We start from the raw sequence: 120,832 nt of genomic DNA, 5'->3' as shown, positions 1-120,832 counted from the left end.
TATACTATCTTACTCTATTTTATTGTGCTCTGTGTGTAAATATTCTCTCTCTCTCTCTCTCTCTATCTTATTGTGATTACTCAAAATATATCAGGTTGAGCATGTTTGAACTTCGTACAGAATTGTTAAGATTGCATTTTTGCAATTTTCTAATAAATGTATGTAGAGATATTTGGATAGATTATCTGAATTTTTTAAAAAAAAGTCACATTTAATACCAAATAATCTGGTGACGTAGATCTATGAGATTCAGTTGTGATGCCGAGTAATGTTATTAACCACATACTTTTCACAAACTATCAGAATCTAACCTACTAATATTGTAAGATTTGTCAGTCTTTGTGTTTTTACAGTCCGTCTTCATTTTTAAATTCCCAATTTGTCTATTCAAAAACGTCATAACCTTTCATCAGAGCCGGTCAATGAAACTGAAAAGATAAAAATAAAAAGCGCCACATCAAACACTATAAGGCATCTATGTGACTAATTGCCATCGATTGATGTGCGCTTTAAATCAAGGACGCATGTGACGGTATCGATCCACTCCTCTCGCTAATCTGATCGCAGATCTCTACGCGTGGCGGATAAGTCGACCGCCCTCGCTACGGACGTGCCTTTGAGCACGCTTTGCTCAGCGGAGGTTTGGAACGCAGCCCCGGATCCGGGCACGAAGCAGCAGCCGAGCAGCCGAGCAGCCGAGCAGCTGTCATGTGAATCAGCTGGGCGAACAAGCAAAGGGATAAACAACAACACGAACCCGTTTTACTGCAGGAGAGGTAAACAAATACTGTTCACGTTCTTCAGATCGACCCGTGATCGACCCGGGATCGATCGGGGAGAACAGAATGGTTGTTTTATCACAAGGCGAGATATGCAATTCGTGACTTTTGTGCAGAATTAGCCATGCTATCCACAAGCTAGCATTTGCGGGTTGCCAAATAAGTTGGAACGCACTCTTGCTAGTCGGCAGCTTACGCCTTCTGCTTTGTCATTGTTCGTGTGTCTGAACCTGCGCGGTATCGATAGGTAATATATGTATTATACTCGTATTATATTTGTTAATTTATAGCACACGAAGTCGCAGCGTATGAGCTACGGGCCTATCTGCAGCCGCCTTGCGGGGGGGGGGGCATTTAAACCCCCGTTGAGTCGAGCATTGGGAAGTTAGCTAGTGTGCTCGTGGGATTAGCTTAATGGCTAGCTACGTACAAAGTGCATTCGAGGGCAGAACTCTTTAATACATTTCAAGCACAAGTGAACGAGTATCCAACCGATAATGTATCCAAAGCTAATGCTGGTTAGCCGAGCTCACGGGCTGCGCCAGTGTTCAGCCATTACTTTGCATCATAACAAAACGTAGGCTAGTTGGCTAGTTGGGTCGCTTCGACAAACAACAAAGATCTGCAAAAAGATGAAGGCGCTTCTGCTGTTATCAGCGAAACTACAGTTTAACCGAGCTCCATTAGTCCTCGGCGTTTATAGAGCCTGCGTGTAACCGGACAGGCCGAACGGATCCGGCGACGGAAATCCGCGTCTAGAAACGATTTTGTTTTTTTTTTGTTTCTGAACAATGAGTGAGGCTGAAATCACATTGTCCCCAAAAACACTGTTGTTGGTCTTTTTCCAATGTTTTCGTTTCGGCCTGCAATTAGCTGTTACGTAATCAGGGACGCAGGACATTATAATAACAGGAGCGGGTTGTGAGAATTTATATATATATAAAAAAAAACAAACAAACACGAGGCCTCTCTCCGGGCACCACGACGATCCTTTGTTTGGATACACAATAAGTCAGAGTCGGGTCGATGGGACAGAAATCTCAAGCGGCTTGTTGGCATCAGTCGGGATCAAAGGATCAAATCGACATTTCTTTTAATCTCTACTGCCATCTAGTGCTCAACATGTCTTCAAACACACACTGCGTTTATTTGTTATAGATGGCCACTGACTATTAAATGTGCAACGTTATAAGACAAACGCTATACAGAAAAAACAAATAGGAACTATTTTACACTAGTTTGAAATTCTAATCTTTAATTGTGTACAAAAGTGAAATGACTGTAATGAAAGATGAATCATAGTATGTTTTTGGAAGCTGAAATTATATTGATTGAGCGTGTAATTAACTTCAGTTTATGTTCTGCCACAAGTACATGCAAAGGGAAATACTTGGCACTAAATCAATCAATCACCATTAAGAGTATAAACTTAAGGAAGAATGACCTCTTAGATATGTTTCCACAGTAACTGGATGCATGTTTTTGTCTCCAGGTTAAATCTGGGGAGGCGGGGAGGATGGCAGGAGCAGAGGTTTTCACTCCTGCAAATCCCACCTGCAAGATTATGACCTTCAGGCCCACCATGGACGAGTTCAGCGACTTTAACCAGTACCTGGCTCATATGGAGTCTCGGGGCGCGCACCGTGCAGGCCTAGCTAAGGTAGATGTGATGGAGTAATAATAGTTTACGTTCTTATGGATGTACTGTTCAATTTTAAACGGCAGTACTTTTGTCCCTCAGGTGATCCCACCTAAGGGCTGGAAGCCCCGTCGTACTTATGACGACATCGACGACTTGATGATTGATGCTCCGATCCAGCAGATGGTTTACGGCCAATCGGGGCTCTTCACTCAGTATAACATCCAGAAGAAGCCTCTGACCGTGCAGGAGTTCAGGCGATTAGCAAACAGTGACATGTGAATATCATGGAATTGTTTCATAATTTATTTTTTCCAGCCCTTCATTTACACACTTACTGCAAAATGTATTGTCTTTATCCTCAACAGTTACTGTACACCTCGCTACCTGAATTATGAGGACCTTGAGAGGAAATATTGGAAGAACCTCACATTTGTCTCACCCATATATGGTGCTGATGTCAGTGGCAGCCTTTATGATGAGGTAAATTATTTTTGTATCCTCTTACTTAACTTTCTAGTGGTCCGTGTCCCCTTAATTCTGTTAATGTTTATTTTTGTATTTCTATTATTTCATTTTGATATGATCAGTCCTTTTGGTTTAGCTTTAATGTATCTAGTTTCTTTACATCTTGATTTCCTTGCTGATTCTGAAATTAGGAGATCTTCGCACAAAGTTGCCTGAATAACAACGTAAAATATGTTCAAAATAAGTTCAGAAAGTATTGAACGTGCACACTTTGCACAATTTAGGCCAACTTTATAATCTGAATTTTTAAAATGTAAACAATCTGATATGAAAATATAACCTCCACTGTAGCTTTTCTTTATGTGTGGTTTACAGTTGCTGTAAAGAGATGAGTGTCAGTGTGGCAGCCAGCTTGAACAACACTTTTTCATGCTCGCGTATCCCACACTTCAAATCCATGCAACAGTTCTCGACATCAACACTTCAGAGACATGGCACACTTGGCAACTGCCTCTGAAAATCAAAGCGATATTACAAAATCCGCTTCACAGTGAATGCTTCAACAATATCACAATGCTGAAAATAGTAATTGAGACGTCTTCTTTCCCCACGAGGCATATTTCACTCATGTCATGTACATGTGTCTTATTGGGTAGCGGTTAAATGCTGCTTTTCACAATCCGTTTACGTAGGCTGTTTCGATTGGAAGTAATGTTTTCAGGACTGGTGTTTGGAATCCCAGCCGATCCTGACAAACTGTGGTCTGATCTCCTAGGATGTGGAAGAGTGGAACATTGGCCATCTGAACTCAATCCTGGACGTTAGCGAGGAGGACTGTGGCGTATCCATCCAGGGTGTCAACACTCCGTATCTGTACTTTGGAATGTGGAAGACCACCTTCTCCTGGCACACTGAAGATATGGACCTGTACAGCATCAACTACCTCCACTTTGGCGAGCCCAAGTCTTGGTTAGTGTGGCTGAAGGCACCAACAATCAATGCAATCAAGATCAGTAGTATGATAAGTTGTCACGGTGATGGGGAAGCACTGGTTTTACTATTAATACCTCTTTTTTTTTATTACTTATGTTGAATACTTGTTTGTGAATAATATTACACTGAGTACATCTTCATAGTAAACATAATAGTCTTTATTGTTAAAACATTTAATGATGATTGAGTTTTATTTGTATTTTTCCGTCAAGTGGAATACCTACTCAAACTCATAACAGTGCTTTTTTCCCCCAAGTTCATTTTGATGGCGCTGGGACCCGAACCAGAATTCATATTTTTAAATGACGCAGCCGTTCTGTTGCGTACAGCCTTTGGGTCTTGTTTTATTGTTGCTTGTTTGCATGCTGAGGAGGGGATGGTGGTTTACTATCCCTGGGATGTTTCAAATAACACTGAGAAGAAAAGGTACAAAATCTGGAACAGTAGAGATCAGATGGCATGGGTAGGAGTATTTGTGTCTTCTCTGGAGGCTCAATCTTATGACTGATTTGGATGGTTTAATGTTAAGTGTAAACTGACTTTATATATATTGTACTAACTCGGTGTTGAGATATATTTAAAGGGAGATAACGTTGAAAATGAATTGCCTTGGCGGCAGATTTTCCAGAATTGCCAAACATTTAATACTTTCTTGAAGCTTCTTATACGAATTTCATCGTAAATTATGATTGGACCAAAGGCAAAGGTCCCATTAAAATCAAGTCATTATGCATTATGTCGCAGAGAATGAGCTGGTTTTTCCGGAGGTGAATAGTGCAGGTAGGTCAACATCGAGTTTTTATTTCTTTGTCAGCTCGGCTGGTTCCGTTCCTCTCTCCCTCCCACCCTGAAGGGAGTTAACGCTCATTAGAGCAGTGAGCCCTGCAACCCCACAGTGATCAGTGTCACCGCCAGATGGGGATGCACGCGCACTTACTTTCACAAAGAGCAGTGGGATGTGCACCCACACACATCCATACCCTTATCGTCTAACACACAAACATGCACACACACTCACACCCTTTCATCTCGCTGCTATTTTGACATCTCGTCCCTGAAGAGGAGCAGCTCAAAGACGCACCATTTTCTCCCCTCTTCTCAATCCCCTTCAACTCAGTGCGGCACCTCTACCTGAGTTTGCCTCTCTCGTTCTTACACCGCTCTGCTACGACAGTAGGAATGCCACTGACTTGGGGTGCATGGGGCGAGTCAAGTGGAATACCTACTCAAATCTTGAGGGACCTCCGTTCAAGGATTTAGCCAATAGTTTACAGTGAGATTGTATCAGTAATGTGGCACATGAAAATCCAGAAAACACACACAAAGTTTTACCGGCACTTTAAATAATAATTAGCGGTCAGGATTTTATTTCTGTCAGAGACGGAAGCAGTCTTCATATTTTGAAATGTGGTGTTTCAGAGAAAAAGGCAGATTACGTTTGGTATTTCCACAGAAAGTTTTTGCCAAGGAATCAGATTTTTGTGTGTTTTAATGGCTGTCATTAGTGCAGCACTGGGTAAAGTCAGCCTGCACAGTCACTCACGTATTCACCACTGGATGGCAGTCGAGAAACTGTAAAGGATCTTTGAAAAACAGTTTAGGCAGAGTGAGCAATACATGATACCTGTTTTTTTTCTGCTCCCTATCTGTCTGCTGTGTCTCAGGTACGCCATCCCTCCTGAACATGGGAAGAGACTGGAGCGTCTGGCTACCGGTAATATATTAATTCATATTGTCTTTGTGGTCTCCATGTAAATGTAGGTGGGAGTGGTGGGGAAAAAATAATAAGCTACTTACAGCGTGCGGAAAGAGTCCTTCTTGAACAATTGCACTCTGCAATGAGAGGGCACCAAAGGATAAAGACACAAACCTTCAATGAGTTCAGACAAACAAAGCAGAGATGTAGTCGGGACAAGAATATAATGATGACGGGATGGCAAAAGAAGTGTAGGAAAATCCATCCATCCTGCCATCTATTATCAGACTTAATAAAGCGTAATGCGTACAGTTATTAATACAACTAAGTAATTGTACAAGTGTTTCAAGAGAAGAAATTAAATTCATGCTTGTTAAGGAGATGTAAAATGAGATTGAACTTACAAAACTGATTATTACGCATGAGCGACTGAGCAAACCCGCGAGCAAAATTTAGCTTTGAGACGCGAGCATAAAGTTGAGATCCGAGCGACCTCCGGATGCTGCCGCTAAATGGCCGAGCGCTCCGTGCGCACTTCACTGTTTTAGATATGTACGTTCCTCAAACAGAAGGATGCTATCAAGAGCACGAAGCCTTCCAAAGGAACAACTATTAAGTCCAACTTTATGTAAGTGTACGTGTAAAGGTACAATTACAGCTTAAAATGTCTACGTACCGCCCCCCTCCCCCCCCAGACCGCTGTTAGCGCTATCGTCTGTCTGAAGGTAAAATTCATAATAAAACGAGTTGTTGGCGTTGATTAGAGTGATTTTAGACGGCCAGAACGGATTAAATTGTTTTCAGTTAAAAGTTAGGAGCTCGGTCCAGGAAGGAATTATACTCGTCTGTCAAGGTATTACTGTAGTTTCAGTTTTTCTTCTGTGCTTCTCTTTCTGTGTGTTAATGGTTTGTTTGTGTGTGTGTGTGTGTGCGTGTTGGCGTGCACGCACATATTTTTGTTGTTTTCAGGCTTCTTTCCAAACAGCTTCAAGGGGTGTGAGGCTTTCCTTCGTCACAAAATGACTCTGATCTCTCCTTCCATCCTAAAGAAGTATGGCATCCCGTTTGATAAGGTAGACATTTTTTTCCCAGGCTTCCTTTTCTTTGTCTTTTTTTTTTTTTTTTACTTTCTGTCCTGTTGCTTGTTTGAATTCATTTTGGTTCGACTTGATTTTTGAATGCCAAAGCTTCATAGTGTCTCATCCCTCATTTATTGGTGTGACATCCCTCCTGACCTTTCTGACCTTTATGGTCTAGATTACTCAGGAGGCCGGAGAGTTCATGGTGACGTTCCCGTATGGGTACCACGCTGGCTTCAACCATGGCTTTAACTGTGCGGAGTCCACCAACTTCGCTACATTGCGCTGGATAGACTACGGAAAAGTGGCCACACAGGTAAACGTTTCAATTTTCCTCAAACTGGCTGCACCTTTTACTTCAGAAAGGCTGACGGATTAAAATGAAATTGTAGCCACACGTTGACCGGATCAGATAATTGAGGGTGATGAGTTGACTTTGCCTGTAGCCTTTGTGTTTTCTAAAACGGAGTAATCGTTTGTCCTCCCCTTCCTTCTTCCAGTGCACATGCAGCAGAGACATGGTAAAGATATCCATGGAACCTTTTGTTAAACGATTTCAACCTGACCGATACACTAACTGGATGCTGGGTAAAGATTCTGCCCCGATTGACCACACACATGCGACTCCCAGCACGACACCAGAGCTTCAGAGCTGGTTGCAGAGGCGCCGTAAGACCAAACCCACCAATAAAGGGTACTGGGACAATATTGGTTCGGTTTTCTTTGCTATAACCGTTTCACAATCCATTTGCCCAATCCAATATTCTTGATTTGTTTATTGATCCTTTTTTTGCCTACGTCGAGCAGCAGCCACTCTCGTATGCGCTCCAAGCGCCTGAGAACCACAGAGGAGCCTGTTGGCCTTGATGACAGCAGCAAGAGGAAAGGCCTGGGGGGTCCACCTGGGTCCAAGGTGCGGCGGTCTGAGATGGGGACGACGTCCAGGGAAGATGAGAAGGAGAGTAAAAAGGAAGGCATTTCAAAGCACGCCCAGAATCAGAGCTCGGTTCAACTCTCCGGTAAGATTCTGGCTTCTATCACGTCTAGACTTGGAATATCATTTTGAACGGCAGAGTTCAAATTGATATCCGCTTGCCTATTTGCCTATCATTGCCTCATGATTTGGCAATCCTTGTTTACCATGTTGGATTGAGTAGTTTATGCATCCCATTATCCTCCACAGGTCCTTGCAGACAGATTTGTGTGGTGAAAGTAAATCGTGTTGAGAGCAATGCCTTGGGTCTCTCTGATAAGGAGCACTCTCACCACAGCCCCTTTCAGTCATCAGCTTCACGTGTGATGAATGACTTAAAGGTGGATGCACACACTCCTGTTGACCTTGAACCCCTCTCGGGGCCAGGGGACATGAACAGGACGACAGAAGGACTCTCTCAGCTGCCCGACGCCACTCTGATGCGGCCGGGAAACGATGAATCACGGCGTCGCGCTCCTGGAACATGTGACCTTTCAACGTCCCGGGACTGCCCTGTCGGGGTTCTTCCTCTGGAGGACAGCGGCCTCCATTTGTCTTCCCAAACAACAAGTGCTTTTGCCGAGACGGAGATGAACGTCTGTCCTCCTGATTCGAAAGCCCAGACATCCAGTTCCGCATGTGCAGAAGCCACTTTAAGCTCAACACCAAACACTGACAGCAACATGGACACAAGTGCTGGGAATTACAACATTACTAAAACGGACACAGTAGTTCATCCAAAACACATCGGGCTGCACCCCGCCGCAGACGCGCTTTGCGCTCTCAGAGCCGAGCCAGTAGAGGGCGATAGTTCTACATCCTGTTGCTCCTGCTCCCCTTCAGGACACAACTGCAGCAGCAATGAGGGGAATCCTTTACCTCCTCTGCTACAGAAGAATGCAGTGGACATGCCACATCTCACCCCCGAGCCAACTGCTAAGGTTGGAATCTGCCCGTTGCCACCCGTGCTGACCCAAGAGATGCCCTCCCTTACCCCGGCTCATGACGGGGCAACTGATGCCACAGGTCCTTCAATGTACAATCATCAGGTTGCACCTGTCCTTCAACGGGAAACGCCGACTGGCTCCCCGTCCTCTCAAGGATCCCAACAGGAAGATGAAGAACCTGAGTCAAAAGAACCTCCTCCTGTAGAACAAACCGCCGACGGGAATTTAGATCCTCCGTATAATCGTGAAAGGGCAGAAGTGTCTGGTTTAGAAGGAAACACGGCTCGTTTGACTGCCAATGGTCTGCACAAAATAACATCTGGCGGCGTCTGTGAAATGTCGCAAAGGCCAGAAATGGCTGCTGATATCGATCGCACAAAGCTGGACGACGTTGCTGGACAGAGTGAATCTGCCTCTCACCGGCAAGTTCAGATCGCTGCACGGCGAACAGAGCAGCAGCGCGACGTCACGGAGAAAGCAGGTCAAAGAGACCGTGTGTTGAACCTGAACCGTAGTGGGTCTGTGTTAATGGGTTCCTCCAGTTGGGCTCCGTTCGGCCCTAAAAGTGATGGTCATTCCGCATCACAGCGACACACTACTCGCCCCGCTTCACATTGTAGTGACCATAACCAATACACGGAGCCCAAACCATTTCCCGGTAGCATCTGGAGAAACTTTAATTTCCAGAGTCCAGCAGTACTGACCCAAAGTCTGAACCCCGATCTCCCAGCCGACTTCACCCAAGACTCTCTACCTTACACGATGTGGACTGAACCGCGCTTCAAAGAGGTCACTGACCTGGAGAGCCCAGACCTCCATGAGTCAGAGAACCAGGAAGAGGAAGGTGGGCCTTTAACTTGGGCCCAGCTCAAGCCCACCTCTATAGTCAAAGCTATGGAGCCGCTGGGCGCTGGTGGACATTATGAGGCCCATAGAGGGGAGCCGGACAGGACCGAAGCCCTGTCCTTATGCAGGGAGCTGGGAAGACCAGGGGAAACCGAGGACAACCTACACTCGGCCGGTATTGTTTCACCAGTGGTGCTGCGGGTAGAGCAGGGTGAAGTGTCTGATGTGGAAGAAGAGGGATCTGATGATGAAGAGGTGGAGAATCAAAGCGGAGCAAAGGGAGAGAGCAGTAGCGATTCATCGGATGACGAGGAAGTAAATCGTACCAATAAGTATGCGTGCTATGAATCAGTCCTGGAACCCGGGGAGGTGTGCGCTGTGAGTACCCCGTCGCACACAATCGTACATTTGTTAGTCTTTAATTCAAGTACAAATATAGATTATGAGCGCTCTTATGCTTTTGAATGATGTCTATCTCCACTGCAAAGTACCCCATGCTGTCGGTGAAGATAACTAAGAGCCGGCGTCACCCACTCAGGAAGCCTACTGCCAGGGCTGTGCCCACTGCAGTCAAACAACAGGCTGCCAGCGATGACGGTGCGTCCCACACACTCGTACGCGAAGTTCACACAGTTCACCGAAAGGTATCGCAAAGGATTAGCGTTTAAAAGGCTCATTCATTCTGATATATCCACAAACCGTAAGCCAAGATGCTCATTTCAATAAGAACCAAGGCGTTTGGGTTTCATTGGGCCGCAGTGGGCGGCGCCGGGTCAGAAGCCACCTGACCTGTGAGCCAGAAGAAAGTCGTTCTTTTTGTTGGTTTGTCAATCTAAAACACTCCGATTATTATTTCCTTTGTTAAATGTTAGCGTCTTTACAAAGTTGGTCCAGAATGAACACGATTGACTCGTGTTGTCTGAACCCTGCTAGCAACAAACATTTCCCTGTTAAATAATGTCAACATTGATGTTACTCCCACGGTGGAGCTTTTTATAACTATTGAATCATTCCGCTCTGCGGTCCCCCCCCACACGTCCCCCTCCTCTTCCTTTTAAAAGTTTTATGTCCCCCCAAATGATTCTGCTGACGTCAATGCAGACATAAACTAAACGGATTTCACTCTCAGGTTTACCGTGGTAAAATGGCTCGGTGATAGATCTTGCTTTTAAAAAAAAATAAGAATTGGTTTAAACGGTGAGAATGAGGCTTCTCAATTGACACTTACACGCGTTCACATTCACCATTGCCACGGATTAATAATTGAGAAGGCAATTTAGTTGTTTATTTCTGAGTAAGAAATGACCATGAATTGACTGGCTACGATAGATCTATTTGATGAGGACGAGAGCTCTTCATCAATTTGTGTAAATCCATGAACGGATAGGTTGCTGTTCATTGACAATGCTTCGGGAAATTAGCGCTTCTCAGGATGGATTGTGTCTGACTTGGCAGCAAGTTTATTTATAACCCTGAAAGTCAATCGTGTGAGTGTTGCATCCTGTGCTTTTGAAATTCAGGTCTCTCAATCATTTCAGATTCTAACCAGGCTTAATGAACAAACTACACAAGGAACGAGGGTTTGGACTCTGCTTTGTTTGAAGAGCCATTAGCTGAATAAGGCAATAAAGCTTTGTCGTTCTTCACTTAGAGCCCCCTGAAACAAGCCTGGCAGAGGAGGATGAGTCTGAAATGGAAGCGTGGGCGAAGCCCCTCATCAACCTGTGGCAGAATAGAAAGAGCTGCTTCACAGCAGAGAGGGAGTACAACGCACAGGCAGCCGCCACGCAGCCCTACTGCGCTGTGTGCACGCTCTTTATGCCCTACTATCAGGTAAGAGCAGTTAAATCTAGTACAGGGATACATGCTTCACATCTTTATGAGAAACATAATCATTCATTCATCTTCTTGAGGATGAGATGCTGCCCATTGTGTCACTGCGCTGCCCAAAAATCTATTAGACAGAGTATTCCAGACTTGGGCATAATCACATATAGAGGCATGATTGTATCTCCCGCGCGGTGACCTAAAGATGAGGAATCAATAGTAAAAAATTCGATACAATTGGACTCTTTGATTTGGCCCATTAAGCAGGGTCTGCAACCTTCTGTTCGGATTTCCATTCTGCCTGCAGCGACTGATCCCGTCTGGAGCAAGCTGTGTCTGCTGACTTCAATCAGCTCACCGCTAACCCAGTCACCACTTCAGATCACTCAGCCAACTCTTACTCTTATGGATACACTCTCAGTGATCACAGCGCATGCTGCCGTAGCATCGTTTTTGTTCCCTTCTTGCTCTGCCATAAACTGACACAACTCTGCTACTGGTTATTGCTAAAATCATAGCATTGCGTGAGTAATAAAATTATATCCGAGCAACGACAACAAAATCATTCTAATGTATGGGAAAAGGCTAACCCCGTCGATGGTGAGGTTCTCCTGCTTTTTCCCTCCTGTGGTTTTACTGTCTTGTTAAAGAGCCAGCCCCTTGAAATAATCTTTTTTTTTCTTTAGGTGGAAGACAAAGCAGACGACAACATATCTGATGTACCAAAGTACACCTGCAAATCTTCAACTCCAAAGGAGGGCTCTACTCTGACAAGGTCCAAACCCCTAGTTCCAGAGATCTGCTTTTCCTTCCGGGAGCAGAACTGCCCCCCGACGCCGACTAACCCTCTGCTGCAGGAAGATGGCACCTCCCCTCTCCTCTATTGCCAGGGCTGTTGCCTTCAAGTCCACGCAAGTATGTCTGCACAAGGCGTGTGTGTGTGTGTGGTGTGAGATAAATATCGTTCATAGCATCTACGTAGCATCTACGTAGCATCTATCTAGCACCTCCCCCCACCTCATCATTCGTTTTTCCGTGTTGTGGCGTTCTCTCAGAGGGGGTCAGTGGGTTTAAAAACTCGATGCTCCGCTCCGTTTCAATATTCCAACCCCCCCCCCCCCCCCCCTCTGCCCCTTTCCTTCCTGTGGTTTGCTCTATTTTATTTATTTCTATCGTTAACCAAAGAGTGAATCTTCTGTCTTCACCGCAAGTACTTCCTTTCCAAGAACCCCAAGCCAGTGCAACAAGTCCTCGCACACAACGGAGCCCCCCCCCCCCCCCCCCCGCGCGCATTTCTGTTCCACTCGACACACAGATGCGATAACACAGTCCCTCGCTTTAACAGCCCTGGGTCTATTTCCCAATGTGCACACATTCTGCCAGGATCTCGAGCTTCTAACCTTCCTGCAGGAAAAGACGCACTATTTCCAAAAGCAGTGCAGACGAAGCCACAGCTTTCAAAGCGACGCCGTTTCCCCGCGTCGGTTTCGATCGCTCATATTCTCCCGCCGCCGCCAGCGTTGACCCCACCTCAGTTGTCACTCTGGGCGGTCTAGGTGGTTTTCCTGTATAGTCTGTATGTGCTTAACTTCTAGATGCGATGTTTGTACCACTGCTTTCAGTGTGTGGAGGAAATGTGGGCGAAGAGGAGGAAGAATATTTGACACTGATGGGGGGGGGGGGGGGGGGGAAGTTTGGTTTTCAAGACTCGACAATAAGTACGAGTTGATACTTCGGTCCCTTTCTACTCTTATTTGAACTGGAGAAATGGAAAAGGAGGAGAGACTACCGTAGACTTTAGACTTTGTTTGGTTTGTTGATGGATAGTTGGGAAAAGCCAAAGAGACATGCTCACATATACAGACTTATATTTGCGAACTAACCCCCCGCCCCGCCGCCCACACACACACACACAGTTCATCCGTCTAAAATGTCTAGCACATTGATATTAAGCAGCTGTCGGCTTCAAGAAGAAATACATTTGTCTTACTTTTGAATTCAAAATATGTTTTTGCCATTTAGAGGCCTCCAGCATTTGTTTTTTTTGGAGACGCTTTGTGAAACCAAGGACACACACCAAAGCCTAAACAGCGCCATAGCAGTGGCTGTTGTTTTTCACTCAGCTCTGCTTTATGGTGTGTTTTCAGCCTTGACATCTGAGTTAAAAAGACCTTGCTACACAAATGACTGAAGAAAAAAGCCCCGAACAGCAACCTAGAATAACAAAGACGCATAAATAGAGCTCTTCCCTCTTATGTTGTCAGCTTCTCTTACTGAACCACAAGCATTCCCTTGCGCGTGCGCGTGCACACACACACACACACACGCAACAATAGCTTTCCATTTTTGTCTTGCTGTAACATTGTTCATTTCTGCTTCCAACAAAACCATCTTTGTGTTGAAAATATATAAAAACAGTTTTGAATGTGGCTTTTTATTCTTTGTAACTGCTTATATACTAAACCCCCCCAAGCCCTAAATCTAAATTCTGTGTTTAAAATGTGTTGTTTAATGTGAATGGAATATCGTCATGATGCCATCGGGATTAAATGAAGAATTTTAACTGCGTTCAATTTCGAGTGTATATCTGAACGTGTACAGAGTTGTGTCTTTGCCCCTAATCATTCCATTCCTTCTTTAGGTTGCTATGGTGTTGCTGCAAGTGACATTGGTGAACAGTGGTTGTGCGATCGTTGCACAGAAGGAAGCTTTACAGCCGTAAGAAGGTTTTTCTCCTTGTGTTATTGCAGCCATGCAATCATGTAGCTATAGTACTGTATAGCTGTAGCTATAAAAATTTAAAGTGACTCTAAACTAAACATTTGTGCAGGAAAACGGCCATTCCAGTTTCTAATCTGACAGGTTTTCAGAAGGCTTAAATACAATAAATCCGTGGTCTACTCCAGAAAGTAAAGCATGTGTTTGAGAGCTTTTTACAAGGCTGTTTTTACTATTCAAGTGATTTGGCGTGCGTTCCCTCTCAGGATGGACGGACATGCAACAAGAATGGCTCAAGAGAATAAAAAACATCATTACAAACAAATTAGATAGGCATGGATATATATTGGTAATTGTATTATTTCTAGGACGTGAACGTATGACTACACTTATATAGTGCCATTTTGTCATTTGCAACTTTTTGTTGCATACTCAGTTTTTGTTTCCATGGAAATGGGATTTTAAAAATGTAGATTAGTGGTCTGTATCGCGCACACACACTCGCAGGCAAAATGTAATTTTTTCACTTTACTAAAGTTTACATCTATTATAACCATGAATAGTAGTTTTATTATTTAAAATTTTCTGCAAATTATATTTTTGAGATTCCCGTAGAAAGATGATTCAAAGGTGATTCTGATTTTGCCTCATCTCCTTCAGAGCCTGCATTTAATATTAGGTTTTATACGACTCTTGTCTTTTTACTAAACATAAAAGAGCTATCCTATAGCCACACACAATGCAGGTTTTGTATTTCAGGTGTGAAGATATTGGTTGATGAACTAAAAAATATTTCTCTCTCCTTGTCTTTTGTCTTCTCAGGAGTGCTCTCTCTGTAACCTCCGAGGTGGAGCGCTGAAGAAAACCCAAAGTTACAAGTGAGATAATCTTTTGTTCTGTGATTATCTCTGAATACTCATTTCTGATCTAGAGCTCAGACAAATTAATTTTGTATTCTGTGTGTGTCTGTGATTGTCATAATACTCTTTGTGTGTGTGTGTGTGTGTGTGTGTGCGTATATAGATGGGCCCATGTGATGTGTGCAGTCGCACTGCCAGAAGTGAGATTTAGAAATGAAGCCAAGAGGAGTCCCATTGACACCAGTAAGATCCCCATACAGCGATATAAACTGGTGAGGAGATGCACACGCACGCACACACACACACACTCACACGCGCACGCAGATGCAGTGCTGAAATTCAATGTGTCCTTGAGGACTGGCTCAGTCTAATTAATAAAGTGTTCACAGTTCTAATTAACAATGTGAGACGAACATGCCCGCAATCAAAGCTAGATAATTAGCCACTGGTGGGTGGGAAAGGGGTTGGGGGTTTATGAGTGTGTGGATGTTTGTCTGTGTGTGTGTGTGTGTGTGTGTGTGTTTGCTTAATGAGAAAGCTGGAGTGTGTCTCAGCAGACCTGACATGCTGCCGCTATAGTTAGCTCTCTGCTGCAGGCACCATGATGGCTCAGCAGAAAACAAAGTGTTGGAGGACAGACAGCAGATGACAAACGGAGACAAGCTCCTGTCCATCTCCTGCTTCGGTGATCATTTCAGCAACATGTAGTTAAAGACGCAGCTATTTAAGATGCAAGAGTTAAAATTGAGATGTACATTAACAGCTTTGTCGGTTTCAAATTAATACTCTAAACCAAAAAGAGTTGGGAGATATAGCGGCAATTGATATTATTTTTACAATTCGGGATGATATTGAATGTTGACTTTCTGCTGCCAATTTTTCCAACACGCAGAGAAGTGTTTTTAGGATAGGCCCATTGTACAGCCGAGAACGAAAGTGATGGACCCTCCTTCTTGAATTATAAATTGAAGTAAAAATAGCATCGGATGCTTCATTAAATACTAAGCCCCTCACACATTGTGTGGACGCAAAGGATTGCGTTGTGATGACACAGATTTTAGCCTGATTGACATTTAACACGAAGCCCCTTTCCTGCACATCATCCTTTTTTTATGCTTTCTGCGACATGTTTTGAAGCTTGCATTGGACACGCCGCCCCTGCAGCAGCCCGGTGCATTCATAATTTACTGTGGGAATGTTCTTCATGCATGGCTCAACACAGGCGCCCAAATACACCCTGGAGAAGGCACAAATCTGGGGAAAAGTGGGTCAGGCGAGCGCGTAAAAGCTCACATACATTAAAGCGAAAAGCAAAAGAAAACCAACATTAATTGTAAAAGTGTTGCTAAAGACATACGTTATTGCTTTTATGCACCCAAACACACACGAGTTTCACCCGTCAGGCTTACCGTGCTTCATTGGGCGGACCAGATAGTCAGGAAGGTTCGTCAGCGCATTGCTTGTCCATAATTGAGCAAGTATGGGAAAAGTTCTTAGGAAATGTAGGTCAAGTTAGTCACCAAGAAAAAGTTCTTAATTCAGGAAACAGGACAAAAAGTGGAAGGAGGGCTCTCATCACCCATTTAAATGAAGATTTACATCTTCCAAAACACGATACCTGTTGATCCTCAACATATAGCTGCATTAAAAGCAAACAAGGTCTGTAGTGGCGGTGAAACTTAACGAATGTTGACTAGGTTAATACATTATCGTATCTTGTGTCTAATAGTATCATGTTATCACAAGCTGTGTGAACCCCAGGAATTAGATGAATGAATGAATGAATGTGACGTAAGAGAAAGGAGGTTTGGGCAAAGTGGAAATGAAGAGCATAGGTGGGTATTTTACTAAGAGGAGGAGATGGAGTGAGACGGGAGGCTTGTGAAAGAGGACTGGAGCGCCAGCGGGGTTATAAAGGGAGGATGTCGTCATTCTTTCCCTTTGGTGGAATAGCTGAGGATTTGTGCTGGAGGAGAAGGGAGATGCCACAGCAAGGGAAGTGGACTTGATTTGAAATCAGATTTAATAAGTCTTCATCTGATCAAACATGCTAAAACAATAATTATCCAAGTTTGACTTTCATCATGATGATATTAAAATATCCCCGTGCTTAGCAAAATGCAAAGGGATTTAGGAACTATCTGCCAAGTTAAATTGTTTTCCTACTGCAGATTCAAATGCTAATTCTACATGCTCAAGATTCAAGATTCAAGATACTTTATTGTCATTATGCGAGCATAATAAAATCGTGAGAAGGCCCTGCTAGCAGTTGTTGAAGGTTTTCACCGTTTTTGTGTTTGTAGAGATGCATCTATTGTCGTAAGCGCTGTGCAGGGAAGCGGCAGGCGGGCGCTTGTATCCAGTGCTCATGTGGCCGATGCCCCACCTCCTTTCATGTGACCTGCGCCCATGCTGCCGGTGTGATCATGGAGCCTGATGATTGGCCATATGTCGTGTCAATCACCTGCCACAGACACCAATCCCGCAGTCCGTCAGCTGTAAGTTAAAGGACACGAGTCTCCTAAAGTCGTCATGAATCGGGTTGCTCTCCTGTAGAATGGACACAGCATAGAGGAGAGTAGTGGTGATGCACTTTGAATTATAATATAACTACAGTAATACCTTGACATGCAAGTAGAATTCCTTCCTGGGCCGAGCTCGTAACTCATTAATACGTTTTTCCCCATATGAAATGACTGAAAACAATTTAATCCGTTCCGGCCGTCTAAAAACACTCAAATCAATGCTAAGAACAATGGAAAAAACAATTTTAATTGCCACACACACACACACCTAATAAAATATTGCTTTGCAGGCAGGCTCGTATCTCAGAACGCTCGTACGTCAAGGTATTACTGTACAAGTATTAGGTGAAATGCATTTATTGTCACACAGACGTGTAATCGCTGCTCTCTGTGCACACTAGAAGCAACGAGCGTGCCAAACGTCCATCGCACTGGGCCAAACGGTGATCTCCAAACACAAGAATCTGCGCTATTACAGCTCAAAGGTCACCCAGATCACCTCCCAGATGTTCTACGAGGTCATGTTCGATGATGGCTCCTTCTCCAACGACACCTACCCAGAGGATATTGTGGTGAGAATCTTTGATTACAGATATGCCAAAGCAATATCCGTTGGGTGAACCCCCCAGCTTGCTCCTTTTTAATGACCCCCCACACAAAAATACAAAAATACCTACCAGTTGTTATCTGCACCTTACTCAAGTGATTTAAATAAATCCATGTCAAAACCATTTTAAGTTCTAAGTAGAAGTATAAGTCATATTTGTTTGTTTTAGGACAGGACAATAATAAAATATAAAACTAAGACCATCAAATATTTAAATAGCATTTTGTGTTTTTAGAGCAGGGATTGTCTGGCTTTGGGTCCTCCGGAAGTTGGAGAAGCTGTTCAAGTTAAATGGCCTGATGGACTCTTCTATGGTGCCAAATACCTGGGCTCTAACATCTCATACATGTACCAGGTACACACGCACGCACACACACACTCTACGATACATACATAATCTTGACGAATGATAGACACGAGGGAGATATCTGGTCCAGTTTCACACGTCTAGTCATGTTCTTGAGATTGCTGATTCAACTCGGCAACTAGACAGCGCCAGGAAGCAAGAAACTTGAAATCCCCCAATCATCGTGAGGTCTCTGACATCGACTAGCTCCCCTACACGAGATGGGAAATGATGGGAGGATGAAAAGAGGGAAGATACATAGTGACCAGAGTGAAAGCCAGTGGACAGGGAAGTGAAATGCTAAATCGAGAGGAGCAAGATAACAGGGAGGCGACAATCTGCATTATTCAAACTTCCTGAAATATTCAGTAAGTTAGGAGTCCTGCAGTTTCCACTTAAAGTTTTATTTAGTAGAGCTGAGAATGTTAAGCATTAGTTATGCACAAATGCATCTGTGACTCACGCTCTGCCGAAGACGGGTCAGAGTTTAGGAGAGGACGAACAAAAGATTTCATTTGTGAGGGTATATTTTAATATTAAGTAATTTCAGGCTGTTTTACTTCAAGATCTACATAAAACGATAAAAAACAAGAATTCTTGAAAAGGAAACATTTTCACCGCTGAGGTAACATAAAAACTTTATTAGTCACTTAGCATAGTTGTTTCATTTTCAGAGCAGCGTTTCATATTTCTGAGAAAAACTTGATTGCACCCACACCAGAATGTTTGGAAATTATGCTAGTTCTCATAACTATGGACATTTTTAGCTCCTATTTCAGAGATTAGTACTCTTGCAGTGCAACAGTTACATAGTCTATTCTGATTTTGTTCAGATATCTGTGTGAAAAAAAGACTTGTGTGAAATTTTATATTTATAAAGAGCAGCTGTTAATGATTAAAAAAAAGAGGACATCCTAGCAGAGATCATTTCCTAACAATCCTAGTTAGTTGTTAGAGCAGAAGAAAATAGTTTGAGTTTGGTGCATAGATGCCAAACTCAATCTCTGCCCACAGATATCGTTAAAGATATTGGGGGTGATTAGAAACCCCCCCCCCCCAGTCCCCCCAAGTGTTGGCAGCACTCAGCAGCTTAAATAGACCACCAAATTCTGGAGAACGAGGCGTATCTTAATGCTAAGTGCTATTTTCCTGGAGTTTCAGGTGGAGTTTGAGGACGGGTCTCAGGTGCTGGCGAAAAGAGAAGATGTCTACACTTTAGACGAAGACCTGCCTAAAAAGGTGAAACGAAGACTTGTAAGTATTAGACTTACTGGCAAAACAACAAGCTTTATATTCTAACAGTGTAAAAGTCATAGATTCTCTGCGCTTCCAGAAGGATTTTTTCACTAATTGCTGTTCCTCATGTCTCGTTATCCTAGTCGACCGCCTCAAGCATGCGTTTCCAGGACGCCTTCTTCACCACACAGGGAGAGCGGAAAAGGCAGCGGACACCCAACTCGCGTTTCCAGAAAGACTATGTGGCCCTGCCAGGCCTCCGTACGACTGCCAAAAGCACATGGGAGCAGCACAGCCACGAAGGGAAATGAAGTCATGGGAGAGGGATGAATGAAAAATGAATGCACTGAATTGAACAGTTGATGAAGAGGAGAAAGGTGTTTGTGTGGGTGGGGGAGTATCTGTGAGTGAACTTGTGCGTGAGAAGGTTGGATCTACTTCCTCTTAGCCACTGTCCACTCACCCTCCATATGAATGGATCAGGAGGAAACGATCAAAGGGAACGCGTGTAGAAAAATGATCCGCTTGTGTATTATGGACATATGGTTGTTTTGACAGCCTGGAAAATAATTGACAGGCTGGAAAATAATTCTGATTTGACAGCTCAGCTCTATTATGGGTTAACTGAGGGTGCGGCGAGCCTCGAGTTTCTCATCTGTCAGGGAAAGTAAACGTGGCATTTGTCACGTCGCCGTTTTTGAAATGAACAACAAAAAATGTATTCTTTGTACATGTAAATGTTACAGGTGAGATTTTTCTAACTAGCTTGCCTCTGGTTCTTGTTCTTAGGGTACCTGTTTTTCCCAGGTTTGATTTTGAATATTTAGGCACATTTGCTTGTAATATTTTCATCATGTTTTTTTCTTGCATGTTAACATAGTTTTATGAAAGCTTCTGCTGGGCTGAATCTAAATACATTATAATGGCTTCCTCTGCATTTTAGTCCATTTTGAAAAAAATCTAAGAATTGTTTGAATTCTGCAATTAAAATTAGGATGTGATTTGAAAAAATCAAAACAAGAATAAATGGCCACATGTTAATCACTCCTTAAAGTTATCTGGACAGGAAGCCATTTCTTCCTGTGTTTGATTCTCTGTCCAATTAATGTGAAATGCTACTGGTCCACTGTCGAATGATGCTGTTGAAATTATTTAAAATTTGTATTTATTTTTGGCTTGCTATAGTTGAGCTATTGCTAATAAGAAAAACAATAAAACTGTGTTTTTTGTTAAATTGTGTGTCTGTTTTTTTTTGTCCGAGAATTGGTTGTGTGCAGGAATACATTTAATTTGGGAAATATAGCTTGTGCTAAACATTACAAGTAAATCAATAATTCAAATACATTTAAAACGAACACAGTGGCCATTTATTTCCTTGGGTCCTAACCAATACATTTGCCATGAGTGAAGTCACATGGAAGGTTGTCAAGCAACTTGAGAGAAAGGCATTCTTTGATTTGATAAAACACACTACTGTAATGATTGGATGTCATTTAGTGATTATTACCTCAGCTAAGCAGCTCACAAATCAAAGCTTGAAAAATAATCAACTGGATTTGCTTAAGGTTGATACTTCTTCAATTCTCCAACCTTAAACAAGTCCAGTTGATTCTTTTTTTTTTTTTGCTCTTCTTGATTTACGTCGACCTCATGACTGAGAACCTAGACAGGAAAATCACACACAGCTACATTCAAGCTTGCGGTGTCCAAAACAAAGTTTCAAAGGACACTGCATGTATTTCTTGACGATATGATATATTTAATGTTTAATAAAGAAGTGTCGACATACAAAAAGAGCAGCAGCAGCAGCAATTATTTCACTTGAGTTTATTCGTAACAAATAAAACTTGTGTCGACAGAGAACAAAAATCCATACGGACCTGTTTTTTCGGTTTTCACACGCTCCGAAAACCAATGTAGGAAAAAAAAAGCACTTATTGACCCGGAGCATAAAAAAAAAAGAAAAGAAAGAAACCAATAAGTTTACATTTACAGACCAATTGGAGGTAATGGATTCATGTAACACACCATATTCAATTTTATACAATTTATAAACTCCAGTTTTATCCATCTACATGATACATTGGGGGGTAAAATATAACACTTTTGTGAAACTTGTCTTATGTGGTACAACAAAGCCACAATGTGATGCACGTACTGCTGTGCCATAGACTGTGATTTTAGGTGCTTCTTTGTTATTATGCCACTCTGTATATCTGAATTATTTTTAATCATATATGCATTTCAATTACTCGCTTTGTTTTGTGTTATTTACATATACACATCCATGAGAGCATTACAGGGTCCATCCTTACTGCGTTCAAGTAAAACTCCTTTGGGGGGGGGGGGGGGGGGGCGGGCAGAAGTGGGGGCTCGTCAGAGATAATTGAATACTAGTAGTAGTAGTGCATAGTACAAAGAGAGAAAGTGCAAGTCTTCCCGTAACAGGTGTGACCAAAGGGCCATCTCAAAGGTGGTACCATGCATACAAAAACGACAACAGGGTTACTGTAAGATGGTGCCAGCGATTCTTTATATGGTCAAAGCGTTAATGGAAGTACAAAACAAAAAAACAAAAAAACAAAAAACACATACTGGAGTTTCTTTGTCACTGAAGATGTAGCACCTGAACGTCTCTCAGCCTTTGTTGCGAAAGGAAAATATATATATAAAAGATATATATAAACGGTAGACATAAAAAGGACAGATGACCAGTTTGACTGCTCTTAGGTGAAGGGCTTCAGGTGAGATGAGTGTATCCACGTAGTTTAGTTATTTATTATTTTCAGCTTCTAATAGGATTCTACATAATAATCAGGACCTGCCTTTAAGCCTGCCCAGTCTGCGGGCGAGCAGCGTCGGCGAAAGCCCACACACACACACACACACACACACACACACACACACACAAAGCTTGTGCAAGTGTCTCAGGACGTATGGAAACTGTCGACATACAAACATTATTCTGTCAGGCCGTCCTCATAATAAACTATTTCACATGTTTTGTCCGTAGTCGGGTCCTCGTGTCAGATTTTTCTTTTCCGAATAAAGGAGATATGATGATGATGTTGCTGGGTTGAAAAGTCACGACTGCAATCGCCCAAGCCTTACACCAGAGCCTTCCACACAAAGTTTCACAGCCCCGCCCCCCCAGAAAAAAAAAAAATCATGTATTTCATAAGGACATTGGGAACACACACAGACGAGCATACGGACGTAAAAGTACACACAAAAAAACTTTATCAAAATAGGCGTGTAATATAAGGCACTAGAAATCTAAACTCAATATACTTATAAGATACTGCTTTAAATATGAGATTCATCATTTGTTGGTTATGGATACAAACAGAGGGGTGACATCATCGACTGGAGTTATGATGCGAAAAGATGATACTTCCTAAAAAGGGCAATCTATGCGGTGGCGAGAACCTTCTCGAGTGTCTATGTCTGGAAAATGATGCACCGTCATCATAATGGCATAAATCTGCAGTTAGTGGCACAAAAAAAAAAAAAAAGATACATCTACTTATTGCACACTGAATCAGACAGAGAGGAAAGTCATGTGAGCATTCCAGTGAGAAAACCTTTCCTTCTCAGCCCCCCCCCCTCCATCCCACCTCATTTTCGACGTCCCCGACTTGGCTCCCTGCTTGACCCCTGGTTGTGAAGCTTATTTGGACACATAAATAGCTGTTTCTTTCGTGTTGCTCTCTGGGCCTACTCTACGATGTATTTAAAGTGGCTTTCTCTCAATCTGCCTACTGTCAGTGTGTCTGGCAGCGGCCGGAGGACACCGGACCTCCGTGGGTCCCCGGCAGTTCAGAGACGGCTGCCCTCTCTCACGCTGCAGGTCAGCAGAGACGCGGTTGAGAGCCCTATGTGCCTGTGAGCGTTTATGTGGGTACAGAATATGGAGAGTGACACTAAAGGGTGGCGTTCTTCAGAACTGTGAACACTTTTTCACATTAGATTTGATTGTACACTTCTTAAAACGTCTGTATAACCTTTTTCTTCAATAAATCGCTACAACCCATTGGATTATAAGACCCCCCCACAAAAATACAACTTTTCCTTTGTGTGGTCAGTGGGGATAAAAAGCATTAATCTGTAAAAAAAAAAAAAAAAAAAGAAAGAAAGAAAATGCGGCACAAGAAATACCAAGTTTAAAAAAACAAAAACGAGTCACATATATATATGTATATATATATATATTTTGCTAAAAAACTAAAGTAATGTTTGACTTTGCATTTTAAACCTTCACATTTCCCTTCTCTTATATTGTGAACCATAAGGTCTAACTGGTGGTTTTTATTACTGTACAGTAGAAATATCGTCTTTTCCATTTACAGGAAACAACAGCCTGTTTTTTTTTTTTTAACACAAAACCAAACTTCTTAATACGGTGTGCTCTGTGTTTTCAGTCTCCCGCTGGCAATTCTCTGGTGCTCGAAAGTTCCAGTTCTTTCAGCCAACGAGTCTTTCCCAAGATGGATTTGTAGACTCCTTCTAGACCGTCCTCAGGGTAGAAAAAAAAACCCTAAAACTGTTATGTGACAGTTCGATACCATAGCTTGGTCCTCTATTTAGGTTGGTGATGCTACACTGGTGGTGGACGAGGTGAGAGCTCCATACCCAAATGATGTAAAGTAATCTGGGTGCTCACAATAAGCACTGGAACAAAAGCAGTATTCTGATTGGAACAGTGGTTGAAGTTGCATCTTCAGACTGACCAATGGGTACGTCTGGGCTGAGGGTGGATGGAAGCACCCTTGTCAAGCAGGTTGTTATGGCTCAGTTAGAGGTGGGTTCCGGGGTTAGGCAAATAATCCCCTTTCACTCTGCGTGTGGCGGCAAAAAAAATCCTCACAGACACATCGCAAACCGGTGCATTGATTCAGGCGTGACCTAGGAAAAGTGCACGAGCTGGGAGGTGGCATGAGAGACGAGAGCGCCGCTGGGCTTATGTTGCATAGTGATCAAAACTTCCCAGGTACTCGAGACTGGCCCGGTAGCAGAACTGATACTGGTCCTGGATGGAGATAGAACCACATCAAGCCAGTGACAGAGACAAGGATGTTTAATCGGTGTGGGAAGAAGACAACATGACAAATGCAATGACAGCGACTGGAGCGCTCACCTCTGTCTGAACGGTGGCGGGTCTCTGAGTGCGCAGCATCTTGACAGTCTGGAAGATGTCCACCACTCCCTCATACCTCATCCTCTCCAGAACGATGCTGAGGGTGATGAACACGCCAGTCCGTCCCACTCCGGCACTGTTGGTGGCCAAATGCAATGATGAAATGAAATGTCAACCCCCCCCCCCCCCCCCCCCCGATACATAAAGCGATAACACAATGTACAAGATCATCCAGACAGCAAAAGGAACTACTTTAGTCATTAAATAAAGTAGTTTTTCAGGTAAAGAAAACCAGTTTTATCATTTCAGGCCGTGTAAAAGTTACTTTCTAAAATATGTAAAAATGAAAAAACAAAACAAAAAAACAAACCCTTACATGTTATTTAAATTCTCCTTAGCATATGGGAGATGTGTAGATACGTTTGTTTAAACAACTATAAAACTATTTTTGCATTATTCATCAAAGGCAGCAGGACAGACACACTTGTCCCCCGTCCCCGCAGAATAAACCTACTGCATAGTGTTACCGAGAAGACTGGATCTCACCTGCAGTGCACGGTAATTGGTCCATCCTGGCCAAACTGCTCTTTAGTTTTATGCACCTGGCCAATGAAATCGATGAATCCCTCCCCCGACTTTGGCACTCCTTGCTCGGGCCAATCAGTGAACTGGAACTGACGGACCGTCCGTGACTGGCCGTCCTGGATGAAAAGAATTGGCCTTTTCTTAATATCTTTGATAACTGAGATAATACAAATGGCACCCGCACGCATGCATTCTGAGGGCTCACCCTGGCATCCGTGACTTTAAACTCTCTGAGAATGTACTGGGGCATGTTGTACTCAGCCATGGGATCCACCACAAAGTACTGGTACCTGGCTGAACGCTCTGCGGGCCAGTATTGGTGACACTTCTCCTGCAGGATGACAGCACAGGGGCTTGTGTTTAGAGGGTGTTGCATCACGTCTGAGGGATTTGGCGTATTAGAAAGACAAATTTCAAGCAAGACGGTCGTGCTTTTGATTCCCAACATTCCCAAAATGGCCTTTCTGTGTAGAGTTCACCTGTTCTCTCTGTGTCTGTGTGGGTTTCCTACCGGGAAATCCAGTTTTGCCCCCCCCCCCCCCCACCATCAAAAAGCTTAGGTTAGGTTAGCGCCCATTGTGGCTGTGTGCACAAGTCAGGATTAAGCCTCCACTCTAACCATGTTATTTCATTGTACAATTGTTTCTTTGGACCAGATCTCATGCGTGTACTTTTATCCATACCCGCCCCATTTCTCTCATTTTGGTTAGCATGACTACTATGGTGGAGTTGTGCTCCCACAGCATCCTCCAGTAGTCCTCTGTGGTCTCCGCTAGTGGGCCTTGGGTTGCTATATAGGCCTTCTGCTGCCTGAAAACACAAATACATGAATCAATCGTAATTAGTTCTACTTCAAATTTCAAAATACTACTTCAAAATAGCATCCTCTATCAAGGTCTTTGAATCTACTCACAGGAAATGAATGCCAAACCAAATTGGGAACATGGAAAATTGATTATTTGAATAACTTTTTCCAGACCTGTATCCATCAATGAAGCTGGCGTTGATGTAGTCAGATCCCTCCACTCCTCTGATTGGCTGCAGACACACACGCGTGGTTTCGTAGGGCATGATGTTCACCAGCCGGTTCTTGAATTTGTTGCATGGCAGGTTGGCACTCACGAAACGCGACGTGTGCGCCTTCGCACTCGCCAGACGCTGGAACAGAAATGAAATCAATATTTTACAGATCATCAGATATAGGCCCAGGAAGGCATGCTGGCAAGAGTCGACAAAACACGAAGAAAACCGAGGGGAAGGAAGGAACAGTGGGAGTAATGAAAACAAGTTAGGACCGTTGGATGAAAGGAAGATCAGATAAATTCAAGATTCTCATTCAAATGTATTTATCATAAGCCTTTGTTTTTTTTTTTTTCCTGGCATGCCGGGCAACTGAAATCAGCTTGACTCGTCGGGCCTCACAATATTTAGTCAGACATCTTCAATTGAATAAACAACGGAGGGATGATGGTATAGGGGGATGAGGGCAGTGGTTTAGGAAAGGGAGAGGGAACATGAGATGAACAAGGGGAGGAGGAAAAAAGTCGAGAGTTGGGGGGCAGGAAACCACAAGGCCCCACACTGTCTCATTTCACATGTGAACCACAGACGATCCCAAACCAGTGAAGAAACATAAACCCTGGAACACACACGTTTATATGAATGCATGCAGGCAGGACGACACATTTTACACTTTCTCACGCACTTTCCCATTCAATGACAAGGCCTAAAACAAAAGACAGAACAACAGAGACTAGGCAGAGGGAGACCGCAGACTCAGGAAGGGGAAACGTTGAGGTCTCTTGAACTGAGCCTTGGTGGCTACCGGAGCGCTGTGGGAGAAACTGCAACGGCCTTACAGACAGACCAGGCTGGAAAATCCCCCATGCAGCACAAGTTCACCAGTTCATTTTGCTATTTTGAACCCAGTTTCCAGTGTCTAGCATAGTTATTCTTCATGTCATTTGAAATTGGCTTGGTACCGTCCAACTCTCTCACTCTCCCTCCTCGTTAGCGCTATCGTCTGTCTCGAAGTCGAAACTCATAATAAATTAACATTTTATATTACAGTAACAATGTATATCATTTATTATATCACTGTGTGTGTGTATTTATAGTATACATCACAAAAAGAACCTTCCCATTGTTATTAGTGGTGATTTGAGAGGCCGAAAAATGCATTTGACATACGAGCAATTTGAGTTACGAGGTATTCAAGGTATTTCTATAGTAGGTAGGGAAACCTCTGACCACTAGACTTCTGTGTATAGCAAATGGCAAAAGATAAATATAATTCTCCAGAGATGAACAAAGTGTCACATTATCATTATCAGCACCAGATTATAAATCAATATCATCCCCCACCTTGAACTCCAGCTCCATGCCCGTCACATTCTCTCCTGGTTCAATCTGGGTCAGCCTCTGGATGTAGGAGTACAAGTTCCTGGCGGGGACCTCAGTGTTCCCGCAGGTCACAGCCTCCAGAAGCGCGTCGTGAATGAAGATGTACTGGTCCTCCGTCTGGACCATGTAGTTTCTCTGGGAGCGCATCAGAGTGACGTGACCATAGATGTCGATGGCCTTCTCGTGCTTGATTCGCTCCACCATGGCGTCGATCACAATGAAGCAGCCGGTGCGACCCACTCCAGCACTGAGCCAGAGAAGAGAGAGGACAGAAAAGGGGAACAGCCTGTGATGGGATTTGAGGACGGAACTTGGGAAAATTCCCCAAGTATGTGCTTCCATATTCGCTTCCATATGGCAAAAGCTTTAACATACAATGTTGGAATCAACACGTATCCAGAAGAGGCCAGCCGGCAGCGATCTCTTTATATGGCTAAATGTGTGTGTGTGTGTGTCTGTGGGCACAATCGTATGCGTGTTGCTCAGGTGGAATGAGATTCAGTCCACCGACACAGAAGCTGCGTGACACGTTGAGGCACATTATGACGGAGTCTTGGCAGGATGATTACATTTGACTGATAATCCTGTTAGACACTCCGGCTGACTGCTACGGAAGATTAGGCAGCGCTCCTCTCCCGCCAGCCTTTTCACCCGGCCTTCCATCCTCATCTCCTCGCCTCTTTATCTTCTCTCTAAGTACCCTTCCAACATTCTCAAGCCAGCCCCACCACTTTCACATTGTGAATTTTTTTTTTTAAAGACTCAATTTTCCCCCTGCCGTTCCTTTTTCTTGAATTCATCATTTCTATTCAGCGTCCTGGATTTGACCTCGCCCTCTCTTTCAATCAGCATCTCGTCCTCTAACTCCTCGTCTCTTGCAAACCCTCCCTCTTAAATCGACCCTCAATCCCCTTCCTCTTTCTCTCCTACATTTATACCTCACTAATTCTTTCCCCTGAGAACTCCTGCTCTATTTTCCCTCGCTCCTTCACTCCCCGGTAAGAGCAACAAGCAGACTCATTCCGAGTCTGGCACTCGACACTCTGCCAAAACACTGTAATGACAAGTTTGCAGAATTTTCATCCAACCGTTGCATGAGCCTCCCGCTGCTCAGACAACAGCTCAGTTGAACATAAGTGTGTGAACGCAGATCTACCAGCTGCAATGGCAAACAGGGTCGCTAATGCTGCTGCCGTTAAACATTAGCGATGACGAAGGTTTGTTAAAGGAGGGATGCGGATCGCTGTGCAAGTGAGGATGCTTTGGAGCTTGCATAACGGAAGGTCAATCATGTTGGTCTTCTTCAGTGATCTTCGGCTGTAGTTCGGTACAGTGAATGATCAGAATAGAAACCACTGATTAAACACTGACAACAAAAACAGAAACACACCTGCAGTGGACAATAATGGGTCCCGCATCCGGTGGGTTGCACGCTTTGACCCTGCGTAGAAAAGCCAAGAACGGGGTGGGGTGCTCAGGCACGCCGTGGTCCGGCCAAGCCGTGAACTGGAAGTGTCGAACCTCACGCTTCTCATTGGAGCCGCTCTGAACGAGGGGGGGGGGGGGGGGGGCAAAGGCTGAATGTAGCAGGAATGCATGCGAGCGTAGAATAAATGCACTTCATTCATTTCATGAGGAGTTTGCATGTTCTACCCGTGCCTGCGTGGGTTCTCTCCAGCTTCTTCCCACCACGAAGAACATGCAACTTAGGTGAATAGCTAAATCATCCCTAGGCGTGTGTGTGTGTGTGTGTGAACGATCGACTGTCTCTGTCTGGCCCTGCGATGAACTGGTGGCTTGTCCAGGGTGTACTCTGACTGTCGCCTGTAGACTGCTGGGATAGACTCCCAGAACGAGTTATTTAATGACCTGTACATCTCTCATGAATGGAGAAAGTGACACAAACACACACACACACACACACAGCCCCATTACACTCTGCTGCTCACGCCATCTTACCTTGTAAAGAGCAAAGGTTCTGACAGAGTAGGTGGCCAGCTCCACTGTGTCCAGCAGAGTGACCTGGATGAGGCCGTAGGTCTCTGTGCCTCGTGTCGGCCAGTACTGATCACACTTTACCTACAAGCGAAGAGGGAAGATGCTCAAAGAGATCCATTGTATTGTGTGTGCATTCATTTTGCATGACCAAAGACAGAGAGAGAGAGAGAGAATATGCAGAGTTCAAGCTGTAACGTTTAGAGAAAAAAAAAAATGTGCGTCCGATTGTGTCAACTCAGCGTCTATAAAAGATTTCGTGTGTGTGTGTGGTTAAGAGAGAAAGAGAGAGGGAGAGTCCGGCCTTCATGATCATTCACTTCTATCAAACACTACCAAACTGTGTGGAATGAGATTACCACTGGCGGGCTCTTACGAAGGAAGGTCTGACTGATTCCTGAAGGCTAAAACGCACATATTTGATGTTGCTCTTTACGCAGCATTCCGACCAATCACTGACCACCGAAACGACCTCGATTTATGTAGAAGGCAGCCATATTTGTAGTTACTCAGCTCAGCCTGAAAGAAGATGGAGGAATATAATCCCAGAGGAAGAGGACGAGGGGAGGAGGGGCCTTGGCAGAATTGGGCCAAACCAAACTTCATGTGTTGATCCCTTCAGTCCTCCTCACATCAAAGACAGCAGGGAGCTCAGCTCAGCTCGCTCCGCATTCCACTGCTCCAGACTGAGGATTAGGAGTTTTGGCCCGGGACGCTCAGGCTGTAATGACAGTTTTTCCAACTGTTGTTTCCCTCCAGACCCCGGGACACTGTGGGGACAGGAATGGACGTCCACGTCTGGGAGCTGAGTGACGGCTTAGGTCCAAACAAGAGAGGAAGACTCTGCGATCGTCTGTGTTGAGAACGATGTAACGATGCATTGTTGAAAGGCTTTAAATGAGATTGAATATTTAAATCAAATTAAGGATTCAACAGCTGCTGAGTCCGCTTAGATGGCGGCGCTTGTTCACCAGGCAACAAGTGTCTTCCTCCTCTTAATGCCCTCATCCTCCGCTGAACAGCCGCTGCACCGGAGAGTTGACGCACAGGCGTGAGTGTGATCATGCAAACTGTCGAGAGGGGAATGTGCACTTTTAAATGCAGTGGCTCCATTAAAACCCATTTCAAACCAAGCTGGCTTTAATTGAATTATCATTCAACGGACTGACTATTAGAAAGCATACAGCAGAAAGCAAAAAAATAAAATAAAGGTGGCCACTGGAAAAGTGGGAAAAGACAGGTAAAGAGAAAAACAATGTGAGGTGAGATCACGGTTTTCAAAAGGTAATAGCATAGGAGAGAAAGAGAGGTCTTGCCTTCGAGAAGAAATAAGAGGGCATCTGGGGGTTAAACAGACACAACAGAGACAGTTGGAAAAAAGGTGAAAAGGAGTTTTCACACAAAGACACAGGTTAATTGGAAAAGAAGCACAATGGAGTTCTCCCTCGCCTCACTTCCTTTTCATGAACAGAATAATTTAACGTTATCATGATTCACACCTCAAAGCAATCTTTGTTTTAATTTATGAAACGTCGCCTTAAACAATCTCACCACAATTCATTTTTACTCACGTACATATTCTGTTAACAACAGAGAAGTGCCCTGAAGCTAAATGACTTTCCAATTCATTTATCCACCCCGGTTGAGCCGTGCCAATAATGTCCCCTTGGTCTTCCTCGCTGTACGACTCCATTCAATTTGACTGTTTCCTATTTTAATCCGATCACCTCCCATGCTGTCTCGCGTATCTACTTTAATCGCTCATGCTTTTTTTGTTTTGTTACGTGCGATGCGCCCTGGCTCTTTCTTTGCCGTTCTGCCACTGCCCTGCTGTATCCATCGGCGTTCCCTTCATCCAGTCCCAATAAAACCCGAGTCCCGGGCCTGAGCTGCTTCGTCTTGTGCCTCCCTCCGTACTCACCTCAAGTGTGTTTCATGTAACTTGATTGCAATTGATCACAGCAACTTAAAACCTTTCAAACAATCTCCCCCCCCTAATCTTGACCCAGACATGCACACGCTTCTCCACTTACCTCCCTGCTTGCTTTACAGTCTGCCCCAAACATGTTCAACCACTCAGTGCTATGCGTTGGTGATTTTTCCGGAGCCGGCAGCGAAACTTCCAAATGCACTTTACGCTACGTGAGACTCCTGTTCTTCTATGAGCTGCTGAGCGCCATTATATTTCCACAGAAATAGCAGAACGGCCTTGGCATACCAATGAGATGATGCAACGCGGCTTCACTCAGCAACGTGCTTTTTTCTATATATATATATAAACAGTGGCACAGACAAAGGAAATTACAGGACTTCAGAATAAATATCCATCTGGATAATTAAGAGTCTGCTCGTATTAGCAGCGCAATATAACATTACCAACAATAAATTCTGTAAAAGTACATTCTTATTATTTGGTATGAAAAATGGTATGAAAATGTTTATCCTACCTTTTTTTTTTTTTAACATTACATTCTCTTCTCTATGCAATGCTGTATACATTAGCCTACAATTCCATTATCTTATCTATCCATCTTGCGGCCTTCCGGACCAGATGATACTGTAAACCACTGATTTCCTCTGTGATGCTCTGAAAATCTTTTTTTAATACAGCATCACGATGTTGTAATATTCGCTGCTGCTCAGAGGAACCCATTCTGCTCCTTCTCTGCACGCCTGCCTCTACCTATTTTCCTCCTCCTCTTCCCCTCTGCTCCCGGACATCTACGCGATGCCGCTACAGCCCTTAGATACCCTGTCCTCGTGGGTCCATAATATTATTCCGTCTCCTTTCTCTTACCCGCGACTTCTCCTCCAGCTTTGTCATCATGATGATGTTGGCGGTGTGTTGCTCCCAGATCATCCGCCAGAACTCCCCAAAAGTCTCGGGGAGGGATCCCTGCGTGGCGACATACGCGTTCTGACGGCGGTAGCCATCCACGTAGTTCGCATTGATGTAGTCACTTCCTGGGACGCCTGCATGATCAAGGAGAAGGGGAAGTTAAGCAAGTCATTTAAAGTCTGCTGAAAGCGCGAAAGCAGCTTTATGTCCGGGTAATAAAGCGTGTGGATCATCTAAGGTCATGGCAGGGAGATTTATTATTGCCACAAAGCCAAGTGCCTTTTGGTGTTGGATAGTTCTGCCGTCTTGTTTTATAATACATGCTAAGATGATCAGGGTCTTAACTGGACGTACACTGGATGTGTCGCTTTGAATGGCAATATGTCTGCAGGGCTGTCTCTGTGTGAGACTCAGCTGACACTGCTTGTCCTGGAGGGGGATTGTCTGTACTTGAGTGCGCGTGTGTGTGTGTGTGTGTGTGTGTGTGATGTGAGCGACCGTCTGTGTGTGTTTGATTTAGGATCAGTCCAGCTCAACTGGGGCCTAATACTATAATCCCAAAAATCACTGAGTCATAGCCCATGCATGCACATGCACACATAGCAAAACACCAACGTGCACGCACGCACGCACACACACACACATATAGGCATGTCGATGCACATCAAGCTATGACCCGATTCTGATTAACGGGACACAAAACTCCTTACATTTACAGAGACAGAAGCGACTAGAACACCTGCAGGAAGAAACTCTTTGGGCTGATTTTTTACTTTTTTTATTTCGCCCTTGCAGCCTGTTTAATGAATGCAAGTCAGTCTCATAAAACCCCGGGCCGCCATCGCACACACACACACCCACACACACCACAGACACATTTAAATGACAGAAGAGTGCAGTTTGTTTATAGAGCGTCTTTTAAACGGGATAGGGACAGACGGTAAGAAGAGCGTCGAACATATGTTTATCATCAACCTCATTCTGTAAAAGGAAAGCTTGGCTAAACGCTTTGATTCGCTGCAAATTTATTACAAGGGACTACGGCATAAGTGCCGTGCAGATAAAGCACGCATAGACTTTAACTTTACGCACACTGGCTTGGCAGCGAGTGTGCGTCCATATGCACACGTGGAAGAAACTGGAGACACAAGTGCTTGTACATATTTTGGAGCATGTGCTTTAAATCTAAAGAAGACTATGTGCGTATACAAGTTCTTTTAACGTTTGGAAATACTCTCAAGCCCATGTATTTTCTGTCAAAAGAAAGATAGACAGTCAGGGCTTCAGGACAGGCGGGGGCGGAAGGCCTGCTAACACATGCTCTTCCCAGATAAGGCTCATCTGTTTGGGCTGGGCCTCCCACTGCCTCCGTCTACGCACACTGAAGCTGCCAGTTTCTGCGCCTCGGGTCTTTCCAGAGTTGAGGTGGGTGAGGACGCTTCAAAGTGTGTACACTGACAGCAGGACTGGGAAGAGATTGTATTTACTTATTCATGTTTAAACGGGGCACACGTAAAATCTCCATGAAGATTAAACTGGTCCAGTTTGGAGAGCGTGTCGTTTGTTGATAAGTCAGTTGGGAAGAAGACAAGGTTTGTTTGAATCTTGAAATGACCATTTTGATGCAGGCACAGCACTTTGTAAAGCTCATACTGTTGTTGCCTGAATATGGATGGCAATATAAAATATCCCTTGTAATGAATCCCCCCCATTCATTATGAATAGCAACTCTCTTTCACACACAAAGTCAAACACACTTATGACCTTAACACTTCTCTTTAAATTGAGGCCATCTTTATTGTCTAGTCCAAATCTTAACCTACCTAATCTGCATGTTCAAATTAATCTGACAAATTTAACCAAGCTTGAACCCTGAGATAAAGTCCTGAACCTCTTACCCTCGATGCTGGAGAGGATAACCCTGGAGTGATCGTAGGCAATGACATTGGCGTAACGGTTCTTTGGTTTATTGACCTCCAGGTTGGAGCTCTCCCAGGTGAACTGCTGACCGGGGTCGATGGACTTCAGGAGGTAAAAGAAAAAAAGACAATGAGCGTAAAATACTCATCGTGAAATCCCAGCCACAGAACAAGCCTAAATTCTAGTTGTAACCATGGAAATTGAAAAAACTAAAGCAAAACATGTTCGAACTAGCAACAGGATTCACGTCAGGACTTGTGTGTGGTGTGTGCAGGTTTTTTTCGTAAAAAAAATAAAATAAAGAAAAATACAGACCAGTATACGAGATTGGTTTGGAAAACAAAACCAACCACCAGTTTGAACGCTAAGTCCAATTTGAAACCATGGAAAAAGACATTATAAAAATAACACAATTCCCCAGATTGCAAAATTTACCACTACAGTCAGCTCACTTTCCAAAGACCCACATTTATTTTGATGTTTAGCCCATTTAAACACTGTCCGGCGTTGCCGCAAAAAGTCCACAAACTTAGAAACCATGTCCAGACTGAACATTAAAAAGATAATAAGGAACTTAGACGTGAAAGAATATTCCTGACCCAAATAAATGGAGAGAAAATTGACGAAAGCACAATAAATTCCCTTCGAGTAGAGATGATGTTAGTACTGGACCAACACGTCAAGCTCCTGGAGAGTAATTACGGTGCAACCGCTGGTGTGAGCTGGAAGACGCAGACATGAGGTCATAACGGCACTGTCAGCACAGAGCGATGAAGACGAGCGAGCCAGAGCAATTTAGCAATGCTGAATATTTTACAATAAATAATTACGGTTTGGTCTGAGGGAAAACTAGACAGGAGTGGTACTGGATGAGTGTGTGTGTGTGTGAGACTACTGAGACAGCCTAGCATCATGTGTGTCTGATTGTTAGACCACAATTATTTCTCTCTCTTGCCATCTTGCCGTCTCACTCCCCAAGTCCCTCCTCCGTCCGTTTCTCTGGTTCCCTTGCTCAGGGTTCAGTACCCAATAAAGTACACAGTCAGGCAGGGAGAATGTGAGGACCCACAGTGGTCTGACACACACACAGCTTCTTCGTCATTGTCTCCCCCCCCCCCCCATTATCCTTTATCTGGGCTCCCAACACGTTTAGCCGAAAACATCCTTGCTCTGCTTTTCGACTCTTTGCATAATGTGTCCTCGTCTTTCTCTGTTCCAGCCGATTGGTCTCTCTCTTGGGGTGTCCAATTAGAGCCTCTTGTCTCCTTCACCCAGAGGCAGACGGTCTAACTGGGTTTTTTTTTTCTCTTTTTTTTTTAAACAGGGTAAAGAAAACATTTTATGCTTTTAATAACTCCAAGTAGAGCTCATTTGCTATCCCAGATAAGCAGATGCCATTTTTGTTCCACATTAAATGTCCTACAAGTTGGAGGAAACTTAAGAAACAGCTTCTTTTTTTTTTGCACTGAATTCTTGATTCTTTTGTCTCTTGATGAGTCTGTCGATGCTGCCTCATTTCTATCTCTGTTTCATCCCCTTTCTCAACCAGAGCGTAAAAATGAGGCCTTGATGATAACCATCTGGCTGTGAGCAAAATCTCTTGGAGCCTGCAATTTCAATTTCCCCCGCCTCATATTTGTATAGATAACAACAAGACAGCGGAGTGATGAAAATGTGCTTTATCTTTGTTCTATGGAGACTAAAAATAGGGCTTGGCTGAAGGAGCGACGCGAGCCTCAGTCTGCAGCACTCCCCATTGAAATTGAAGCGGAGCAAAAGTGATGAGTCAACAGTGTGTGTGTGTGACTCCATCAAGACCCTGGTGAATTTTCCAAGTTGAAGACTTTTTTTTTTTTTTTCCCGGAGCAGATAATCAGCATTCTCACCTCGTACTCTTGAGAGAACTTGAGATTGTCATTTGCCTTGAGGCGCTCAATGTGATCTGCCAGCTCAGAGATGGAGACGGGCGGGTGACTTGCCATGCCTGCCGAGCACAGAAATGGAAAAAGATGTGATTTTATACATGCACTAATTTGGTAGCAGAGTACTTAGAAGGAGGTTTCTCAGAGGGGTTCTGTCCATAGTCAGTGGAGGAAACAAATGGAAGGGTTTTGGGTTTTTTTTTGGTTAAGTGACCATTTTTGAAATCCAGATAGACAGAAAGAAGAACAATGTGCGTGTTTGTGAAAGTTACTGAACCACGGTAACATGTCCTCAGTTATAAAAAGAAAATGACACAGGCAGTTACATGTTTTTTTTTTGGGGGGGGGGGGGTATTTTAAAAGAATATTCCAGAGGTATGTGGATGAATTGTTGTCAAGTCAAGCAGCTTCATCCTAGATGGGATGGAAGATTAGTTAGCGTGAAAATGGCTAAAGAAGAAGGAAAAAAGCGTGAAGACGTGTTAACAATGTCAGCAGGAAAAAGTTCTGTGGCAAACCAAGAAAACTAACTTGACAAACGTTGATAACCGCGGTACACTGATACACGGTAGGCTGGAAAGGGAAACAACACCACCATTATAAATACAGTTCATAGATGAGGTTTAAATTTGCAGGAAATGCACTCGCTGTTTGTGTAAAGGTGCGCAGGATTTACCTGGAGTCTGGAAGTTGATTCTGCGCAGCTCCACAGGATCAGTCGGGTGGTGGGATGACATAGCTTTGCTGCACGGGAAACTGCCCTTCCTTCCCTCAGCCTCAGCCCTTTTCCTGTATCAACATGTAATTATTACGTCACCTCACCTCACACTGAGGAACTGTACCATTTTTGCAAGAATAGCTCATTTAGTTTCATTAGTGTAATCTGCGTTGTGTCCTACTGTGCTGTACTGAGACAAATGCAGCCAAAGAAGGTCACACAGTCTGGAGAAGACGCAGAAAGTAATTTACTGCTATGAAGACTATAAATCTTCTGAATGGGAGAAACGTCCTGGCTTGTGTGACTAACTTGTTAATAGCTTGTCTATAATGCAGGTTATGGTAAATCACGATGAGCAAAAAAGAAGCGTCAACTGGACTTGTTTAAGTTAGATCGAAGTTTCTTCAGTTCTGAGAGACTGGTAGGGAGTTCAGATACATATACGTACTCCTGTTGGAGCAGAAAACAAAGAAACAAAGAAGGGACCGAAACCACCAAGGCAATAAGACTCCCCAGGACTCCCCAGAATGCTGATGATCCCCGGCAGTCATGAAACCTGACTAACAAATCGCCTGGACTCATTTGCATCCACTCTCCACCAGGCTCTCAGAACTCAGAACTACAATATTTGTTTTACTTGCTGCCAGAAGTGCCTGCATCAGTTTTATTTTTATTTTTATTACTTCTCCGTTCCAAATAATTAACATTACCTAAATCAAGGCTTTCAAAATTAAACGGTATGTCAACTCCAAAGTCAGAATTCCCTTTTCACATCTTCTAAATGTTATGTAAAATGACATCAGTGTGCATAAATGAATAGTTTAAAAGTTTTCTTCACATTTTCAACACCAATGCATCACTGATAAGTGCAATAATTTTTGTCTATCTAAAAAGGTAAAATGATTTTTTTTTTGTTATTTAGGATGAAATCACAAAGCCGGACAAACATACGGTGCAGCTGCCACTGTTCCTTATTTTCAATATTTATAATTTGATCGTACTCCTATATATCTTCATGCAATGCAGTAGATTAACATCACGTGTATGTTATTATTCAGTCATCAAAGAAACATGAAGTTAATCCTACTGGGATCTATTATCGAAAGCGCTCTTTGAAAAGGCCTTTCAAGGAAAATACACCTGTAGGACCGAACAAATGTTAATAGGTGTTTGTTTACCTGTCAGGTTTGCTGGATCCAAGCAGAGAGAGAGGAGCCGATAAAAGAACAGACAAAGATGAATAACATTAGCGTCCAATCAACAACCATGAGGGACTGAAGTAATACTGAACTCATCATTCTTCCCATCTCATTTAAACTGATCACTTTCTTAGCGTAGTTTTACATATGCTAAATGCTACCCAGCCATACACAAACATAATCAGCAAATATAAATTCAAATGACAAAACAGCTTCCTCATTTAAGACAACGATGCATACAATTTAGCTCCCACTAGCTGGCTACTATATAATAATATACTGGAACAGATGATTATCATGAATAATGCTAATGAGTGAATCTTTATTCTGCTGCCCCCCCCCCCCCCCAAATCTGGTATGTAGGTTTTCTTCATTGTATATCGTTTTGAACTGTATATAGAAGCGAGGAAAGAAACCCCACAATTACATGTCCATGAAGAGTCAGCAAAAGTCAGATGCGATTAGAATGCCAGATGCTGGGCCTGTACGGCCGATTAATTATGGAATCACATTACAAACCAACGGAACTGCAAGTGGGGTTTATTTTTAAAGCAAGGGGGGGGGGGGGGGGGGGGGGACAAGTATTCTAGAAGGGAATAAACGTTATTTATGACACATGAGAGAAAAGTCAAGTTTTTCCTAACTACTGTATTCATTCAAATACTTCCTGAAATCTGAATTGATACTAAATTAATAAATGGCAAATTTGAAACAGAAGTAAGCCAGTGACCATGAACAATAGGAGTCATTTTCATATTCACTCTTTCATGTATGGTTTGGGTCGCCAATATATATTTTCTGATACTGTAATAAGTGCAAGGTCTGGTATGAAAGTGTGTAGCTGTTTATGAGATCACTTTCATAATTTCTTCTCTATGACGCTGCTCTGTTAAATATGATGTATTTTTTTTGTCTCTTTGAGTTCCTTCCTCATTTTCTCATCAATCGATTCCTTTCTTAACTCTTACTACCCGAATCCTGCCTGTTGCCTGATACCTGACATCATCCAATGAAATAAGAGTTTAATTAGAGCTATACACCACTTCCTACATTAAAATGATGACTTTTGATTGGTTGATGACCACGCTTTGGATGACAGCTACATCAACATTCTCGTGGGATTCGCGGAGATCGGAAGCAATACCGATAATGGCAAATGACTTTTAATAATTATTACGGTTACGACTTTATCTGCACGCTTCTGATTTTTGATAGTTGCTACAACAGTCACACTGTCCTTACCTCTTGAAGAGGAGAATAGCGATGACGATGCAGACAATGAAGATGACAGCGAGCACCGGCCCCACCACCCACAAAAGACCCTCTTCCTCATCCACGATTGGCTGAGGATCCACATCCGATGAGACCATTGGATCAGAATAAGGGCTAGTGGCATACATAGTCTGAAAATGAAGATATATATATATTAAAAAAAATTATATATATTTTTTTTACATTTACTCAGATCATTGAGTTTTTTACTCACATTTTCAGAGAGGTCTAGCAGCGCCAGCACAAAGAAAACATACTCCTGTCCATTGTGCAGCGGACGGTTGCGGAAGTCACCATAGTTTTGCCCATCTCCAAGCGTGAACTCCAGGGGGAGGGTCTTGAAATGAGCGGTAACGTAGGCTCTGGGATCTGATTGGCCAGCCTGTCTGCGTATGCGGAGCGCCCGACTAACACTGGTCCTGTTGATCTCCTTCAGGAGCTGAAAGCAAAGAAAAAGCCTTTACTTTTCAACCCACAACAAAAATGCCACCAGTGAAGGAACAATACAGAAAAGGCTAAACCCAAATGTCTTTAATCATCAACTAAATTGTGACTGAAATGATCCTTTTGAGAGAATGGGCACCATAATAACAAAATTAAATCTCACATGCATGATGTGCTTTCAGAGCTGTTTTTAACGTATACAACAAATAAACAAAGTTCCTGACACAAAAACTTGGTCAACAATTTTCTGTAAATAATTTCCCAGAGGCAAATATCCCTGATGTCAGAGATTGCCCCCAGGGATAAAAGGTGTTATATTTAAGGATGATGGTTAAATGCTTCACCGTGTATGACTGTTCTGTTAGTGGGGAAACCCATAATCCATCTAATCATTTAATGATCTACATGGAATCACAATTATTTTACTAGTCTGTAAGGATTACATTGATTTGCAATCCTCTCAACATCAGTATTATATTGTGGTGGTTTATCAAGACCATAAATAAGCTGTTCATTATGCGACTCACCTCATCCAGGTTCATTTGGTCAGGCTCTTCCCACGGATTCAGGAACTTCCCTCCTCTTTGTTTCTTCAATGGGACCACCACCACATAGTAACCTCTGAAACGCAGCATGCAATGAAGAAACACAAGATGAACCAACAATTATTTCAATTGGGCATTTTAGCTCCTAAAGAAACAGCCGTGTTTAAGCCTAAACATGTAGCTTAGTTTAGCATATAGAGACAAAGTGGAAGAGGATGATGCTTGCAGGCAGAAAACCCGACTGTCTGTTGTTGAAGCCTCCATATCTCCAAGTGATTTAAAGTGACGCTGAACTTCTATCCGGATTGTTGGCAGAATGTGACAGAGGGTATTTTCTTAACGTCATACTTCTGCTTGTGTATTCATCTTCATGGGGTAATGCATCATTCCCATGGCGTGTAGAAGCAGCAGCTGCGACACCGCCGTCTGCTTGCTTATGTAAAAGATTTTAAATCTCTGAAGCCATGGAGAAAAGCAAACTAAGTAAGGGAATTTGTCAGATGCAGTCAGACGACAAGCAATGAAGGCACAGATGCATCAGGGGGTTCCTAATAAATGACTCATTGCAGTACTCCAAGCTCAGATTTAATACTCCATTATGGTACGTGATGTAGCAGAAACATTACATTATTTATGTCCAATATGAGACATTGATAATTTGTTATAGATTAAATAACAAGCACAACAAAAATGGAAAATGATCTGGCATCTTTCTTTTTTTTCTTTCTCTTTTGAAAGCAAAGATACACTGATCAATGTAAAAAAAATATATATACATTTTTAATATAGTGACTAATTTGTGCATTCAGTAAATTACAGTTTGAGCACCAATCTCTGACTAGAAGAACAAAATTACTCATGACTAAAGAGCAAACAAAAGAATAAGACAAACTCTGAAATGGTTCCAATGCGACAGGAACAAACATCAAACTGTCTCTGAGAAAAACGAAAGAAGCAATGGACTAAATCAGCGCGCGCTTCAATGCAGAATGACTGCGGCAACCTGGCAGCCAAACTCGTTCTGTTTACAGAAACAGATGCACACATACACACACACACACTTTCATTTAGCCTGTTGTGGGAGCACTCAGTCTTGTTTTGCTGCCAAGTCAAAATCCCTCCTGATATGCTAATAAATAAAAAACAGCCGTAGGAGGGAAGAGAAATTAGACGGAATTACACCGGTCTGCAGAACAATTAATTTGAAAACAGCCTAATTGGAGCAAATCTGCACAGGTTGCTAAAATAGTCCATTATTTCCACCAAATTTTTTTTTTTCCCCTTCTCTTTACCCCAATTATCACTACCTGACTTTGGCTGTGGTCTGCACAGTTGGCAGCTGCACGGTCACCATGCCGTCTGCGTTGGTCTTTCCTACCACTGTGGGTTTGGTTTTCAGGATGTCTGGGGCAGTGGTGGCAGTGACGCGGTGCTGCAGCCCCCCAGCGCTGTTGGCCCGGTTGGTGAGCAGAAATGAGTACTGGGTGTCTGGCTCCAAGCCCGTGATCAGCTTCTGAGTCTGCTTTCCATCCACTTCCACAGACTGGCTCTTTCCATACAAGATCTACACACAAGGAGGGTGTTTAGTTTGAGTTCTACATTATGAAGTGCAAACACAAGTTCTGAAGTAGAGCCTAAGGTCTTTTGTTGCCTCAACAAATAGAACCACCATCATATTGTACATTAGAAAGACAAACCAAAAATCTTTTTTTTGGTTATATTTGAATGCTAATTTAATCATGTTAACATGCTTGTTGTAGCAACAACAACAACATCAAGTAACAATTGCATATAACATAATACATCACATGAATTGAAAATCTGAAGCTTAATAGAAGTTGAACTCGAAATGTTTAATCAACTGTAACACCAAACAATGGATCAAATTAAAATACACTAACGGTGAATGGCTGGGCAGGGTTCTTGTCTCGAATTTCCCATGACAGCAGGACAGAGTTCTTCATGGCAGCCTTTACTCTGAAGTTGGTGGCAAAAACTAATGAGAAAAAAAAACACACACACACACACACAAAAACACAATAAAGGTGAATATAATACCAGTCTCATTTCATCTCTCCACTAAAGCAAAGGCCTTACCTGTGTGCCATTCTCTAAAACCAGAGTTAAGAGCGCTACCTGCTCTGTGCAACACAAAGTGAAGTGTGACCGGGCACTCGCCCCAAAACTCCTGAATCTTACCTTGTTTTGGGAAAGGGATGTTTAGGTCTAAGGCTACAGTGACAAGACAATGGAAAAGGACACTTAGGATGTTGTGACTAGATGTAATATCTGCGTGCGTGTGGTTTATCGTGCACATGTGTGTGTGTTGCATCCTGAGCAATGAAAGTGGCTCGTTAGGAAATGAGTGTGACCCCTTACCTTGGTCTCGTCGCTGAGTCCTAAACTGGACACTGGGGCTGTAAGGCCCAGGGCCGACAGCTGTGAATGCGCACAACCTGACATCATACACAGTATCAGCACTCAGACCCTCCAACAAAACCCCTGACCCTGGGGCAGCCACCGCCACTTCTGAGGCATTCCCACGACTGTTAATATCCTTGTACAGCATTGAGTACTTCACAATTTTCCCATTTTGCTCAATTAGCGGGACTGACTTCCACGCCAGTCGGAGGGAATGGGCAGAAGCCTCTTCTGCGATGACGTTCTCCGGGTATCCGCTCGGGACATCCTCTGGGGTTGTCACCTCTTTCACGGCTTCCTCGCCGTAGCCCATCTTGTTACGGGCAGATAGTCTGAACACATAGTTAGCTCCCTTGTGGATGTCCGGGGCATTGTAGCGGTTCTCCTTGGCTGGGAACTCCACCACAGTAAAAGGAAGCACATCGATGCGGCCGAAGGTGAGGCGGTACCCGAAGAGTGGAGTGGGAGGGGTGGGCGGTGGATACCACTGAAGCAGTGCGGTGCCTGAATCAGTGGCGCTCACCATCAGTTTGGGCTTCTCGGGCACTAAAGAGAAGGAAATAGTGAGAGCACGAGAGAAAGAAGGAAAGAATAATCAGAGGATCATTAGAAGCACATTATTTATTGCCGAAAGCAAAATCTGAAAACACGATTAACGATAAACCGAATTCTGGCTTCTTACTGGCGTGACAAAGTGCGGTCCAAAACTATTCAACGGGTCACCCCTTTAAAGTCTGCACCATGAAGTAATCGTCAGAACACTCAAATATTTGGAAAATAAGGTCTTAATGGAACCTTCAGAAAAATTTGTAAAAAACTAAAATCTAAAAACAAAAAAAACCCATACCGGTACATTTTTATACAAGTGCTCTAATTTATGTAACTTTTGCAAAATCCAGATTTTTTTCCGTGGAAAATTCAGACGCATGTGTCGGCTTGTATCTATCAGCTGAATCCTGAAAGGCCGTGTGTATCAAATATGATACGCTTGGGTTAATGGGTTAATTAAAGGGTTAATGGCCCCTAATGATCATTAGTGGCGCATTAGTCTCAAAGAGCATTAGCATGTAAGCTACGTGGTGTGTGTGTGTGTGCTTTCGTAGCACTACGTGTTTGTGTAAGAGTCCCACTTACATGGTAGAGCAGAACAGGCCGTAACAGGTTTGCTGCGAGCGCCATCACCCTTGGCAGTGTAAGCCCCCACGGACACAGAGTAAGGTGTATCTGCCCTCAGGTCTCCAATTACCAACTCCTGCAACATAAAGAAATTGCACTGTCAGCTGCAAAAGATAATCCTTTCATGTAGGACCTCAGGACAGTGAGCAGAACTTCAATACAATTGGAGTCAAACGGATCAAAACGCTTCAAAAAGCTACAAACCCCAGAGTTCTGGAGGTAAAATTCTGAACGTGTTGTCTCGCCAGTGTTCGAGCACAGTTCCAATAATATCATCGCTGTCGTATCAAACATTTTAACAGGACTCAAAACATACTGCAGTTCATTTGCCAAACAAATCTAATCTAAATTAGACAACGCATGCTTTAAAAAACAGCATCGGGCGGATGTTGAGGCGGTGGTGGGCTGAAGCTGCAGCAGAACCATGCATGTCTGCATGGAGTGGCATTGATAGGCAGAGGAAGAGCTGGGAAATTGTTGCACCTTGAATAACCTGCTAATTGGAGAGTGTGTTTAATGTAAGTGTGATACCATCAAATGAACTAGCATCGCGGGGCTCGCTCCATTTCATTTAGTTCTTAATTAGGAAACATTAAAACATCATTATCTGATTTTGGCAATATCAATAAATGGCAGAAATCATTTTATGCACTCCATTTGATTATTTTCCTTTATTTTATTAATTGTGAAGAATACAAAATTAAGAAGACAAAAGATCTTTCAGATTGAGAAGTATGACTCATCTACCCCCTTTTTTATTGTTATTATCAGGAGTGCACATAAAATGTTTGCTCTGGTTCATCATCATCATTATCATCTTCCCCTGAAGATATTGTCTGGCACTTTTACTGGTGTCATTTCTAGCCACTTCAATTTGAATGCCAGTTGAGAACCTCCATATCTTAACAGTCTCTTGCCTCCATGCAGACAATCCAATATTGCGAAACTCTGGTCACCATCATCTAATGCAAGTTTGCCCCGCTTTAAACTAGCTAGGGAAAGAGCACCTTAAATAACGTAGCTCCCCATCGTAAGACACAGAGACGAGATATACGAGTATGCAGAATCATCTCTTGTTCTTCTTGATGTCACGCATCATTTACCCCGTCTACTACTTACTCTATGAGCACGCCTGGTTACCACCATTAAATAATAGGATGAAGAAGGATTTACTCACATGTTCTATTGAGTCATCATACTCCTGAATGATGGACCAGTAGTTGGAGAAAAGGGGAAGAAAATACAAAATTCATCAGGATATCTTATAAATGATTTGATTTATTTACACGTTTATTTACATTATTTAGGGGTATTTTGTGTTTATTCAGGAGATGGAACCAATCAAATGGTTTTATGTTGATTCACACGAGCATTATTTACATACGAGCTGGGTTAAAGGGGCAAATTAAACTTGTAGAGGTATTACTGTATAAATAAAAATCTTCTAAATGAATGTATCTATAGCAATAGACAGTCACTCAGTCAAGTTCATTTCTACATAAGGCATGTCTTACCTTGGAGTCCTCTAGGAGGATGTCCTTGATGAAGGGCTGACCCTGAGGCTCTCCATAGTTCATCCTCACATAATGGACTTGGTAGCCGCGGATCTGACCGTGCTGCCACTCAGGTGCTGGCGCTCGCCATTTCACCCGAATGGCTGAGGCGTTCACAGTCTCCACCTCCACCCCTCGTGGAGGGCCACTCGGAACTAAAAATGGATTTTGGGATAGAGGTCAAGAGTCACAGATGGTGGGCATTTGAACTTCCCAAGAAAAGGCCTTCGCTTCAGTGAATTTCTTTTTTCTTTTATCAAAAAGGTATTGGATTTAGGGGTGGAAAAAAATACTCAAAATCTGAAAAATTGGGAAAATACAATCCTCTAAAAAGAAAAAAACCTGGTTTGATGTCTGGGAAAAGTCAAAAAAGTCAAAAATAAAAATGAGTGTGGACTGAGGAAAACATGGAGAAAAAGCAGTGGAGGATAAGAAGCAAATGTAGAGAAAGATAAGAATGGCAGATAGAAAACGGTTTGTTGCCCCGAGTAGATACACAGTGGCAGGCAGTCAAAGAGAAAATATTGTTATCAAGAAAAACCTCTTTCTTGCTGCCAAAGACACACTTTTTCCAAAAAAGAAAAATATGTCTCGGGAAAGGATGAAACCTCCAGCCACCTCTCGGTATCTGGAATGTGCATGAGCTGAACATTTTTTCGGATGGAGACGTGGGAAGTATTGGGTATAAAGCATGGATGTAAAAAATACTGTTTTAGTCGAGTCACAATAAATTATATTGGGGGAAATTAGCCTGAAGACATATAAAGTATTGCTCCTCAACTATAAAGGAGGAGTCAGATAGTTAAGAGATAAAAAAAGTTTGGAAAGGCCAAGGTACAGCTCGAGCCAAAATATTTGTTTTGGTATTGTTAGTAGAGAAGTAGGAAATCCCAAAAGACCCCCCCCCCCCCCCACACACACAAAAATAGGATATTCTAGAAGTGGAAAAAATGGTAAGGAGAGGATAAAATTGAAGGACAAAAGGGGGTCCAGGTGAGAGAGCGAGAGCGCGATGCAGGAGGAGCAGGTGGAGATTCCCAGATGTTGGAGGAGTTTGGCAGGTATGAAGGAATAAGGAGAGGCTTTAAAAACTGGAGGGTCGGACAGAGGAATATAAATGCAGCATCTCTGTAGAAGGCAGACAAAATGTCTTTAGCGCTGGGTGGAAGACATGTTAGTTTCTGGGTGCTTGGGCTTCATGGGTGCTAGTTAGTGAGGGAGCCATTGTTAGTGGGGTGGACCACCCTAAATCAGGCAAGGGCTTTATTTGGGAACGTACCATCTTCCTCCGTGCGAATAAGCAGCTGTAAACTTTCCGGTCCATCCCCCGCTTCTGTCAGCGCCCGTATCCTTATGCCATACTCAGTCCATTTCTCGAGGCTCTCCAGGAGGTATGGAGAACTTTCCAGAGGAATTCCATCAATCCTTTTAGTCATCTTGCTGCCGCCGGTAGTGGAGTATTGGATGGCGTATCCGGTAATGATGCCGTTCTGAAACTCCAGAGGAGGCGGAGCCCAACTTACCAGGATGCTGGTAGAACTGGGACTGGTGCATGTGATGTCCTGTGGAGGTGCTGAAGGAACTGATTGGCCAGTTTGTTTTTTTGTAGGAGGCACAGTAGGGGATGTTTGGAGAAGTGTTATTTGTATGTGTGTGCAAGTTGTCATCGGTGGGTGGAGAGGTGAGAAAATGAGGAATTGCCATGAAGGAGTGGGAATGAAATTGAGCAGATGAGAGACAGAGAACAAAAGACAAAGAAACATAAAATGAAAACAAAACTCCGGCGAACAGAAGTTCTTACGAAAAATGACTCATGAAAACAAGTGGAAGGACTTAAAAGAGATGCAACACAAAAAACACTGACTCCAGCGTCGGGACACAGACATACCTGCCCTTAACTTACTTGTTCTTTCAGCCGAGCCGAGACTCTGATCCAGGATGAGTTTGTCTCAATGCAAAAATCTCCTGTTTCTTACCTTGTCTGTACTGATTCTCTTACAGAACTCAGATGTAGAGCCAACAAATCAATTTACTTCACTATCGCTTATTTGACAAGTTGAGTAGTACTTCGGATATTTGTCGAAATATGCACAGTTTACGTATCATACATAAGTTATTTGTTGATACGTCAAATTTGAGCTCAGTCAGGATCTGGATTTGCGACGGCTCCTTTTTTTTGAAAATGCAAAACAAGTGCCAATTTTGAGATGGGGATGAGATAAAAGGCATGTCGTGTATTTGCTATTCCATTTTGTGTCAGCTCTCATTTTTGCATTGTCAAAATAGAAAGGTCTCTTGCACAGGTTCACAGACAACTTGAGTTTGTTGGTTCCACGTACGCGTTTGTGGCGTGTCAATGGACACCTCATTAGTATATGCGCCAATTCCATGCTTGCTCTTGGCAGCCAGTTGGAAGGTGTAGGATGAGAAAGGCTTCAGGTTCTTCAACAGGAAGGAGGAGGCGGCCTCAAAGCTCACTTTCTTCTGAACGGGCATAACGGCAGAGACAAAGAAAAGAAAATGCGTCATTAGATTCGAATATTGAGATCTTCTCGGTTGCCCAATCATCATCCATCCAATTATACTTCCCTCCTTTTGATTTATTGCTATCCATTCATAAAGTCATTAGTGGAGAAAAACAACCCTGTCAGCAGGAATCCCTAACCTCCTCCGTGTCATCGGCTCGTCTGTAGACCAGCTCATACCCCGTGATCTGGTTGTCGGGGCCACCTTGGGGTGGGGCCACCCAGGACAACAAGATGCTGGTCTCGGACTTGGCTTCACCCTTAAATTCTGAAGGCTGGGATGGAACTAAAATAGAAAAAAAACAAAAAACTGATTTAGCAAAGCCAAGCAAATATATTTTCCTTTTTAACAATTGTATCAGTTATTTTCTGTGGCGACTCCAACACACACACAAAACCAAACATCCCTCTTATGCCTCTGATTTCTTACCTCCAGTCTTGGCTATAATTTGTAGGTCCTGGGAAAGGGGTCCGTCTCCCACAGAGGTGAAGGCCAGGACTCTAATGTAATACGTCTTGTTAGGAATCAAACCCTGGATGGTGATGAAGTTGGCGCTGCGCACCATCTGCTTCTCCCACTTCATGACGCGAAGCACACAACGCGAGGCATTCGTTAATTAAATGCATGCAAACAGCTAAATGAGGCGACACCAAGCGCACAGAGACCCGCCGCACCTGGTTGACTGGCAGAACGCCGTCTGAAGTGTAGTAGACTCTGTAGCCCACCACCTGTCCGTTGGGCTCCTCCGGCTCATCCCAGTGAATGATCGCTGTTGTGGTGCTCAGCATACGGCCTCTGACCTGCACGATGAAAATGAGCACATTGCAGGGATTAAATAAAATGTTCGTGTCACACCAATCAGCTAATCCTAATGCATAGCAAGCAGACATTGCACAAAGAGGCATGAAAACCAATGTGGTTTTCATGCAATCAAATTTGATCTGTGAATTTCACATTTTGACTCAGAGTAACACCAGCCCGAAAAACAAAAAAAATGAAATTCTGCAAATGTTGCTTGGTCATCTCAAACCCAGACCTGCCGGGGAGGTGAGGAGGGGGCTTGCTCAGCTGTGCGGGCCTCCACCACCTCGCTGGAGGGGCCTTGTCCGATGGTGTTAACCGCTGCCACCCGGAAATCGTAGTGCGAGTACGGGCTAAGGCCGCCCACACTGTAGCGCGTTGTGGCGATGCCGTCAATCTCTTTGTAGGGGTCATCTGATCCTTTGGCACGGTGCTAGAGGGAAGAGAGGAAGCGTTTACTGATCTACACCTGACTGCACATCTGGAATATACACGCAAGATATGTCTTCAGTTATCGGATTTGATAACTAAAGCGTTTATCGCCCACCTGTATGACATAGTAAGACACAGGCTCAGGGTTTCCAGAATCCCAGGTGAGTGTGATGCTTGTTGCGGTTCTCTCTGTCACAACGGGGGTCCCAGGGGCCCTCGGCAAAGCTGAGAGAGAGACAGAAATCATCTGATCACTCAGAGAGAGGAAAAAAAATGGTCAAATTAAAGTGTCAGCAAGGGTAAAGCCAAACCGTCACCAACTCTCGCTCCTCACCAGTAAACGGCCTCGGACAGATGCTGGTCAGCTCACCTTTCACAATAATCTGGGCTACAGCCTCAATCACGCCAAGTGTTGACATGGCAACACATGTGTAATTGTTGGACTGGCGGACATCGGTCAGTTCCAAGACGTTGCGGCCGATGGGCATGTCGTCTTCGGGCGTCAGGTCTTCCGCTCCAAGCATCCACTTCACGTACGGCATAGGGGAGCCCACTGCCACGCAGGTGATGTTGATGTTGCCCCCTGGCATGATCTCGCTGTCAGCGGGGGGGATGGAGAAGCGAGGAGGGACACGGCGCACTGGACGCCGCAGCAATGAGAGCAGGAAAGCAGGAGTTGTTGCTCAGCAAAACGCAGGTAATCGCACGGAAGATTACTGCAATTCATGCAGTATACGAACTCTCCGATAAAGCTTTACGACATTTCAAACAAGACTACGAGCATTCGGACCGTCGTCTTCATCAGAATGTTTCACTCATTGGGGATTTTAGGTTGCGTTCCAGTAAATATTTCACAAACTAAATCACAACAGACAAAAAGCACTCACAGCAAACTCAAAAAAACACACTGGGGAAAAAAGGAGAACACAGAGTACAGTGCGTCCCCGAGGAGTGAAGCGCGCAGGCAGGTAGCAAGCGTCCTGCACCTCGCACCGACACGAATGGCAGCTTAATGGAGGAACATAAAATACTCTGGAGAGACTCACAAGAGCCACACGCAGACGTCACGGTACTAACCTTCTCGCAGCTCTGCAGAGGGAGGCGGGACAGTGCACGGCGGGAGGAGAAGGAGGACGGGGAGAGAAAAGAGAGGAAAGCGGAAAACACCAGAGAGAAGACAAGAGACACAGAGAGAGAGAGAGAGAAAACAAGTTAGACAAAGTGGCACGGCAGGGTTTGCAGCGGTCGGAGGGAAGAGAAGCGAAGGGAGAAGATGGAGGCCGTTCAGCAAGCGTGTTGAAAGCGTTCCTGAAAGCGCTCCTGCTTAAGGCTGCCTCCACGGGCCTCCTGTCAAACCCTCACTGAGCACCGCCGAAAGAATTTAGTGTCTCTGCAAGCCCTGTTAGATGCACATCACTGACTCGGCACGGCTCATCTGTGTTCCTCTAAATGTGAGCGTGAGCATATGTTGTTATATGTTTCACATGAGTATGTATGTATATATACACCGGTATATATATATATATATTAGGGGTGTAACGGTACACTGAAGTCATTTCGGTTTGGTTCGGTTTCTTGAGGTGTTCAGCTCGTTTAATTTTCGGGACAAAAAGGGCAACTTGAAATGCTTTTACTTAGAAAAAATGCAAACAATAAATCTTTTATAAATAAACAAAAGTGACCCATTTGGGTGATATTTCAAATAAATTAGATTGAGCTTGTAAAACTATCGTACTGTCACAATTTAAACAAGTTAAAACTGTAAACTTTGAATACTTAGCAGCAACAGCCTGAATATGACAAATGTAACTACTACTATTACTACTACTAACTATTCAAACTTAAAGTTTTTGGCTCGGAAGATGAACTTCTCCAATCTTCTGTATATATATATATATATATATATATATATACAGTATATATACACACACACATACTGGCAGATTGCTCTTTGTGAATGGTGTCTTAACTAATAATGATATCAATGTGAATCCAATTGCTAAAGGTTCGATTTTATGGTTAGGGAATCTAAAAAAATATAGATAAAATAAACGTAGGACAGTAATGTTTGAGGTCTGCTCTCTTCGAGTGCTTTTCTATTTAGTAGTTTGTATTCTGGGGGGGGCAGGCAACAGCACGGAAGGCCATGGGAATAAAAATGCCTCTACGATTGAAACATTCGGTGGGTATGGCGTGCAGATGTCCGTGTGCGTTCTGATGGAAGACAGAGCGCCTGAGGAGGCAGGATGCCTGTCAGATTTGTGGAGAAACACAAGTCTTAAACAGACAATGATTTGTGTTTTATTCTCTGAGGTCTAAAGGCTAAGAGGAGAGGTCAGAGAGATTAATAGCCTGAGTGAAACTCACAGCCCTGCCTCAACTCTCCTTCTCTAAACATCCGGTTTAGAAGAATTGGAACATGCGGCATTCCAAGCAGACGATCTGAAAAGCTTCCAAGTTCCAATATACTCATCTATCATCAATGCGAATCTTTAAATCTGCATCAGTTGATGCTCTGGTGCTCAGAGGACGGGCTTGTTTCTTATCCACCGTCTTACCTCTGACATAGAGGTTAGCTGGGGTGGAATAACGTGTCCCATCACTGTTGGTGGCGACACACTCATATTTCCCCTGGTCTGATTCCTCACTCATCTCTATCTGGAGGGCACCTAGATAGATGGAGGGATAGAGAGAGGGAAGTAGAGAACAGAATGGAGAGAAAGAGTCACACAGAAATACAGGGGGTGGGGGGGGGGTGGGGTAAGAGCAGTTAAAAGTGAAAACATCAGACAATTAGGAACAGTCTATAAATATACAGCAATACAGACAATATACAAATGGTAAGGACTGCATAAAGGAAAAATCGGAGGGCGCTCTTGCAAAAACGAGCTGAACAGGGGACGAAAAGGGACTTAAATCTACTGGGAGAAATTAGCCAGTTTCCACCACTGTCAACAGGAATCTGACAAAAACAAGAGTCAGCGTCCTGAGTCAGAAAAGGGAAGCAAACAAAACACCCCAAAAAATGGACTGATTTCTAAAACATAATGCAAGCAAGGCAGGAACGAATCAGACGAGCAATATGTGGAGAAAGCCTTCCACAAATACTGCTTTTTGAAAATTCTGAAAAATTAAGATGAAGTTATAACAGGAAGCAAATCATGGTTTAGTTTTCAAGGTTACAAAAGATAAAAGATATTTTCATGGAAATAAGGAATCCCCAAGTATTTCGGACCCACCGCTGGGATCAGGAGTGTGGTGGAATTCCAAAAACACACCCAACGAGGAGGTAAAAGACATCAGCAGACCTCCATCAAGGCTAACAGGTTTAAAAAAAAGGACGACATACGCAAAGCCTTGGAAAGGGACCGTTGCTTTTCTCGCTCCCTGAAAACAGAAAAACTGTCAAAAAAAAAGTCAACCACAGAGGTTCTTTAAAGATGGTGTGGCAACGCAAAAAAGCGCCCATAAAAACTTTATCAAAAAAGTGGTTGTTTGGGGCTTTTTATCAGAAATGAGGGCGAAAAGGGAAAGCGATGGTAAAAAACCATGAAGAAATGCGCATGTGTTTGTGAGAGGACACTCATGTTTGCAAGCACGTCTGAGTCTTTGCCATCTGGACTTTTCAGACTGAGCGACTAACAGCTGGAAGGGAAAATGGAAATTGGGGTATTTGATTGGGCAGATCTTGACACGGAAGAGGGGATAGGGCCAGACCAACCTTAGGTCAAGACAACCCCCCCGCCCCCAAGAATAAGAAATAAAAAGGCCAAGAACTGAAAAAAAATAAATAAAAAAAATCACAGAACGAAAAGGCAACCAAATAGGGGTAAAATTAATACCCCAAGTTTAGACAACAAAGAAATTGAGTAAACACATCATGCTTTAGACTGAAAACAAAGTAGATGGTGTTAAACGGATGGTCACAAAAGAGATCACAATATGGCGAGGAGGGAAGCTATGTGATTTTCTGTGTTTTAGAAATGACTGTTGAGGTTGAGATGGAAGGTAATGGAAAATGAAAGATGAGAAGAGGGGAGGTGATATGTTATGTTTGTTCAAGTCCAACCCCCTCCTCTTGCAGCTACAGTGAATCTGAAGCGACTGGGGTATTACCAGTATGGCAGAGTCCTGAGGCTTCTGGACTAAACCCATACCAAATAATCCACCCGGAATTATTTATTTTTTATTTTTTCCAGATCTGCAAGACAAGTAGGAACTGGAGGTTGAAAGGGAATCAGGCCACTGTGTCATGTTGGTCCTCCTGGCAGTCTTACCTCGTATGGGCGTGCCACCTGAGTGGGCAATGAATGCACGAGATTAGGGAGGGAGAAGAAGAAGAAAATGTTAGTACCACAAGAGGAGAAGAGGATAAGGGAGGAAGGGATTTGGGTGGGGTTGGGATTGGGAGGGGTAACTTGTATATGAGAAGAATCAAATTAGAGAGAAAAGTCTCAAACTATAGATCCTTATAGTGTGTGAGAGGCATAAAAGAAGACGACAGAATAAATAAAGACAGAATAAGCCTGAGAAGAGAACAACAGATAGAGTGATAGATTGTGACAAAGCTCTAAGGAGATGTGTTATTGATTGGACTTCATTGACTTGCAGCAGGGGTAGATGTGTCTGTAACAATGGGGGCAGTGTCTCCATTACTGCTCTCATCTACGCCTCTAAGTAGAAGAGTGGGTCTCTGAAGTACACTGAAGTCGGACTCGGCACTCGCCCACAATTTGGACGAAAACCATCAAAATCAGTTTGCGACAGAAAAAAACCTTCCACCTTCCGCAGGCCTACATTTATTCTAAATCTTCTAGATTACTGTGAAAACATAAACAAATGGGAATCCGGTGAAAATCCTGTAGGCTGCAACTGAGTCTGACGGCAGACGACCTAGAACGTCGCCGGTAAATGCCACGCTCAGAACTGAAGAGCAAACATGTGTCTGCAGATCCGATATAGAGTGGGTGCAGGGCAGGGGTCTCAACACAGCGAAATGTGCGCAGCCACAAGAAAAATGAAGAGGTACGAGATTGATCGAGAACCTTTTCTTCACGATTGAATTAATGACTGGGCTCAGAGAGACGGTAACAATGGCAGAAAGACACCTCTAAATATAGTACAGTCAACTCATCGACTTCCACCCAATAACCATCTTAGTTTTAATTTGTCTAAACTATTACTGATGTTTATATCTCTAGTGATCAGAAAACAGCCTAAGCAACGGAAACGTGACATTTATGACTGTGATCAGCTAAATGTATTGAAGTTTTTTTTTTTTCTAACCCTCTTGGTCTTTGTGGTGACGTAAAAAAAAATGTGCACGTCTGTTACAGACATGCTACTTTTAAGCAGCAGTCGCCAGGTTTAACGTTGCACACGCTTCCGTGCACAGACGATGCCTGGAAGTCTGAAACCCGGTCGCCATTGATCTCCTGACAGAGAGGCTCCACCAGAGGCCCATCTCACAGCCGTCTTGAACTGATGCCGTATTGAGCGGTGGCGCTATAGAGATTAGTGGAGAGAGTAAGTGGGTGAGTGCATGACAGAGTGAGTGGATGAGGGAGTCATTGAGTAAGTAAAGGAGTGGGGGAAAGTAAATAGGTGAGTGTCAGGAGAAAGGCATTGTAATTCTTTTGCTGTGGAAAGGCTGCAGGCGCACAGGTGGGGGGGGTGAATCCAGCTATCGCTATGGTGACAATGATGCATCTTTATGTGTGTATATATAAGCATGTCCACTTGTGTGTCCATACCCAGCGTGTATGCTATCTACGGTATGCATAGGTGCCTGTGATTTTCTGACGCATGTTGTACCACCTGCGCTTCGTATTATCTGCGACTGTTAGTAAAATGCATGCCAAGGCGGCGCAGCAGCAGCAGCAACAGGAGCAACAGTTCAACAAGTGTGTACAAAGGTGGACAGTGAGGGTGTGGACCTTGGAACAGAAACACTTACCAAAGGACTCTGTGGTTAAAAAGATACAAAGAGAAAAGAAACAGCACAGACATTACAATCGGACCATTGGCAACACAGAGGAGCTGACTTAGCAGAAACACCTTGAAAACGCACTGAAACTGGCTAGCGATCATCTTACAGACAATATTGTGCTTGATCTTTTTCACTTACAAGGAGCTGACATGCCAAATATTTCACATTTTTAATTTGTAACAACTTTTAAAATCATGTACTTATTTATTTTTTTGGAGGGGGGGGGGGGGAATAAATGTTAAAAATGGAGTCTGTGCAGGGAATTGAGCCAGACAGTTAAAAGCAACGGGGACAGAAGCAAGTGGGTTGTTATCCAAAGGGAAGCCAGTTGGGTGTTCAACTACAAGAAAGGAGTTTTGGGTCCAGAATTGGTCCCTAAAAGCAGGAGGGTGGGCGGAGGGAGGGGGCATTTGCGCTGATAAATTGAGATTTTACACACTACTGTGGCTACTGAAAAGCTGCCTGAGGTGGACTGAGTACCTTGGCTGGAAAAGAAATTCTGTTTTTATCAGTTGTCATTTGGTTTTTCTTAAATGAAATGGCTATAATGTCTCTGAGTCAATTTCACACTCTTTTATGACAGATTTTCAAGAAATAAGAAACAAAGAAAATGTTATTTAATTGTTTAGTCACAGCAGTGAGCCATATTTGAGAGGCCATTCCCTGAATACATGTCACCGTCACCTGGATTTGCCGTACCTCGCACACATAAACGTAGAATAGATAGGCCTAAAGGCAAGTACAAATATTTCAGAATGGTTTTAGGAAGTGACTTTTTTTGGGGGGGTGGTGGTGATTTGCACAGGAAGGCCTCAGAGAGTTTGGAGAAAAGCGTAGAAATTCAAATTTAAGGGATTAGAGAGTTTAGAAAAGTTTGCACACAACAGCTGAGAGGGGTCGAGGAGCAGCACAGCCAATAACCATGGCAGGAAGAGGGCAGAACAGCATATAAGAACATGGGGTAAGAGAAGGGTGGGGTTTGGGAGGATAAGAAGGAGCGCTCATTGAAGGAGGGAGAAACGCAAACTGGGCGGGAGAGAAACATTTGAGTGGGATAAAAGCTGGGATTGAGTGGAGGGACGGAAGCAGTGGCTACCTGAGCGGAGTTGCTTGATTCGGCCATTGTTATTGGACGTGTTGACTGGCAGGAAATCCTTGAACCAGGTGATTTCTGGGTCGGGGTTGCCACTGGCAGCACAGAGCATGGTAGCGGTCCGAGAGCGCTCCACCACTTTCAGCTGGGGACCCATGTCTATGGTGGGGAACCCCGGGGGGAGCTGGTCCTCTAGAAAGTTCAAAAACACAAATGAAACAGCGCACAGTTCATCGATATCGCTGATCACCCACAGCTGCCCTCTACTCACACCTGATATAGATATATTGATGGAGAAACAGATAAAATACTTACAAAGTATTAATATTAAAATAAATCATTTTTTATCAGCAAAAAAATAAATAAAAAAAACCTAAAAGGATTTCCTTTCTTTATCAATAACACGCACAACCTGCAAGTACTGTTTATCCATTCATTTGTAGTAACGTAGATGTCTTTGCAGCGCTAGTATGCCACTTTCAATACAATCAAATTCATAAAAAGTGAATGTGCTAGAATTAGCTGAAGATGAAATAGACTGTGCGGTTCTGTGGATCTGTGGCAGCGGAGCCCAGACCTGCTATCTGACACACACACACGGCCCCACTCTGCCTGTCAGAAGGGCGAGCACATAAAGCCTCATTCACTGCGACTTGCAACCTTTTAAGATGGCAAATAAAATGCGATTTCATGGGCATCTGAGGCAATGAAATCACATGCCGAGAGCTGCTGGGCTATACAGCGCAGGAATTCAAAGGCAGTGGGGCCTACCTTCGACTGACCTGAAGTGGGACATTTCAGAGAAACGTGGGGACAATACTTTGAGGATGTGGAGAATCAAAGTAATGAGATATCCAGTATTCACCCAAGGAATCAAACGTGCTCTGAGCAAATCAGTTTTTAAAACATTTCTTCCCAACTTCAAGGCTTGCATTTTGAAACCGTGAGGTGAAACGTCAGACTCATGAGTCATCCTTGATAAAGTGGATAAAGATAGACACCGTGGAAAATGACAGATGAGCAAGGTGTCCGCTCCTGCATGGGTTTGGGGTGTGTTCTATCGAGAAGACATCTGTTCTGGCTAATTTCTACTACAGAGAATCCGTATGATTTATCCTTCTTAACCACAGAGCCTCATTAATGGGAAATCCTAGTCCTGGACCTCACCTCAGGAGATGCTAAATCCGGCCCTGACATGGTGAAGCGTAACCGATGGGCCGTGAGACACTAGCTTGAGAGGGCGCGTGTGGCCTTTTAACAGCTCCTGTTTCAATCAATCACAACCCCCCCCCCCCCTCCGATAAATGGAAACATGGACATACTAAACCAACGGAACAAGATGAGACGGTGTTTGTGTGTGCAGACTTCTCTTCCGTGTGCCTGGGCGGTGAAAGAGGGCAAAAAAAAAGGGGTAGAAGGGTAGAATACACTAAAATCAAAATAGAGATAGACAAAGAAAGAGTGACAGTAAGGAAGCAGAGGGAAAGGTGTGGAGGGAGCAAGAGAAAAACAGACAGAAAGAGAACGAGAGGGCGCACAAGGGATCCATGCAGCATAATAACCACGATTCTCTCCGCTTTCATTATGCAAGTGCTAACTTCAAAGCCAGCCCCTTGTAGGCAGGAATAATGCATTCTATTTCATCTACTTCAGATGGGACACTACATCGCCGAACATCGAGGACACACCGAAGCGGGGCTGCGAGAACACACAAAACGTGGGCAAACAAGCAGGTAAGACCAAACCAGACGAAGCTGCACGCGCGGACGCCTTCTTGTGCTGACGGAAAAAAAACTCGAGCGTCGTTCAATCGAAGCTGAAAAAGTGGGAAGTGGTAAAAGTGAATGTGTTTGAGGTGCGATTGAATGCGCTGCCACACACATACACGCACACACACACACACACACACACGTGTTAACACATTCACATAAACCAGATCACCACCATCCATCATGGGGACAGGTGTAAGGAACAGCAAAGTGTATTTGGGACAAACCCTGCTGAACGGTTTAAAGGCCCCTGAGGTCATAGCAGATGCGTAACCCTACACGCCTCTGCTGACGGGGCCTTCCACACATCCCACTGTTCCATTTGAATGCTCCCACTTCAGCATTTCCACCGAGACATCCAGATGATTTAACAGCTCGTAGAATGAGCCCCCGGTCTCACAATCATGGGAACTGCTATGTGAAAGCTGTCCTCTTTATGTAAGGCCCAAAAAGAAATCCACACGGATCGCTGGCTGGGTTTGTCATCTGCAAGTCTGGATGACTGCAACCCAAGTCTGGCCTTGCAATCATGGGAACTGCAGCATGAGCCGGCTGCTGCATCAGGAGCCCAAGCGTAGCATCTGCAGCTTGCTTCTGTCATTCATGACTGACTCAGAGGAAGTGAACTATCAACAGATGCATTCAAATGGGCTGAATCCAGCGCTTTTATTTTCTCCACTCGGTTAAAAGAACGGACAAGCACACAACTTTTACCAAACCATGAATGATACAGTATCTGACTGCAAGCCCGAATCCACAAGCATGTAATTGCTCTCAAGTTCATTATTATTTCAGCTATTGCCAATCACAGTCTTTTACTAGAATCCGAGATTTCCATTAGCCTGGTTTTAATCCTCAGTAATTATTAAGATGACTGACCTTAACACAGAATCCCTCCTGTCATTCAGTCTGTCTGTCAATCAGTCAGTCAATGAAGCTGTGTCTTTACAGAGCCACAGGAGACATGAGTGGCATGACTGTGTGTGGGTGTGCGGTGTGCATGTGTGGAAGTCTGTGAGGGGCTATTAGCCGGTCCCGGGTGACCTGCCATTTGTCTAAAACTCCTCAGAGGAGTAGAGAGAGGTAATCGTTACATCACTGCTGAGTGAGCGCCTTAGATTGGGCCTACCTGGAGGTGTATGTGAATTTGCGTTTTGGCTATGTTGTCTGTAAAGCGAAAGATTAGATACAAGCAGATGGTAAAATCGTGGTCACGGCAAAATCCAAAATGGCATAACAAAAAGCACGTTCACATGTGCAGCTGAGCATTCCACAGAAAGAACACACGTGAGACCGGAAACATTCTGGATGGCGCAGGACCAGCGAAGGAGCTGCAATGAGCGGTGAATAATTTAGAGGTTGCTGTGGAGCGGGCCTAAGAGCTTATGGAGAGACAGAGAAGGAAAGACAGACAGATAGAAAGAGAGAGAGATAGAAAACGGAGAAAAGAATATAGACGGAGGCAGGCAGAAAGGGGCAAGAGCAAAAGAGGAAGAGTGAAGATATTAAGTTGAAGGGGCCAGAAGCAGCCAGAGACGATGGAAAGAGAAGAGAATAGAGATGGAGATCACTAGACTGTATTAACTCAGAGCGAGCGAGCGAGCAAAGATAGAACAATGCGCTACACATCCTTTCACCATGAGCTGATAGTGCAAATGTGATTATCCACACTTGAGCAGCTTCACTCTTGAGCTTCCGACCAGCGGTACATAATGTTCTCCTGATGGACTCCAGTATCACTGACTTTTCCGTCTGCATTAATGGACTCGTGCTGACGCCAAGAAAGACCATCAGGGAAGCCGGGTTTACGCCGGCAGATGTGCTGGATCTACACCTGAGGACTAATTCCTCAGATCATACGTCATAAATTGTTTCTAAGATAAAAAAAAAAGAAAAAAGAAAAAAAAAATGCTTTCTATGATGTGCGAAAGTGTATTTTAAATGGGATTTTACCGTGTTTAATTCTGGATATCCTGATCTGTAACGCTCTTTTCCGGACAGCTGGATGGAAAACGAGTTTGTGCGTCTTCATACTGACCTCGTAGCACACTTAGTCTGGTGGTGGCGGTGAGCTCTCCTGCAGCGTTGGAGGCGTAACATTCGTAAAGGGCCTCATCTCTGGGGGTCCTCAGTGGCTGGATCCTCAGGACCGAGCCGGACCCGTCGTCAAACTCAATCACCTACCGGAAAGAAAAGATGTTAAAATCGTGCAACTGTTAAATAAACACTATTATTTTTTGATGATGTGGTCATTTCTAACAGGTTGTCCTCCAGCCACTCTGGCCAAACTCTGTGATTTATGGATTTTGCTGGTGGACAGAAATCTTTACTGCGTCTCTAAAGCAACGGTTGTTTGGACCAGCCTGGGAGCACAGAAATGCTGGGTACGATTACACCAGTGTGCACAAGAGCTTTGTGGGTATTGGAGTGTTTTAGGCCTGGAGGAAGAAGTGCTGGTGTGGATCAACGGTGGGCTGGTGGGTAATGGACTCAAGGCTCAGCAGCTTCTATTCTAGGACGTCAGGAGACATTGACCATGTCAGCTAATGAGGGAAGAAGACAGAGACTGAGCGAGAGGCTGCGAGAGGGTGAGTCTCAAACGGCTTTTTAGTGGCTGGTGAGAGTTTCCTGAAAAGAAAAAAGCTGCGATTTTGGAGTATATTTTTAGATAATAAACACAACACATTAACATATATTGCTACACAGCTGTGGCGATTGGATTGTAAACCAAAATTGAAGGGATGCAAATTCCAAGACCATTTTCTGCATAATGTTATGCTCACTGTCGTGCAACTGCACTGATTTCCCTTTTTTTGGGGGGGGGGGTGCATGTGTTATTTTTAAATCCTCGCAGTGCACAGACAGCTGTTGTTGTTTTCATCAACACTGATTGCGCCCTAATGTTTTTCAGAGGAGAAAAAAATAACGTTTTTGAGTGCCTTTTTCTAGGTTTTAATTTACTGAGGAAAAGCAGAAGGCGAGCGCCTCGGGACCACGGGAGTATAGCGAGGTTTAATCCTCAGCCACAAGGCATAACTGGATCCAAAGTCTAGGAATATTCAATGCACATATTACAATCAATTGCAGATTGCACCAGACATGCAGTTCACTCTAACAATGGACTGAAATTAAATGGATAGAAGATTGCACATTTGAAATGCTCTCGCATACGTTTAATAAACTCTTCCAATATATCTTGATTTTTGAATTCTGTAAAAGAAAATCAAACTCAAAGAAGTCCCACAGCTACTCCTGAAAAAAGAGAAATATATGTGTATTAAAATATTTTAATTTAACCGCAAACAGGAGGACAGCAAAATTGAACGTAATCCTGGATCTTATTAAAGTTTAAATGCACTCTCAGCTCCAGGTGAGCCTGGCTCAACATCTCAGTCTAAGAGTGACAGAAATAAATCAAAGGTTGCAGCCTTCAGGAAACTAATAAGGAGAATCATATAAGAATTCCAAACACTGAGGCCCCCGGCAGCGTCTGACATGGGTTGGGTCTGACATATGAGTTGGACGGGGTATTCTTTTACACAGATGTATAACCTTTGAAGAAGAAGGTAAACTGGATTATTAGTTGACAAAATGGCTTTGCTAGTGGTAAATTGCATTTTTAGACCCGGGTGAAATGACATCAAATCAATATCATTAATATGCCTTAATTATTAATGAATTAATTTTTTTATTTTATGCTTTCTCTACAATGTCCACCCTAATGACGGGTAAAACTCATATACTCCTTTTTCCTCCATGGTCCGTCCCACCACCAAGACCCAAACCTCCAATTTCAGATTACAACTAAATGAATGTCTCATTGTAAGGCTGCATTTTATTTTACACACAGTCAGAGTTCGCGACCACATCAAATGCCTATGCATGTTATCTTGGCACCTGTTAATTGTTCACGACGGGACAGGGCGGGGACGAGACAAGATGAACAGCTCTATTTTTTTTTTTTACACCATTCACCATTGGAAAGTGATTGCACAGCAAGGTATGTGTGATCATGTGCATGGAGATCGCACCAATAAGTAATCTGTAAACTGTCACATCGGGTTAACACACATCTTAGTTACACACAGACTCCCAAAAGCACCGGAGGAATATCACAGAAAACCTCCCGCGTCTCAGTTGAGTCCATGTCAGCAGTGAAATCCGCAGCTTTGTAGCGGTGCTGAAGCTTCACAAGCGTTCATCCTATAGCGAACTGCAGATGCGTGGCCCGTGCATCAGCCCAGAATGTTGGAGGTGCTATCTTATGTAACATAACCAGGCTAAATGTGAAGCGTCAGAAGAAGAGGGACTGTGCAGATAAACACACTGTCGATTCCTTGTTAATGCCCAAGCCAGCCATGTCGCATTGCAATGCGCCTTCATTTTGAGGAATTCATTGGAGCGAAAGAATCTGAACATGCTGTAATATTTCTTAAAGGACAGATCATGAGTATATGCACTGTGGAACATAGCGCAAAGACATTAGTTTAGTTTTTTTTTGTCTATTTTACTGCCCAACCCTCGTGTAAACTGTATATACATTATATGAATAGAGACATTACTTCTAATTAAAATAAATCATAGTAATTATATATTTAAATGTCAACTTTCATTGCAATAAATAGAGAACCTGCGATACAGCTTCTTCACAGCTGGCACTCATTAAGGGAAAAGCACAGGTGTAAGTAATAACACTGATGGCTCTGTTGAATCCAGGAGTGAGTCATCAGCAACAATCAGGTTATGCTTCCTCTCGTGGAACCTTGGTTTAATAGCTTGCTGATTGGATTTCTGCCAAACTCCGATAAAGAACCCATTCTTTTTTTGTTTTTGTGCTTTTAAATACAGCTAAATGTGACTTTTTTTCCCCTTCTTTTTGGATGATTCTAAATTATGCAAAAAATAAAATAAAAAACAGAACCAATTTTCTCAAACATTTGTGGAGGGGTGAAACGGTTGTCACACAAGGTAAAGATACGGGCAGGATTGTAAACCCTTGATGCAATTCCAAGTATTAATGGCAATATGTTACATCTCTGATTGAAAGCAAATAATGAAAACATGAACAAAAACAGACGCAACATTCATCCTGATTTTGCAGAAACACAAACCGGGTCCGTGAAGCGCTGCTGTGGCTTTGGTGTGGGATGCTAACCCATCGCTATTTGAGGTTACAGCATCAGAAGTAGCATAAAAGAATACATGAGGTTACATTTAGCATCTCATCGCCGTACCTCAAACCTCTGGTTGCTGACTTTTTTGCCTTTCTTGTTCCAGACAATCTTGGGCTGTGGATCCCCCGTGGCCTGGCACACAAAGGAGGCCACTCCCCCCTGGACCCCTGTTTGGTCTTCTGGGGTTCGTGTAAATCTAGGGGGTGCTGTCAGGGAAGAGTTACATAAAGGCAAGAAGTTAAAAGGTTTGTATGCACAATTGTGCACGTCAACGAGTACAGGAACTGAAAAAAATACAAGATGAATAGTTATGTAATCCTTTCAATAATTAATGGGAACCTCGCGCAGCACCGTTACGACTAAACCAGGAGCATGAACACATTCACGGACATATTCTCTACACTATTAGTGCTTTTAATCTCAGTCACCTGATCACCAAATTCCCCTTTATATCCTGTAATCTGTCTCTCAAACACCTCTAGTGTCACCTCTGCTGTTGGGACATCCCACGTGTGTGTGTGTGTGCGTGCATGTGCGAGAGAGAGAGAGAGAGCGCGATTCAATTCTTGGAGCTCACATGCACTTGTATGTATCTTTCAGCATGTATCTTTACATGGGGGGGCAGCTTTGCGTTTGTGTGTGCTGCGTCTTTTTCGTGCGAGTGCTAATGCTCCACCATGTTTTCCCCTCCGTCCCCACCCCCCCCGTACCACCAGAGAAGCTTAACATTTTTGTGCCATAAAGGATTTATGAAGACTTACTCCTGACATGACCACTAAAGCTCCTCATTCTGAGGACAGCAACAATATCAGAACCACAGCCTCTGCTGGATTGTGACATCACAACATCAAAAAGATTCGGCACGTCAGTCACGGCATGTCACCGTCAGCTCGTCTAATGGCATTCCAGCAAAACCAGAAAATCCCTACTTAAGGGCTTACCGCCCGCCGCCCTGACAAAGGAAGAGAAATTGCATTTTGCTGTTTAAAAGGAGAGAGGGAGAAAAGAAAAGCTTTTCAGAAGAGAGAGAGAGTTCAAAGAGTGGAGAATGGTGAGCACAAGTGCGGGTGAGATGAAGGGAACAGCAAGAGAGAGACAGATGGAGAGCAGAACGGGCGAGGAAGAGGAGGCATGAACAACGGGAGTGAAGGGCGAGAAGAAGATGAGCACGGGAGGGAGAGGAAAGGAGAGCGAGAGAGAGACAGAGGGGAGCAGATAGCGGGAGTGAGAGAAGGAGCGAACAAGCCAGATGCACTGGCAAACGGGCCCCAAGCTGCCCAGTCACCTCTATACCTCACAGGCTCATGGCCAAATGGGCCTAAAGGACTGGGTAGAACGCAGTGTGTGTGTGTGTGTGTGTGTGATTAAATTACTGTAATGGGTGACTCATTGAATAAATTATAAATCTAATTTTTATATTACCAGAAACCTTTTTTGGGTGGCGGGGGGGGGGGGGGGGGGCACTATGGATTTAACAGAAGATCGAGTTGTGTGAAATGTTTGGACTAGAATCTTTGCCGCATTGTGAAATGTAAAATATTGCTTGCGTCATCCAAGACAGTTCGCTGCACACGCGTTCTGCATGTAAGCCACTCCACTGTACACGCGTGTGTGTGTGTGATGAGAGCGCGAGCAGATGCGCCCGTCAGAGAGAGGGAAAGAGCGAGTGGAAAAAGACCTGGAGACAAAGAACGAGGAGAGGGAAAATCGCTCCTTTAATCCTCTTGCTAATCTGTCCCTTGCAAAACAAATGAAAAGTGTAAAGCCAGCAGAGCCGGACTAAAGGCATGGAAGACCCTCCAACCGTTTGTGTTTTTTTTCAGCGTTGCCCCCCCGTCTTCATCGCCTGTTTAATTGTCTTATATTGGTCTCTTTCTCATATTTTGCGCCTTTACTTCACATCTGTTCTCCTTGCTTCCGCAGTCGTTCTATTCCCTGTTACTTTCTCTCTATCTCCTCCCTCCATCTCGGGGGTGTTACGTAAGTTTTGCTGTCACATCAACTGACTTAATGATGAGGGGGGGGGGAAGGGGGGTGCGCTACACTTCTCCCAACTCACTCTTCTTTCTTTCCTTTATCTGTCAGCTCTCGTCCTAATTCTCTTCACCCTCTTCTTTCTCTCGTCTCTTCCTTCTCCACCTCCTTGATTAGTCCTCAATCCTTTGCTCTCTATCAGTGTCCCAACTGTTCTTTCAGGCTCAAGAGGCACTTGAATAGTTTCGGGGAGGGAAGGTTTATAATTTCAATGGATTGCAATACATTTTAACTTCTGCCATCCTGAGTCAAAATGCAGGATCTGACATCGGGATCTGCCAGACTGAGAAAAAACACCTTCTTGTAGTTCCAAATATCATGACACTCGGAATGTGGAAGTACAGCAACAAACCTCCCAACAGTTTCAGGAGGACCTACAGAGTTTTGCAAAAATGGCAGGTCCTGCACTTTGCCTTTGTAAGGCAGACATGGTTCAGTGGAGGTACTCGGCCTGATGTTCGTGCCTGTCACCGGGCATTCTGTTACTGCCTTGCTCGATTCCCTCAGAATGACCCAAGATGGAAGTGAGGAGAAACCACTGAGCTGGTCGGTGAAGGAGAGAGATTTAATTGGAATTAGAGCACGGCAATTTGTCCCTTCTTCGTCTGAGTCTGAATTGGTGGAGGATGTGTCTGTGGATGGAGCGGGGGGGGGGACTTGCACGGTGGCCTACATGAAGGTCGCAATACAGTGGGATCTGAGCCACGCAGCAGAGGGCGGGGATTATAATGTCAGCTTCCTTCTCCGGACCAATTTCAAGTCATTGATGGAGGCTGTGATAAACTTTGATTTTAGGGTGAAAGAAGGGTGAGATTAAAACTAACAGAACAAAGACATTTGTAAGAAAAAGTGATGCAGCGTTCTTTGATTGATGTGCTAACAGGCCACCGTGAAAGGCTGATGGCAGCAGAGAGATAGGAAATGGGGCTGATGAAGAGGGCAGTAACAGATTCTAGAAGCAGATTAATCAGGGAATTTTTATCTGTGTTTAATTTTTTTTTTATCACATCACTAGGTTTTAAACAAAAAGCAGAAGCAAAAAAGTATCTCTTTCTCTCCATACATCTCCCACACGCATATAATGTTGTACTGCACATGTATATACTTACAGGGTAAGGTATGTACTGTGATGATTGGCTGTTAACCGCAGCCTATTATTGGGGAACAGTTGAATACATTATATTTATGACCCTTTATATTGGGAGGATAAACGAATTTCAAGCTCGTAAAATCATTTCCAAAAACAATTATGTTAAAATTCCCATGCTTAAAACACACACAAATGTAAATGGGTTTTTATTCTAGGAATCCTTATAAAGTAAAGGAAATACAAAAGCTTATTTTACGATGCAAATTAATGCACCATAGCTGCGTTATGCTCCACCCTCATCTTCGGTGCCCTCGATCACAAAAAAAATCATCAATAAACAACGGCGTCAGGGCATAAAGTGAACTGAGTCTGCATGATGCCACAGGTATGAAAGTTATAAAGTGGAAAAGACGAGCTCAAGAAACCTTAAATGTTCCTCGTCGCCTGCACATGTGGAATTGTGCATGACATTTGATCATTATATTATTATATGAATGCATAAGTTGCCAAATGTCTTGGCCTGTATTTCATATTTTCCTGTGTGTGTGTGTGTGTGTGTGTGTGTGTGTGTGTGTAAGCTCATGATGATATACTTAAGCATGTAATGAGTAATTCCCAATCTCTGCCAGGGAAAGAAAGCTCCAGCTGCGTGTTGTTCTGTATGCTAGTGAGCAGTAAGATGACGACTCCCCAAATGAGAACGGCAGGCTTGTTGAGAAATGAGTCCAATAATATGAGGGCCTGGGCCAAGGGTCATGATAGTCCGCCTGGAGAGTGGGCGGGAAGCCGGCCAGAACCATAACTTAAAACCAATTCACATCAAATTGACACATTAAGAGCAAATTATCAGCTGCTCGCTTTCATCCTGGAAATGAAATTAGATTGCTGGGGCCAATGAACACAGAGAGACAGCTATCAATTCTGCAACACGCATAAGCGCTAATTGGCAGGCATTTAGTAAATGGGCCATTTCAGCAAAGAAAATGTAATTACAGACAATTAAGCGCCTTAGCCTTTGGTAAAACTTCACATTACAAATCATGCCGTTCAAGCGTCCATCTATCTGAGCAGTGTCTCTCCCAAAGTATTCGACTGTTTATCTCTCTGCCGTTTATTGCATGACGTCTATCTGAAATCATCAAGCATTACTTTGACAATATCACGATGGATGAAAGGATAAATAACAGATGTAATCTGTGGATTGTATTTTTCCTTCTGCAATCTGCAGGTCATGTGTGTGTGTTTACTTGTATTTGTTGTTGTTCTTTTATATGTCTTTTTTTTTCTTACTCATGTTACAATTTGTCTCTCTTTTTTGGGCCGCAGTAACAAGTCAGTTTCCCCTGTGATGATTTGGAAAGTCGTATCATTCTATGCATCTCTCTACTGCTTTCATCAATGCATGTCCAATGTTAGAAATACAAGGGACGAATAATCAAAGAGTGTCTTTGATTATTCCCGCACCTGCTAAGCTAATGCAGATTCAGTTACTCACTGATGGGTGCACAGCACTGGTTGCTGCTAATAGCTGTGGACCAGCAAAACGCAGCACAAAGGGAAGCTCAATGCTTCAGCCTTTGCCTTATCATGGGCTTCCTTTCAGTAAATTAGATTGACTTTCAATGTATGGAAAAATAAGTACTTTGATTCTAGTAATTTCCAGGGCTGGATAAGTATAAAAAAGAAAAAAGAAAAGAAAAGAAAAGAAAAGAAAAACATTTGTATTTCTAGACTTTACTCCTTTTCAATTCATCATATAAAGCAGAGCATTTATCATGGTTAATGTTAGACCAAAATAGTTTAATGTCATAGCATGGAATATCATGTACTGTTACTTTAGTGTTTATTTGCACTCTGAGTCCAATGCTTCCCGTTTTACTGTGTTGTGCAATAACAATAAAACTAAAAATGTGATTTAAATTAAAAAATTCACCAACAAAGCAAATATGCTATGAAAGAAAGAAATTTTTTTTTTACTGAGGTGAGTAGATCCTGTGGATTTAATAAGATTATTAACAGTACAACAAAACTACGATGAAAATGTGATGCAACCCACTTCGATCACTTTTTTTTTTAAGATAATTGAGACTGGAGTTCATGGAAAGAGGTTGTCAAAAATTTACATTAGGTATTTTATTCTCAAGGTTAAGTTCCATATTCTGGATAAACTTGAGCTGACACCACATCGTTAATACAACACAAAATGTTATTTCAGGAAATAGACCATGAATTAATTTGATAACAGGTAACATTGATAAGCATTTTTGAACTCCAGAACATTTTCTCATTTCTTATTTTTCTCTCTCAATATCACTGCAGACATTTCTGCAGTGACACAGAGGATTTCTTTTCTCTCATTTTTAATAAACACACTGCTCTACCCTGTCCCAATGTCTTAAGGGTAAAGAAGAAACTGTTTAATAGTTTAACAGCAGAAATAACCACCTAAATTAATTATTTATTCAAAGTGAATATTCCCAATTCCTTAGGTGGAATCTACAGTAAAGCTGTGCACACGAAACAAAAACAAAATCTTTATATATTCAAGGTAATAATATTATATATTGATTCATTTAATCTTAGCAAAAAATACTAGTAGAAATTACATAAAAAAATTGTTTTTACACATTAGACAATAAGTATACAAACTGTTGTAAATCTTTGCTCAATTTCTGATTATAATTAATCCAGCTAACATTTGTTGACAGGTCACCCGCTTTCCCCATTTTCTTTCTTAATGCTAAAGTAAGCTAAGCAGCTGGTGACTGCATCTTTGTATGTAAAGTACAAGCTAGATGTACAGAGAGATGAGAATGGCATCAATTTGCACATCTAAATGACATCTCTGCATTGTGATTAAATAAGAATGACGTAATATTCCCGAAAAGATATCTAAAATAGTTTTATATGCTGACAAGTACAAAACGCTCACTGGATCTCTTCTTGTAATTTGATCACCAGTCTCAAAGTCGTCAGGATTGATCGCCAAATGCCTCCATCACAGTCTAAACTGCCAAGAGCAGGTGTTGACATTCTGCACTCTGGTTATGGGGAGTAATGTCACCTCAGATCTTGCCCTTTCTGTGGGACATCTGTGAGTCAGGCAATACCAATCAATCACTACAAAGGAACCGTGTGTCTAAGGAAATGACTGCTTGATTCTATTTCACACCATTAACCAATCCCAGGGCAGAAACCTTTAACCTTTGTGACCCTGCCTCTTCATCTCATACCAGTGAATCCCGGCGAAACATTGTCCATCGGCAGCAAGGAGCCATTGGGCTCTAGTCTCCAAATTAAACCGTCTACCTATATTTACACACACACAGTGGAAACCTTTAGCAGCAAACCTAATCTGCCTGAAGTCAAAACCTGAAATCCGAAGACGACGCCCTTTCCATTTGTGTAGCAATCAATGCTGCACATTTAAACTGCCTATAAATATTCAGCTACTACTCACATATACTTCGAGTTAAAACCTAATTAAAAGCTATCAGACCATTGATTTGACAAGAAAATCGAGCTTGCCGTGTGCTTTGAAAGAACACATTGCTCTTTGCAGTGACTTAGTCTGCTGAACTTTTAACCGGAGGGGAAAGCTGATTGAAATACTTGCAGGTAACCAAAGACGGCGGCTCCTCTCTAAACACTTGGTGTCCTGTGCCTCGCTTAAGCACTCCCAAAGTAAGCAAAAGTAGTGGTGCATTGTGGTAGACTGAGCCGACAGCACTTTCAGATTCCATGCAACCTCAAGGCCATGAGAGTGATGGCCACACGGTCAAATGTTGACAGATCAATCAGTCACCGTATGTCCCGCCTTTCCAGTGTTGAGCCAGGGCCTCCTATGTCATGTGAAAAAATGTTACATTTTCAGTATCTGAGAAAACTGTTTAAATTTATATTGATGGCCCTGTCTTTTTATATATTTAGTCTTGTGTGTGTGTGTGTGTGTGTGTGTGTGTGTGGGGGGGGGGGGGGGGGGGGGGTTACAACATTAGATGTGATGAAAACTGAAGTGAAACAATTTCAAGCCGTAGCTTGGATTGCAACTGTAAAGGAAGCAGTTTAGCCGCATTCTATATTTTATTTCAATGGGTATTTCTAGCATTATATTCCAAGCCACAAAGGAGAGGTAATGACAGCCTGTTGGTTTTTGGGACAAGCGTGGGTCAGCGAAGAAAACAACAAAAAAAAAACAACCCCGATGCTGCACTGCTTCCTGTCACTCTGCATAAAGAGGAGGGGATGCAGTTTCTCAATCTCGCTGTGTACATGAAGCCGTGGCCTAGTTTGCGACAGGATCAGGGAATTACTCTTAATCCACCAGATAGATGTCATATGCACGCTTGCACACACAAATACATTCGGTAAAAAAATTGATGGTGGAGAAAATATATTTTTTGGGGGGGGGGGGGGGCTCACACGTGGAGAGCTCAGCACAATGTTTGCACATATGCTGCAGTGTCATGTAAGGTTTCCAGCAATGAAAATGAGCTGCTGTTCCATCTGATCGCATCTTAATACCCTCAGTCCACTAGTGTGTGTGTGTCTAGCTGCAGCTTGAGTTGCAAGCATGTGTGTGTTCTTAGTCTTTCACAAGTTTGCCAAATAACAATGTCCCTCTCAAGACATGTCCTCCATTTCATGAGCCCTGTCTAGTCCATCCGTCGGTGAAGACAGGTTCCACTGAAGGAAATATTTCGGTGCGTCTCACATTGGAAAACAAGACGCAAGAGCACCGAAGACGCAGTGTCCCAGCAGCCGTTTTTTTGAATTCTCAACACTGAAATCTCTTAGCATCCACCGCTGATATTAAAACAGGCACTGTATGTCATACACGATGAACGATCAAAAGGAAAGAACAGCTCTTCCTCCCATCCCCCCCCATCAGCCTGTGTATGCGAGTCTTTGAATTAATCTGCCAGCGAATTAACCAGGAAAATGATTACAAAAGTTGTGATGTACAAATGTTAAAATGTTTATTGCATCTACCAACTGATTGTTAATTGTTGCTGTTGCATTTCATTAAGATGAACGATAAGATAACAAATTCAGTCATTACAGAAAAACTAACATTTGAGTTTTTATATTTTATTCAATCACTTCTTTCTGTTCAATCTAGTCTTGAAGCACTAGTGCAATTAATATAAACATGTGAAGTAGCCATACTACAAAGTAAAAGTGATATTTTTCAAAGTGATACATTTCTGTGTTGATAAATTAAATAAATTACATTACAGATGTAAGAATGCGAATGTACACAAAAGGGTACACGCTGTAAAAAAATCACACCAGCTATGATCAGGGATCTCACACACACACACACACACACACACACACACACACACACACACGCGCGCCCACATGGAATGGACACAATCATACAAGCAGTATGAATATTATCTGATTTGCCATATGTGGTCTCTCTCTGTCCATGCCAAGTAATACAGCAATGGACAAAAACAGCTGGCCTGATATCAAACCTGCTACACAACACACACACACACACACACACCGACACACGAGGGATGTGCTATCAGATCGTAAGAGAAAAATCAGGTCGTTCTAGTGTTTTGTGAATTTGTTTATGCATGCAGAAACAAAATGCATTCAAAGGATATGTGCCTGATTCATTATAAAACAGTTTCTCTTAATATGTCTCTGTTTCGGAATGTGAGGATATGCTGTATTAATATGACCTGAGCGTCAGAGTTACTTACAGTCGGCATCAGCGAGGAGCAGGAAGCTGAGGAGTAGTAGGCCCGGATTGGCAGAATGCATCATGGGATTTGTGAACACATGCATGCTATATCCAAAGTGAGCTCACTGCCTCACTGCGCAACAGGACGATAGAAACGAGCCCTTACAACCTGGTGAGAGAGACAGAAAATGCAGTCAGTGCTTTGTTTCAATGTGAAAACGTAAAGATTCCTATCAAAAATGGCGGTAAAACACACACACACACGCGCACACACAAAACCCCACACCAACAATCAAGCTTGAAGTGTGTGAGCTCCCTTTGGGCCATACACTCCGGTTACACAGCTGCCTTTCCTCTTCTCGCTTCATTAGGACCATCCAGTCGTTGCCCGGAGATATGCTTTGGTGCATGCGTGAGAAAGAACTCAAAGAGTTTCTAGCTAATTTTATAGCAATCATATAGGATTAAAAGATCAGATGAATTGTGAAGTTAGTTCTTTTTCTTTTTCTGCCATCTCCCATGCAAGTAAACCTTTTTCTTCAGCCTGTTATACGACCTACAAAGCATGCCTCACTTCAGTGACAGAATGTGTTCTAAAAAAAACACAAAAAAAAACAGTGTCATTTGAAATTGATGTAAAGGAATTAATACTTTTGAGATGATGGGGAGATCAAAATGGGAGGATAGTGACTCGTGTTATCTTTTCATATCAGCTCCATATCTCCGTCCTTTCATCCTTAGATAACTTAATTCCTTGGGCTCTTCTACTAGTCCTGTCCTCTTTTACTTCGGTAGATAACAGACATTTTTAGGATGCTAAAAATGTCTGGCCTTTGAAGTCCCCTTCCCTCCCTTTTTTCGCCCCATCATGCCTATAAATCGTTCTTCGGTATCCTTTTCCCCTCCTTTCCTTCATTCAGACTCTCTCCGTTCCTCTGTCTGTCCACCATCTTCAGCTACAGAAACTGACATTGTTCAGTGAGAGACACTTAAAGTGAGCAAAGGAGAGAGCGTTAATTTTCAGGTACAAAGTGTATTTTTAGGGGAATGAATGTGACCTGTTTGGATCGGCACTGCACGTGCATGCAGAGGGGGTGAGCGCTTGCATATCGATGCATCCGGGAAGGCATGCATGAAAATGTCCATGTATTTGGGTGCGCCTTTGTCAGTGCTTTTTCCTATGCCGTGCCTATGCGCATGAGTTTATGGACTTTCCGAAACAGGACATACTCATCATCAGCAGCGGCAGCAGCAATCTTAATCCCCTCCACTTCTGAACAAGCCGTCTGATTAAAAAATACGGGGGAGGGTTAGGAGGATGCTGCGACCCAGAGCTCTCAGCATCCTTGCAGTCAATGCAGCAAGCCGCTAAACCCGTACTGGATTTTCCACTGGGTTGGGTCTCAAACAATTGCTTTGGGATAACCTAGATCTCTCCCTGCACAAACTGCACTCAGCAGCACGGTACGAAGAAACACTCAGCAAGACCGCATGAAAAGGCAGCGTTCAGGTGTCGCGCATTTTGTGGCCTCAGCGGAGCGAATGACATCCAACGAGTCCGTCTTTGCTATCATTTTACAAAACAATACTAACACTGACACAAAGGCCCACATCATATACTGTACTTTTTACTGTGACAAAATACTTGTGCAATTTGAAATGCCAACTGGTGATACAGCATGTTCACGACAGAACAACCATGTGTATATTTGCCTAATTGCAACTTAACTCTAATGTAAAATGTGATTAGGCCTATTATGAATATTAATGGTTTATAATCAGTATATCAATTTGTGCTAATTTGGCCAAGCACGTGTGTGTTGTTGGGTGTGTGTGTGGCCTCTAATCACTTTGGCTGATTCAATGTCGCTGGAAAACCTTGCATAATTTAGCAGTTCGCTTCACAGCACGCTATATTAATTAAAGGGCTTAGATAAGACAGAGAGAAAGAGAGATGGGGAAAAGGTAATGAGCAGAGTGAAGGGAAGTAGAGCGATAAAATGAAACACAGTATGGAAAGAAGACAAAAGGGAGATAACCTGAGCCCCACACACACACACACACACACACACACACACACACGCGCCACGGTTTAATCTGGCCGGCTGTTGTTGCTTGTATTGCCAGAGGCATAACAGAGACCCTACCTTGGCGCCCAAGCTCCTGCCTCAGCCTCAACTCACAGCCATTCACTTATATTAGTCCCTCCCACTCAATTATACAGTATGCCGTCTGTCTGGCCGGTCCTGCAGTGATCAGTCAAGCTAATCTCTGGGATAAGTTCTGACAGAACAAAGACTGACTCGTTTGTTTGGTTTGTTTTTTCCTTTCATAAAACACAACAGAAGAATACATTGTCAAAGGGGCAGAAGACGAGGAGAACAAGGAGAATGCATGAATTGAAAGAAATGCAATGAAAATGTATTTTGTGAGAAGTAAACAGTACATACATTACAGGGATTTTGATGAACTGTTAATTGGGGCTGGGAAACAGTAAAACCGAAACAACATTAAAAAGAGGGAATGAATCCCGAAAATGGAAAGAAAAGAAAAGCTCAGAAAAGCATGGATGGCTGATGATAGAGAGAGGACTGTAGACTGCAAAGTGAAAGCATAGTACAGCTGGAAGAGAGACATTGAGACACTGACGACAAAAAAAAAAAAAAACAGATCCCAAAGCGAAGGCCTTAAGGCAAATTATGCGTCAGCGGAAAAAAAAAAACCCTCTACTGAATATCTTAATTTCATTTGATATTCCCAAATGTCAGCCACCAAATGTAATTATACACGCTAATTAAGTTACTACAATTACGTACTCTGTTCCATATTGAAAACGTGCCTAACAGACAAACAGAAATGTCACCGGACGGCATACAGACAGCTCATTTCAGTCCCGTTTTCTTTGACATGCTAAGTTCAGATGCGGTCATGACCATAAATAATATAGAATAATTTATGTATGATTATATTTTGCTTTGTGAAATGTTAAAGATATTAGCTGACGTGAAGCTGCACGGTGTAATGATGAATTACACCCCCCCCCCCTCCAGAGAGATCCAATGTAGGGCTGACAAACAGAACAGCAAAGAACAAGAAGCAGCTTTTGCAGGGATAGAGTGATAGAGTGGAGGAGTGCCGCCACATTGGGCCAAACTAAACAATTGTTCCTAACATGCGCGATTTTGATGCTGGGGAGGAAACCGGAGTGACCATGCCACCTGGAAGGTAATGACCTAAATTTGTCCATGACCTCGGCGGGAAACAGTTTTGCCATTTGAGAGTCATGTCTGCTCCTTGTAAAACATTTTGGGAGCCGGCACTGGCTCTGATGTTTCACAAACAAGACGAGCCTATACCTTAAATTCCCTCCCTGCCCCCCCATCCCGTGTCAAAATCAAGGTGCTTTTTTTTTTTTTTCCAAGTACACTTGCTTTGACTAACTGAGCTACCGTGTCAGTCAGAGAAGACCTTTCAAGTACGCAGCGCCTGCAGAAAGATTACCAGCAGTACACAAACACAATTTGCAATAAGATCCTGTAAAATAAGTCTCAAAACAACAAACAAAACATGAGCCGGAAATGGCTTGAGGGGATGGTTTGTTTGGTGCATATATGACAACTGAGCACGTGCTCACACACTCATGTTCCTACTGATTACCGGTGATTTGTCATCTCCTCCCAACGGTACAACTAAACAAACTCAAGCAGAAGCAATCCCTCAGCATGTTTTTTCAGAGAAACATTGATCTCTAAAGGCACAGCTCATCGCCATAGCGACTGCTGATATGACGCTGCGATTTTCTTTTCACTCACCCACTTCTGGCATTGGAGACAAACCACTGTATGGACCGTATTGTGGACAAAACGCACGGGACAGGAAGAATACACCAGGACACCTCCACTTTTCTTGCCACATGTGAATCAGGATCTGTGCTATGAAGAGGTCGACCGTTTACGTGCACTATCGTCCCTAGAGATTCAGATGCAACCCATTTTGCCTGGATTTATCGCTGAGGAGAATGAACGGCGTTCTCTGCATCAACGATGGCTTTATCCCCCCCCCCCCCGCCGGCTTTCACAGGATCTGTACAGCAGGGCGGCTGCGGCTCAGTGTGGGGATTGGTCATCTACTTATCAGATGGTCTGTGGTTCAATCCCCAGGCCTGCAGCCTCCATGTCCAGCTATCCTCGGCTGATCCACTGGTGTGTGAGTGATTGTGTGAAATAAGCAGGTGATGTATAGTCAGCACACACTCCTCCCAAAAGTAGCCGACATAATCCATCTAAAATAGGCAGCTACAAGCTTTTCTGAACTCCTCACAAGAAACAGAGTTCGTAGGTTCTGATCCAGACGAATGACCATATATCGTCATTTCCACTTTGAGATGGAGCCCCCGAAACTCTGAGGAGTCATTTTGAGTCAGGCTTCCATGACACTGAGAGAAACAACAAATCAATAAGACAAACTGAGGAAGGAAAGATGTGATTGATCGAGATGAAGCGGTGGGTTATCTGGCTGTGCTCAACTCACCACATTCTCACACACATTCTGTTTTCTGAACATTATGTCCTCGGATCGTTCCTTCTTCCCTCTCCCTTCATTTAACCCGTCCTTCAGACCAACTGTTTCTCTCACTCGCCTTTTTGTCTTCTTTTTCTCAACAGCTTATTTCTCTCACTCCATGCTTTACTTTCTCTAAAGCGCTAACAAACACGAGTTCTCCTTTGAACTTTCTTCCTCTTTGGCTGTGAGTCATTGTCCCACAATAGCCCCCCCCCCCCCCCCCGCCTCCAAAGTATGCACCACAATATCAATCAGATGTCCTATTTTGGGAGATGTTAACATTCCCTTGTATCTAAAATGGGATTTTCACATTTCTTTGCACTATAACCAAGGTCGAACCCTTTTAGAATGTGAGCCCAACTTTAATTTCCAGTGAGAACAAACGTTTTGAGTTTCACTTTTCACTGCAGGGATTACTCTTTACTTTCTCTCTGTTCAATTCCCTTGATACTTCACTAAGATATTTCAGTTGGTCCTCACAAAGAGAGGCCTTGTCCTCTCCTGCAGCTTCGTGCATGAAAGCAGCCTGATCCCATCACAAGAAATATGAACATTTACACTGTTTGAACAGTTTAGAATCATGACCTTGACAGTGGCTGCGTTTACATTTAAAGCCAGATCTGAAAAAAAAAAAAATACTTCATGTAAACACCCAATTCGGAATAGTCTGACACGTCCAAGCTCATTCCGATTGAGATTTTATTCCGATCGAGAGGTGTGATTTATGCCGATTGATACCGGTAATCTTATCAGCGTGCATAAAAACACTTATTCCGCAGCGAGCGAAAGACAAGACGGCTCAGTATCTGAGACAAACATGTTGCCGGAGATATTAAAGTAAAGTAGCAGCGCAAACGGGGAAAAATGGGCGAAATACCGCTGAGTAGAGTACATGAACACAGTTCATCCGATCATAATTTGAATCCGAATTTTGATCGTATTAAATAAATAAATACATTTTGTCCTTTCCGACTGAACACCTGGGCCTGTTCACTGACCCTATTCGCAGGCAGGATTTCGTCAGCATTCAGCAAGTAAGTGGTTCCACTTCTCCCATTCTGATGACAAACTGCCTCAGATAACTGAGCTGAAGTGAAGGCTGAAAACTATGCACTAAGCAGAGGGCTGAATGTGGCCAATCGAAGGGTTAAGCCATGTGTGACTAACTGGCCCACGCTGGGTCTCTATTGGACCATCTCTGGCTGCCATCCATGGTTTTGAGAGAGTGAGAGGGCGAGAGATGGGGGAGGCAGAGAGTAGTGCAGTGAAGTTGAGTGGATTAGCAGGGGGGGGGGGGTGACAACATGTAATTACCCATTTACCCAGCCTTTAGTGGAAACCTCATAGAAGGCTAATTGAGCAGTGCATTAGTGAGATGGTCGTAAAGATTGCACCAGGACTGCAGAGGGAGGAAGTGAGAGAAAGATGAGGGATGAGCAAGAGCAGAGGGACAAGGGGGCAGAGGCCGAAGGATGCAAGGAGAAAGAAGGGGCGAGAGGGAGAAAGAGAAGGTGAAGTAATGTGGCCCATTGTGTGCTGGCTTGACATTTAAGTAGCAGCGTAGCACCGCTGTAACATGAGCCCTGCAGCGATTACATGCCAATGAAAGGTAAATAAGCATCAACATTAGAATGTACTTGTGAGCATATTCCTGAGCTGAAGTGGTCCGATGATTGTTCAAGTCATTCGTCACTTTTGGCGTGTCGGTCCAGCAAAACTAACCTTTTTAGGTGTACTTTTTGGCATAAATATATTGTGATGGACAGGTGGCATTTTTTCTTCTTCTGATGAATCAATAATAATAATAATCTATAATCTATTACTGTCATTTCAAATTGTTAGGACTTTTCCCTCCTTTTCATGCCACACTACTGATATGTCGTGAGCATTGCAATGTTTTATGTCGTCCGAGTCGTCAGCTCATTTTATGCTTTGTATGTAAAATATTCATCTTCAAAGCCACCACAGCAATAAAAACATTCTTTTTATGAAATGCTATGAAAGAGAAACACTTTGGTTAAATGCCGGCACATAAAAACTCCACTAAATTAGCATATTTACTATTTCTGCTATCAATTCTGTGTGTCAAGTGCAAGTGTGTGCATGGCAGTGATGCGCTCGCAGCATACATGGGGGGGGGGGGTATAGTCCACCTTCAGTGCAGGGGAGAAAAGTGACACATCGGAGGCAGCCATCTCTGTAATGTGTTTTAGTCCATGGATGGATGGAGGGAAGAATAGATCTATGGATGGATGAGCCTGCAGTACGGTCATGGTCCGACTGCTGTGGCAGTATGACACGCTACACTTACCACTGTATGCTACTGGGGCTCAACACACATCAGGTGAAACACACACACACACACACACACACACGCTGTGGCTGGGTGACCTCTACAAGCAGGTGGGATGCAGCAGTAATAATTTACAGGCCTTAACCGACATCAACGTCAAATAGAAATCTGGATTTCCTTTCAGACCAGAAGTGGCTAACCCTTCCATAACCAGACCTTTAATAACACACTGGGCTCCAGCCACATCCCATCTCCTACGCACTCATTCTTAAACACTTTTTTTGAATTGTGCTGATTCTGCAGTATAGAACAGACTGCGTACAGCTCCTCGCTGTGTTAAATATGCATATAGCAGTTTGATGCATCAAACCAGAATGCATCCATTCAGAGAGAGAGGGGCGTTCAAAACCTCCATGGCAGAGCGAACCCCTTCTGGGATTTATTTCCGAGGCGAGGAGGCGTCACTTGAATCAAGCAGCAGGTCATGAACCCCGCATTATCATGCATTTGCTAAATTCCATAATGTACAAAAAGAGATGGCCTTCCTACTGTGAAAGGCAAAATACTTTTATGTTAACTGAGAATTTGAGTGGACTCATTCCAGACAAAGAAGAGCTCAGCGTGATTAAAAGAAGTACCACGTCCTTCACGCTTCTTTCAAGGCAAAGAACGGACAAATTAAACCAGAAACCTCAACAGCCCTTTTTCACCTGCTCACTGAGGAAGATGGAAAATCTCTTGATACCTGCAAACGTAAAAAAAAAAAAAAAAGAAAAACCCAGCTGGAACCCCATAGAAATACAGACTATATAAACTTCGACAGCAATTTCAATTTGAAATCAACTACAGCATGCAAAGACAACAACAACACCTAGAAGGTCAAAGGGGAGTCTGACTGACTCCAAAAATAAACGTCTCAATCAATCTTCTCCAATGCCATGTTACAACGGCTGAGAGAGAAGGATGGGGGTTACAAAACCTTTTCCCTCAGATTGATTTTGGCCGGCAGAAGCGTGGGAGTACACGAGACTGACTCAAAATAACATGCGTGGGAAATGCAAAAAACCAGAAGGCTAAACATGGACGTCTGTTGCTGTGCGTGGCAACACATGGTGGACTCCCTGCCAACTCGCCAAGGAACTGAAATGGCCAAGATTAGCAATGCGCTTGAAATATGACTTCGCACCTTCCTCTGATTTAATGAATGAATGAATTTGTGACCATTATTTTACGCATTTTGCTGCTGACGGCGTCTATACAGCGTGCTAGTTTCAAATGTTGCTCATTTTCTATGGATCTGAAGCTGCTTAGGTTAGAATGATGGAGGCTCCACCGCTATTGGGAAGAGAAGAGAGAGAAAAAACAGACAGAGAGGAAGAGAAGAACTCATCCCTCCAAGTTAAAAGAGAGGCAGGAGAGAGAGAGAGAGAGAGAGAGAGAGAGCAAAACCCACATCCCTTCTGGCTCAGTAATTAAGACTGGGGACAATAAATATGTAATGGAGCTTTTTCCACCAAGTGCGGCTGCCTCTCCTCCTTGGAGATGGGACCGCAGGGAGACAGGCCCAGGAAGAGCAACTAAGTACACTGACCATTAAAAATGGATGCAAGGAACGCCGGGCCTGTCCACCAACCGCCCAGAATGTTGTGATGGGAGTTGCCGTGGTTACAAGGCTCCCAAATGGTCCTTGGTTGTCAGGGTGAATCAAATCACACATCCGAGTGCTGGGACCGGTGCTACCTTCCACCCCTTCCTGAGTTTGCTGCTGCAGGGGGCACTGCAACCCAATGATGTCACTGAGAAAGGAAGTGTGGATCTGTAGTGTGTGTGTGTGTGTGTGTGTGGATGGAGCTGGGGGCAGGCAGAAGGAGAGGAGACTGTGGGACTGACAGGACTTCCCAAGAAGGCCCCAAAAATGTGCTCCATCTGTTGCTACTGATTCCAGCATTTTACGTAAGAGCAGGTGGTTCATTTGAGTCCCACGAGAAGCAGTATTATGGTGTGATGTTATTGCCATTGTAAATCTGCACAGAGATGCCAGAAGAGTAAATGTGCAAGAGAAAAAGTGATCTTTTTCAGAGCAGCAGCGTGAGAAGACGTACTCAGAGGCTTTGCAACAGGAAATTCTCTAATTTGCTTGCTGGCAGAAAGGTAGCGGAGAGGATTGATAGCGTAACACTGTCATATCCGTCCATTAGGCTGCTGCAGCCAGCAAGTGGTTAGCTTAGCGTCGCAGTAGGCCTGGAAATTGGGAGGAAAGCTTTCTCTGGCTCCGTGTGAAGGTTCAGCTCATCACGTTACATATTACATTACATATATATATATATATTATATTATATATATTTTTGCACTGTGCAGAGCCTGTTTAATTAATTGCACCGCAGTGTGTAATGACAATAAAGTGCTGTTCTATTCTATATCTCCTTTATTTTAGCCAATAAAAATCAAAGCCAATGTAAAAACACGCATGAAAGCAGCGATTTGTTCGAGTTGCCGTCGACTCCCTGACAACTTCCCTCGACTTTGACACATTCTGGGTTTTTTTCTTCCCCTTATTGCTGTGAAACATGTAGAATTCAGAGAGAAACTTGAGGTAACTTGAAGTTGTTCACTTTCCACCAAGATGAGCGAGAGTGATTTCAAACAAGCCAGAAAGACAGAAAAGTACACGCACGCTCTTCTCTCTGTGTGTGTGTGTGTGTGTGTGTGTGTAGTGGCTAGTGGCTACTGACAGAGCTTGACTAACAGATGAAGAGCCCATGGGCCATGGAGAGAATGCTGAGGAGAAGAGGATCCATCTCTCTCTCTCTCTCTCTCTCTCAGACATGTGCTACACTACACATGTCTACACTAACAGACAGATGGCCGTCCACCATGAGCCTAGGTTCTGTTCAAGGTTTCTGCCCGTTAAAGGGAAGTTTTTCCTTGCCTCCGTTGCTCTTGTGGGTCAAGTTGGGTTCTGTGTTTCCCTGCAGGTCTTTCCCTGCTAATCCTGTAAAGTGCCTTGAGATGACTTTATGTTGTGATCTGGCGCTATATAAATAAAACTGAATTGAATTGAATCCCCGTCGTGGTTGGTTGGTGACAGGATCTGCATTGATGCTCATCGACATGAGACAAAACACACAAGCTAGAGACAGACTGAGGCCGCTGTTTGGCGACGCGTGTCCTCGACGCTCTTAATAACGTCATGAATCATCACCCCCGTGCCATTTAAGGAGATTTAGGAGTCAGGGGTCAGAGAGAAAGCCTGTACCCTGAAAGAGACCAGCATTAAAACACCGCACTGCGATGTAAATACACTACTGTATAACTTGTCTCTGCAGAAGGTCAAAAAAAATTGCATGATCGCTTTTGACTGCGCGTGCTATGCATCATTTATGGAAATGATGATGAAGATGAAGCACTGAATCTGAGGGTATAATATGATACCCTTACCAACAGGAGCATTTTTTTTTTGATCAGGTCTATTTCAGGGTCAGATATGAGGTACGACTTCATAAGAGATGCTCTGATGTGTGTAGACATTCTAGAATACTGCAATCTGAGGCACGAGTACGCCGTTTAAGGGTTAAGGACATTTACAGTGAGATCCGTGTTGTATTTGACTGTAGTACCGTCATTTACAGGGCCAGGAACACACTGTAATCATTTTTGGGAACAGCAGAGCATTGCGGGAGGGTCAAAATATGAGGCATTTTTCCACAGGCCAAAGTCCACTGCTCTGAAAAATGACATGAAGTCACTCATGAATGAATAATTCTGCTAGGAAAGCGAGGAGGAGCGGTCATGAGTCTATATTTAGTTTAGTTTGATTTAGTTAGTTCTTGTTCTATTTCTATAAACATTTCCTGCATCCCTGTTCTGCTTCTCCTCCCTTCAGGCTGCTGGTTGTCCTCACCTGTGTCTCATTGACCGCTGCTTATTTGTCGCTGTTCTACTTCGTCGTACGTTTGTTTCTTTTGTCCTCTTGTGTTGTCGAGATGTCAGGACTTTGGCTTTGGTCTTCATTATCTTTGATAATCCCCCTTTGGATCTGTTGCACTGTGACAGTAACACAGTCGTTTCAGCTATACTGGAACTCTGCTTTTGGTGTCTGCTGTATGGACATTGTCCCTGTAATACTACATCGCTTTCATTTTTTTGCATTTGGGAACTTCATTCTTCATTCCTTTCTTCAAAAGACAAACTGTTCCAAGTATTTATTTAACATCGACGCATTTGTCCCTCTTCACACAGAGCCGCTCATCTCCTCTTCACATTTGAAGGATGAACAAGGCTCAAAAACAAAACAAAAGAAGAACGTAATGATCTAATCTGTTACTTCCTCAAAGTCTGATAATCAATAAATGTCAACGATGTCAATAAATCTGGACATGGAAAAGCAATCCATCACAGAGTAGTGGCAGGCTATGGCAGTGTGCTGATAGATGTGAGCCGTGGATGCAGAGGATGACAGACTTGTCCTTGTCGCACATGAAAAGGAGAGGGGAGAGAAGGATGATGGATGGGGGGGGGGGGGCTGGAGTGGGGAGGGGGGCATCAAAAAAAGGCTAAAAGGCGTAACGAACAGAGTACTTTGTCACACTTTGCCAATGTGGGATCAAGGGAGTAAACGGAGTGTGTGTATTCATGCAGCAGAAAGTGTGTGGAGGAGAGCCAGTGTGCGCTTACACACAATCAGTGTGTATGTGTTGTCACCCTGATTTTCCAAGAGGGAATACATATTGCTTCCAGGAAAACCACACAATGTACCGTGAGAGTGTGTGTGTGTGTGCATGAGCTCCCAGTCGCAGATATGTGATGTGGAATCCAAGGCGTTTGACCCCAGTCTCTGTGTGTGTGTGTGTGTGTGTGTGCGTGCGTGCGTGCATTATTTATAGTCCAATGCCAACTTTCCTTTGTTTGTTTTTTCAAAGCTTGTCTGAGGAATTGAAGAGTGGAAGAAAAAAAGGGAAGGAAAATGGAGACGAAATGACAACAAATATATGGATATTTCCAGAAGGTGGGTAAAAATAACTCATCCCATCATAAGCGTTACAGCTAATTGATCGCTCTGGACCTTCCTGGAATGTTCCCAAGAGGGGGGGGGGGGGGATGACTAAAACTGTTTGGGATATGCAGCTGCACTAGAGCAGGGTCTCACCAAACGAATTGTGCACACCAATTAATGCGCTTTACAGCCTCTTCTCATTTATATGTCCCTGGACATAGCTGGTGGGGCACCAGTGTGTGTCCTCAGAGACCCGCCGGGCCAAATCAATGGCAACCAGCAGCTTTCCAAAATGAGCGCCACCATTTCACTGTTTGCCACCCAGCAGGGCAGCGAAGCAGAGCGGAGCGACATGGCTAGACTGCTTACAACAAGCACAGCAGGAAGACTATCGCCGTGTTGCAGTGTGTGTGTGTGTGTGTGTGTGATTTCTGTATGCTTGCTCGTGTGTGATATGTCTACTTGTGTCTGAGAACTTGTCGGGGAGCTTGTGTGCGTTAGCAGAGACTGCGTTGGCCTGTGTGAGGAGAAGTCAATATAGAGATTCACCGTTTGTTGTCTTCCAATTCTCATTGAGATGATTGTTTTCAGTCATGTGGCCCAGTAGGCAGCATAACTTAAGACCCCCCCCCCCCCCCCGTTCCCTTATACTTGGAGACATATATCCGTCATAATGGCTCCTCTTCTCACACACACAAATGTGGCAGGCTGGTTTCTAATCGCTGAATCAGCATATCTGTGTCCAGAGCGTCGCACGTTGAAGCAAGAATTCTTGAATTCTAATACAGCAGCAAGTTCTTTTGTTTTGAAGGTGTGTGTTGATGGAGAAGAATGTATTTCATAACTTCATAAACCTTATTTAAAAATAAATCAATCTTGGAAGCACAGTTTCTTCGTTTTTCTTTTTTTTTTTTGCCTTATATGCTCTGGTTAGCTTGGATCTGTTTTTTAATAAAACTGGTTCAGAATTAGAATGAACAGATTACAAAGTGATTACACAGAAAAATACTCCCACTGTTGGACCTTTCTCTCTTCATTCCCTGGCGGGAAGCCTAAAAGGTGGCTCCACTGAAAAGCAGTCCAGAGCTTATCGACGTTCAAGCTGAGACAGAGGCAAAGCCCTGCTTGTAACTCAAGAAGACAACCTTGTTATTTTCAATAAAGCTATTACAGGCGGTTCGAATGAAAGGCACGATGGAAACCAGATGTTGGAGAGGTGTCTCTTTGCTTTGGTCTGGGAAGTTCAAGAGGATGCACGGGGAAAACGATGCCAATCTCTGCACCAGAAGACGTATTAAATGACAGGTCTAATTTAATATTGCAATATTCAGAGACCTGCTAAGGCACTTCCTGTGTCTAAAGGCCATCCAGGAATCGAGTTGTTGGCGAATGGCTGAGTAAGGGGTCTGGGATACTTTAGAGTTGAAAGGAAATGGTTTCACAGTGCATGCTTACAAGATGAAGGATGGGTTTTGTATAACTGGGGCAAGATTGTCTGTTTCTATGCTTTTAATCTAATAGCTTGGCATGTCTTAATTAGTGTTGCTGTTGTGTATTTTGTATTTACTGACTGTGACACAATATCATGTTGCAACCAAATCTCTCTACAACGGCGAACAAGGAGATTGATGCCGTCTTTGCATTAAAAGCTTCATTGTTGTTGTTTAAAAAAATTAAATAAAAATTTGCTCTCACCTGATTTATATTAACAGTTCAGTTCAAACCAAAATCAATGTACCATGAGGGAATGTATGCGACATTCTGCATGTGACCTGCTCATGAACAGTTGATGATCTGCACTGTTGTGCACTAAGCAGCACTAAGCCCACACATATACATCAGAAACCACGTGAATTCTGATCTGACCATTAACCACATATGAAAGTGACCTAAATCAGATCTTTGCATTCACACCGCACTGAACAAAATATTGCATTTTTGCAACAGATTTTGTCAAAAAATCTGAAACGAGTGACTTCATCTTGGTAATATGAATGCAGCCAAAGAAAGATAACATGTACCATGAAGCATTTCCATTAGAATCTTTGATTTGTAACTCAATCAATCTGCAATATGTAACTCAGAAGTGAGATGGAAGCAAAGACAAAGTAGGAAAAATATTTTAAAAATGTAGTGATTAATTAATTATCTGTAATTAATTCATCTCTTTTTTAATCTCACCAAAAAACTGCTGTATTTTCATTTAAATTCATTACATTAACCCCCCCTCACATACATTAAACTACAAATCGCCATGCCCATTCACATACACACAATAAAACATGAGATCATAGTCCAACACGTGAAATACGTTTAATCCAATACAGCAGGTCATTTCAGGTCAGGTTTTAACATTTGCGTCCGAGCCCATGGCGTCATGTCTTCTGAAGAGAGGCTAGCAATTTCAAATGTTTGGTCCTTGTAAAGAGATTCTTCATCATCGTGCACGTGCACCCACAGAACCATGTGCACTGGTGTGGTTACACAGACACATGCACATCTTCAAAGTGGCATCACTCGCATTGCAACCCTATACTCTCATCCTCATCCGGTTTTTGCACATGGAAGGGCAGTTATACGGTCAAGAGTAACAATAAAAATTGGGAAAACTGTATACACACATGCCCACACACACACACACACACACACGCAAACGTCACACATCATTTAATCCCAGGTGCCTTAGGGAGTTTAAGGGAAATGGGGAGGCAGAACATAATTCCTCAAGATGAACAACAAGAAATGGAATTTGTGTTGGACTCTCACCCCCCCAGAGAGAAGAGCAAGGAAAATGAAAAACAACAGGATGAAGGATAAATGGGGGGAGAAAATAAAAAGCTAGATGCTCTTATCCTAATTTAATAATAATAATTTAAAAAAGCAGAAAGACAGAAAGAAAGGACAAACAAAGTTACTGATGAGTCTAACGACAAACAGTGCGGGGTAATCATGGACAGTAAAATGAGGAGCTAAACTATAATAGAATTCATATGCAGCTGGAGATCAGTGGGAGACGTTTGAGGTCCCTGTGGCCACTTGGCCCTGTGGTCAGTGAACTCAGCGGTTGTGAGACTGAGCCAGGGACTAAATCCATGGCAAAGACAGCGGAGGTAAACACTCCCACAGAGAAACTGAGCAAACACCCTCCACTTCAACGATGGACTGGAAAAAATCCTCGCTTCAGCCCGAAGAATTAATCCCTGAAAACGGTTCATAAATGTCTGTTTTACCACTCCAGGAGTGACTGATAGAACACAATATTGATTCAGACTTGGCTGACAGGAAAGGCTTTTATATTTATTGTTCTTAACACCTGGAGCCATTAGCTCTTTCCAAGAGAAGAAGAAAAAAAAATAAAAGAAATCCCCTGGCCGGCATGCATATTTCTCAAGGACTAGAATTAGCATGAGCGGGAAATACAGCAGCTGCCACAGCTGTATGAAGAAATGTGTGAAAGCTAGACAACGTTCTGCCCATTGTGCTCCACTGTCAAGAACCAATAAACAAAATAAAAACAAACGGTTGGGATGATGGCCAATTCAAGCGGATAAAGAAACATGTTCTGTCGCTTGTCGTGAACGGAGCAAACACTGGCTGAAGGATTTATCTCCGAATCTGTGGGAAAATGAGCTCGAAACCACGACAACAGATTTCACAGACATCCACCGAGTTTTATGGCTGTGTCTTTAGGATGGTGATTAAAGGAGGGAGCAAGTTCAACCCAATGCAAACACAAAGCCGTCGCATCAAAGGGAAGGGCGGTAAAGATGAGAGCGGATGCAAGAGAGACAGGCCAGAGGCCAAACCCAGAAGAAAATAAAATGAATTAATTATAATAAATAAAATAAAAAACTTCACAAAATCGAGATGATAGAAAAGGGGAAAATGGCTATAGGGGGAATGGCTGCAGACAACCACAAATCCTCTGGCAGAGGGAGAAGTGATGTGGAAGTCCTGCAGCCGGGCTCGCTAAGCCCCTGCTGCAGATTAAACTGCATAGGAGTAAGGAGGGGTTGGGAGTCGAGCGGGGAGGAGAGGCAGATAGACGGAGAGAAAAAAGTGATAGAGGAGAAAGACACGCGGAGGGAAAATAAGTTTTTTTTTTTGCGGTCTGGCGCAAAGTTGCTATGTCAAACCATCCAGCTTGCCACAGGCACAGAAAAAGGGGGGGGGGGGGGGGGCAGAGTGTGGGTGAGAAAGAGACAGGACGAGAACAGCGAAGAGGAGGACAGGGACAGGCAGGGAGACGTGAAGAAAGGACAGCAAGTCGGAAGACGAGGGCAAAACCTTGAGTGTGTGGCTGTGGTAGGGTGTGTGTGTGTGTGTGTGTGTGTGCGTGTGAGTACAGTTTGGAAAAAAATGAAGATCGCTGCGGTCATTCCCAGGTCCTCCATCTGACCGGAACGTCGACGGACAAACGCCGCCATTGTTTCTCTTTCTCCATTTCTCTCACGGTCTGTCCTCTACTTCTATCAGTTCCTCGTTACTCCCATCACTCATTATGCCTCTTTTCTGAAATATCTAACACCCCCCACACACACACACACACACATCACACAGGGCAGACACCGCACATGTAATAAATATGGAAATCTGACGCCAGCGAGCCTCCGTGATGGAACGGGAAGCTGAGCTCTGCTAAAACTGTCTGTGAGCACAAAATGTTTGCTTGCTACATTCTGCGGCTGCAACACTTTGATAAACATAAAAAAAGAAAAGAAAGGAAACAACCAAGCAATTTTGTAATAAGAAAAGGAGAGTCAGCGAGGGCAAAACACAAAAACAAAAGATATGAGAGCTCTGGGAGGAGAGAAAAAGAGCACAAGCCTGGCTGAGTGGAGAACAGAGGAAGCCAGGAAGGTCTGAAGTTACATGTTTAATACCTCCACCGGTGGAGAGCTGCATGATTTGCCATTGATTACCTATTTACAGCCTGGCGAGTGTGAAGCTTTGAGATAAAAGGTATTGATAAATACATTCTCAATCGTATATGGTTGTAGCGATACAAATATTTCAATCCAAGGCCTTGTGGATGTTAACATCATGTCTTCCACTAAGCAGGTATGTTTTTTAACGCTGGTTTATTTGTCAACGCTACATAAACAAAGTCAGGAACGGATTTTTATTGAATTGTCAAATTCGAAGAAAACTGCCATTGGCGAAATGCTTTTATTGTGAAGGCGAAACTATTGCCAAATCATGGTGTGTTTTGCATTTCCCACCTTTCAGTATTGTAACATTGTAAACTCACCCAAAATTGTAGTATTATGGCAACGTTCATGAGCAGTAAACATGCACACACGGGGGGGGGACGTGGCCGCCAGTGTCCTGCTCAGTCGTTTGACGAGTTTCAGGACGTGAGACTGAGTTGAGCAGATGAAGGGCAGAGCTGGGATAGATTGGACGCCGTCTCCTCCGACTGCAAGTGAAATCAATAGCATCGCTATGCCTCCTCCACTGCCTGTCCACCTCCTCCCCTCCTCCTCCTCCTCCTCCTCTTAGCACAGGGCTGGGCAAACCTTTTGACTCGCGGGCCACAATGGGTTCTAAAATTTGACAGAGGAGCCGGGCCAGGAACGGATGGATGGAGTGTTTGCATGAACGAATATAAATGTAAAAGTCATTACATGAAAGGATTTAGCCTTTTACAGGTAGCATTACAGGGGAAAGGTAAAATTAATGCGGTTTAATTATGAGATTTTATTTAATGATACAATTTGGACAAGTTTGGCGGGCCGGATTAAAACGCCCAATGGGCCGTATATGGCCCTCGGGCCTTGGCTTGCCCATGACTGTCTTAGCACCACATCCCATCACTTGTGAAAGCAGCAGCGCAGCTGGATGCAGGCTAACAGGAGCTGAAGGCGGAGCCACCCACCTGTCTGCCCCGACTCTTGAGCGCCGGTTTTCACCATGTTGTTGGTTCAGAATTGCCTCTCCACATACACCCTTCCATTCCTGAGACGGGCAGCGGAGCGCCCCAAATTGCAAACTCGTGCAACGAAAGGAAAATGAAAATACGACCGTTTTCTCACTCATCAGCACAAAGAGGCCAGGCAAAAGGCAAAGTTCTGACTTACCGAAATACAAAAGAGATTTTGTTCTGTTTTCCTAAATTTGTTTTGTTGTGCTGCAGAAGAAGTTGACCCAAGCGGCGATCCAGCGCGGCCTGTGTCTTCCTGCTTTAGCTTACATTGGCACTGCTCCGTGGGAACCAAAGTCGCAGATCGCTATAATTACCAACCAGACTCTTGACCTTAGCATCAGCTCTCCTGACCTGACCCAACCCTACGAGGGACGACGCAGACGTTTGTAAGAAACCACGTTCTCTGTTTCTCGGGAACAGCTGCAGGGGCAAAAGCATGTACGTGTGCACGCAGCACACAAGCAGCTCGGGTGAAGCACTTGTTCATGTGACGACGACGCCTGCGTGACCTGAAAGCAGCAGGTCCTGCAGGCTTGTGATATGGCAAATGCATGAAGATACCCTTGATTCTTTGACCCTCTCTCCTCAGGCAGGAGGCTACGGTCCATCCGGACCAGAACCTCCCGCCACAAGAACAGCTTCTTTCCCTCAGCCGTAAGACTAATGAACACTTAATAATGGACTCCTGAATACAACTTGCACTGTTCCATTTGCACTGCGTGATTACGCTAGTTTACTGCTGCTAGTACACATCTGTGTATCCACTCCTGCTGCTGCTGATGTGTCCGTACTTGTATGGTTTTTGTATTTTGTATTTTGTCATTACTGTTAGATGTAGCACGACTTCACCGAGAAACATTCCTAGTCAGTGAACACTCACTGACAATAAACTACTTCTGATTCTGATTCTCTCTAGGATGCGAGTCTCGCTGTCACGTACTCTATACGTTAATCGCTGTAAATGTACTTGCATGATTGATTTGAAACTTGTAAGCCAGTTAAGTCTGTAATGCTTCCAGAGACAGCATTTGAGGAAGACTGCTGACTCCAGTCAAACTCTCTCTCTCTCACACACACACACACACACATATATATATTAGTACTTCTCAAAAGCCAAATTACAAGTTACATTAGGCCTCATATGAAAGAGGACCACAAAGGATGCTAAATTGCTTCAAACTCTGCTTCAATTAATTGAAAATACAAATGTATCTTCCCGATACTGTCTTTTTAAAAAAAAAAGGTTCAAAGGGATGTGCTATTTATCTGCTGGAGTGGAATCCACGTCAGCCATGCAATCCCCTGTGGCCGTTTGAAATCTGAAGTGTTCGTGCACTTTTGCATTAATTCATCAACTGATTGAACTGATTGAGTTCCCATTATGATGAAGCACTCATGCTGCTTTTTGTCAGCCCCTTGTCTGTCTGTCCTGTCAGGGCTTAGAAGCCGTCCACCAAGCATCAAGCAAGCTGGCACCAGATCCAGAGAAAGCCTATAATGGCTTTAAAGACCTCGTTTCAAGACAGTCATAGTCTCACAGCACAGAGACCGAAGGAGCAATGCAATAAACGGCAGCAATGAATGCCGCTGTGGCACCTCAGGACACAAACAGCAGCAACATCACTGTAGTCTGGCTCTCATTGCGTTGATAGGAAACAACATGAAAGCATTGATCAGGCTAAATGATCATCACCTCTGGCTGCCACAAACACAAACCCCCCAAATCCAGGGATCATAGCAGGAAATGTGATTTTCTACCGACGCTTACCCAAAGCCATCATCAGAAACGCGCACGCACGCACGCACGCACGCACTGATGTTGAGGAGGACAGATAAGGCTGGCATCGGCTGGCAGGTTTACGCGCTTGACGCACACACTTCACTCATTGTGCATGCATCGAAACGGGCATGAGCACCGACGCACGGGAAAGGCTGTTCTGAGCAGAAGTTTTACGCCGCGTCGGGCTCGTCTCGCAATAACACAGACACACGCGCACACACACACACAAATAGACAACACGCGCGCGCGCGCGCGCTCACCATATCAGCATCCAGCCCGGCGCCGTCGTTGGACAAAACCCGCAACAGCGTCTCAACAGAGTCGATCGCTGTCCTGTCGTCGTCTCGCCTGCGTAACATCCACCGTGGCTGCTGCCGCTCTGCGCGCACAGTCCAGCGCTGTCTCTGTCTCTGTCTCTCTCTCTCTCTCTCTGTCTCTCTCTCTGTCTGTCTCTCTGTCTCTCTCTCTCTCTCTCTCTCTCTCTCTGTGTGTCGCTCTCTCTCTCTTTTTTTAATCTTCCCTGTTATGAAGTTGGGATAGATCTGCGTTCGGTTCGTCATCCCTCCCCTCGCCCGGTACGAGAATGAGGATGGATCAATGAGGACCAAATATTACGCCATTTGGTCACAATAGTTCCAGCCAATTTGGATTTAACAAAAAATATAAAATCATCTGAAAAGCCAATGAACTGGAAATTCAGTTTTAATTGCTCAAATAATGTTTTGAATACAATTGAAGCCGTTATTGTGATCTAATGGTTAATGTTGTTGTTGTTGTTGAAACTCAATACCGCTGTTTAGATCAGGGGTGTCGAACCTGTGCCGTGGGGGCCCGAGTGCGCTGCAGGGTTTCCTTCCAGCCAGTCACTCAAGCAAGTGATTTTAATTATCAACACCTGCTTCCATTTGAGAGAAGGAACTCATTAGTGAGATCAGCTGCTGGAGAGATGGTTGGAAAGAAAACCTGGAGTGTCTCGGGCCCTCCATGGCACAGGTTCGACACCCCTGGGATCCTCCGACAGACAGAGAACGCTATCTGGGTGGATATTCAGTGTTTTAATAAAGGTGATCTTACCTCGAGCGAGAAGACGCTCTTTGACAGGATTTTGGTAATTGCCTGGACATTTCATCTTATTTAGGCCAAATTACAATCAATGGGAGCAAAGTGGCCAAGGGGCTAAATACATATTTAACTTTTGCTGGATTAACAGTGTGTGGTTTTAATCTGACAGTTTATCTGCTGCCACTGCATCAACTACACTGCAGGCAACGTTGTGATGCATTCAAACGTCTTCCCAGATGAGACTGTTCCTAGCGCGTAGCGTTATTAACCTTTTATCCAAGGACTGTTTGTGAGGACTACTACGATCCATGTGTACTTCTACTTCATGAGTCTGGATTCCATTTCCGGCAGCATACTGTCTTATTGTCGCATGTTTATTTTTGATAATATTTGATTATAGTCTAAAAAAACATTCAATAAAGGTACATACACACATGCGTGTATCCACCAAACACCGTCAGTGGTGCAGCATGTTGCCATCAGCTCAATGTAAATGAGAAGAAGAAATAAAAATGTGCTTTTGTTGCAGAAACTCCTCATCTCAGTGGGTTAAAACAAAAAACAACACAACCTAAGGCTGGACTCACAAACATAATAAGATTGTGCATGCAGCCACGCGCACTGACGCTCTAAAATAATAAGCCACACATAAGGGATTTCCAATTGAGTTCCTGTCACAAGCTGACATCGAATCTGGAGCTGTATTTGACGGGGCCTCATGCCTCCACACACATTGGCAACAAGCACATGCCCGGAGCTGCAAAAACAATTAGAGGTTGCATATCTGAGCTAAATGCCTCCTGATTGTGTTGGATGATATGATGTTGCTGCTCATTTTGTTGCTTCACTGTCAACATGACATAGCACTATCTAGCAGCCTCTGATTAAATATTCAAGTGATGTAGCGATGGCTATTTATTTAGGTTCAATATTCAGTGTCTGCAAATATGCTTTCTGTATGTGAAAACACAGGCATTTGGGATTTGAATGTACATGGTGTTCTGAAATAAGATTAAAGAAACTCATTTTTAAAAAATAAGAAAAGAATTCCAACATTTCTGAGGTTTTTTCTTATCCCAGTATCCTGAGTATCAGAAATTCTGCCTAATCAATACATTTTTAAACTACTACAAAAAATATCCAAAGCAATCATTTGCATAGACTTACAGTTCGGTGAAGATTTAATAAAAATAATTCCCTGCAATTAATTTTACAACTGACATACTTTGTCATTTTGAACTGATTTCAAATTACAGGCTATGTTTTTTTGGGTTAGGGTTAGTGGGACCCAGGGACTCCCTGTGGTCTTGAAGGCATTCTGATAACTTCCAAGGAAAACAGGGAATTAATTATCTTACAATTCCATAGGGAACTATCAAAAGATCAAAAATCAATATATGCTCATTCATAAATGTTCTGTAATGAAATATCTAGATGCTCAAATCTTATCAGTTGCGGGATCCTGGAACAAAATCAAACCGGAGCCCAATTTGTTTCAGTTTTAGGGGTTCTTGAGCTGAAAAAGTTTGGCAACCACACGTGCTTGTTATTGTGTGACCGATAACTGACCCTGATGGTGAAACTTGGGATTGTTATTTTAATACTTGCTGCACCATATGAGCTCACCTCACAAACCTTGTTGGAAAATTGGACTAATGCGGTACAGGATAAATTGCACCTGAGTGACCACCACTGTGAAAATGACCCGAGTTACTGTCCATGCTTTCCTCAGGATAGAACAGGAAGAATAAAAGTACAGTACAACAATATAACATTAATGATGGCTCCAATCCATCCAGAGGTGCCGGCGAGTCAGCAGGCACAAAGTGCTGAAACTGGAACGCCTAGCAACGATCATTAATGGCTGTTGCTATTTCATTAATAAAACATACTGTCTTTCTTTATTAAAAGAGAAGAGAGAAAATTCATAGAACTTTTAGCTCTGAGGCAATAGTGCTACAAACTCCACCCCTATCCTGTCCTTCATTGATACAATGAGACTTACTTGATATTCCAATGATTCTACTTATGTTCAGTGAAGAAGTTCTTTTAGTTATACGGAAACAGATTATTTTTGTCCATTTTGAAAAATAAATGAATGCACTCATCTGAAATGGAAACCTGAGCCGACTCATTCCGGCGATGGACAGAAAAATGATCGAGACTTATAAACATAATGGTTCAAGTCATTGTGTTAATCAAAAATGGACTGAGTGAACTGATCATCGTTGTGTTCTTCCATGATTGTAAACCGAAAAGCTCCTGCGTCACCTTGCACTTTGGGGAAATACATTCTTCACTGTCGGTTGGCATTTACCGGTATCCACCAAAATGTTGATGGATTAAACAAAAACAAAATGACGCCGCACACGAGTCCTTGTTTCATCACATTGAAGGTTCAACTCACGACTCACGAAAGGGCGGCAGAGCGACCCCCCGTTAAAGCCATAATATTTAAATAACAGCATGAAATCTCAGCATCATAGAGCCCCTCTCTCTCTCTCTCTCTCTCTCTCTCGCTCTCAATTGATTGATGCTTAATCATGAATGCACCACACAAAGCCCCGATGCCCCAACCAACCGACACTTGACCCCAACTACATACACATGCATGAAAAACATCCATCCATTAAAGGATTGATGACTTTATGATGGACCCACATTCATATACAGAAATATGAGCCTGTACATCTCTCTCTCTCTCACACACACCACATTGTCACCCTTCCTTTCCTGCTGGCCATTTTTTTTTTTTTGCCTGTTCAGTCATTCGTTTTCTGCCCGGACGGACACAGAAGGTCGTAGTGGGCTGTGCCAACCATTAGTTGCATGGCCATTACTAAAGGATGGCACCTTTTAGTCATATCTGAAACCGCTACAACCATAATATCATAGGAGGAGACAGTAATGCTGCTAACAAGGAGCGCACAGTCACATGTTAGTAAGGCAAGAGGCTGCTGGTTCCTTTATCATAACAATATGGAAGCTATATCCTTATAGCTATCATCAAATATATTGATTGAGCCTTTAAAGACAAACTTATCATATTTGATAAAGTTTTTTGAGACTTCTACTTCAGAAGTTTGATATTTTTCCCGAAAAAGCTGATGGATACAAACCAACACATGCATTTGTTCTCCATGGAAAGAAATTCCGGATTTAGCTAAAGTTATTTAAATTAGAGCACTTTTTTTTTAAATTTCTTTTTAGTTTTCTGACAATTACTTCATCATTCAGGTTTTAAAGAGTTAAAATACAATTCATCGACGAATATAATTCTGATGGGGTTTTTTTTTTTTTTTTTTTTTACAATCCACATATTGAAAGATACTTTTTGGACTCATGCTGTCAACATTTGATTTGAACATGACAACAGGGATTCTCCTTTTGGTTTACATAACTGTGTAGCAAAAACAAAGTCATTTGAATCCACTGGAACTACAAAAGCCTAAAAGTAGCAACAAACATCAAATACAACTCGGCTCACGGTGAAGGCGTCACAAAGAGCTACACACGGAACATGCTCTGATGTGCACTTTTATCACACACTTGAGGAAGAAATGCCATGTTCCAGTAAAGGTAGGGGTGCGTGCTTGTGTATGCGCAGACAGAAAGAGGCCGAGCGCATGCAGCCAAGCAGTCTTTAATAAGCTTTTATTGAACACTAAGGGAGTGGCCTAGAGAATGATGAACATCCCAGCCTGGCTCTTCTCACATGGAGGAAATTGCATTTGGGAATATTGAGCTGGCTTGTATGATGAAGTGCACATCCTCGTCTCACACACACACGCACAGAAACACGCACATTCTTTGTGGTAGTGTGTGTTAGCGGTACTGAGCACAAAGTCAAAAGCTGCACGCAAACATCACATGCACACACAGGATCTCACTAAATCTGTGTGCTTGGGTTTGGATGAGCACTCCCAACTATTAAAAAAGCAGCAAATGACAATCAATGCGCAAACACTGACAGAGAGAGAGAGAGAGAGCAAGAGAGCGAGAGAGAAACTAATCTACAGAAATGAAGAAGCAGTGAATAGAAAGATGGAGTCAGCAAATAATGTGAAAATGAGCGTATGATTAAGGGGAGGATCATAAATGTAAAGGAAGAAGATATCCAAAAGAAGAAATTCTCCACTCGCACTGCGCCTGCTGAAGAGGCTACAAGACAGGCGTGAAGATTAATATCTAGAAAGAAGAAAAAAAAAAAAACAGGCAGACCATTAAAGCAGGGCTTTGTGAAAGTAAGTGAGGAATGACAAGTTAAGCACGTTAGCGCAACGCTCAGTTTTGGGTCAGAATAAAGATGTAGCAGATTATGAACCATATTTCTACATGGCTCTGCCACAAATAAGTAGCTGCGCGGCAGCACAGTGGGTAACTGTGGGTATCCAGAACTGGCCTAAGACAGTTCTGGATTTGATTCATTTCTATGTGGAGTTTCTATGTTCTTCCCGTGTCTGCGTGGGTTCTCTCCGGGTTCTCCACGGCTTCCTTCCACCTCCAAAAACATGCAGCTTTTGTGTTAGTCACACCGGATTATCCGTAGGTCTGAGTGTGGGAGGCTGTTTTGTCTTTCATGTCTAAATCCCTGTCTAAATTTACACCTGTGTATGTTGTTGTTGTTTGTTTTGCGTTAATGATATACCTCTGATAAGTAAAGTAAGGTGATTTTGTGTTTACTTTCCCAGAAAGCTATTTCCCAGTTTTTTAGGTATTAGCAGAGGCTTCAAGCAGCGCCCGCTGGATATCTGAGTTTAATAAATGACACAATGAGTTGGAAATACACGATCTGATTGACATACAATTCCGTTCATACAAGCCAAATCAATTATTGTATCACATACAATCAGCTGCTTCGGCTCACGTTCGCGCTGACACACACACACACACACACACACACACACACACACACACACACACGCACACGCACACGCGGGTCATGGAGAAGTGGCTGTCACCGGGATTGGTTCCTGCTGCTGAAGGCCAACCCACAATAGCCAATTATCTGTCATTATACACCACATCAGCTCTTGAGGTCTGGATTCCTCTGCATGTTCTCTCTCTCGGTGCATGTGTGTATGTAGTGTGTGTAGGTGTGTGTGTGTGTGTGTGTCACAGGGAGACAGCGGAGAGATTGGCAAATTGCTAGTTGTGGATTTCAGCATACTGACAGACGAGAGAAGAAATGTAGGAGGAGGGCGGCTGAGAGGGGAGAGTCTGAGGAGGTCAGGCAGAAAAAAAAGAAACAGAAATGGAAACAATGGCAAGATTGATGAATGTGTTTTTAACAGTTGTTCAGACGATTGGATGCTGGGTAGCCGCAGACCTCCAGTGAGCTGCTTACTGGTGACCGACACTTGCTTAATGCAGAAAGGCCTAAACATACAGTAGATGGTCACAGACTTGGCAGAAGCGGAACAGCATGCGGCCAACAATGGCCAGCGTCCGCTCCGATTGTTGAAACGTTATATGGCGATATCAGCCTTTTTAGAGCTGCTGCCGTACACGGCAAGCAACAAGCGCGAGCATTCGCTCTCAACAATGAAGCAGTTCGCCCACATTAACAAAGCTGTTGGCGGAGAGGAGAACCCCGATGACAATTTAAGAGGTGGGAATTAAGCCAGTCTTCAGTCAGAGCTGGAGAATCGATTTGTTTTTGGCAATCAGAGTTTGAATAGTGCTTAATGAAGAGGTAAAAGTGATGGCAGTCAGACACACACATACACACACACACACTCACAATAATTTCAAACTTGGCATTTCATTTCTTTTTCAAATGAGCTATTGTTGGTTTTTTTATGTCATGTTACAGAGACCTAGTTGTTGAAATCATTTGTTTTTATGAATGTAGAAAGAGTCTATACTGAAAATGACATTCCTTAATAATATTTTTTAGATTTTGGTGTTACAGCACAAATGTCTTTGCAAATCTCCAAACTTGCAGCACAGAAAATTGAAAATAGGTGACCGTGGTTAAATATTACAAGTGGTAAGAGGAATACATTTACTGCACTGGGGCAAAATGTAATCCAGTTCAATAATAGGTTTCTCATGACCCAGTCCTCATCGTCCACTGTACTTTTGGGATATGATGATCCTCATTCATTGGAAATTGTTCTAAAGGGGGTTTATGAAGATGCAGGAGATTATGTTGGGCTCTGTTTACTTGACTTTACTGTTCACAGGGATTTTATTTTTCAATGGGAGATTACTTTTCTTGATATATGATGAAAGAACCTGATACGCACTATTTTTCACCTTATTGTAGCTCTCTCTGCAGGCCATTCAGAGGGCAATAGAAATTCATGAACATTATAAAAGATGTTTATGACCTTCACATGAAATCTCTGCAGCTTTCAGTTCCTGCCATTCTGAGCCAATCAATTATTTTGAACACTTTCTTTCTTTGTGTCCCTTGAAGAATGCATGAAGAGTCATCACACCATCCACCTCAGAAAAAAATCCATGTTTCTGTACCATCTCAACACATATCCTGTGTGTTTATGAGGTATTACACTGACCTGTCTCGGCCATGATTCCATAATCCCCATCCTAATCCACTGCCTTTAAGTGCACTTGTGTGTGTGTGTGTGTGTGTGTGTGTGTGTGTGTGTGTGTGTGTGTGTGAAGTATTCCTTTATGTCAGTGTATGTGAGGCATGGTATTTAAGCTTCTGGCTTTCAGTGGCTGTCTCTTTCCCACGGCTTCCACGGTATATAGAATACCATAGATTGCCCTCCGATCATGCACAGATCTCCAATGAGCCTCTCAAAACGATGGTCTGCATGGACAAAATCACTCGGCAACTCGGCATCAACGTCTCCATTCCTGTGCCAGTCAATGGAATAAGCATAACTTGAATGGTAATGGGTAATATTAGTTTTAATTAAGCTGAGAAAATGGGGTGCAGTGATAACTCAGTGCAACAAATGCATAAATGAGATGAACAACTCGTAGTAATTATATTGTCTTACATATGTCTTATTACAATGTGGTGATAATTAGCTATGCGTCTACAGTTAACTGCTGAAATAGACATATGATAAACTTGATACACCTACCTTCAACTCATTACACTCTGGCTACGAATGACCAAGAAATCTAGAAATCTACAGGCTAATGGAACGAGGGGGGGGGCAGAGCAGACTGATAGACCAGACTGCATTAGAGAGAGTTTTGGGAGGAGCTGTCAAGAGACATTACATTCTGTCAGGTAGCTTTAAGCTACTCTTCCGAGTATGAAATAATCTGCCTCCTCTGTTCTCCGCCACATATCGCCATGTCTCCCCAGAACTGTGGTCTGCGTCCACAAATTCAGATTAAGCTCCTCTACTCAGTACTAAATTCTATGTTATGGAATAATTATGACAGGCCTAATCTATTATTCCACTGCACACATACCCACTTGCCTGTGGGGGTTGAAGTAATCCTGTATAAAAAAATATATATATTTCCAAGTAAACGCCAAACAATGTTTCCTAATCGAAACTGTTTGAAAGTGTTAAGTATCACTGATCTCTCTTTTCAAAATTAAAACATGACTTAAAATGCAACTGAAATAGCAAAGCACAGGATTTTTGAGTTATTTCTAATACAAATACAATTAGATTTCTTTATTGTGACAAAAATCATGCCAGAATCCTGGACGTGTATCGTGAGAGCGTAGTATTTTAGAACAAAAATTAAATAAACACAATTATCAGCAAATCTTACTCTTGCGCCATTCACCTTCACTGTCTCAGTGCAGAGGGCATTTACTAGTAGCAGTTTAGTAATCTCAGTGAATAGTGACACTAAAAGCAACCCACTCCAGGTGTTGTTCTGTGAGCTGGAGCAGGTGAGCCTCAGCCAACACTTCAGCCATCTCAGGATCCCCCGTCTCTGTCACCTCCCACGCAGAGCCACCGAGCTTTTCAGTGAATCGCCTCGATCAAATTCCCAATTACAATTATATGAGGGTCTCTTCAATGCTGTGCTCATCGCAGAAATGTACAAACAAACTGACATAAACATCACACAAACACTCCCACTCATGCACTTGATAACAGAAGCACACACACACACACACACACACACACACAAACGCACAGGCCGGCGGCACCAGGCACATCATTTCCTATTCCACCCCCCTCCCTGCAATCTCAGCACCCTTACATTCTGCTCCGGCATCCCCAACACTCAAGCCACAGTCACTATAGCAACCTCACACAGAGCTACTGGCAGCCCGAGGGCTAATCATGTCATTATAGCATTTTTCAGAAAACAGACACTCATGCCATCAAATAGTTGCATAACTCCATACCTAGCAGAAACTAGACCCAGTTTGTCCATGCAGACAGACAGAACCCCCCCGCCCCCCCCCCCCACACAAACACACAGCAAATTTAAGAAATGAGTTCAAGCTGCTTACCTTTTCTCATGGTTCATCTTGGATCATGTAGTTTAAAAGTGGGACCTGCAGACAGAATAAGAAGCGATCTTTGACTAGTCGGCACACTTGATCGATGAACTGCAAAAATATATCTTGATTGGCTTTTACACAGCATTTTCTTGTCCATGAAAACTAATATCCTTGAAAAGCTCTAATGAGATAATAAAGAGAGGCCTTCACAAGGATCTAATAGTGAAGTGTGCCTGCTGGGTATGTTGCTCTGCTGCCACCTGAAGACCAGACCTGGTACTCCACCCACTTGAAGTCTGAGGATGCTGACCTCACAACGTCGAAATCCAACGTATGAAACTAGGAGGAGGGATGGCTGAGTTGTGCAAACTAACCGACTGCACGTCGTAACACATGCATGCTGTCTGATTCCAAAGCAATTCTCTTGATAACATCGAACTTCATCCAGTGTACAGTCCGTGCGACTCCCAGTGAAGCACTCCGCTTTCCTCTGTGTATCATCTGACAATACTTTCAAAGGCCTTGATGAAATCCATCTTTGTCACACATACACACACACAGCCACTCAGAGCAGGCTACGTGCAAGCCGCTGCATCTTTAACGAACCAAAGAGAGGTGAGCGAATGGTTTATATTTAGCGTGGTGACGCTATGCAAACTTTGAGCGCTAACATGAGAGGAAAGCTTAGTGAGGCGTTGGAGAGCTGCGCGTTCAATAATGTATCAGAGGCAGCATTTTAGAACCAGCTGGGGAGCACTGCTCTGTCTTGTCCTGTCTGCCGGTCTGTCTCTTTTCATGTCTGTCCACTGTGACGCCAGCAGATTTGCCACTCTTGCTGGAAGCTTGATGTTTTATTCTGTTCGGTGTCTTCACTCTGTCTTTCTGTCCTAAAGGATGAGTATTCCACCTTCTTTTCTTTTTTTTTAAAGCAATGTCTCACCCTTGTCCTTTGTTCTGCGTCCTTTCAGTCCCTTTCTTGTTGGACACACAAATCGGACCCTGTATAAATTTGCTTTTGACAGCAAGCGGATATTTATATTATGTGTATTTGTCTGGTTGAAGGTCATTGTGAGATTTAGTGCTTACCTGAGTCAGTTCACAGGCCCACTCTGCTGCTTCATCCTTGAGAAATGAAAGAGAAAGGAATCTCCCCAGAATTCTCCTACAAGTGAGAAGAGGAGAAGAAGAGGGAAATCAAGTGGGATGGGGGGGGGGGGGGGGGGGGGGGGATTGGGGAATGGAAGGAAACATTTGAAAGGGATTAGAAGCAGATCCTGAGCCTTTCTAAACTCAGTGCTTCTAAAGCCAGTGTGTGTCTCCATCCGCTTTGTAATGACCTTTGCATTCAGGCGAGCATGTGTTGAAATTTGTGGATTGAACTGTATGCAGACAGAATCCTGACTGAATGGCAGGACAAAAAACACAGTTTATGTGAAATAGTTGTTCAGGTGAAATGGACGGCCTTATTCCAGCTCCTTTACAGAGATCTTTAAAGGCTTTTGTGCCAAGTACTTATAAGCCTTATGGGGTGGGAGGGGATGAGGGGCTAAAAAAAAAGAAAAGCCAGAGGGAAAGCACACAACACGTCGGTAGGATGCATGCTCACTCTGATAGATGAGACGACTTACATTGGGACACAAGCATATATTATTTCTTTTTTTTTTTTAGACATGCCGTATAACTTTTGCAAAAATCACCCCCACCACCGGAACTAATGCGATGATAAATATCCAATTTCAGCAGGTTTAACATACTATGATTGTTTTAGGCAGTCAGCGTGTCACACCCTGATGCAGGCGTGACCGGTTAGTTGGACAGTAGAGCATTTACAGAATGATTGTGTTCAGAAGAGCACGATGCCATGACAGATAGTCACCACTAGTCTGTGCTGTTACACCACTCCTGTCATTGTGCTGCTGACCGACTTCCTAAATAAGGGCAGAGATGATGATGATGATGGCAGCATTCATTAACTGCAGGATCTGATGGCGTAAAGATTACAAAACTGATTTAATTACAAATGAAAACCAGGACATGTGCCATTTCTGTTTCGTTATATGACAATGACTCGCATGATGTAATCCAAAGCCATTTGAACAAGCTGCGCTACAATGATCGGTCTTAAGACCATGTGTGAAAACTAGTACACACTTTTTTTTCTTTCAGTTGATGACACATTCCTCCCTGGGGTTTCTCTCTACTTGCAGCATGTTTCTTCTGCAATGATCTGGACAGCGGCCGGTGAAATCAGTCGGTTGGAAGACTGTTATAAGCATCGGCTCCCCTTTATTGTGGGTGCCAGTTTTTTTTCCTCTCTGCCGTGTTGTTTTTCTGTTGGTGTTTCAGTGCTCCCTGGTTGAAAACCGCCTTGTTAGTGAAAATGCGCTTTCACCCATGCTGGCCAAGCAGAAGTAATTAAAGCCTCTGCAAGCGGCGTGCAGTGAAGTGCTTGGAAACGAGATCATTTTGAAATGCGCTCGTTAATGAAAAGCAATTTCAGTTGCAGTTCCTCCGCAATAAGCTTCAGCAAGTTACGTTTATCCTGTTGACAGAGGAGACAATAGTTTGACGTGATACACGGGTTAAAGTCGATCTGCAAACCCTTTGTGTTGCTTCAGTTCTCTGTGAGGACTCCCATGGGGGGGGGCCCTTAAGAACAGCTTTTATGTTGATGGCTGAAGTGACTTTTCAAAGCCGCAATAACGATTGTGATTTTGAAGGGAATTCAGCTCTACGTTGCTCAGCCTGGACATGGCTTTAAAAGTCTTTGCTAGGTGTTGGGAAAGGATTCACGAGCAAATATATATTATTTAGGTCACTAAAGTGCTTCTGCGTACCCCCCCCCCCCCCCCTTTTCTCGCCGTGAACCAAACTATTTCTGTAATGGGCTGCAACAGCAATGGCCCAAATCATTTTTTAATGTCTAACCCCTTATTCAGGACAGCTCAGTGGAACTCTGGTTTGGGCTTCACTCAGCATGTGTGAAAACATCCTTCTGAGGTTTCCGTCTACTGGAGTCAACATCAAGGCCTGTGCGTGAGCAGAAGGAGCGGCGTGGGAGACGGAGGCCACATCAGCTGGCTGTCTCTTCTGCCTCCCCCCCCCACACACACACACTTTAGTGTGACAGCTGGTCCAGGCGTAACACTGACATGGCTGCCTATCACATTTACCCTCCTCAAATGCCATCATTGCATTGGTGCAGCATTAGTTATGCATGAGACATTCCAAGATCATATTCTATGTCATTTTAGTAAGAACATATAAACATAAATACGTTCGCTCTTTTGAGGTGTGCGTTCCGCTTGGATCTGAGATTACCCTAAATGTTGACAAGGTCACTGGAGGTCAAACTATCAACAACTCGTGTGTGTGCAGGTATGTGTGTCCGGCGCCTGAGAGTTTGAATAAAGGGAATAACTTCTAATTTGTAGGGATTATTCTACATCGTGAGTTTATTCATAATGGAAAAAGTTCCTGTGCAACTCAAGTGAGCCATCAAAAGTGACCTGCCGGTCTTGAACATCTCAAGACTGAATGAGGGGCGACTTTTGAACAATATATTACATTACACTAGTTATGGTCTCTGTGTTATCATCCAAAAACCGGTAGCTGCTATAAAATAACAGAGAGACTTAGAGGAGGTGCGTGCAGTGTAGAAATTCAAGTCACACTTTAATACCTAACTATATAAAATATAGCTCCTCTTAAATCCTCAGGCAGCTAAATCTGGCATTTTTGACTTGAGTCAGATTACACTGCTCCGCTGTGCCTTCATGACTTTAATTTAATGATTTACTCAATTTATAATTGTTGTTTTTTACTAAAGTAGAGGTTTATTATTAATGATAATGATTAATGATATACTACAGAGGCGTGACTATTATTCTGTCAGCAAGATATTGTACTTGTATAGGATAAGGAAGGACCAATAATGTGAAGAACGTATAATTGTTTTGAAGATGATTCCAGCTTTTGTTTTTTTTGCCAGTGAACAGAGCTACATTCTTGTCTGTACAATGTGGAATTAAATTACAAACTGTAAAATGCAATGTTTTCTACTTCAGGCCCAGTGTTGCAGAGGTGTGGTGGAAACTCCACCCACTTTGTGTGTAATTGACCATGACCTTTTACTCCCTCCATCCCAGAGACTGGATGCAGCCATACCTGGAAACCTTTAAACATCTGCTGGGATTAGTCTTATAGCACACAGGTCAGTCTCAGCTTTCCTTTTTTACAGGTGTCTCCATATTTATGAGAACTCTCTCTACATTTGTTATTGCCAGGGTGGTTGTTTTAAGGCTGTTATCGCCAGGATGGTTGTTCTAAGGCTATTGTGATGAGCAGTCTGAATGTTGAGACGATATCCTGGCGTGTGGGGAGCAGCATATCTTCTAGGTCCTGAGGTCATCTCTGTGACTCTATGAAAATACAATATTTCAAAATTTGTGACTTTTAAAGGTCACATGTACTCTTTTTCCACATGTTACATGTACTCTTTTTAACTCAGTTCCCAAACTTTTTTATGAAATATCTGTGCCAGTCTTTGGTCAAAATAGCAAACAGATGCTGCAGGACAGCGTCCCTCTTTTCTGTCTCAAACAGCTCTGTCAGAAACGCCTCTGAAAATGAAACCGAAACTAAATTAATAAACGCACGCATCTGCACGCTACCATGGTAACCGGTAAGGTGACTTTTTAGCGCACACATTTCTGCCAATTTTCTCCAGAACATTACCACCAATAAAGTTTATCCACTCTGTTCTTCTTCTTCGACTCATGCACGAGTCACAGGGAGGTCGTGGACGTGCGGAGCGCAGACACAGGGACAGTTCACGTACATTTTGTGACCCCCCCCTGTCGGGGTTATTCCCTGACACACTGTAAGAAATAATTAAACGCACACAAAATGAATCAGGCAGACAAACTTCGATACTTTACCGGTAAGGAGGACCTTGCTCGCCCAGCGGCTGCGACCAAAAAGCCCCTCCCCCGGGACCCCACGGCCCTTTTATTACACGGTGAAAGTAGGTGTTTCTCAGGTATTTACATAGATCCCTACCCCCTTCGATAAAACTAGACAAAAGGAATTTTTCCTAGAGAAACCCTCGTGGCTTCCTCCATCTTAAAAACTCTACAATGAGACAATGAAAATAAAACAATAACTCTGACACCCTCGTTGTGACGTCACAAACAAAAAGAGTGCTGCCAGACATTTTTCAATACTTGATTACAGAACTACGCAAACTACGCAGGATTGACTTAATTCTGCAATTTTTGGGTTGATAATGACCCGAAACCACCAAATATTATTGTAGAAACAGAGGTAAAGTGATTTTTTCATAATAAGTCCCCTTTAAAATATATTTTTTTAATAATTGCTGAAAATAAAATCATGATAAAGATGTTGCATACATGTTGGACACTCAATGCATCTCTGTGGGAGTCTGCCATTTTAGCCAAGAAACCAGTCTAGAAAACACATCCATGTAAGCAAATTTCATATTTTCCCTTTTTTTTTTTTGGTCACACAAAACCAATGATTTTCCATAGGAACCTTTAAATGCAGAAAATCCCTAAGGCTTATGTAACATGTGACATTCTACATGCACTACCTCATGGTTAAAATGCAAGCTCCACAATGTACGACCATGCATCAAATGTTGAAGGAGCATGACAAAGTACCTCAAGAGATTTGTGAGGCGATTTGATAGAAAGTCCTCTGATTCATGTATTTCCATTCAGCAGCATGACTTACATTAAAAAGTGTGGTCAAAACCAATAGAGTGGTGATGAGAGAAATCGTATTTATTAATTTTTTCATAGTAGAGCACTGCCCTCCACTTCCCATAATACAAATAGATTTTTATATCTGACTGACGCCTACATCCTTCGAACTCTCCCTGACCAGTTTGGACTGAGATAATTTTGAAAATAATGTCGGAGTTGTTTTCTCTGCTTTTCTCAATGTTCAGCCCCAAATTACAGTATCTTAGGTTGAACAGTGCCCAATATAAATAAGTATTCTATTCTCCTTCTTCAAAGGCCGCACTGCTGCAAACGGCTTGTACTACGCCACACAACGCGCAGACAAGGGGTGCAATTTAAGGAAGCTTTTTCTCCTCATATTTATTGGCAGGATCAAACGCTAGAGGCTGGCCGAAGGCAATGCGCAACACAGAAAACTTGCATGTAATGGCAGTGCAATGACACATTTGCGCAAAGGGCAAAAAACATCCCTGCTGTGAAACGGTGTCACATCTGCGTGAAATAATCTGACATTTTCCAATTTTATTTAACAACACAATGACAAGAAAGATGCAATTGTGTGCCCGGGGTGGCCCCGCAGTCACAAATGCACGGCGACAATCCTGAAGTATCATTTGGAAGGTGCAACAGATTACTCAGTGGTGTCCTACTTTTAAAGACATATTAGACACCGGCGGTGCTTTGGGCCAAGGGAACGAATGAATGAGAGGCTGCAAGAAGTGAAAGAAAGGAGAAAAATGAAGCAGCGTTAAGAGGTGAAGAGAAGAGCGGGAGATGAAGACAAACGTAGCAAATGAGAAAAGGGCGGGGAGCAGCACGTCTAAAGCGGAGAAAGCCTGACACGCTGCCCGGTTCCATCTGCTCAGTTATCATCTTTGATTATGTTGTACAGTACATCTAAGTTAAGCGTTAACAGCAAGTTGTCTCAGTGTTAAATTCATATTTTATTTGGCTGTCAAGTGTGATAGGTGCGGCCGTTCTTACAAAAGAAGCAGCAAAGTTCTGCTTAAGAAACAGCTGACATCTTTATTTTATAGGAGGGCAAAGACAGAAGTTAATTTAGACACAATAAATAGGAAGGCGTCTGAATTTAAACAAGGGGGGGTGCATGAGACCGGCGCGACCCGATACCTGCTTGCTTCCTGCTTTTGACGAGGTCACCAATGTTAGAAAGATAACGGAATCCCACGAGCGCAAAACGGGAACGCTCGAGCAGAATTGGAAGGGCCACAGAATGCCTGCGCTACGTTTCCTAACGAAGCCTCTCAGTCTCGCCGCCAAAGTGACCCACTTTCTCTCTCTGTCTCTTTTTCCTCCCCTTCTTGCTGATACAGCTGCCCCAAATTCTTCACAGGGAAGAATATGCATAAATGTAATTAAAATGGGTAGAATTATCAGAACGGGTTCTTATATCCCTCTGACCCATTAGTCCATGATTTTTTACGGACTCCAGCGGGGAGGGAGTCCGACGGGGTCAGTCTTCATTCTCTGGAGAAAATGTCACCATGGCGATGTTAAATTACAATAACACAAATGAACTTTCCCTATAAAGGACATGATGCGATTGAAAATATGTTTTAGCTGTGTATATGTGAATACCACACACACACACACATATACGTGTGTGTGTGTGTGGTATTTAGACTAATACCATGGTGTGTGCTGTTTCTTTATCACATGATAAGGAGACCCTAAATGCTGTCGTTCAGAAACATTTCTGTAAAAGTAGAGCACAAATGTAACCGATATGGAAACAATCAAGGAAAAAGTAACACTTCTGTAGCAGTATCTGATCTGAAAATGTAATATTCACATTTATTGTATGAAATCTATTTTAAAGGAGTTGGCCCGAGTAAAGAAGGGACGCAATTACATTTACTGTTGAGTATCAAGCAGAACTGTAAATGCCTCACTAGCAAATCGAGACGAGTCAGTAATATATAGTAATACTTGACGGAGTACATTTTTCAAGTAACTTGCACAGGTCATAATGTAAAATATACTGGTCTTCCCATAACACAATATTTCATTGTGAGCTTTTGGTTTTTCTGCACTGAGGGAATTCTCTCTTCACATCAGCCAGGATGAACAGATTTCTCTTGTCACCGTGTGTGTGTGTGTGTTTCTTCCCAAGCATATGCTGTCACACTGTCGATGAAAAACGAGGTGCATATAAGTCATCCAGTGAGAGCTAGTCACTAATAGGGTAGAGGCTCCTCCGCTGGAATGAGCTATGGCCTTATTACCCGCCTCACTTCCTTGCAGCCGATGTCCTCCCGTAAAAAGCACCACAACACCGTTTCTGTCAGCGCCGCTGCACCGACTCCATCCATCCCTCCATCTCTCCATACTTATGCTATCTCGTCTTTTTCACTTACCGTCTGTTTTTTCTCTCTCTCAACCTTTTCCCTTCTCCCCCCCCCCCCCCCCCCCAGCCTCTTTACTTTCACTCCCTTTTCTGCTGTTATGTTGTTTGTTCTTTCGTTCCAGACCCCCCCCCCCCCCCATTGCCTTCCCTTCTTCCTGTCGCTGTCACTTGCTTCTCTCCCCACCTCAAGCACGTGATTTCCACCCTGCATTAAAATAGACTCGTCCGCACCTCTCGCCTCCGCATAGACCTACCTGACGCTCAGATCTCTTCTTTTACCATCTCTCCATCCACATTCCTCCCTTCCCGTGGCCCTTCCTCTCCTTTCCTCTAAACTTTCATCATATGCCTCTCTGCTTGTTCTATTAATCTCTATCTTTTCTCGCACTTTCTTCCATATCCCCCTGGCTCCTTTCCTCCCTACGCCTCTCTCTCTCTCTCTCTCCCTCTTTTCTTCTCACCCTTTTTCTCCCCCCCAACCTCTCCCAGCCTGAGCACCTGTCGATGCCGCTGTCTAGACTGGCAATGAGGTGAGGAAGTAGGGAGAGAGCAGAAGTAGATTTGTGCAATAATAGGAGGATAAGAGTGGGAGTTTTAAGACATGGATGGGAATGTTTGATCAAAGATAAAAAAGAAATTGTAAAGAAGTGTAGCATAGGTAACATGAAAGTGGAGAGTTGTCAAAGGGTTCGTGACCTGAGGTGCAATTTTTGGATAAAATAGATTCCACTACTTCTCATGGCTCATTTTCAGCTGCCAGTTTAATTCTATTCTCCCTATAAATTGTTTGACTTCTTCCAGGTGAAAACAAAAGCAGTCACATTCCGTGGTCGACTGCTTCACGCCCTCTGAGCACCTATATCCCCTCATTTGTTATATCATTTTTGTTTCTGCTTTTAGCGCCTTATTCTTCAAGTGATGCGATAAAACAATTCACACGCTGCATCAAAAGAGAAGAAAAATATGATCCAGGGGACTTTGTAGGTTTCTTCCTGTGAATGAATTCCACTGAATCAATCCTGTCATATTATGGATATATAGGTGGTGTGAGTCTGTGGGAGGAGGAGGGAGGCAGAAAAAAAGATGGCGGAGCAAAAACATACGAAAGCCTCCAATAAGTGATCAGATAAAGGAGGACAAACAGATGCTTCATTATACCTTCATATGGCATCCCACCCACATGGAGATGTGTTTGATGGTCTCTGTGTTTGTGTGGTTTGGAGTGTTATATGTGTGTGTTGACAACAGGATGTGATAATTAACCTTTCTCCTGCTGAGTGAAGCTATTAAAGCAAAAGGCTTTTTAACCAGTTTCAATCATGAGCAAAACACGTTACACTACTTCAGTTGTTCTGCATCACATCAATTCATTCAGCATCAGCCGGTTGAACCCATGTCCTGATATTTATATTATTATTATTAAAATAGCCCGTAAAGTCGACATCAGCCTTCTAAAATAATGGATTTAATGTGAAATTCATCCACTTAGATCTATAAGACAGCAGTTCTAAAATAAAGAATAGCATATGTATTAATCATATAAAACAAGCGTGCTTTCACACCTACCTCACTTAGTCCAGATTTTTCATTTGATCTGGACCAAACTTAGTAGGCATCAATTGATATCGAACTGCACAATGTCTTAGTTCACTTACAGAGCAAATCGTTTATGGCTTTGAAGAATTGACTGTTACAGTAAGCTATTTTTGTCAATTAACAAAAGAAGAGGACTAAACAGCTGTGGTACCACGAGTAGAGGAAGAGAAGAGGTATTTAATAGTGATATAGTGTGATGAAGGAATGAAAAGCCAATGGGAAAACAACACAAAACGGTGGCAGGTGGATATGAGGGCTTATAGTTCTATATAAAAGTGTTAGATTTAGAAGAAGAAATCGTTATTCTGTCATTGCATGTGTGACACACAGTACACACACAGTGAAATGATATTCAGACCCTACAGTGGGACCCTCTAAATAATCCACACATAAGCAGGGGCCCTGTAACATGGACACCAGTCCACTCGCCATATTGTTTTCCTGGGCCGGGACTTGAACCCTCCAGTTCCCAACCCAAGGCACATCCACTTAAAGAGAACATTTTTTTTCATTTCCTGATGACTTGGGCAGAATTCTGGCTAATGAAATACAGCGGAACCTGTTTTAGACCCCCCCCCCCCCAAAAAAAAAGTTTATAAATGCCTCGGAAGTCGAACAGATTTTCGGAGTTCGAACACACGAGTGGAGCCGAGGCGAACCAAAGACACGCGAAGGAAGGCGGAGTCTAGTCGAGTAGGTTCAGTGCGAGTCGACCTGCCGTAGCAGAAAGACTGTGCTACGTTTTCACTTTGTGTACACTAAATTGCCCATAGACATGAGTGTGTGTGACAATGATTGTCTGTCTATGTGTGACCCTGCGATGAACTGGCAGCTTGTCCAGGGTGTAACCCCGCCTCTCTGTCCGATGACCGCTGAGACAGGCTCCAGCACGACCCGCGACACGGAAACGGAAACGTTCCGGAAGATGAATGAATGAATGATCACTCCAAGTTGTCCGTAGTGTCGGAGTGTGTGTGTGTGTGTGTGTGCGTAAGTGGCTGTCTCGCTCTGTGTGGCCCCGCGGTGCGCTGGCGACGCGTCCGAGGTGTTCCCTGCCTCTCGTCCATAGCAAGCTGCGATAAGCTCCAGCAGCACCCGTGACCCGCAAAGTGGAAAAGGGGCTTTAGAGAAGATGATCGTCTCATCTACAAGGAAATGGATGGATGGATGCTTAATACGCTTCCATAACGGCTCACAAAGAGTATCAAATGAGGGCCAGTGTGGCAGATGGCGTATCAGTAGCACAACACATGACCCTGTGCTCCTGAGTAAGTCTCTAGTAGCAGCAGGCCAGCCAAATCTCAGCCACTAATGAAGCGCAGCACACATCCCAACAGAGCCCACTCAAAACACTCACACACACAAGGAGGGAGAAGAACACAGGGATGCCATGCAGACACACACACGTAGACACAAATGTTAAAACCTGTCACAGAACCTTGGGCAGTAGAGTAAAGGAACAATACAAGGCTGAAAGCGGACACTGACATGGAAACTGTCCTTGGTTAAAAAAAAAAAAAACTTACTAACTACAAACTTCAATGGAGGATTGGCAACACTGCCTCACAAATCAGTAATAATTGGAGCATCACAGTGTGCTCGCAATTGCTTACATGTGTTACGAAGGATTTGAAAACTTCCTATCGCCAGATGTAATTTCTTTTTGGTTTTTGTTATTCTACAACAAAATTCTGTTATCAATCTTTGAAATACGAATCGTATGGAATTACAGCACAAATTTGTCATAGCAAGCAATTTTTGTTTGTAGAAAAGAAGAAAATGCCACGAAACAAAGTGTGATGAAGTTGCTTCCACTGATGGCTCATGTGGTCGCTCCTTTCACTTGTTCTGTACGATTAACTCTGGCTCAGATTGAATTTGGCTGGAAGCTGAGAAGTGAGGTCATTTAAACTGTTCTGTTGCTGCCCAGGAGAACGACAGACATGCGAGTGTCTCATCCTTGTAGGTGCAACAAAACAGCGAGTGAGGCAGAAGCACCAATTAGGCGTCGCGCGTTTGCACCTCTTCAGACCACAGAGGAGTCTAGTCAGCAAATTAAGCAAAAGCAGTTGTGTAGGTATTATGAAGACTTGCGAATATTATTAATAGTTAATGAAGGTATTTTATTTTTAAGTGGTTTTTTTTATATATTTTAAAATGTAATTTTTTTATATGACATGAAGAAATTTGTGAATTTTCATGTCGTCCAACAACCAGCCACACACACACACACACACAAATTCACACCATGTATGTATTTGGACTTAGGAAGGAAGAATGCAGACACGGGGAGAACATGCACATGCACAGAAGGACCCGGGTGTGGATTTGAACCCAGAACCTTCCTGCATTGAGGTGACAGCACCAACACTGCATCATGGTGCTGCCCTGTCTAACAGGCTTAGACATGGGCTTCGTGTGTCTACCGAGTTAAAATAAAAAAAGTAAAATATGATGCACATTTATGATTAAAACACATTATAACAAAAAATAGTAAAGCACGTGCTTTGTATCTACGCACAATGCAGTCTGATATTATGTAAGATGCATCTTCCATGCCCGACCGTAAGGTCAGCCCTGGTTGTGTTCTACAATTCATTTTCTTTTAAAAACATTTCGAAGTCTTCAGATTTTATTACAGGCTATCGCAGCCTGGAAGTAATACTTTTGAGATACACGGAAGCTGAAACCAGTAACCTCTAAATAAAAATAAAATAAACAACAACAGTTACCCTGCCTTTTTAAAACCACAAGGCAATTTTGTTCTATTTATTTATTAGCTATTTTTGCAGATAGACCTGGCTATGACCAGCTGCTTGGGACAGGATGATTCAGTTTGAAAACATTGTGGAGGAGTATTTACTGTTTATTATTAGTCTTTGGATGTGCTTTACAAAAATCACTATTTATAGCACAAAAAAAAATAAAAAAATACCTTACCTACACATGAAAACTTATGGCGAGTAATGTTTAAATACAGTGTCGTTTTCGCTGCTGGTTCGGTCTTGAGCATTTCTGATCATGACGTTACCAGGGGAGCGTGGTGGGAGAGCTCTACCCAGAATGTCTCTTTGTTATCTTAACACAATGTTATTGTGTTTCAGGGAGCAGAATACTGAGCCAAATACATTTTGAGGACACAGATTGTTTCGTGATACGCACACTGTGCCAAGTGCTGATGGCATGCTGCGTATTATGGATTGAAAATCAGAGGAAGAATGAACAAGAGGAGGAAAACATGAAGTGAGAGTCTCTCTTACCTCGAGAAGTGCTTCAACACGTCAAACTGCAAAGACAAGGAGTGAAAAAAGGGAACGAGACAGATCAGAGAGGGAGGAACAAGGGGGGGGGGGGGGGGGGGAGAGAAGGGTGAAATTAGATTAACATGGGTGGCAACAATCTTCCGTGGAAAATATGTGCGTGTACAATTTGAAATACTTTGAAGAGCTACCCCACATTTAGAGTGAAAAAAAAAAGACAGGTTGCTGAACCGATTCCGATAATAAGTCCATTATATGAAATAAATATTAATAACAATATCTGTCCTTAAATCTGAAACGGCTACTTGAGAAGGAACTGAAGAGGAACAGAAAGGACACGACTGGAAATGACTACGAGTGAATTCACAGAATTTCTGGAAACTCTGCAATATTTGCTGCTTTCCTATCCTTTGGGGCTCCAGACTTTCTGAAGCCCAGCGGAGCAGAGCTGGAGGTGGGCAGATAGTGCTGGTTTTGTCGGATGCTGCTGTTCTTTGTCTTCCCTTGCCCAACTACTGACCTACTGTGCTTCACACATTGGTGCTTTCCTAGCCGGGACGCAGCCTGGGAAAGCGAGGATGCGAACACGCTTAAGCTGCCAGCGCACTCCGTCAGAAGTGCTTGTCGGATGATTGAATAGCTTTGGAAATCCTCTCCCCCGACATCTTGCCAATGCCGGATTAACTGGGAAATCTGACAGTCACACCGATTTCATGCTGCGATTGGCCACCTTCGTGAAGATGAGAAAGAGAAACCCAAAAGGGGTTTTCATCTCTTATTTGACTCATTTATTTTTGGTTATTCTTGATGCAACTATTTCTAACTGCCAGACGTTGTTAGTCTATTTTTATTATGTGCCTTCCTTGCATTCACCCTGTTTTGCGGTCTCTGCAGGGGGCGTGGCAGAGGACGGATTGGCAAAGCGGAGCAGACACACCTGTGACCCATCTTCCAATCATCAGACTGCTCAAATTATGACTCACCTGTTCAGCCAGCCGCCGGATTATCCTCGTGCCTTCGAAGTATTATGTCCGTGTGTTGTGTTCTGTGATGCCAGTCCGTTCCCTGCCAATTTAAGCTTGTACTTATGTATATTTCTCGTGGCCGTGTAATTTGAGTTTTTGCCTGTTGTGTTTTTCCCAGCCCGTTAATCCTGATTCTTTTGCCTGTGATTTAGGGTTTTCTTATTGGACGTCCAGCCCGTCCCTGTTTGTGTTTGTTCGAGAATTGCTAAAGACTTTATATTGACTTCCTGTCTTCCTACTGAAACAAAACACGACCTCCGCTTTTGTTCTTGGCGTCACAACTCTTTAACACTCTCGCATGTTCGTGTTTCAGACGCTCATTCACAGCTACGGAATGTGAAGTCTGCCGCTAACCAACAAGCAATCTGACAGTCCGCTGCACTGGACACTCTGACACATATGAATGCAGACACCACTGCACAACCTGTCTCTCCATCAGTCACACACGCACACACACACACACAGCGATCAGCCTGTTTCATTAGTGAGGAGCAGATAGATTACCCTCTCGGAGGAGACATCGATCAAGAGGCCATTGATCTACTCAGCTAAGCCAATCTGGTTGTGTGTGTGTGGGTGTGTGTGTGTGTGTGTGTGTGGGAGGATGTGGGTGTGGAAAGTAGCCTACTGATGGAGTCTTTAAGTGGAGTAAGCACAGTAAATCTAAGCCAGTTGTGTTTAATGGAGACAGAAAGAAACAGTCGGTCGACATATTCATTAGGCCCAATTACTCTGTCCAATCACGGCCATCTCACTCACTCACCCACTAAAGAGAGGAGGAGAGCATCAGCAGTATTTATGCGTTGGCAAATCACCAGGAGAAAAAGGCCGAGAGTGCTTGAATGATGAATCAAAAACAAATGCATTCCACTTACTGAATGACAACACGGCGTATTTAGCGGCGTCTCGTGTCATTTGATCTCCATTGAAGCCTTGCAGATACTCAAGTGTAAATCAATGTGACTCAAATTGGAATTACTCCTTCGTGCGGTTTTATTGATTCAATAAAGATTGTCGGCCTCAGAGGTTTGCTGGCTAATCATGACTGATGGTGAAAAAAACAATGATCGCATTTCAAGCATGCGGTAAACATTAACAATCACAAATGTCAAGAAAAGCGCTTTGTGTTTTCTTTCCTGTGATGAAGCTACGTCAGGAGAGCATGCCTGTGTGTGTTTGTGTGTGTGTGTCTATATTTGTGTGTGGCGATTCCCATCATGCATGCAACTTGTAATGGCTTCTCTCGCTTGTCTCATACATTGGATGGGGGAAGGTAATTTAGACTTTCGGATGCTCTTAATCAATGTCCAATGCTTTACGTGTGTGTGTGTGTGTGTGTGTGTTACAGCGTCTTTATTCTGGAGGATGGCCAAACCATTACTGCGTGCTCAGCCTGCTCTAAAGCAGCTTGTGATTCATTAGTAATGAGTCCATTTGCAAACTAAATGAGTGTTTGAGTGGCCGAACAGGGACGTGTGTGATATATCCGCTTACTCTACATGCCTTTATTTGGTAGTAAACCATGTAAAACACACTCTCTGCCTCTGTGACACACACACACACACACACAGCTGTATTCTACTGTTCTCTAACTGTAAACTAACTGTGTGTGTGTGTGTGTGTGTGTGTGTGTGTGTTTAGCTCATGTGGAGATAATAAAGTCAGTCAGTTGTGTTATTAATCACTGTTTTACACCTGCTTGTATCAGCTAATTAGTCATGCTGACACACACACACCCACACACTTTACATAAATACACATTATTTGAGTGCACAGAGAAAAAAACTTATTTTAGTCCATTCACCATCAGACAGAAGTCTTTTTTTCTTTTTACACATACGTGTCAAAAATACATTTTCATTTTCACATCGAGGAAGGTGAGATGTCACTGCTAAACACAGCATGGCAGGGGGACATCGCTCCTCCTCTCACTCTTTTGGTCTCACATACACCTCCTCCTTCTCCTTTTATCACTCCGTCATTCTCTCATTCTTTCACTCATCATTCCTGCACACTCTTGGGCGCCACCGTCTCGCAGCCCACTGTGGTCTATTCTGTCCTTCATTCACACCCCACACAGATTACAGTATTTCCCACCCTTTCTCAGTGTATACAGTGTGTGTTTTCAAGATTAGGTGTGTGTGTGTGTGTGTGTGTGTGTGTGTGCTCTTCTCCTCCCAGCCCATTTTCTTAACGAAGGCCACAGCAGCTGCTGCCGGTTTGCTGAATAAAAGATGACAGAGCCATAATATCAGGAGATTACCAGCTAACGAAACAATGATTTAGTCCAATTTAAAGAGCGACATCAGTTGCATCACAAGCACTTTGTGTGTCAACTGTGATGTGACAATGTTTGATACCGAATGAAGACTTGCTTTCATCTGCACAGAGAGACTCCCGGACTCCGTCTCTCTCCTTTTTATTCTCTTGCACTCGATCTCTCTATCTTTCTCTTCCTCCACACACTCTTGCTCCAGTTTGCCCGCCTGCCCTCCCTCTGTCTATCATGCACCCTCACACACACACACACACACACACACACACACACACACGCGTGCACAAAGCGCATAGAGCATATGGCTATTTCTCTCCTCTTTGAAGGGTTGCTTTGAAGCTATGGCACCCGTATCGATTGGCGCTCAGATGAGCTCGCTTCACCAGAGCCCTGTGATTATCTGTCGCTTTATTTCAAACAGAGAGCAAGAGAGGGGGGCTTACACACCCATCACTCACTCACACTCTCACAGTCAGTTATACACTTATGAAACACACACACACACACACACACACACACACACATCCACACACAAACGGGGATAATGAGGCAAGCTTATACACCAAATCCTGATATTTAAGGCAAGCTGCGCTTCAGAACTGACAAGTGAAGGGGTGAATGTTAAGAGAGCAAAAACATGGTGAGAGAAAGAGACAATAAAGTCTGGCAAAAGTGATGAAACGCATTGAGAAAAAACTTCCCCAGTCTCCACACTCATCTCTGATTTAAGACAACGAGCTCCTTTATTGTCATTATGAAGAAAGAATACAATTTAGGGGTCAAAGTTAAGAACTCTGTGTTGACTCCTTAACATTCCATTAAAAAAAAAACCAGGGAAAAAAACCAAAACTGATTTCAGTAAATACGGTCACTGCTGTTTGCTTTTGCCGGCTGCAGCGGAGATTATTCAAGGAGGGAATTTCTGCTAAACACCCACAGGAGGGAAACCGCAAAGTGAGCCAGGGTGACATGAAATGTTAATGGTCTGCCCGGAGCAGCAGAACCTCATAAAAGACTTGATTTAGAAACTAAAGTGGCTTTCAGGAACAATGAACACTGTCACATCCCACGTAGTGCTGGACACGCACAGAGGAAGACACTCGCAGCATACGAGCTGTGCTATTAAAACCCGGGGCTGCGCTGCCAAGTTGTCACTGAGAACAAACAATTTGGAGAGTGATATTCACTAAAGATCAACGCTCCTGGTGCGAAGCGCAGTCAAAGACCGCGGAACACACTGGAGTGTACATTTTAAAATAATTAAAATCGCTGCTATTATTAGACTAGATTAGATTCAGCTTTATTGTGATTGTAGATACACAACAGGAACGAAGCAGGAAAACGCAGCCTGCGTCTAACCAGAAGTGAATGAGTGGTAATGAAGCAACATCCAACCGTCCATCCAACCATTCCCTTGTGGACGAGACAATCTCAATCATCTCGTCAACAGCGCGTCACGAGGCATTAAATAAGTCTTGATTTATTATACATTATAATGTTGACACTCTTTTACATACATCACTCTACAAACTTGTTCAAGCCTGTTTTAAGTGCCGCATGTCCTGTCTGTCACTTGAGGTGTAGTGAATTTAAACAATCGGTAATTTAACTATTAAATCTATTTAATTTATGTAATCTATAATTTATCTAATTTGTAGAATCGTGCAACCAAATGAAAGACATTATTATTACCTTTGAGACAAAAGACCAGACCAAACCCCTCACAAATGTCTAGTCCAGGGACATTCCACTAATCACAAACTGTCCAGCCAATCTGTTTTGTCTTAAACCCCTACAACAACAACAACAACAACAACAACAATGACAACAACAACAATAACAATAATAATCATAATGACAATAATAGGCCTTTCTTTCTCTAATTATGTCAAAAGGTTTAAATATCGGGATGGAATCATTCCATGGTGGTGAACCCTTTTCTAATTTAATTTTAATTTTAATTGTAAAGTCAGATATTATATATTTAAACGCTGGGCATAATGTCAGTCCTTGTTTATTTACATGGAGTTTGTGTTTTTACAGAACATTCATTTCAAGACAACACACACACACGCACACACACACACACTACATAAATAATCGGGTGGTTGAGTAATCTATCACCTCCTCTGTTTTGACTGTACTTGCATTGATTCTGACAGACATCCACTCTGTCTGAGGTGATCATCACTGCCCTCTAAAGTGATTGGCTGATGAAATGAATATATTGGATAGTTAATGCACAGCCTTAAAATTGTAAAAAGAAAAACTGCAGACATTCACATTTTACATTCACATTTGCTGTGTATGTGTGTGTGTGTGTGTGTGTGTGTGTAGGAACAACAGAGGCCTGGAGAGGTTGAGAGAGGACTGTCTGGGTGAGTAAGTTTATAAGCTGAGGTGGGAGGTTTCTGTGCATAAGTGCCCCTATGAGAGCCTGAAAGAAATGAAAATGTGCGTGTGAGGGAGAGGCAAAGGGAGCGAGAGAGAAAGAGTGTGTGGGTATGCATGCAGATGCGCGTGCATGTGTGTGTTTGTATATTTGTTAACTCGTTAGTTCGGTATCCAACCATTGCAATCAGCGGTAGTCCTGACTCAGCATCAATAATGACCCCATTAGTCACAAACCCCTACTGGTGCACACACAAGCACACACTCATACACATGCAGACCGACAGATGGACACTTCCTCTCATTAGAGGAAGTGCAATGTGCACTGTTTGTTTTTATTTAAAACAAAAGAAAGATAAGATGAGGAAAAGAAAATGATGCCATGTGATGTAAAGATGCCACAGTCCAATCAGATAAACTGCAGTATAGGTCATCTTTACGAGCTGTCTACAGGAGAAGGAGGTTGTTGAGGTGGATGTGATTACTCTTTGTGTCATCGAGTCAACAATCAATTATTTCAATGTACAGTACACAATGTGGGAAAAGGTTTTGCATATAACCATGTAAACCTTTGATGTGACTTAAGCTGCATTTTGGAAAAGTCACTGTTAATGCTGAAAGTTACCATCTTAATAATCAACTCGAATTTAAATGCAAATTTTTATTTATATATACAATCAGGAATAATGAAGCTTGTGTCTTCTTATTATTATTATTATTAGTGGTGCCATAGAATAAACTGAGAGTGCTAAGAATTCCTCCCACAGTCCAAATGTCTTTGCCACCCAAGTTGATCCCACACACACACACATAAGAACAAGATCCTCACAGAAAGAACAAAGTATGGATTC

General features: G+C 43.2%; 2 protein-coding genes across 2 annotated transcripts; one reads left to right on the top strand and one right to left on the bottom strand.

The window, feature by feature from the left end:
* Nucleotides 1–702: 702 nt before the first annotated feature.
* Nucleotides 703–20,773, top strand: kdm4c (lysine (K)-specific demethylase 4C). The gene is made up of 22 exons (XM_068750631.1): nt 703–776; nt 2,272–2,439; nt 2,521–2,696; nt 2,787–2,901; nt 3,662–3,855; nt 5,544–5,593; nt 6,545–6,648; nt 6,833–6,970; nt 7,155–7,348; nt 7,459–7,673; nt 7,838–9,798; nt 9,909–10,017; nt 11,072–11,253; nt 11,934–12,162; nt 13,889–13,965; nt 14,788–14,843; nt 14,989–15,097; nt 17,129–17,323; nt 17,752–17,922; nt 18,193–18,312; nt 19,465–19,557; nt 19,683–20,773. The coding sequence occupies exons 2-22, from the start codon at nt 2,296–2,298 to the stop codon at nt 19,848–19,850; spliced, it is 4,800 nt and encodes a 1,599-aa protein (XP_068606732.1). The 5' UTR covers nt 703–776; nt 2,272–2,295; the 3' UTR covers nt 19,851–20,773.
* Nucleotides 20,774–24,499: 3,726 nt separating this feature from the next.
* On the bottom strand, nt 24,500–72,381 carry ptprdb (protein tyrosine phosphatase receptor type Db). The gene is made up of 41 exons (XM_068750617.1): nt 72,297–72,381; nt 63,513–63,658; nt 60,317–60,458; nt 56,513–56,701; nt 55,384–55,392; nt 53,705–53,722; nt 51,986–52,096; nt 50,505–50,516; nt 49,798–50,067; nt 49,543–49,652; nt 49,231–49,428; nt 48,869–48,994; nt 48,624–48,771; nt 48,334–48,479; nt 48,008–48,152; nt 46,948–47,250; nt 45,630–45,823; nt 45,293–45,316; nt 44,074–44,191; nt 42,898–43,485; nt 42,420–42,514; nt 41,826–42,082; nt 40,501–40,594; nt 39,744–39,968; nt 39,500–39,660; nt 38,237–38,248; nt 37,017–37,129; nt 36,872–36,913; nt 36,305–36,402; nt 34,397–34,520; nt 32,457–32,632; nt 30,976–30,999; nt 29,624–29,743; nt 29,055–29,209; nt 27,626–27,911; nt 26,241–26,419; nt 25,945–26,071; nt 25,467–25,592; nt 25,223–25,377; nt 24,677–24,812; nt 24,500–24,568 (listed from the first exon to the last, which is right to left on the bottom strand). The coding sequence occupies exons 1-41, from the start codon at nt 72,379–72,381 to the stop codon at nt 24,500–24,502; spliced, it is 5,856 nt and encodes a 1,951-aa protein (XP_068606718.1).
* Between the last annotated feature and the right edge of the window lie 48,451 nt (nt 72,382–120,832).

This window comes from Brachionichthys hirsutus, chromosome 17, assembly GCF_040956055.1.
Source record: "Brachionichthys hirsutus isolate HB-005 chromosome 17, CSIRO-AGI_Bhir_v1, whole genome shotgun sequence".
Classification (NCBI taxonomy): domain Eukaryota; kingdom Metazoa; phylum Chordata; class Actinopteri; order Lophiiformes; family Brachionichthyidae; genus Brachionichthys; species Brachionichthys hirsutus.
Note: the sequence above shows the minus strand (reverse complement) of the source record. Positions and strands in the feature narration are given on the sequence as shown.

Excerpts from the sequence above, each read along its gene's own strand:
- kdm4c (XM_068750631.1), top strand. The coding sequence starts at position 2,296 with ATGGCAGGAGCAGAGGTTTTCACTCCTGCAAATCCCACCTGCAAGATT. Across the intron at positions 2,697-2,786 it reads CGATTAGCAAACAGTGACAT|TTACTGTACACCTCGCTACC; the intron begins GTGAATATCATG and ends TATCCTCAACAG. Across the intron at positions 13,966-14,787 it reads CAGAAGGAAGCTTTACAGCC|GAGTGCTCTCTCTGTAACCT; the intron begins GTAAGAAGGTTT and ends TTGTCTTCTCAG.
- ptprdb (XM_068750617.1), bottom strand. The coding sequence starts at position 72,381 with ATGCATGTGTTCACAAATCCCATGATGCATTCTGCCAATCCGGGCCTA. Across the intron at positions 48,153-48,333 it reads GAGCCGATGACACGGAGGAG|AAGAAAGTGAGCTTTGAGGC; the intron begins GTTAGGGATTCC and ends ATGCCCGTTCAG. Across the intron at positions 25,593-25,944 it reads AAATGAGAGAAATGGGGCGG|GAGAAGTGTCACCAATACTG; the intron begins GTATGGATAAAA and ends GTCATCCTGCAG.